Source organism: Schistocerca serialis, chromosome 4 (assembly GCF_023864345.2).
Source record: "Schistocerca serialis cubense isolate TAMUIC-IGC-003099 chromosome 4, iqSchSeri2.2, whole genome shotgun sequence".
In the NCBI taxonomy this organism is placed as follows: Eukaryota; Metazoa; Arthropoda; class Insecta; order Orthoptera; family Acrididae; genus Schistocerca; species Schistocerca serialis.
The window spans coordinates 186,372,773-186,494,668 of NC_064641.1; the positions used below are offsets into that span (position 1 = coordinate 186,372,773).

At 43.0% G+C, this 121,896-nt stretch overlaps 1 protein-coding gene across 2 annotated transcripts; it reads left to right on the forward strand.

The window, feature by feature from the left end:
* Nucleotides 1-6,748: 6,748 nt before the first annotated feature.
* On the forward strand, nt 6,749-120,978 carry LOC126473828 (sialin-like). 2 transcript variants are annotated; one of them, XM_050101149.1, is made up of 12 exons: nt 6,749-6,953; nt 21,257-21,420; nt 36,380-36,545; nt 46,397-46,602; nt 52,761-52,994; nt 65,459-65,543; nt 77,175-77,392; nt 81,396-81,548; nt 88,688-88,820; nt 94,515-94,756; nt 109,114-109,234; nt 119,886-120,978. In XM_050101149.1, exons 3-12 carry the CDS (start codon nt 36,461-36,463, stop codon nt 119,975-119,977), a joined length of 1,569 nt encoding a protein of 522 aa, XP_049957106.1. In that variant the 5' UTR covers nt 6,749-6,953; nt 21,257-21,420; nt 36,380-36,460; the 3' UTR covers nt 119,978-120,978. The 2 variants fall into 2 exon arrangements, with proteins under 2 accessions (XP_049957106.1, XP_049957105.1); XM_050101148.1 differs by lacking the exon at nt 21,257-21,420.
* Nucleotides 120,979-121,896: the final 918 nt, after the last annotated feature.

A 121,896-nucleotide genomic window follows, 5' to 3' on the forward strand; every position in this document is an offset into this window, starting at 1 on the left:
TCAAACCAGTCTCAGGACTGAAGACCACAACAACAACAATGAGGTGATGAATACTAGAAACTACATATAGTCCATACTAGTACGAAATGAAGTACCATAGCACGAGGACAGATAAATTGTTGTGAATCGCAATTACCTGTCAGTTGAATCTATATATAGTAACAAAATACTAAATGGTAGTACTGCTTACAACCACGTCTTGCAGGAAAAACTAAAATAAATCTTAGATACCTCCGAAAAATATATAGAAATAATTTCAGCCTTCCTAAACCTTTCAGAAGTACTGTTCGTACACACGAATAAACGCATACATTGTATATGACAGAGCAATAAAAAACACATACGAAGGAAAAAAGAGCACACCTCCACTGCAGACTAAAACATTCTTTCTGCTGTACTTCAGTTTCATTTCTACGTGCATTTCATAAACATGTCGGTCAGTGGCCTTATTGTATCAAAGACCTTGCGAACTTTTAGTCCTCCTGTGCTTTAATCCAGTTTTATTCGTGGTTTGGTGGCAACTGGTCTCCCTAATCTTCTCAGTATCACCTTCATGTAACCAACAACAAGCAGCTCTGTACCAGACAGAACTACAGAATAAATTTACGGAATTAACATGCCTCTACCGGTGTGGTTCTACATGTTCTACTTAGAAACAGAGAAGAACAGGGAGCTACAATGGTCTGACATGTTATGGTTACGAGACTGTTTTAGCGAAATGTAGGATAGAAAGTTCCAAAATATAGAACACCAGGAATAAAGCAGATAAACCGCTGAAAGTTAAAAATTGTAATTACATTACTTTAAACAGTAAGTGACTTATTGCTGTATATGCAGATATCCATAACCACATAGGAATTTGAAGTATATTATGCTGAGGTATTAGTCCCGCCAATAACTCCACCTAATTTGAAGAAAAAAAGAGTGAAAATAACTTTAAAGAACGTAAGCACCACAATCATAACAAAATGACATACAGTGACCTACCACAGTAAACTCACATACTAAATAGGTGATATATTCAAGGCATAGTGGATAACATTGTTTACAAAACGAAAAATTCAGTACAGAAACACATCCCAAAACTGAAACTAAAATCAGACAGATAGCGATAGCCTGTCATCTACCAGCTCAACTCCATGGACTGTGAGAAAATCTACATCGGGATGACTAACAGGACCTTTGAGGCAAAATACAAAGAACTCATCAGGTCATCGAAATACAGCATAAACCACACAAATATTTGCAGACCACATTATAAAGGAGTAACATAGGCAAAGTGAAATAGGAAAAGATATGAGCATCATGAAAAATCATAAAAACAAAAAATGGTTCAAATGGCTCTGAGCACTATGCGACTAAACTTCTGTGGTCATCAGTCGCCTAGAACTTAGAACTAATTAAACCTAACTAACCTGAGGACATCACACACATCCATGCCCGAGGCAGGATTCGAACCTGCGACTGTAGCAGTCGCGCGGTTCCGGACTGCGCGCCTAGAACCGCTAGACCACCGCGGCCAGCTCATAAAAACAAATATATCCTTAGTTTTCAAGTAAGCTGGCACGTACAAAGAGCACTAACACGTAGCAAAAAGCTACTCACCATACATATATTTGAAAGGAGACACTACGCAAAATCGTTTAAGACGTGACATAAAAATATTCTCTCTCTCTCTCTCTCTCTCTCTCTCCTTCTTTTCATCTCTGCTTCCTACCACTTTTTCTCCATCTCAATACCGATACAGTCTGGCTTCCCCTACTTTGAATCCACTGTTCACTACCTTTGCTCGTCTTTGACCCTTCCACTTCCCCGATCCACTCCCTACAGCAATTCTCCATTTAAATCTTCAATCCCCTCACTACTCCCTAATTTAAATTACATACTAAATAAATACATATTAACATATCTAAAACAACATAATACACATTTGACAAACGGTAGATGAAGAGAGCATTTTTGCGTTAAGTGAAAAACAAAACTGGCGGCTTAGTTGGTAACAATATGTACAGGAAACACACCGTGGGAACAAGCGATAGTGGTACAATAGTACGTCGTGTTTCACATCAAGAACTGCGTAATGTTGCAAATCAACAAGAGAGTACGCGAAAAACGACAGTACCAGAGAAAAGAATACCTCTAAAATGTGCAAGTAGAGAACACTTGATGTAAGGGAAAATCGGACATAAAATGACATAAGAAAATATCTCTGCTCAGTATCTGTTCTTAGATCGCGAATGAAAAGCAAAACTGAAAATACGATTTACTGCTGACACAGACAATGTTTTATATTAATAACTCGAAACATGTATGGTGATATTAATACTCATTTCCTAGTTGCAAAGATGGAATTTTAATACCTTTAACAAAATCGTCAGAAGATGATAATCTTCCTCCGCGCACAACGGTACTTCCACGCGATATAATAAGAGCGTTTTAAGTGTACCCATTGATTGTAGGTGACTATAACGTTTATTTGTGTGGATGGTGCCACGGTTGTGTTGTATGTTGATGAGGAAAAGGAGAGGGTGAAAACTGATACTGGCCATTTTCCTACTCCTCTCGAATAACACCAAGGAGACCGTCGGACTTAAAAATGTCCCTATCTGACGGACGAATCACCAGAATACTCTCAAATTCCACTTCCTTTGAAATATAGTCATAAACTTCTTGAACTGCCGATATATTTAACCCTGGAATACTACTGGTAATCGATTTGAAGAACACATTCCCCTTCAATAACACTCCCTCCTCCCCGCTCCCCATTGTTGTGGATGGGAGGGGTGCGCCGTGCTCGCAGCAGTGCCGGGGGGGGGGGGGGGGGGGGTTGACTCTGTGATACCACCGGCAGAAGTGAACTACATCGCTCTTCGATCAGGTAAACCGTATTTCATCCCGAAGATACAGTGTCGAATCGAGGAAGGTATAGATGCACACGTAAATGTTGATTCGCTGAAACAACTAAAGTGTAGTACTTACGAACAAAATTCACTCGTCGATTCGACGAACGTTTGGTAATGAGCGACTAATTTGCAATAGGTATCTGATCGGATGTTATTTGAAATGAACGTTTTCGTTTCAACTGGTTTGTGGTACCTACTCCATAAGTTTTCATTTTCTTTTCAGGTTCTGACGAATTACCTAAAGCCGAGAGTTGTGGATTCAATGGAATCAAATATTGACATATCATCAGCTGATAATTTTGACGAAGACCACAACCTCGAAGAAGAAGACATAGTTTCCGAGGACACTATCGACTCTGCGTTAGATTGGAATGAAGAAACACTCAACGCAACTGTGCCGCAAATTGAAAAGGAACCGTCTGCTGGGAAAACCAAGCAGGGGACAAAACAGTCAACTAATCGCTCCGAAAATACTGCCTGAAAAATGAGCAGAACGCAAGTAAAGAGAATGGTTCAATGAAGAAGAGTTCCTCAGCAGCTTTCCAGTCGTCAGCCACAATGTTATCCTCTGGAAACAACTTCCAATACATCTTGGTGCCATCTAAAGGGAGCTAATGTCCAAGACCGAACTGGCCTGGAAAACAAAAAGTCTGCGTGAAACCACTGGTAAACTGCCAGCAATGAACGCGGTCCATATTTGCCAAGGACCGACTCCTTCCACTGGACATACGTGTGACACTCTAAATTGTTTTGAGTTATTTTTATCAGTTGACATTCTTCTTCTTTTGTTTATGTGACTATTATTTATATTTAATACTCCTGGCATTTGATCACCAAAATGCAATTTCTTTTGGGCACTTCTTCCACAGCGTTCCCGGCGGGTGAAAAATATATATCAACGTCCTTATGTTTGTGAGTCTTGGCAATGTGAGTTTTTGTGATTTATTGGAATGAAAAGACCTTGTAAACCATGAAGTGAGTATTTTTCTTTAAGTTTCCTACAGTAAAGGGTTTGTAATTCTACCGTTACGTCGCTTTTAGTAATTTTCTTGGCCAAACCTAGGTGTGGTAGTGGAATAGACGAAGGTATAGGTATGGAAGGGTTAGAAATTGGTATAGTATTCTAGGGTTAAATAATATGATCCTCTTCATTGAGTATATTTTTTAATCTGATCTGTCATTTGCCAACGAGGTCGAAAGTAGTGAATTGCTGAAAAATCATAAAAATACATACTTAAGTTGCAAAGCCTTGAGTAATAAAAAAGAATACCTTGGTATCCCATCCTCTTAGTTGTATTTGCTGCAGAATCCCGTCACCCTGCAAGGAAAATTAGCCATTTTGCTTCAAGTTTGTTTCTTCCTTCTTTAAAAATTTTGAATTTGTTTGATAAAATATCACCGAATTTATATTACCTTTCCGGCATTTCAGTAGGTATGTTCAAGAAGCGGGCGTCTCAGCACTGAGTGTAAGGTGTTCCAGCACTGAGAGTAACAGTCAACAAACATATGCTTCGATTAAACCTCAATACATTTTCCACTCGATTAGCACAAGGACTGCACTTTGACTCAAAACCTGTCAATCTTGAACAGTGAGGGCTATGCTGCCGCCGATAGGAATAATTGATAGATTCGCTCGTACTCTCCTTGGACACAGATTTTAGGCACATTAATCAAAATTGGTTGCAATATGAAAAAATACTTTTCAACGAATGTGTTATTACTACGACTATTAACACTACTAACTTAAGCTAATGATAAAATATTAATGTTACTAATTATAAAATAATGGATAAGATGGACAGAGAGGTACTGGAAAGAAGAATTATTAGAAAAATAATGGGTGCAATAAAAACTGCATATGGTTGGAAAATAAGTAATGAGGAGATCTACAAAAATATAGAGAAAATATCTGAGGTAAAGACCAAACGAAGATTAACCTTTTTCGGACACCTCTACCGAATGGATGGAAATAGACTAACAAAACAAATACTCCTATATTTCCGGAAGAAGAAATTGACAATAGCTTGTATTACAGAAGTAAGGAAAGATCTAGAAAGAAACAACATCAAAGAATCAGAGACAGAAGAAAGGAACCGTTTTAAAAATAAAATACTGAATTTGGAAGGTTTTCAAAGCGGAAGAAATAAAAAAATCGGGAACAACATGGACAGATGAAAGGAAGAGACTTCATGGGGAGAAAATGAGGGAATACTGGGAAAATTGGAAACAACAGCAAAGGAAGGAGATTAACTGGAGTTGTTAACGTGATCCTAGTTGGTCAATACGATTGTAAAAAAAATATAATAATACAATATAAAAGCTAGGTTCATATGTAAAATTTCTAAGCCTTTTAAAATACTAAATTATAAAACAAATAGATCACTTATCTCGAGTCCTTTTCAAAATTAGAAAGAATTTGGAAAGAAAAATTAGGAGACTATCAAATATCACAAAGAAGGGATGAAAGAAACAATGTGTTGTAATAAACTGATCGGCATTTACAGACGATGTTTCTCTACTTCCTGAAAATCTACGTCGTAGATGCAAAAAAATACGAGTCATTCTTGGCACAGACAGTCTGGGCAGCAAGTTTGAGAATCTCTGCAGAGAAAATCAAATTTACCACTAAAATACAAAAAATAGCAAAAGCTTACTGACAGATATTGGTCAAGTAGAAGAAGTCAAAAACTTAAATTACCTATGAGAAGTAATTAAACGATCTAGGTTAAAAAATCTGTCTTGAATGAAAGAATACACAGAATAGAATGGGCAAATGAAATAACAAAGCTGGCCAGGGTGGCCGAGCGGTTCTAGGCGCTACAGTCTGGAAGCGCGCAACCTCTTCGGTAGCAGGTTCGAATCCTGCCTCGGGTATGGATGTGTGTGATGTCCTTAGGTTAGTTAGGTTTAAGTAGTTCTAAGTTCTAGGGGACTGATAACCTCAGCAATTAAGTCCCATAGAGCTCAGAGCCATTTTTTTTTTGAAATAACAAAAAATATTTTTTTCAAAAACAGTGTAATCAAGAAATATAAGAATAATGTATTACGGTTTGGCAGTGAATGCCTTGCAGTGAAATATAAATTAGGGAAATTAGAAATATTAAGAAGAGGAAACATCAGAGAAGTTTTAGACCCAATAGAAAACAAACAATCCTGGAAACTAAGAATCAGTAATGAAATATTGAAAAAATAACAGAAACAATAAGAAAGTAGAGAGTGATATTTGGACATATATAAAGGGTGAGTGACAAAAGACTGACAAAAGAGAGCTTCAGGTACTTCTGGGAAAAGAAAGTAACTGCAAACTGGGTCGGAGAAATTAGAAAAGATATAGTACTACACAACAAAAAGCAGAAGACGCAGCAGAAAGAGATGTTTTTAAAAGGAAAGAAATTTAGGGTTCCATGGGAGAAGAAGTAACCAGTGTTGTGTTGAGATATGACGAAATAAAAAAGAAACATGGCGAACATGTGAAAGAATTAGAGGAAAAGAAAAAAACGAGAAGGAATTGAAATTGTGTTGTTCCTAGCTGGCAAAAACAAAGGAAAAATAACTTCACAACGAAGGACATTCGGGATGTTTCCTAAATTCTTGTCAGGTAATGGACAGAAGGGATTTCTCAAACGCCTGGTAAGACGTAGTAAGGATACATTTATGTAGTGTGACAAGCAGCTGCAACCGGCGTGTAATGCAAGTTACGTCAGTTAACAGAGTACGTGTGTTACGTCATCCCCAGCGCGCTCTCGGCCGTTGACGTCCGCTGCCAGCTCCCGCCTGCTTGCTGAACCAATAGCGTTCCGCGTCGGTCTTGGCTGCTGGTGCTGCTGTTTCTCGACGTCCGTAAAAGACGCGCGACCCGAAGTCAGGGGCGTCTGAGTGCGCTTTCACGTAGGAGAAAAGATCTGACCATGTTTACGTTCTCAGAGTACTTCCGTCTTCATGCAATTATAATTTGCTTATTTCGTGGTTGTGCGTAATTTTGTGCGAACCCTGCATGGGAAACTTCATGACAGTGATACGTACTGTAGCAGACAACAGAAGGATATTGTGGTAAGAACCTCCACATGGATTAAATTTTGAGTATATTAAATATACTATTCTTATTGAATGTTTGTGAGTAGGGCCCGCATATTTTTCGTGTGCTGCGAAATCCAATACAAATCCTATATATTAGTTTATGCTGTGTGATATAAATTTATATACAAGCTAGGCGCTGGAATTATGTGATATCTCGAACTTTTTCTTTTATGTCACGTCAATCTTTCCGACATAATTAGTCGTAAAGACAGACACCACTTAAAATGAAAATTACAGTTTCCTTTTTTGGAGGAACTATGAAATCCACATAGACATATAATGATTATAGCAAGGCCTGTAACATACCTGTTGATCTACTTACGCTTCTTTGCTTTCGATATTTACTTCGAAAACACAGAGAAATGATTTAAATGCAAATTTTCCTGCACTTCTTGCCTTCTCACCTCGTTTCTTTATTAACGATTGTGGTATACCGTTTTACACTTATTAAAATGTGAGAGAAAAGTTAAACAGTTTATTTCTAAGAACGTCCTGCAATTAGACACACATTCGGCATAGTGGTACGCCCGTAATTTTGAACGTTCGTATAGAACTAATAATGAACGTGACATAGTGCTACGCATTAACTGTTAAAGTGTGCCTCAGTTTGCGAAGCACGACTCTGTTGTCCAAGAGCAACAAATAAGCTCATGTTGTCGTAGTTACTGTAATTGAATCATTGAAGACCAGTCTGCATACAAAAGGGAAGAATGTGTTAGATGAAAACGTTCGGTGCAAGCGAGATAAGAGCGAGTGAAGCCTTGGGAAGTTCTTAAAGAGGGCAACCCGAACTTGGAATGAATACCTTTAAATCCAGTCCGCATATCAAGCAGCATTACGTGCAGTTACAGTAAGTGTTTCATGCTGGCAACAACCAAAAAAGTCGTTAAGATTTGCTAGTCGTTCTTCGAGGATGCGAATGAGAATAATGTTACGAAGATTTGTTTTTGTGACTCATAAATCCATGTCTCTCCTACGGTTATTTGTTGCGGTTTTCGAACTAAAGGAAGTAAAACGTTAGGATCGCGAACAAACGTAAATGAAACTTTCCCTGTGCTAGTGTATTTACGTTGTTATTTGACATAGACAACCACGGAGACAGGCTGTCTGTTATGTTAAAACATAAAAATGCTAAGTCAATATCACAAAAGTTCCTTCACTGAAAACTAGTTGATCTGTTGATCTTCAGATCAATAAAAACTGTTACTTATTTCAAAGTGTATCAGCCACCAGCCGTGTAACAGGTACTTCCTTGTTTGTAACTGTTACCGCTGTCGATCGCCTTGTATTAAAAAGCAAGTGTGGCAGTATGACCACTAAATATATGGCTAACGTTATAAATTATGTAACCATGACGACGCTACCATGTGCTTATAATTATACTACTGGCCATTAAAATTGCTACACTAAGAAGAAATGCAGATGATAAACGAGTATTCATTGGACAAGTATATTACACTAGAACTGACATGTGATTACATTTTCAAGCAATTTGGGTGCACAGATCTTGAGAAATCAGTACCCAGAACAACCACCTCTGGCCGTAATAACGGCCTTGATACGCCTGGGCATTGAGTCAAACAGAACCTGGATGGCGTGCCCATGCAGCTTCAACACGATACCACAGTTCATCAAGAGTAGTGACTGGCGTATTGTGATGAGCCAGTTGCTCGGCCACCATTGACCAGACGTTTTCAATTGGTGAGAGATATGGAAAATGTGCTGGCCAGGGCAGCAGTCGAACATTTTCTTTATCCAGAAAGGCCCGTACAGGACCTGCAACATGCGGTCGTGCATTATCTTGCTGAAATGTAGGTTTTCGCAGGGATCGAATGAAGGGTAGAGCCATGGGTCGTAACACATCTGAAATGTAACGTCCCCTGTTCAAAGTGCCGTCAATGCGAACAAGAGGTGACCGAGACGTGTAACCAATGGCACCCCATACCATCACGCCGGGTGATAGGCCAGTATGGCGATGACGAATACACGCTTCCAATGTGCGTTCACCGCGATGTCGCCAAACACGGATGCGACCATCATGATGCTGTAAACAGAACCTGGATTCATCCGAAAAAATGACGTTTTGCCATTCGTGCACCCAGTTTCGTCGTTGAGTACACCATCGCAGGCGCTCCTGTCTGTGATGCAGCGTCAAGGGTAACCGCAGCCATGGTCTCCGAGCTGATAGTCCGTGCTGCTACAAACGTCATCGAACTGTTCGTGCAGATAGTTGTTGTCTTGCAAACGTCCCCATCTGTTGACTCCGGGATCGAGACGTGGATGCACGATCCGTTACAGCCATGCGGATAAGATGCCTGTCATATCGACTGCTAGTGATACGAGGCCGTTGGGATCCAGCACGGCGTATTACACTCCTGAACCCACCGATTCCATGTTCTGCTAACAGCATTGGATCTCGACAAACGTGAGCAGCAATGTCGCGATACGATAATCCGCAATCGCGATAGGCTACAATCCGACCTTTATCAAAGTCAGAAACGTGATGGTACGCATTTCTCCTCCTTACACGAGGCATCACAACAACGTTTCACCAGGCAACGACGGTCAACTGCTGTTTGTGTATGAGAAACCGGTTTGAAACTTTCGTCATGTCAGCACATTGAAGGTGTCGCCACCGGCGCCAACCTTGTGTGAATGCTCTGAAAAGCTAATCATTTGCATATCACAGCATCTTCTTCCTGTCGGTTAAATTTCGCTTCTGTAGCACGTCATCTTCGTGGTGTAGCAATTTTAATGGCCAGTAGTGTAGATTGCACCTACAGAGTTCCAGTGTCGGTTGTAATCGTAGTACGCCCGGGTTCCCGGGTTCGATTCCCGGCGGGGTCAGGGATTTTCTCTGCCTCGTGATGGCTGGGTGTTGTGTGCCGTCCTTAGGTTAGTTAGGTTTAAGTAGTTCTAAGTTCTAGGGGACTTATGACCACAGCAGTTGAGTCCCATAGCGCTCAGAGCCATTTGAACCATTTTGTAATCGTAGTATGACAGCGAAACTTGGTAAACAGCCTAATCCGTTAATGAGGAACCGATTTACGCTGAAAAAAAGTTCCAATTTTGGCAACTTGGTGCAAATCTGGCGATGTGAGTGCAAGAAAGCCTTGTTGTTGGTGTTGTGGTCCTCAGTCCAAAGACTGGTTTGATGCAGCTCTCCATGCTACCAAACTTGTCCCCGGTGGGATCAGGTGATCTTTTAGGTCATGAATCTGGAAATCTTCTGGAGATAACATGTTCGTGGAAGGTTGCATCAAGGAGATCTTTCAAAGGGCGAGTGACGTGAGGTGTTTTCCCATCTTGCACGAAACCATGGTTACTGTACAGTTGCACTCTTCCAAAGCAGGAGCTGAAGCCGTACAAGGAGGTTCTATAACGCGCAGGCGCCATGGTATGTGTGACAGACGTATTCTCTTCAAAGATGAACTCCTTCGCGCTCCCTGCCCCTCCCCCCCCTTTCTCTCATCTTTTCAGGCACAGATGAAACAAAGGAAAACTACCTCTTCTTCTTTCCGTAGGCGTTTACGATATTTAGTACGGGCTCCACTGTACTGAGGTTAGTTAATTTTGTGGTCAGGTGGTGAAGGTTACCTAAGGGAGTGAAACAGTGTGCGCCATCTGTCAGTGAACTGTGTGTTATCGCGTTTTAACTGCTGGTGTATCGTATTGTCTGAGACGGAAAGCGAGAACCAGCCCAGCATTTGCCTAAACGACACTCAAGCTGTCTGATAAACCAGCCATGAAAGTTTCATTATTTTGCGTTTGCTGTATAGTAAGTAGAATCCATGATTAAATTTGTAGGTTATTTGGGTGTAGATAGAGTGCTGCATGTGGCAATGAAATTCTGGTACAGGTTCGTGATAGGAAAGGATCAACAATCAACACGTGGAAGGGAGACCCATCAGATATCTCGTCGTTTTCACCAAATTACCATTTATTTAAGAAAAACATACTGATCAATTAAATTCCAGATTAATAGCAACATGAAAACCATCAGGATTTTAGTGATATATAAAGTGACAAAATACCGAAATTTACCAATATAAGCAAAAGGAAACAATATTCAATAAACACAAAGCATCTGAGGTTATGGACTGTAAGAATGAAATGTGAATCTCTCAGTAAAGGGAAACTACATTTACCAAATAAGAGCACATCCGATTTTACGACGAACAGTTAGTAGAGAATTGAACACTCTTCTTTTATGAGCATTATGAAGGTCAGCAGCTTGATTATAATTTACAAAAGTTCATGAATTAATCCCGCTAAACTGCACAGCCTACAACCCTGGCGGCAGTCGCCCAATCCAGGTACAGCTCCAAGGGACAAGACAACTATTCAACTTTTGCTAGGTATGACAGGCGACACTGCAAAGCGCTCCCACGGTAATAACTTAGACGTTGGGCGGGATGCCGCCAAGGTCGCGGCCTAGAAGTCACGGCTGCAAACACCCAGGTAGACTCGCGTGTTTCTCAATCAACTGTGAACTAAATAACACGCGAAGCAGTACCCTCAAACAGTAACAGAATATACACTAACAAATGCTGAGACTCGCTTTGGCAAGATAAATACAACTCGTAACCTCAGATAAAATAAATAGTTAAAGCCAAACTAAAATAAATAAACTTATAATGGATTTTGTTGTACACTATAAATACATACACCTCTGTCTAGGTAAGGTGATAACCGAGAACATGTAACTGATAAGGTACAGGTACAAACAGAGCAGTTGCAGTTAAGCACCCTGAGGCATGAATATGTTGCTAAAACGCCTTAAGAAACACTAGTTAATGTGAGCTTAAGCAAAGCAGAAAATTTCACTTAGTAGTAGACCTACGAAATTCAGTTATGGCTAAAGCACGTCAACGTAGGTTAGAATAAATGCATTTTACTAAATCACAATTAGATTTCAAATTCATACCCAGTACCTGATACAGTACCACGACACTGCCACCGGGTACAGTACCACTCATCAGTTTTACCACTTCAGTTCATAATATCGCACCCCAAGCAGGTGCACACAAGCGGTTTACCAATTAACAGAATCACGTGGCTTGAAAGAAGATGGACTGACAACTATTGGCCGCTCTCAAATCAAGGCATACTGCAGAACAAACGAATACATATTATTCACTGCACAATAATACTGCGCCAATTTTTCCTTTCAAACAATAAAACCACAGGGCCAGGATATCAATAGGTAGTATGTTACGGTGCATTCTCCCAGCCGTCAATCATCCTTTTACCTCCTTTTCAAATATCAGAAGGAGGCCCCCGTCACCAGAGCTCCAGAGCACGACCTTCGTCACCTTCTTTAGCGGCTGCCCATCATTGAACTAGTCGCTCGGCGATCCGCCTAGATACATGCGTTGTCAAATCCAAATCTACCCAACCAAACCCCGCCGCCAGACACTGCTGGTCCAGCCCTCCTCCTCGCGTCACGTGCCATTCACAACTCACTGCCTCCTCGCTGAACCTCCACGCCTCAACCAGGAAAACCAAAGATAAGTCACAAGGGAGCTGACTATCGATACCGGTGCACAGAGGTAGTTAGGCCAGCAAACCGGGCCGCCACGGCTCAGCGGCAACAATGGGTTTTTACGCGGTTTTGCGTCGAGTCGAAATGTGCTTGGATGACTGATACGAGTGCGTCATTCGATGCTGCTTCAACTCTGTGCTAGAGTTGATCAATGCCTGTGGATGGCGAAATGTGGCGTGCTAGTCTCTTGGGAGCCCATGACGAGATGATTTCTGTGGGTGAGAGATATGGAGAACGTGTGCCTGGGGCAACAAACATACGACGTGCATGAGGAATCTAATGAGACTGACTTTTTATGTACCAGAATTTTAATTTTTTTAAACAGCAGTATTGTCCTCTTCAGAGCAGTTTCCTTCGGCAGCTGTACACCGGCGGAGTCGTTGTTCACAGTTTGCAAAAACAGACATAATGTCTTATGGGATAACAGCAATCAGTGATTTTATAATGTTACTTAAAATCCGTCTTGATTGCAATTTTTTTTTTTTTTATTATTCATATGACCGGTTTCGGTTCATTCAGAACCATCTTCAGATCTGATATTTCAGTTAAAGGAGTAACCCGTCCAAATCCAGCAACTTTCACATGCCACATCACATGAATAATAAAAAAAAAATTTGCAATCAAGACGGATTTTAAGTAACAGTTGTTCACAGTCTTGGTAGCAGTGTTCAAAGACTTCAACAGCAAAGGCCTATAACATATCGGGTCACATTCTTTTGAATGTTCTTCAGGGTCCCAAAACGATGTTCTTTTAAGACTGAGCCGTAGACGGCTCGTGCTCATGCCATTTATTGTTTGTCATCTTCTATTACGGTACCCCGCCGCCTCGTTCTCTTATTCCATTTACTGGCGTCACTAACTTCCTGCCTTACTTGCCCGTGAGCGGCAGCAGCAACGTGTATCGATAAGTGCACTGTCGTACCATCTCTGGAGCAACCGATAGAAATTTCCGGGTCGCCGTGTGTCTGGCAGTCAGTTGGAGAAGGACCCGGAGGTCGGTCGGGACGCAGCAGCAGTGCAGTCGGGGACGGAGCCCCAGTGAGGTCCGCACAGCCAGTATAATTTTGGGAGGAAACCCGTTGTTATAGACAGTTTCAAAATCTCGTGAAACCTTTTATGCTTAGGGAACACTAAATCTCGATCACTATTCACTTGATTCTAAGACGTATTGCTTAAAACAAGTGCACAATAGCTGTTCTAAACTCTGCTGAAATTTACTGCGAAACATGTACACCGATTCTGGACTTCTAAGCAAAAAGCTTGACATAAGAGGTGCGCTCACATATTAATTTTTATTTTTTGATAAGAACTTTATTTGTTAATCTTAATCATTGTTATCCTCTTCAAAATATCCCCCATTACATACTATACACTCATGCCAGTGCTTTTTCCAATTCCCGAAACACTTTAGGAACTATTTCTTCGGGATAGTTTATACATCTTTTAACTGTGCATTTTTAATCTCATCCATGCTTGTAAAACCGCTGTCCTTTAAGGCCTGCTTTGAAATGTTTGTACCACTTGCCTGCCCTTGATTTACTCATAACAGGATCCCCAAAAGCAATACTTACCATTTCTAAAATTTTCATACACTTTATTCCATTCTTATAACAAAATTTAATACAGGTTCTCTAATTTATTTTTATGGGAAACAAATAATTGTTGATGCCACCAAAACAAATGTAACCTTTCTGACAGCTGACAACAGAATAAATACCCAATATGCATAACATTGAACACATACTTTTGAGGTATGTTTACGAAGAGAGTGACAAAAAAGTTGTGCAAATCGGACTAATACAACACAAAAAACTATAAATTTCTGCTTACTTTTTAAACACTCTTGTTGCAAAAATTGTTAAGTTTCAATGCAGTCCTTCAAAGAAAACTTCTACATTTTAGTAGAAACACAACAAAATAAGAACAAGCCTTAAATTATACAGACTGATTACATTATATGGGGCTCGTTTTACGAATAGAAATAGGGGAACATACATTCACATGAACAGGCATTTGGTTCTATGTGTGTAGTAGAACCCTGACTTCCGTTCTCATGTTATTATTTACTCTGTAATGTTGAGTTTCCGAAGAAGCTATCGTTATTTGTATACCTTATGGTCATAATGCATTTGTCTAAAAATAAACGCAGCCGAGATGTATCTGTACACGGCTTCGCCACAGATTTGAAGCCCGCGCCGCAGCAGGGCTGGTACTATGTTGTGAAACAGCCTGTAGAAGCGCCTTGTGACGTAGTTGGGTTGGCAGAGTGGGGACTGGCTCGCTCGCTCTTCAGTTTACCGACAGACTATACCAGGGGGGACGGCCGTTGGTTGGTCATTCGGTCGCTCTCCTCATCGAGACGTGTATTTGGGTCGGTTCCTTCCCGTGCAGAGATCTCGGTTGTGGTCCCTCTGCATGATTGGGTCCGAGCCAATGTCTCCGGGACATCGTCTGTCCGAAGGAAGTCAGTTCAGTAGGAGACGGACCAGGAGTGCAGTTGGGCACGGGTCAGTGAGTCAGCAGTCAGTTGGAAGGCAGACAGTACGAGTATGCGCCGGGACCATGGCCGACGCAGACGGAAAGCCGTTGGTGGATCGATCTGCTGGTCTCGCATGACGACATGTGGTCTGCTGAGCACTGACACCAGTATCAGTCGGGGAAGAGTTGGCAGCCAGAAACAGTCGGGTCCGTATGGTGTTAGTATTCGCCGGGACCGCTGTCGGGCGAAGGTGGGCTGCCGTTGGTCGTTTTCTCGGCCGGTCGTCTCAATCCACGACGTCTTGGATCCTCAGGACGAACACCCTTTTCCGAGTTGGGATGTGGTTGGACCTTGTTGGTTCTTTGGAACTGAGCAGCGACGCAGTCTCCACAGCGTGAAGCCAGGGCGGGGCTTTTGGCGGCGGGCACGCGCTGTTCCATCAGGAGGCGCTAGCTGCGCGAGCGACTTTTCGCTTTCATCCGAAGCACGATCCGCAAGTTGAGTAATTAGTTACATGTTCTTCAAACTCGAATGTTACGATTTCTTCGTTATTTGTCGATTGTTGTTTTCTCAGCCCTTAGCACGTGTGATAACAAGTCGTGTGTTTTCTTGCCTAGAATCTGCTGCCTCCGGTAGTGACTTTACAGTTGTTCGGATTCTTTTGAACTCGTCTTGGGTGATGTTTGATGCCTTGATCTTGGTGAGGCCCAGTTGAACTTATTGGTAGCTCGGATTATTCTTCATCGGCTGATATTTCCATTATCTGTGCAGTTGGATCTGGCCGTTGGAAATTGGTCAGATGTTCGGTCTGTCGTGAACCGTCCCTTGGTTGTGTTGCCTTCCAATTAAGAGGTTGTCTGTCTGGCTGCCTGTCTCACCTAAACGTGCGTTAGTGTTACTTCCCGGGCCGACACTTGGAACCTGCTGATCGCCGCTCCCTGTGTTTTACATAGTGGTCTCCTTTTAGTGTTAACTGCTCTGTGTGGCCTTCAGCCGAGTTTTAGCTTATTAAAATTGTAGGTTTTTTTAGGCCTTAAGCCGTGAAATTGTTTTCTCCCTGGTGTGTGGCCTTCACCGGAGTTTTAACCTCTCTTAAACTGAAAATTCAAAATCTTGTTCTTGCCCTTAAGTCATAACATTGCTATTTTTTGGGGTATAAGGCTTCAGCGGAGTTTGCATAAAACGTTTTAAGCTAAGGCTCTCAGCCTTTTCAAACTGAAAGCTCTTCTTCTCACGCATTAAGCCGTAAAGTTGTTTTGACAAGGTGTGTGGCTTTCAGCCGATTTAAATCAAATCAAAGAAGCTCTTTCGTTAAAACCTTGAGAGTTTTCAATTCTTGCTTATCTTACTGTGTGTTTTAACTAATAAAATTTATATGTTGAGTGTAACTGACAGCAACTTATTTTGGCCCCTTTCCACAAATACACTCCTGGAAATTGAAATAAGAACACCGTGAATTCATTGTCCCAGGAAGGGGAAACTTTATTGACACATTCCTGGGGTCAGATACATCACATGATCACACTGACAGAACCACAGGCACATAGACACAGGCAACAGAGCATGCACAATGGCGGCACTAGTACAGTGTAGATCCACCTTTCGCAGCAATGCAGGCTGCTATTCTCCCATGGAGACGATCGTAGAGATGCTGGATGTAGTCCTGTGGAACGGCTTGCCATGCCATTTCCACCTGGCGCCTCAGTTGGACCAGCGTTCGTGCTGGACGTGCAGACCGCGTGAGACGACGCTTCATCCAGTCCCAAACATGCTCAATGGGGGACAGATCCGGAGATCTTGCTGGCCAGGGTAGTTTACTTACACCTTCTAGAGCACGTTGGGTGGCACGGGATACATGCGGACGTGCATTGTCCTGTTGGAACAGCAAGTTCCCTTGCCGGTCTAGGAATGGTAGAACGATGGGTTCGATGACGGTTTGGATGTACCGTGCACTATTCAGTGTCCCCTCGACGATCACCAGTGGTGTACGGCCAGTGTAGGAGATCGCTCCCCACACCATGATGCCGGGTGTTGGCCCTGTGTGCCTCGGTCGTATGCAGTCCTGATTGTGGCGCTCACCTGCACGGCGCCAAACAGGCATACGACCATCATTGGCACTAAGGCAGAAGCGACTCTCATCGCTGAAGACGACACGTCTCCATTCGTCCCTCCATTCACGCCTGTCGCGACACCACTGGAGGCGGGCTGCACGATGTTGGGGCGTGAGCGGAAGACGGCCTAACGGTGTGCGGGACCGTAGCCCAGCTTCATGGAGACGGTTGCGAATGGTCCTCGCCGATACCCCAGGAGCAACAGTGTCCCTAATTTGCTGGGAAGTGGCGGTGCGGTCCCCTACGGCACTGCGTAGGATCCTACGGTCTTGGCGTGCATCCGTGCGTCGCTGCGGTCCGGTCCCAGGTCGACGGGCACGTGCACCTTCCGCCGACCACTGGCGACAACATCGATGTAATGTGGAGACCTCACGCCCCACGTGTTGAGCAATTCGGCGGTACGTCCACCCGGCCTCCCGCATGCCCACTATACGCCCTCGCTCAAAGTCCGTCAACTGCACATACGGTTCACGTCCACGCTGTCGCGGCATGCTACCAGTGTTAAAGACTGCGATGGAGCTCCGTATGCCACGGCAAACTGGCTGACACTGACGGCGGCGGTGCACAAATGCTGCGCAGCTAGCGCCATTCGACGGCCAACACCGCGGTTCCTGGTGTGTCCGCTGTGCCGTGCGTGTGATCATTGCTTGTACAGCCCTCTCGCAGTGTCCGGAGCAAGTATGATGGGTCTGACACACCGGTGCCAATGTGTTCTTTTTTCCATTTCCAGGAGTGTATAACCTCACCTGCTCTGTTCTGCTAGTCCAGGGATCTCAAAGAAATTTTTCGATTTCAGGAAAAGAAAAATGTCACAAGGACTCAGATCAGGTGAATAAGAGGGCTATGGAATAACAGCAGTGCCTTTTGAGGTCAAAAATTCCGTGATAGAAGTGGCCGAGTGACATGAGGCGTTGTCATGACGCATCCACTTGTCAGCAATTTCCATTCTCATTCGAGTCAACCTTTGCCTCATCCTTTCGAGTACATCTTTCTGAAACACTTTGTAACCTCCCCCTCACTTATCGACCTTAATGATTGTGAAAAATTAAACCGCGTGTACCTAATGGAAATTTGGGAAAAGCAATCGTCACCGAAGTTATTTTGTCGGTAAAGAGGGAGGAAAGGGTTACATCTAAATGAAAGGAAAAATGCAAATGAAATTGGTGGAAATTAATTTTGAGAAAAGGGTAAAATTAATAAAGAGAGTAAATGTGCGGCCGTTACATTAAGAATTAACTAGTGATAATTAGATATTTGATATTTGGGGAAAATTACGGTCGCCAGTCCTATGGACAATTACTATAGTAACTGAAAAAGAAAGGTTATTGCACATATAATTAGCACTAGAAGCGTGGCAACTGAAGGTTGACACGTGTAGTGTGAAAACTGAAAGTTTGTCAGAAATAATAAATTTCGCTACACTCTGACTTAATTTAGCAAAAGAATTAATAAAACCGGAAAACAGATGTTAATTTAGTGACTGAAATTAATAGTGAGCTTTGTTTCTGAAGCAGATCGAAATTCAGTAAAATACGGTAAGTCTTGGGCTACCTCAACAATCATTTCAAAAGCTACTTGAATCTACACAATTTAGAAATAAGAGATTTAACTTTGAACTTGAATTAAATGATTCTGAACAATTAAGAATAGTAAAATTTAGTATGTACCAAGCTGAGCTGCAGTCACAGGTAAGCTAAAATACAGTAACAAAACTCGCACTCTTAATTTGTGCTTGTGTAATCTAAATATTGTAGCCAGCTATGAATACCTTAACTGAACTTTGAAATTAAAGCAGTGAAATCGAATGATATTACTTTAATGCTGGCGTTTGAATTTCAACGACACTTGGGTTCATTCCGGAAAAGGAAGGGACCCTGCTTGGTAATGCAATTGGGACAATGAGCAACAAAGGTTCATGCTACGTTGCTGTACTTTAGTGAGAAAAATTTAACAGTTTGAAAAGCTGAGGTCTGCCATACAGTTCTAAAACTTTACGTGCTACCAGTCTTCCTTGTTGGTTGATTGAAGGTTTGAAGTCGTCTATCGAGGAGGTGGCGACAGTCACTCATTGTCGGCCGTCGCTGTTGCAGAAGCTGGATGTTGGCGCGCCTTCTTCTCGACACGGTCTTCAGGCGAAACGGGCTCTTGATGTGCGCCAGCTAATGCTTCCCGTGTCAGAAACTAACATAGCAAGTAGAGCGCAATTACATGCTGCCAAACCCCGAAAGCGCGGCAACTCGCGGGAGCGTCACAAAATACACCTGCTCAACCGCACTACTCCAGCCAGACTCTGTTTGCTCTGCCCGCGCTCCACGCGGCAGAGTTAACACTACCAAAGATCCTAAACACTTTGATTCTCCACACGACCTATCGATGTAATCGTTCGATAGCATAGTTTTCCCTAGGCAAGAGCCAGCGTAAAAATACAAATAATATTTACAAAACACACCCATTATACATCGACATAAATGTATAAATATATATATATATATATATATATATATATATATGGAAAAAATGGAAATGAAGTCCCATACTTCTTTGCAGAGCGTAGGGGAACGATGCGGGAGACCCGCACCGCCTTACTAGGCAAGGTCCTAATGGAGGTGGTTTGCCGTTGCCTTCCTCCGATATATATATATACAAATAGTAAAACAATTACAATATATAAAGACACAGAAATGTTATATCTTCAAGTAACAAAATAAGGAAAAAATTTGCAGTACAATAGATGGAAATAGGAGGATATGCATTTCCGGCGTTACAACTTGCTTGATACTTTGTTCTGGAGGTCTGGTATCACAAGAGCGGGTGCACTTCGACGTTTCCGTCGGTTTTTGAAGTTGAAGGTCAGCCTGAGCGAGGTTTACTTTCAACGTGTTCTCGGCCTTCCAAAAACGATTTATGCAGCGAAAAACTAGTCCTCTTGATGAAGGATGTTCTCTATAAGCCTGTTTCAAGTTTTTAAAGGTCACACTGACGGATTGCCCAAGTTTAAAACAGAATTTGATGATATAATGTTGATCTAAATTTCGCTGTTCTGTTTTCGTAACACAGGGCGAAAGCAAAAGCTCAGTGACGACGCTCTCAAAAATCGGTTGATAGCTGTATGGACCTAAAGCACAGTCGGAACAGCTGGAAGGGATGAACATATCGGTCTACACAGGAACAACACTGCCTTGCCAGATCGCTCGCAGTGTTGTCAGTCTCATTACTTTTCTTACTCACCTCAGATCCTGTATCGAGGTTAATCAGGACAGCGTGGACAACACGCAATCTTGCGTTATAAAACTTTCATCCATTCTGGACGGGGAACACTGCGACTGTGATGAATAAAGATTTCTTGAAATTACTGAACCAGTCGCCCCTTGTTTTGTTCTTCTATTATTTTTGTTATTCCATTACCTGTTTCGAACCGTGTAGCGATTCATCATCTGATGGTACATATTTATTAACTGTCTACAGCAGTTTGTAGGAGCAGTCGCGTAGTGTGATTAGTATATAGTATCCGTTGGTTGGGTGTTAGTGTACACAGTATTCTGGAAAACATAAAGATTGTTTTCCAGTGACGTTAATTGTACTGCACTTCACACACTTAGCCACAGGTAACTCGATCCACATGCTTTACAAAACGTAAATAATTTATGTTTTGTAAACCAACCAACCAACCAATCTATTGATACTAATCACGCTACACGAGTCCTCCCCCACTACTGCAGACAATTAATAAATATGTACAGTCTGACGACGAATCGCTAGACGGTTCGAAACCGGTAATGAAATAATAAAAAAGTTGAAGAACAAAACAAGAGACGACTCGCTGCAGTAATTTCAAGAAACCATTAGTTTTGTTGAAATATAATGTCGCAGAGGCCTGAAAGATGGGATCTAACCACCGGATTTAAGACGTCTAAAACTAAGACGTCCAAAATAAGGCTATGCACAACAGATGTGACTGTATTATGTACGCATAGGTACCCCATACCATCACAGCAGTTGCTGAGCCTGTGCTACGATGACGGATGAAATTTGCCAACACCCGTGCTCGTCAGAACTTGAACACACAGATAAAACCCTTCGTAATACCGTACCAGAACTGGAGCTCTTCTGAAAACAATATGTGATGCCCTCTTATGTCCAGTGTCGCCGCTAGGAGCGCCATTGGTGGTGCGTCTCTTCCTGTGGCCTCCTCAAGGGAATCCGCAGCCACAGCCCCGTGCTGACCGCCCACTGTATTCCAGACGTCGTCTTGCAATGCGTGTGGCTGCTCGTCTTGCTGAAAAGAAGCCCATTTCCTGACTGAAGGTGCGTAACTTGTCTGTACGATCGTGCACGTCCGAGAGAAAAATACACTGCCGGAAAAGAAACCGCAACGCCAAAAAATATTTAATGTAGAGTAATGAAATTTCTGGAATACATTTGTCTAGGCAACATATTTGAGTGATTAACATAGCAAAATCAAAGGCTAATGTAAGCGCGAGATAAACCATTGCAAATTTGAAATACTGGTACATTAACAACCGGTGTAACCTCCAGAATGTTAAATGAAAGCATGCAAATGCTCATGCATTGAGTTTTGAAAGTGTCGGATGTCAGTTTGGGGGATGGAGTTCCATGCCTGTTCCAATTGGTCATTCAATACAGGGACGGTTAATACTGTTTGTGGATGGTGTTCGAGTTGTCGTCCGATGATGTCCCATATGTTCTCGATTCGATACGGATGTTGTGACTTAGCAGACCAATGTAACATGTCGACACTCTGTAGAGCACGTTGGGTTACCATAGCGGTATGTGGACGAGCGTTATCCTGTTGGAAACACTCTGTGGAATGCTGTTCATGAACGCCTGCTCAACAAGTCGAATCACCCGATTGAAGTACAGATTTGCAGTCAGATTGCGTGGGATAACGAAGAGAGTGCTCTTGCTGTCATAAGAAGTCACCCCCAGACCATAGCTGCAAATACAGATCCAGACAGGTTGGTTGCAGGTCCGCAACTGACCTTCTAACCGTCACACGGCCATCAATGGCACCGAGGGGGAACCAGCTCCAACCTGCGCTCCAATAAGCTTTCGTTAGATACTACCGACGTCGCATATGGTGATGGTGGAATGCACACTGCAGGATGTCTTGCTCAGAGCTGTCCTCGAAGTAACCGATTTGTAACAGTTCGTTGTATCGCTATGGTGCCAACTGCTGCTCATATTGCTGCTGCAGATTCAGTAGGATGCACCAGAACTATAAGCAGAACATAACGGTCTCCCGTGACCACCATGACCACCACTACTAGTAATCTTGTACAGTAGCTAATTGCTAGTAAGTCTTTCTGCAATATCTCAGGACGAACATCCAACTTCTAGTGGCAATATTGTTACACAACCTCGTTCAAACTCAGTGTGGTGTTGATAATAGCGTGTTTGTCGCCTTAAAGGAATTCTTGACTGGCATCAACTCACCACGTCCAGTCTCAAAGGTGACCGTTACAGCGTGTATTTAAACCGAATCTGATTTGCAGCCTCATAGTGACGTTGCTAGCTCCACTCTTACGCAGCTGGCACGAAATCTGAATAGACATCAGATGTGGAAACACGCCAACCATTTTTCGTTTATGTCGCACAACTCCTTCTTGGTGACAAACAAGGAACGACAAGGAATGGGATTGTTGCAGAGTCGAAGTGCTCCTGTGTGGTCTGGCATTGTCATGCTGAAGCAGGGGATGATGCATTTGTCGACGAAGGGCTTCTGAGATTACAGCACGCTGTTTCTCACGCACCGACATAGTAACGTTACGCACCGCCATGTTACTTACAAGCTACAATTCGGAGCCCTCTGGCCGCAGAGGGTTGCAACTTCCATCAGCGAAGCGGGAAAGTCGACCGAGTAATGTTTGTAACACGTAATAGCTCACCGAATATTGAGAAGGGAATAAAAAATTCGGAGGCATTACTTTTCAGCACGACCTCGTTCTTCGGCCATTTGCTGACAACATCCACACGTCAAAAAAAAGTTTTGCATCACCCCGGTTCTCAGAACTCCTAAATATAGACGTTGACTGGATATTGTATCACAGACACAGTCCCGTTGATTGTTCAGAAATGTCACTAAACCTGCCCAAAGATGTAAACAGCCCTGCATGAGCAGCGCCTATGAGACGGAGGGGGTCCGACAGCCGATCAATTCCAGTCACTCCACCAGAAAGGAGGTACAAGGTTCGTGTTGTCTGTAGTTCAACCATGCCTAGACGGCCAGTACCGCGGTTCGATCGCGTCCGCATTGTTACTTTGTGTCAGGAAGGGCTCTCAACAAGGGAAATGTCCAGGCGTCTTGGAGTGAACCAAAGCGATGTTGTTCGGACATGTAGGAGATATAGAGAGACAGGAAATGTCGATGACATGCCTCGCTCAGGCCGCCCAAGGGCTGCTGCTGCAGTGGATGACCGCTACCTATGGATTATGACTCGGAGGAACCCTGACAGCAGCGCCACTATGTTGAATAATGCTTTTCGTGCAGCCACAGGACGACGTACGAGTATTACGACTCAAACTGTGCGCAATAGGCTGCGTGATGAGCAACTTCACTCCCAATGTCTATGATGAGGTCCATCTTTGCTACCACGACACCATGCAGCGCGAAACAGACGGGCCCAATAACATGCGAATGGACCGCTGAGGATTGGCATCATGTTCTCTTCACCGATGAATGTCGCATATGCCTTCAACCAAATAATCATTGGAGACTTGTTTGGAGGCAACCCAGTCAGGCTGAACGCCTTAGACAGACTGTCCAGCGAGGGCAGCAAGGTGGAGGTTCCCTGATGTTTTGGGGTAGCATTACGTGGGGCAGACGTACGCCGCTGCTGGTTAAGGAGGGCGCCGAACGGCTGTACAATACGTGAAAACCATCCTCCGACTGATAGTGCAACCATTTCGGCAGCGTATTGGCGAGGCATTCGTCTTCACGGACGACAATTCGCGCACCCATCGTGCACAGGATAACGACATTGCTCGACTAGAGTGGCCAGCATGTTCTCCAGACATGAAGCCTATCAAACATGCCTGGGATAGATTGAAAACGGCTGTATATCGACGACGTCACACACCAACCACTCTGAGGGATATACTACGAATCGCCGTTGAGGAGTGGGACAATTGGACCATCAGTGCCTTGGTCAACTTGGGGATAGTATGTATGCCACGACGAATACAGGCATGCATCAATGCAAGAGGACGTGTTACTGGGTATTAGAGGCACCGGTGTGTATAGCAAATTGGACCACCACCTCTGAAGGTGTCGCTGTATGGTAGTACAACACGCAAAGTGTTGTTTTCAAGAGCAGTAAAAAGGGCGGAAATGATGTTTATGTTTAACTCTATTCCAATTTTCTCTACAGATTCCGAATCTCTCGGAACCGAGGTAATGCAAAACTTTTGTTCATGTGTGTATTATCATGTTACTCCCCGGCTGGACGCCAAAATAATACACTATTTTCGCCCCGCAAATCACTCGATCGCTGCAGCACATTATGCATCAGTCCCGTCTATTTTCAGAATTTTACAGTTTACAAAGACCTTGCGACCAGATAGACATTTATCACTCAATTTGGAATCTGCAAGACTCCTATATGCCGATTTTATTGCTTGCCTTATAGGTCAGGCAATAAATATCCGTTAATACGTTCCATGGCTGTAGCATCACTAGTCCACTTGGAGAGTGATATCTCCCCTTTTGGGCACAGTCCGTTCGGCAGATTCTGTTCTACAGAAATTTTAGCGTACCAAGGTGCCCAGACAATCCTTCTCATGTTCTTCCTCTTGTTGCTAGTCTATAATACAATGTCAAATTGTTTATTTTACTTACATAAGGCGATCAGGCCTTGCTATATATTTACCGTCTTAAGTTTCTTCTGCTAATGTCGTTAGATAGCATCGTCAGCCATGCTCCCCCTTGGTGTTGCAAATGTCTTAAATGCTCCAGTTCCGGCACTTTAACATTATCGTATGGTCTGTCATTAACCACACTTGCATGATCTAGCCACGCGGGGGTAGCCGCTCGGTCTACGGTGTCTTGTCCGCGTGGCTCCCCCCGTCGGAGGTTCGAGTCCTCCCTCGGGCATGGGTGTGTGTGTCGTTCTTAGCGTAAGTTAGTTTAAGTTAGATTAAGTAGTGTGTAAGCTTAGGGACCGATGACCTCAGCAGTTTGGTCCCATAAGACTTTACGACAAATTTCCAAATTTTTTTGCATGATCTTCACAGTCCCCGTGTTTAAGAAGATTTGTGTTTGGAATCATAGAGAAATCATCCTTGGAGTCTCTGGTGACTGCTAGAATTTTATGTTTGCTCATGTCTGGTGTTAAATTTCTTCTTTCTTGCCTTTTTGAGCACCACAGACAGAGAAATAAAATCGGGAAATGCAAAGTCACACTCGGCAGATGTTCACAACAGAACCTTAACTTACAATAGCAAAGAATAAGATAACGTGGATGTAGCCTCTGTGAGTAGTTGCTGCCTTCTTGGAAAATGTCTGTGGAAAGGTGCTGTCATTTTGACTGCCAGAACTCGAGAGGAATCAATTTGCCATACATCGTCACTGAACTGAATGGAGTATGGCCCAAAGCTATGTTTTATTTAAAGTTCTTTCAACAGCAAACAGATATTGCAAATTGTAGTAAACCATACATTTTAGTGAGAAGAAATTGTTTATTCTCTCATTAGTCGTGGTTTAGCACATAACATCACTCATGAAATGCGTAAATTTCGCAAAGTATCTGCAATACGGGTGCCACGGCAGCTCACTCCAGAGCTGAAAGAGCTACACGTTCGCATCTGTGAAGAACTTTTCCGGTGATCTGAAGCAGGTGTTGACAGCGAGTGGTTACCGGATGTCGGGACCACTCAAATAGACGATGGGAGGAAAGAAATTTCGTTCCGATGAAGAGTTACAGTAGGCAGCACGAGTGGCTGCGCACAAGACCGAAATGTTTTTTTTTTCTTTTTTCAAAGGAATCCCCGGACTTCCTACGCGCTGGAGGAAGTGAGGCGAACGACAGGGAGATAAGGTCAAAAAATTATACATTAGTGTTCCACATTTGTTGAATGAAAAAAATTCAAAAATATTTAGTTATTATTAGACTCCCCCTCGTAAAAAAAAACTAATTTTTTCGCTCATATTCAAGCCCACGTTCCCTCAGCATGAGTGTCCTAACAACCGATCATTTCTTTTAGACACGTTAATCCGTAAATTTCTTTTCCATCCAATTAGATTTAATTAGGACAAAAAAACACTAGAAAATGAGCTTCATATCGTGTTTGAAAACCTAAAAAAGTATAATGTTTCGCAAATGCAACCAATATATACACACGAAAAAGATTTTCAATTCTGTAGTCACAAGTTACTGATATGACTCAATTACAGTCGTTCTTCCAATTCATTTCTTCGTAGAGCAGTGGGAACATTTCTTATCGCCTCCTTATGCGAGTGAATGCGTAACATACTAGTATTACTACTACTACTACTACTACTCGGCTCTACAGCCCTTGGAGGGCCTTGGCCTGCATCACAATATCCTGCCATTCAATCCGGTACATGGCTTTCCGTCTCCATCCTCCGACACCCAGCGTTTTCATGTCTTCTTCAATTCCGTCCATCCATCTCTTTCTGGGACGTCCCTTCCGTCGCCTGCCTCCGGCCTTGCCATCAAAAATCTTCTTACATGTTCTGTCTTCCTCCATTATGACCACGTGTCCCGCCCATCGCAGTCTTCTTATTTTAATGGTAGTGACAATGTCTGGTTCTTCAAAAAGTAGTTCTAATTCTGCGTGTCCCGCCCATCGCAGTCTTCTTATTTTAATGGTAGTGACAATGTCTGGTTCTTCAAAAAGTAGTTCTAATTCTGCATTCGTACGGATGCACCAACCTTATCGATAGTATATTGGGCCGTATGTTTTACGCAGAACCTTTCTCTCCCAAATGCTAAGGATCCTTTCCTCGTTTGCAGTCATGGTCCATGTCTCGGCTGCATACATAACAACTGGTGTTATAATTGTTTTGTAAATAAGGATTTTAGATTTTCGTGATAGAAGTGAGTTCCTAAGCATGGATAGTGTGGCAAATTAGCATCTGTTGCCTGCTGCTATTCCAGCTTTCATCTCGCTGCTGATGTAATTTGTCTCTGTGATAGTCGATCCGAGGTACTTGAAGTCTCTCACTCTTTCAAACTCCTTGTCGGCTACCCTGAGATTTCGCAGGTTTCGTTGGTCGGTCATTGCCATATATTTGGTCTTTTCGACTTTGACTACTACGCCAAGTTCCCTTGCACCTCTCTCCAGTCGTTGATAGGCATCAGCCATCACAGCAGTGTTTAGTGTAGGCCAGGTACTGCAGTGAACGATTAAAAATGGTTCCTCCTCTATTTATCTCTATCTGACTTATGACTTTTTCTAGGCAGAGGTTGAATAGCAGTGAGGAGATATTGTCACCCCGTTTCAGTCCCTTCTTTACTTCCACTTCTCTGGAGATTTCGCCCTGTAATTTTACTTTACAGTTGGTTTCACTAAGGGTCATCATAGTAAGTTTAACGAGCTTCTTAGGTGTTCCTGCCTATTCCATCACATTCCGCAATGTCACTCTTGAGATATTATCATAGGTTTGTTTAAAATCGATACAAAGCTGATGAATGTTTATTTGATGTTCGTAACATTTTCCAAGTAGTACGCGTAATGTGAGTATTTGGTCAGTTGTTGACCTATTTCTTCTAAAGCCACTCTGATAGTCTCCAATTCTCTCTTACACATATGGAGTAAGCCTCATAGTCAGGACCTTCGAGAACATTTTACATGTAGTATTTAGGAGGGGTATTTTTCGGTAATTCTGGCAGTTTAATTTATCTCTTTTTTATGTATGAAGCACATAATAGCCGTTTTCCACTCCATAGGCATGCTCACCTTCTGCCAGACGTTCAGTATTACTTTATGTATTGCTTTCCACAATGCTTCCCCACCATATTTGAGAAGTTCCGCCTGGATCTGATCTTCTCCAGCTGTCCTATTATTTTTTAAGGTCTTACTGACTTGCATCACTTCCTCCAGTGTGGGTTCTGGTGTTAAGACCTCTGGTCCATAATAAGTTATTTCCACCAGTTCTTCTTGTTCTAACCCTTCTACTTTTGGGTTCAGTAACTTTTGGAAGTATTCTGCCCATCTGTCGCGTATTTTATTACTCTTCGCTATCAAATTCTCTTCTTTATATATATATATATATATATATATATATATATATATATATATATATATATATATATATATATATATATACACACTTGTTCTTGCTTGAAACATAGCCAATCCTTCTTTAATCTTTTGGTACATTCCACGTTCTTGCTTAATTTGGGAATATGTATTTGGTGGGACACAATAGCATTTCCCAAGTTCGATTGTGAAGCTGCTAAACTAACTGTCAAATACAAAATTGAAGCTTGCCCATTGAGAGTCCTGATTGGTGACCTCTTCGAATTCTTGCACCTAGCGAAACGGCAGTAGAATGCATCAGCAATGTGGACATTTGGCTGTGGTTATGTTCCTGTAAATTTTGTTGTTACATAACTCAAAGCTACCTTCGGTGAAATTAAAAAAAAAAAAAAATGGTTCAAATGGCTCTGAGCACTAAGGGACTTAACATCTGAGGTCATCAGTCCCCTAGACCTTAGAACTACTTAAACCTAACTAACCTAAGGACATCACACACATCCATGCCCGAAGCAGGATTCGAACCTACAACCGTAGCGGTCGCGCGGTTCCAGACTGTAGCGCCTAGAACCGCTCGTCCACACTGGCCGGCGGTGAAATTAAAAGTAAAGGTGGTATCATTGAGAGTGTGATAGGAATTCCACTGTTAAAGTCAGGTGTGAGACGAGTAGGTGAAAGAGCACATTGAAGGCCTCTATTAGGGGGAAGAATCACCTGGTGACATGATGAGGAAAAGTGGACGAAAGGGAGAAAATAGGGGATCCAGTATCAGAAACAGAATTTAAAAGAGCTTGGAACGACATAAGATCAAATAAGGGAGAAGAGACAGACAACATTCCGTCGAATTTCTAAAATCGTTAGGGGAACTGGCAACAAAACGACTAACGACTAATCAAATTGGTATGCAGAATGTATAAAAACAACATCTACGCAATTCCGAATACAGCAAGAGCCGACAAGTGCAAGAATTATCGAACAGTCAGCTTAGCAACTCAAGCATCAAAGTTGTTGACAAAAATGATATACAGAAGAATGGAGAAGAAAATTGAGCATCTATTAGTTGACAATCAGTTAGGCTTTAGGCAAGGTCAAGGCACCAGAGGTGCAGTTCTGACGATGAATTTGATAATGGAAGCAAGAATGAAGATAAATCACGGCACCTTCACAGGATTTACAGATCTGGAAAAAGCGTTCGACAATGTAAAAAGAACAAGAATTTCGGTGTGACGGGAGGCATGCTAGGGTATCCGAGCGTTTCTGGCGACCACTGCGTCTGGATGGCGTAGTGGTCCACGCATCTGCCTGGTATGCAGCCGTACCGTGTTCGAATCCCGGTCCAGCACAAATTTTCAGCTTGCCCCATTAATATAAATCAATGCTCAGTGGCAGATAACACCTTTAATTCCTCTGTGTCTTAATTGGGAATGTTTGACAGAAAGATGATATTGTTCTCATAGAAGTTAGAGAATCTGTATTCCAGGAAGTCTGAGCTGACGCTACCGTTCATCTAGCATAGTGATATATATGAAGATACCATCGGTGACCATGCAGCTCGTTAGAATGAAATTACAATGAAATGAATACCCATAGCTGCATACAGGCGTTGATATAAGTCAACGGGGATAGTTGAAAATGTGTGCCACAACTGGGACTCGAACCTGGGATCTTCTGCTTACATGGAAGACGCTCTATCCATCTGAGCCACCGAGGACACAAATAATTGTGTGACTGCGGGATTTATCTCTGCCACGCCTCCAGAGAGACCCACATTCTCAGATTATTGTCCCGCACTATATGCATAGTGCACCTGCCCAATAGTGCGACTGCAGGGATTTATCTCTGGTACACCTCCCGAAAGACCCACATTCCCAGCTTACTGTCCCGCACTATATGCGTAGTGCACCTGCCCAATAATGCGACTGCAGGGATTTATCTCTGACAAACCTCCTCAAAGACCCACATCCCAAGCTTACTGTCCCACACTATGTGGTGTCACCGCCAGACACCACACTTGCTAGGTGGTAGCTTTAAATCGGCCGCGGTCCATTAGTACATGTCGGACCCGCGTGTCGCCACTGTCAGGGATCGCAGACCGAGCGCCACCACAAGGCAGGTCTCGAGAGACTGACTAGCACTCGCCCCAGTTGTACGGACGTCGTAGCTAGCGATGCACACTGACGAAGCCTCGCTCATTAGCCGAGCCAATAGTTAGAATAGCCTTCAGCTAAGTCAATGGCTACGACCTAGCAAGGCGCCATTAGTAACATTGCATGTATCTAAAGAGTCTCACTTGTATCGCCACGATCTCCAGATGTACCACAAGGATGGATTAAAGTTAAGTATTCCAGCAGCTACATACTTTTCTTCATAGCATTCATTACATATCCTGTTTCAGACCTCACGCCATCCTGCTTTAGCTTAGCGCGTGCCTTTCAGCTTTCTCTCATTGTGTCTAGGCTGTCTTGTCTAGACACAACACACTATATGCATAGTGCACCTGCCCAATAGTGCGACTAGAGGGACTTATCTCTGGCACACCTCCCGAAAGACCCACATTCCCAGCTTACTGTCCCACACTATATGCATAGTGCACCTGCCCAATAGTGCGACTGCAGGGATTTATCTCTGGCACACCTCCCGAAAGACCCACATTCCCAGCTTACTGTCCCGCACTATATGCATGGTGCACCTACCCAATAGTGCGACTGCAGGGATTTATCTCTGGCACACCTCCCGAGAGACCCACATTCCCAGCTTATTGTGCCGCACTATATGCATAGTGCACCTGCCCAATAGTGCGACTGCAGGGATTTATCTCTGGCACCACTCCTGAAAGACCCACATTCCCAGCTTACTGTCCCGCACTATATGCACAGTACACCTGCCCAATAGTGCGACTGCAGGGATTTATCTCTGGCACACCTCCTGAAAGACCCACATTCCCAGCTTACTGTCCCACACTATATGCATAGTGCACCTGCCCAATAGCGCGACTGCAGGGATTTATCTCTGGCACACCTCCCGAGAGACCCACATTCCCAGCTTATTGTGCCGCACTATATGCATAGTGCACCTGCCCAATAGTGCGACTGCAGGATTTTTATCTTTGGCACCACTCCTGAAAGACCCACATTCCCAGCTTACTGTCCCGCACTATATGCATAGTGCACCTGCCCAATAGTGCGACTGCAGGGATTTATCTCTGGCACACCTCCTGAAAGACCCACATTCCTAGCTTACTGTCCCGCACTATATGCATAGTGCACCTGCCCAATAGTGCGACTGCAGGGATTTATCTCTAGCACACCTCCCAAAAGACCCACATTCCCAGCTTACTGTCCCGCACTATATGCATAGTGCACCTGCCCAATAGTGCGACTGCAGGGATTTATCTCTGGCACACCTCCAGAAAGACCCACATTCCCAGCTTACTGTCCCGCACTATATGCATAGTGCACCTGCCCAACAGTGCGACTGCAGGGATTTATCTCTGGCACACCTCCCGAGAGACCCACATTCCCAGCTTATTGTGCCGCACTATATGCATAGTGCACCTGCCCAATAGTGCGACTGCAGGGATTTATCTCTGGCACCACTCCTGAAAGACCGACATTCCCAGCTTACTGTCCCGCACTATATGCATAGTGCACCTGCCCAATAGTGCGACTGCAGGGATTTATCTCTGGCACACCTCCTGAAAGACCCACATTCCTAGCTTACTGTCCCGCACTATATGCATAGTGCACCTGCCCAATAGTGCGACTGCAGGGATTTATCTCTGGCACACCTCCCGAGATACCCACATTCCCAGCTTACTGTCCCGCACTATATGCACAGTGCCCCTGCCCATTATACTCATTACTAGCAGCTTTATTGTTGATTCCCGTAACAGTTCGGGCACTGTTTGTGCATCCGTACAGAAGAAGATGGTCAATTGGCCGGTGAGCCTTAACTATATGAAGATTTTATCTGTTCTTTCATACATGTCCAAAAGAACAGATATCATCGGTGACCATGCAGCTCGTTAGAATGAAATTACAAAGAAATGAATACCCGTAGCTGCATAAGCCATTGATATAAGTCAACGGGGACAGTTGAAAATGTGTGCCCCAACCGGGACTCGAACCCGGGATCTCCTGCTTACATGACAGACGCTCTATCCATCTGACCATCTTTTGCTGTGCGGGTGCACAAACAGTGCCCAAACTCTTATGGGAATTGGCGATATAGCCGCAAGTAATGAGTATAGTGGGCAGGGGCACTATGTATATAATGCGGGACAATAAGATGGGAATGTGGTTTTCACGGGAGGCGTCCCAGAGATAAGTCCCTGCTGTCGCAGTATTCTCTGTGTCCTCGGTGGCTCAGATGGATGCCGGCACAGTAACTCAGCATGTTCGGTCGGAGTGTTAGCTACACTCTGTAAAAAAAAAACTGAGCGAATGGATCAATGAAGAAAGTACAAGGGTGTCATCGGACGTCCGCCTCGAACAAACTCAACGAATAATATCGAACAAAATGAGATAAAAAAAAAAAGATGGATAGATGAAAGCAGGAGATCCCGGGTTCGAGTTCCAGTCGCGGCACACATTTTCAACTGTTCCCGTTGACTTACATCAACGCCTGTATGCAGCTAGGGGTAATAGCGTAGTGATCATTGGAATAAGAAAAGAAAGGTTAGAGCGCGAACTGAATCACGTGGACAGTCTCTTTTTTCTCCTAACACAATACGCGAACGGAACACGACAACAGATCTTCAACATTGGTACGAAGTTCCCCCTAAGTAATGTGCAGTGGTTGGCGAGTAGATGTCGACCGATTTGGTGCTGTTGGGACAGTGAATAAGAAATAACATTCTAAGATCGAAATGGAATTTTTCTGTTCGACTGTTACTAATAAAAACCGTTTATTCACTTATTATTAATACAGAAGGAAGTGGCCGAACTGGTAGCAGAATAGAACGTAACGAAGTACGATCGGCTGACTGTAATTGTGGAACTGCTTTTGACGAACTGGGGTGTTTTAGTGGAGATAACATCTTTGGCAATGATTAAAACGCTGGTGACGCCCTACGCCAGTAACAGCTCATGTGACTGAAAACAACACTCAGTGTGTACGAAACAGCTCAGCTTGCATGAAGGACAAGAGGCTGTAAACGCAGTATGTTGTGAAAGGTTTTCAGGTATCATTTGCTCTTCGTTTCAGGAGAAAGAAATACTAGAGTTTAACGTCCCGTCCCCAACGAGATCACTAGCCACCGTCCAAAACTCGTCTTGAGCAATTTAAGGAAACTAAATCTGGACGTCCAGACGAGGAGTTGAACCACCGTCCTTGTGAATGGGCGTACAGTATCAAGACATTGCGCAACTCGCTCCGTTTCCTCCACAGACATCAGCCACGAGAATAATAACGCGTGGAACGTCTGTATTGAGCACTATAGCGTTCGAGGAAGGCTTTCTGCTAGTTTAATTATCCAAAATGACAGTCACAATCACATTATTAATTTTGCCGCCAACCGGTTTCAGCCTGTGATGGGGTCATCTTCAGGGCAATTTACACTGTAAAGTTATAATATTAGTAAGTAATCATGTACGTAATCTACAAGTAATTAGTCGAAGTTACATAAATAAACAGAGTTTTATACCCATCTGGTCGCTCGCTGGAGTCGTCACCCTGCCTGTGCACGGTTGGTAACTGTGCATGGTTGGCTCTCTGCATGAGCTTAAATTTGTTTATCTCCATACAAGTATGTTGTCTAAAAATTTTCCGCTAGTTTCTCTGAAGCGGGTGGCAGAATAGTTCAGTCTCCCCAAAATATAGCGATGAATTACGGAAAGGTGCTAAAAAAGGATGACTGGGGTTTGACATTATAAAAGACAAGGGTATCGTCAGGATCCCTCAGGGAAGTGTGACAGACCCACTGTTATTCTTTATTCCGCGTGTACCTCCTCAGAGTCGTCATTTTCTCACGTGTTTCTCCAGACATGTGCAATTTCGTTTTTAACTGTGTAGGTGGAGTCAGCCCACTGTCTACAGAAGGCATTGGTGTGTTTCCCGTAACAAAGAAAATTATTTTTTTTTAACTCTAAATTTCACGTGTCCTTTCGATAGAATTAATCTCTATTGGTCCAACACGGCCAGGGGTCATCGGCTGGTAAGTAGTTTTCAATGTCAATAACTTAACCTACAGCCGTATAATTTATGATATTTCATTTTATTCTGAAACCAGTTTCGGCAATTTATTTTGTATCTTCAGGCCCCTACATAATAAAAGAATATACATTTAGTATATAAGGGTGTACAAAGCAAGTGTACAGGAAGTGACGGGTAATCACAATACTGCGTCAGCTTAAAAATGAATGTAGTAGCGTTAAATCAAATCCTTGTGTACATCCAGCACATAGACTAAAACCATGTGTACGTATTTGTTAGGCATAAAACTCCACAGATTTACAAGGGAACATGTAAATTCATTAAAAAGATCAGAAATAGATAGTGTACAATCAAAAGCTCGGTTGAATCAAAACTCGTCTGTTTTTTGTATTTGTTATATAAAATGCTATAAAATTCTTTTAGATGAGGAACCGTCTAGTATTTATGAGTACTAATCTTTATTTAAAGTAAAATGTCACACAGTAAGCTAAGAAATACAATAGTATGCATATTTACAGCCTAGGCCTTATCACGGATGGTAAGACAAGTAGTTGTCACAGCATCAAAAATAACTTGACGGAAAACCAAACGGCAGTCGACATATTAAGAGAAAATAGCACGCATAGCGAACGCTAAGAATATTCACAACTATCTTGTGGTCTAGGTTATACGCCAAATCGGAACAAAAAGATATGATTTTCTTTATATCACGTAACAGGTCGGCATTACCACAGTAAAACAAACCAACAAGAACGTCAAATCGTACGTAAGCAAGGCGAGTCCTCTAAGTTGTCGGCTGTGTGTCTGCAGCGTAGTTTGAAACTGATTGTGTTGCGTTGCGCTGATTCTGTTATGTGCTGCAAATATTTCTACTTCGTCTAAATGTAAAACAGTTGATCATTTGTGGAACGCGTCACCTTTAGTTTGATAAAGGCTAGCCTTTGTCAGGAACAAATGCCAAAAATACGGCATCTACTGCTTCAACAGGAGCATTTTTAGTATGTGACCGAAATAAGTAATACCTTCTCTTATACCAAGACTTGATTAGCGAGATGATTGTTTTAATATTCCGTATTTTTATCGTGGATAGAAGGAACTCAAACCTTTGTGCTGTCATCCCGTTTTACGTCTCCGTAAACCATCTTAGGGGGCACAGGTTTGATGGAAAAGGTACCAGTGGGCACACAATAATAATGATAATAATAATAATAATAATAATAATGTGCTACCTCAGATTTATGACTATTTCTACACACCTGTGACTGTTGTAAGACACATTTGTCAGAGGTTGTGTCTATTTAAACACTTAGGCGTTTAGAAAAATTGATCTACATATGGTGTTCGGCCTTCTAGTACGTAGTCTGATGTTGTACAGACAACAGTTTCAGGATGTAAATCACAATTCGAAAGAGCAAACTGTGATTTTTCTTGTCGGTAGCGTATCTGGATGACGTTAGTAGCGGCGTTGCTATCTTTCAAGGAATACTTTCGCGATAGCAAAATCGTGGGCGTGAATTTTTCATCGTACCAACGCCGCCTTCCCGCGCTTCATCCCTCAGATAGTACCGCTAAGTCCCGCATAAAGCTGTTGTAAATCACTTTTGATCCGTTTATCTTGGCCCAGCCGGTATTGCTAATTGTATGATGAGGCGGTGGACTTAAATCGTCTTTTGTGTCCAGAGGATCAGGAATGCATTTGTTCGGTTACGAAATAGTCACAGCGCGGTCCATAGTTTCGAAAGTGTCGCGGGTATAAAACGTGACGGGCCGTGACGGCACGGGGGTCTGTCTCACACAGTATCTGCGCGAGTGTGGATGCGGTGGACAGCTTGGCGTTTGATATTAAAAATAAGACTGCTGTCTTTTGTTGAAGGCTGCTGCCAGTGTGCATTCGTGCTACCCACTGCGACCGTTTGAAGAGCGGACTGCTGTACTTTGCTACTCAACCTGAAAGATGGGAGCAGCAAGGGAGCCAGGAAATGAAGAGAAAGGCCACGGAGGGCTGACAGAAGCCGAGCTGGATCTCATTGATACTACAGGTAAGCTTGAGTGGAACAACAACTTAAATTTGTATTTCGATTACGAGGGGAAGAATATGTGCGTCTGGTTATGTAGAAAATTTACTGCCGGCTTGGCGTACACATTGTGAGTGTTACAGGCAGCGGTTCGAAACGAGGCCAGACAGCTGGGTTGTTAAATAAGGAACATACTGTGGCTGCAAGGTATAACTTCATTTTTGGTGACTAAAAGCTGTCAGTCGCTGCATTTTACGACTTCAAAATTTTTTCCTGTCAGGCAAGTGTCGGGACACATGCCCATCTTCAGAGGCACACTAGCAAAGGCCCTGCTTCGTTGAATATATCTGTTTTCGTCATATCATCGAGTTAAGAGACGTCGGGCATAGCCACTGCTTGGATGGATAAGCGCCTGGTTATGTCACGAGCTGTTGGCAGGAGGGATGGTGCTGCAGAGTCGCTGATCATTAGTCTTTGCGCCAATGTCCTGGATTCAGTCCCAAACGTCTCCGCGCTGACTGATGGAACGAGGGCATGTATCGCTGTTGATTATGATCCGTGCGTCATATGGGGAGTTAAGTTCGGTGGCCTCCTTGGTGCTATTCGAGAGGAGTGAGGAGACTATGTGCCGGTACCCGGTTTCACCCTCTCCCTTCTCTCATCATCATCCAACATGAGCAGGACGCTGCACTACACACACACACACACACACACACACACACACACACACACACACACACACACACATTACAGTCACCGACACTTACGTGATACATTTAAACACCCAAAAATCGCACTCCACAAAGGATAGGTATCATTGTGCGAGAAGGAGTCGTAAAGCCTTTCTGTTTAGGTGGCTCAACCTGCCCGTCGGGCATCACGCCATACGACTTTACATACTAGAGGCATACTGTGGAAACTGTTACTTCATCTGAACAGACTCTAAGAAACACTCTACACACGATGGTACACACGTATATGGCAGCATACACAATCGATTTTACACTATTGTTGGTGAAAATGGGAAAACCAAGATTAAAACATGTGATTACAATGAAATTAATACAAACGACCAGAATGTGTGCGAATTCCTAAGGGAACAAACTGCTGAGGTCATCGGTTCCTAGACTTACACACTACTTAAAGTAACTTATGCTAAGAGCAACACACACACACACATGCCCGAGGGAGGACTCTATCCTCCGGCGGGAGGGGCCGCGCAATCGGTGGCATTGGGTCTCTAACCGAAAGGCCACTCCGCGCGGCTCACAAGGGAACCTCCCCATCGCACCCCCCTCAGATTTAGTTATAAGTTGGCACAGTGGATAGGCCTTGAAAAACTGAACACAGATCAATCGAGAAAACAGGAAGAAGTTGTGTGGAACTGTGAAAAAATAAGCAAAATATACAAACTGAGTAGTTCATGGCAAGATAGGCAATATTAAGACACTGGGACCGCAGCAGCGCCGTGGTCTCGTGGTAACGTGAGCAGCTGCGAAACGAAAGGTTCTTGGTTCAAATCTTCCACCGAGTGAAAACTTTAATTTTTTATTTTCAGTTTATGTGACAAACTCTTATGTTTTCATCACTTTTTTGGGAGTGATTATCACATCCACAAGAAAACCTAAATCGGGCAAGGTAGAAGAATCTTTTAACCCATTCGCCAAGTGTACAAGTTAGGTGGGTCGACAACATATTCCTGTCAAATGACGCACATGCCGTCACCAGTGTCGTATAGAATATATCAGATGTGTTTTCCTGTGGAGGAATCGGTTAACCTATGACCTTGCGATCAAATGTTTTCGGTTCCGATTGGAGAGGCACGTCCTTTCGTCTACTAATCGCACGGTTTTGCGATGCGGTCGCAAAACACAGACACTAAACTTATTACAGTGAACAGAGACGTCAATGAACGAACGGACAGATAATAACTATGCAAAAATAAAGAAAGTAAAATTTTCGCTCCTGGGAAGACATGAACCAAGGACCTCTCCTTCTGCAGCTGCTCACTCTACCACGTGACCACGGCGCTCCTCAGCTTATCTTCTTCTTTATGTTGCCTATGTGGCCAAGACTGATGACCAGTTTGTATATTATTTTTTCACAGTTCCACACAACTTCTTCCTGTTTTCTCAATTGATCTGTGTTTAGTTTATCAAGGCCTATCCACTGTGCCAAGTTATAACTAAATCTGAGGGGGGTGCGATGGGGAGGTTCCCTTGTCAGATCTATACACTGAGTTGCCAAAACGTTATGACTACCGACCTACTATCGATATAAACCCGTCCAGGTGACAGCAGCTCACCTGGCCTGGAGTGACTGCTAATCGGGCACACGAACTGAGTATATAGTATCACTGAGTGTGCTGTATGTGTGTAGAAGGCGCAAGATCTGTTCGCGTTTGACTGAGCCAGATTGTGATGGCCGGAGGCTTGGCATGAGCCTTCAGGAAACTGTACGACTTTTCGGGTGTTCGAGGAGTACTGTGGTGAGTGTCTTAAACACTGGCGAAACGAAAGTGAAATCACGTCCAGATGTCGCGGGGTTAGGCAGCCACGCCTCACTGTGGATGTCGGACGTCGTAGGCTGGACAGACTGATACAACAGGACAGGCGGCGAATGTGGTGGAACTAACATCAGCCTTTAATACTGGCTAGAGTACAAGAATGTCTGAGCACACAGTGCCGGAGTGGCCGAGCGGTTCTAGGCGCTACAGTCTGGAACCGCGATACCGCTGCGGTCGCAGGTTCGAATCCTGCCTCGGGCATGGATGTGTGTGATGTCCTTAGGTTAGTTAGGTTGCAGTAGTTCTAAGTTCTAGGGGACTGATGACCTCAGAAGTTAAGTCCCATAGTGCTCAGAGCTATTTGAACCATATGAACTCCTATTGATGGTCCTCCGCAGCAGACGACTCATGCATGTGCCAATGTTAACACCACGACATCGGCAACTACGACTGAACTTCGCACGTGACCATCGGCATTGGACGCTGCCGCAATGGCAGAGCGTTGCATCATCTGATGAATCCCATTACCTTCTTCATCATGCCGATGTGAGGCAATAGTCCGTCGTCTTCCAGAGGAACAGCTCCCTGACAGGATGTAACGCAGACAAGCTGGCGGCGGCTGCATTATGCTCTGGTGAACAATCACGTGGCCTTCCATTGGTTCAGTGGAGCTCGTGCAAGGCAAGGAGTATCGTACACTGGATGCAGACCACTAAACCCCTTCATGACGATCTTGTTCCCCGATGGCAGTGGAATTTTTCAGCAAGACAATGCACTATGTTCAAGGCCAGGAGTGTGATGGAGTGTTTCGAGGAACACAATGGCGAGTTCAAATTGGTGTTCTGGCTCCCGGACTGGCCAGATCGGAACCCGATCGAAGACATCTGGGATGTGATGTAACGTTGCGTCAGAGCTCATCGCCCAACCCTCCCCGGAATTTACAGGATTTAGGTGATTTGTATGTGAAGATGTGGTGCCAACTCCCTCCAGCGATCTACTAAGGCCTCACTGCTTCCACGCAGATATGTGTCGCCACAGTTATCCTTGCCAAGGGTGAACATACTGGCTTTTAGGTATGTGGTCATAATGTTCTGGCTAACCAGTGTACACGCGCTTTGACCATGCGAATATAGTATAGTGAAGCTGCCATGTGCTGCAACCAGAGCTGCTAGACGCCGTGGCATGGAATCAAAGAGGGCCTGGTTACGCGATGGGGAACACATTACCACACGATTTGTGGGAGCGTCCACAAAGCACCGACGGTGGCTATTGGAAGACCAGAACAAGTAATTTGGTGACTGACCATATACCATACATGTTCCATGGATGAGGTGCCAGGCAAACGAGCAGGCTAGGATAACAGCGGTACATCGTTCTTCGAAGAAAGCTTGCATATACCTCGCCATATGTGGATGGACATTTTCCATCTAAAATATGGAATGTGGAGATACCTGCAGGAGGGGCAGCGCCTCAGGGTCTAAAACCCTCCTGATGTAGCTGTTGCTATGCATGCTGTCCTCGATACGTAGGACATGGGATCGCAAGTTACAGCTAATGGCGAAACAAAACATCATATTAGACCTTCGACCGCTATACCACTCAACAATGCAGTCTGTCCGACTGCGTTCACCAAGGTGATGTCCAACAAGTACAGGGCCATTATTGTAGGACAGACTTAAGCGGGACTCGTTCGAAAACACTACACTTCGCCATTCAGTACGCCAGTGGCGGCGTCCAAGCGTCCACTGCAGTTTGAGATATTGGTGGTTTTTGGTCAGTGGAAACCGACACAGTACGATGCGTCCCACCAGTACAGCCCTCAGCAGGTGGTTTCAAACCTTCGAAGCCGACATGTCCACACCTGTTGCAGTGCTCCAACGTCAAGCTGACACTGTGCACAAAGCAACTCTGTGGGTTTCAGCTATGCACACAAGATGGCAGTCATCCTGAGCTGTGATCGCAATGTGTGTTCCAGTACCCGCTCATTGATGTTTGACTTTCCTCTTCTATCCACTGGTTCTATTCAAGCATCATTGTCATAACAGCATGCTCTGTGCGAGCCACAATGTCACGATACGAAAAACCTGTTTCCCTGAGTGCAATCAACCTTCCCTGTTCGAACTAACTGACATGCTGATATTGCGGCCCTTGACGTTGACGAGATATTCCGTCACTTGCTTGCACGTTTCCACTTCGCTGGACGCTTCCTCACCGATTAAGCGTGGCGTAACACTGACCTGTCCGATAACACAATAGAAGACGCTTCTTATCCTACGTGAACGCCGTCTCTCTGCAATCTTAATCACGTATCATGGTTTCACTGCCCTACGCATTCTCCGATTTCGGAGTGATTCAGACGTTTCCTTCCAGGTGTCGCAATTTTCACAAACAGTGAATCTCAGAGATTGTTTATACAACGCAACGATTTTTACACCTGGCCTCTGAGGATGGACGTGTGTCGCGATACTTGTCCGGGAGAATAAAATTTCAAAAATATGTTTTACGCAGCCGATGACGACTTCTAGTTGCCAAAAATAAAGTTCTTGAGTTTAGTGCACGCTGCTGAGCTCCAGGTTTATAAAACATTTATAAAACTGTACAATGTTTAAAAAAGTAGACTGGTTCTGTGTGGTCTGGTGAGATAGATTACGAGAGACCTAATACTCGTACTAAGGAATTAAAGATGTTTCGGTTTAACGTGCCCTTGAACATGCTTTTGACTCCTAGATACGGTACAACCACTACTCTGAAATCAAACTATTTTGTTGATCATTCAGATTAATTTTATACCCTTTGATAGTATTAGTCATAAACACTGTTTATTACATTCATAATTACTACAAATTTTTATACTCAGTATAGAGATTGAGACTGTATCTAAGCGTCACGAAGGATTTAAATTTTAATATAAGATATTGAAATTTTTCTTATGTGTTCTCCATGATCAAGAGATAATGTTGTGCTAACATATCACAACGTGTTTCGGTCACGTATTTCATCCTCAAATGCTTTTGTAACCGACATGGATCTATTTTGAGGTTTTCCATCACCATGTCCTATACGTTTGTCGTCGTGTAGAAAAGTAAGCCTACAATTAATGCTACTACGGATATAGCGAAAGATAAAAGTGCTTCTTTGCATAAGTGATATTACATTCTCGGGATAGTAGCTTCCATGAGTGAAGTGGCAGATTCTGATTGAAGCTGTTTCTATCCTCTATCGCTAAAGGACCCATGTACGCATGGCGCAAACATTTTAATAATTTTTGCCAAACAGTACTCGTATTCCTTTATAGGCATAATAATTTGTGTGTCAATGTTTTCGCCTCCGTCTACTGCTGCGTCATATATTTTCAGTAAAGGGGGGATCAGATAGTGGTACAATAAGTACCCTCCGCCACACACCGTAAGGTGGCTCGCGGAGTATAGATGTAGATGTAAATTTTGCGAAATATTGCACTCTCTTTTGCTAAGAATAACGGGAACCAGCCCACATTCGCCGAGGCAGATGGAAAACCGCCTTAAAAACCATCCACAGGCTGGCCGGCACACCGGACCTCGACACTAATCCGCCGGGCGGATTCGTGCCGGGCGGCGGCACGCCTTCCCGCTCGGCAAGCAGCGCGGTAGCCAGGCGGACAAAACCACATAATTTACAAGTGATAGGAGTAGTAAATCTACTTAGAAACTACTCACTTTGACTTTCAACTGTCTGCTGAAGGTCATCATATGCTTATCACGTACCCAATCCCATGTGTTAGTTGACAATGTACCCCTTATCTAACACGTGACAAATCACATCACCCTTATCAATGATGCCATCATCATCATGTAACAAACAATACCCACCCCTCTCCCTGCTATCCTCTCCCCTCCCTCCCATCTTCAGCAAATCAGAGTGCAGTATTTGGGTGGCTATTAAAATAAATAAAATCACACTGTAGCCCCAGAACAGTTGTCTTGGCTGTGCTCAAAAATCTCTGAACGATCGAAAATTTTTGCGTCATGTTCAAAAGTATTTCCCAAAAATTGCATAACAGGTGTAACTTACAGAATTTTTACATGTAAAATATGTCATAAACTTACAGGTTTAACAGAGCTTGTGAATGTCCATAGTTTGGTCTCTGTACCATACTTGGTAGAAGACACAACAGACCCTAAAATTAAATATTTTCTGCATCTAGATTGTTCTTTAATGCCTGTAAAGTGTGACATAGTTACTTCAACCTAAAATGTCTGAAAAATAGGTCTATAACGCAACAATGCAACGCTTAGGTCAAATGTTGCACTGTTATTTTGACACACACATACGCCCGCACGCACCTGTTGAAACTGATGCCTAAAACATGATTTGGACTCTCATACTAAATGCTCCAATGATATTTCCATTATCTAAATTGTTACAAAACGAGCGTGCTAAAAATAACTTCCTAAGTAGGTAGCTAATAGAATGAAATTTTCATTCTACAGCGGAGTGTGCGCTGATATGAAACTTCCTGGTAGATTAAAACTGTGTGCCGGACCGAGACTCGAACTCGGGACCTTTGCCTTTCGCGAACAAGTGCTCTACCAACTGAGCTACCCAAGCACGACTCACTCCCCGTCCTCACAGCTTTAATTCCGCCAGTAGTTCGTCTCCTACCTTCCAAACTTCACAGAAGGCAAAGGTCCCGAGTTCGAGTCTCGGTCCGGCACACAGTTTTAATCTGCCAGGAAGTTTCAGGTACCTAATACTCCACTTTTAATCCTAAATGGTACGATCTTCCAAAATGGACATGACCATATCCATAACTGTAGAGACACATGTTGGATAAAATACTACACTAAGCAGTCAGATACCCAAACAAATAGGTAATCTGAATTAGTGACATCTACTGGAAGAATCTAGTTTATTTCATTTTTGTCAAAGTGACACATCCTCCTTTAGTCATGTTGGATCTACATGAACACTCAGATATGTTAGTTAATTACACGTTTCATAGGTCATTTGAACAATTCTTTCATAGAAGTGATATGGAACAGGTCAGTTTATAAGATATAAGATATGTATACATGATTAGTGTTAACATTAATGAACACATTGTTATTTCAGTCTTGGCCAGGCAACTACACTTAAAAACAAAGTACCAAACTTGTTGTCAGTTATTAAGTAGAAATTCGTTATTGAAATGGAAGGGGTTGCTTTGCTACCTGCCAGAAATTTTGTGTTATTGGGAAAATAATCAAATACTTTTGTTGCTTCATATTGAACTCCTTTCTGAGTCACTGGCAGCTTTGACAATGAGTAAGGAAGGTAATTTTTCCCTCGCATTGTAGACATGGATATCACTGTTCTCAAATTGTGACAGATTATTTACGACAAAATTCATTAGCGAATATATGTACTGTGATGGTGCAATATAAATACCTAGTTTCTTGAAGAGGGGGCTACATGATGTCCGTGGATGAATACCACATATTATTCTTACTGCTCACTTTCGGGCAATCAGTGCTTTCTAAGTGATTAGTTACCGCAGCAGATTATTCCATAAGACATTACTGAGTGGAAATATGCAAAGTAAGTCTGCAGGTTGATTCGTTTGTTTCCAAGAACAGCAGTTATACGAAGAGTAAAAGTAGCTGAACTTAATTGTTGTAGAGCTCAGTAATATGCTCCTTCAAGTATTCATTAACACATACACCTAAAAATCTGGAGCATTGGGCCCTAATTACTTACTCTTGCTCTTGTGCCACATCAATTGTTGGTATCACCCTATTTCTTGTAAAGGACTGAATACTGTGTGTTTTTTTTTTTCAAACTTTAGGGAGGGTCCATTTTCTGAGCACCATTTCATAATTCTTTGGAAAGTGTCATTTACCATCTTTTCTGTTACTTTCTCTCTAATGGGATTTATTATAGCACTAGTATTGTCTGCAAAAAGTATCAATTCTGCTTGATGAATGTCAAGTGATAGATGATTCAAATGTATATAAGGAATAGGAGTGGACCAAAAATTGAACCCTGTGGGCCTCCCTTTGTGATTTCTCTCCTCTCTATCCTTCTAACATTGTACCAATTATTCAGCACAACTTATTACATTATGTTTGCTAAGTACAATCTAACCAGCTGTGTGTAAAGCTGTTAATTATATAAAACTTCAGTTTTTCTGAGACAGTAACATGATCTACACAATCACGTGCCTTGAAAATATGATAAGAAAAGCAGCTGGAAACATTTTGTTATTTAAAGCTTGTACTAGTTGATGAGTGAATGTTAAAATAGCATTCTCATTCGAACAGCTCTCCTGGAATCCAAACTGTGATATGTTAAGTAAATCGTTCCCATTGCAGTGTGAAAGTACTCTTGAGTACATTAATTTTTCGAATATTTTGGGAAAAACATATCAGTAAAAAACTGGACGATAATTGTTTAAATCTGTCTTGCTACCTCTATCATAAAGCGATTACTTATGAAGCTTTCTGCTGGATTAAAACCTTGCGCTGGACTGCAACTCTGATCTAGAACCTTTGCCTTTCATGGGCAAATACTCTACCTACTGAGCTATCCGAGCACGACTCATGATACGTCCCTGTAAAGGAGATATTAGTTTCGCCCAACATTGGAATCATTTGAAATAAATATTAGTAAGTCCTGATGATAGATAGATAAATCTGGGTGGTTTTCGACATTATCAGTTACAAGATGTGCTTCATTAATGTGTTTCGATATGTATTCGTAGGGACTTCATTCTAACTAAACAAATACATCGAACCATGTAACTTTCTGAATATTAATCTTATATGCAGCGAATCAAAATTTGGAACAGAAAGACATAAACACATGTTGTTGACCTCTGACAATTTTATTTGTTATTGTGGACTTACTATGTTGCATAGCCATACAAATATAACTAGGGCTTTTGTCCCTTTGTATCCTGAAAGAGCGAATTAAATCATGATGTGACATGATCTGGTGAGCTTGAATAATTCAGATAACGATCGAATAACGGAATATCCTTTATGTGAAATGTACAGAGTGACTCATAATACTTCTTAATGAATGAGTAGAGCAATAATAAAAGAACTGGTGTAATCAGTCACAGATGTTCTTCTGGGCTAACGATACAACTTGACTGTAAATAGTAGGACACACTCATTACAATTTGTAATGGGACCCCCATCTGATATTGTAATATTCAGATATGCATTATTATGAGAGTTTCATGGTTGCACAAAAAAATACAAATTCTATGAATTGCCCATACTATTTCTTTACGCAATTTATGGACATGCATTCCAGTAGATAATTTGAAATACACACGTAAATGCTTTTCATTACTGAAGAAAACTTTTCCTCTCTTACACAACGCTCGGCGCATTTGGTATTTCAGATAAGATCAAGGCTCGGTACATCCTGGTGGCGCTGGGCATGAGCGGAATCGCCATCCTGTACTCGCTGCGAGTGAACCTGTCGGTGGCCATCGTGTCCATGGTGAACAACACGGCCATCTCCAGCGGCAGCTCCGGCAGCGACAACAACACCTATGGGGAGGACACTTGCCCGCCAGCCGGCGGCGCCGAAGTGGTCTACCGCGAGGTGAGTCCCCCGGTTCCTCTGCCAGCAGGGCTATCCAGTCACGCTCAGTGCAGAACGCATGCCAACCTGAATCATGTAAGCGGTACGTTTGGGTCGGGATTGCGACATTTCGCCTCGACCTCAAGGGCTCGGTACGAGGAAGGAAGGAAGATTGGGTGTAAAGCCCCATTGACATGGAGGTCCTTAGAGACGGAGCGCAAGCTCGGATCGAGTCAAGGGTGGGGAAGGAAATCGGCCGAGCCCTTTCAAAGAAACTATTACGGCCCAGTGCATGGGGAGAGGTGTTGAACCTAAAGGGTGGTCCATCTGAAGTTTCGGATGAGATTATCTCGAAAACTATACATCGGGTAAAAATAGTGGGTAAGACAAGTTCGTAAGCTCAAATGGGGGCATCAAATGGTACTACACGTGACCTCCAGCCCCCGCCCCCTTGGGGGGGTGGGGGGGGGGGCAACTATAAATGTTAAATGGAAACACCCATTTTTATTGCAGATTCCGATTCTCCATAAAAAGTAATCAAGTTTTGTCTGAAACATTTTTTAAACCAATGACAGATGGCGCTGAAATCGAGAAATCCGATTTATTAAGAATTATCCTAGAAAGACGCATCAAATCGATAAAAAATGTGCACCAATTCTTTCATTCAGTACGTAATGCCATTAATATACATAGACAAACGTCCTTGCTGGTGCTTCACATTTGATGTTTGTTCTGTGCGCCGGCAAAGTTTCGAACCTTTTGCCATATGGCAGAACCGTAGTACAACATCAAAACAGCGTCGACAAACGACCCACGTTAAAAGCAGTGAATTGTTATTGAATTCTTGCGTGCAGTAAAAGAAACCGTGGTGAACATCCATTAACGTTTGTGTGCAGTCTACGGCGATGCTGCAGTTATTAGGAGTACACTTGGGTGATGGGTAAAGAAAATTGCAGCCTCAGGAAATGCACAAACTGACCTCCATGTTCAGCCACGCTCGGGACGTCCTGTCACAGCCACTGCCCCATACATGCTGAATGGCTTTTGACACTGTACCACACAAACGGCTTGTAGTGAAATTGTGTGCTTATGGGATATCGTCTCAGTTGTGTAACTGAATTTGTTGTTTCCTGTCAGAGAGGTCACAGTTCGTAGTAACTGACGGAAAGTCATCGAGTAAACCAGAAGTGATTTCCGGCGTTCCCCGAGGTAGTGTTATAGACCCTTTGCTGTTCCTTAGGATTTAGGAGACAAACTGAGCGGCCGTCTTCCGTTGTTTGCAGATAATGCTGTCGTTTATCGACTAATAAAGTTGTCTAAAGATCAAAACATATCACAAAACGATTTAGAAAAATATCTGAACTGTGTGAAAGTTTGTAGTTGACCCTAAATAACGAAGAGTGTGAGGTCATCCGTGTGAGTGCTAAAAGGAATTCGTTAAACTTCGGTTACACGATAAATCAGTCTAATCTAAAAGCCGTAAATTCAACTAAACACCTAAGTATTACAATTACGAACAACTTAAATTCGAGGGAACACATAGAAAATGTTGTTGGGAAGGCTAACCAAAGACTGCGTTTTATTGGCAAGACACTTAGAAAATGTAACAGATCTACTATGGAGACTGCCTACACTACACTTCTCCGTCCTCTTTTAGAATACTGCTGCGCGATGTGGGATCCTTACCAGATAGGACTGACGGAGTACATCGAAAAAGTTCAAAGAAGGGCAGTACTTTTTGTATTATCGCGAAATATGGGATAGAGTGTCACAGAAATGATACAGGATTTGGGCTGGAAATCATTAGAAGAAAGGCGTTTTTCGTTGCGACTCCTCCGAAAGCGAAAATATTTTGCTGACATCGACCTTCATGGGGAGAAACGATCGCCATGATAAAATAAGGGAAAGAAAGATGTAGGTGTTCGTTATTTCCGCGCGCTTTACAAGATTGGAATAATAGAGAATTGTGAAGGTGGTTCGATGAACCTTCTGCCAGGCACTTAAATGTGATTTGCAGAGTATCCATGTAGATGTAGATGCAGAACCATGCGGACGCCATTATTCGTGCCGGCCGGCGCATCCCAACTCGACAATTGGCTCTACAGTTGTTGGCCAGCATTGGAAGTGCGTCTGCAATGGTCGAGACTCTCGCACATTCAAAGAGGTGTTCACGGTGGGTTCCACGAATGCTCAGAGCGGACCACAAGATTCAAAGAAAGGCCACGAAAGCTGGGTGCACCACTTTGCGCTTTTACCAGCAGGGAATACATGCTCTCCCGCAACGTTGACATACGGCCATAGAACGTGATGGAGACTACGTAGAACACTAGGACATGGGGAAGACGTGTTGATGGATATTGTCACCAAATTCTGACTCTTGACAGTAAATATGTTCTGAGAAAAAAAAAACTGGGGCATTACTTATTGAACGACAATCGTAAAAGCTTTCTTGGATACAATATGACTTCTTCCAGCTAAATTCTTGATGAGTTTCTAAGTCTTTTATTGTTTATTCGATGTTTTCCTTTTGTTAATATTTGTTGCTAGAGATCCTCCCCGGCTTCGAACAGGTGGCACTAATTGTCTACGACATATGTGGCGTAGTGGTAATAAATTAAGCATGTACACAAACTTTTCTTATGAATCTATCTGTTCGTAAAAACCGTATCAAAATACCTTCAGTAGTTCCTGAGATTATCTTTCACATACAGACAGAAAAATGCGACGGGGAACCTTATTTTTGTTTTTTAAAATCAGCTATGTCCTGTGAAAAAAATACAGTTCAAACAACGAGGCCAGTAATGCTCTTATCGAAGTTCCATTTCTTTGATAAGTTAATAACTTCGTCGTTTAAACTGTATGTGTTTGTTCACAGGGGAGGTCTTATTTCATGGAGCGAAGTAATGTATATTATTAACGCAGTCAGTGACTGAAAAGAAAAAGACTTAACTGCTCATCGGTAATTTAACGGCAAGAAGTGTTTTTCAATTTTCAGGAAAAGATGGTATGCAGTTAGCTTTTTATTACGAGGGAGTGCTAGAACGTAATGCCTCCCAATTTTTTGTGAGGAAAATCTTACAGCTTCGTAAATGAAACAAACGTTGTTAACATTCCGCATCTTTGTTCTTCGTTTCTACATGTCCTGCAGCCCTCTGCCGCTAGAGAGCTCCGGACTTAAGCGTGTAACTTGGTGGTGTGTAAAGTAACTAGTCGTGAGAAACAGTGTGAGGAAATCGAGTTTCGAATACGAAGAGTTCGTCCACACATGGAGCTGCCTTTGTTTCAGCATTACAAGGCCAGAACACATACGAACACTGCGACATTTGCAACCATCCGACGTCGTGGGTTTACTGTCGTCTATTATCTTCCATGCAGTTCCGCCTTGGACCCATCCGATTTTCATCTGTTTCCGTAACTTAAAGAACACTTTCGAGGAGTTCATGTTGATAATGATGAAGCGGTGCAACAAAGGTGAAACATTCTGTAGTTCAAAAAAAATGGTTCAAATGGCTCTGAGCACTATGGGACTTAACTTCTGAGGTCATCTGTCGCCTAGAACTTAGAACTACTTGAACCTAACTAACGTAAAACATCCATGCCCGAGGCAGGATTCGAACCTGCGACCGTAGCGGTCGCGCGGTTCCAGACTGTAGCGCCGAGAACCGCTCGGCTACCGAGGCCGGCAACAGTCTGTAGTGATCGTATCAGTAAACCGGTCTATCATTGGGAGAAAGGTGTTCGTCGTCAGGGTGACTATGTTGAGAAATAAACAAACAGGCACGAAGAATGAAGATGTAGATTCTTAAAAATCTTAAAGAGCTTCCACACGAAAAATTCGGAGGCATTACGTTTCAGAACCACCTCGTATTTGTGTTTCAGTCGCACAAGCAGAACCCTCGACAGACTATTTCACACGTCATTACTATCGTTATCAGAAAGATAAACGTCACAAGAAGAGCATTATTTTAGACAGGGAATGACGACAAAGAAGGCGTCGGGTTCGACATTCGGTAAACATTTTAGGTTTTCGTTATGATGCCAACAACGTATATCTCACGTAAGGAACACAGGAATTAGATAATAAAGGTAACAGTGCGAACGGACGCATATGAACAGTCATTTTCCCCCTTTCAGTACGAGAATGGAGTAGGGAACAAGACCAATAATGTTGGTACGATGTAGTCCCTGCCACGCACGGTGCAGTGGCTCCTGCGGTAAATATGTACACTACTGGCCATTAAAATTGCTACACCACGAAGATGACGTGCTACAGACGCGAAATTTAACCGACAGGAAGAAGCTGTTGTGATATGCATATGAATAGCTTTTCGGAGCATTCACACAAGGTTGGCGCCGGTGGCGGCACCTACAAAGTGCTGACATGAGGAAAGTTTCCAGCCGATTTCTCATACACAAACAGCAGTTGACCGGCGTTGCCTGGTGAAACGTTGTTGTGACGCCTCGTGTAAGGAGGAGAAATGCGTACCATCACGTTTCTGACTTTGATAAAGGTCGGATTGTAGCCCATCGCCAATGTGGTTTATCGTATCGCGACATTGCTGCTCGCGTTGGTCGAGATCCAATGACTGTTAGCAGAATATGGAATCGGTGGGTTCAGGAGGGTAATACAGAACGCCGTGCTGGATCCCAACGGCCTCGTATCAGTAGCAGTCGACATGACAGGCATCTTATCCGCATGGCTGTAACGGATCTTGCAGCCACGTCTCGATTCCTGAGTCAGCAGATGGGGACGTTTGCAAGACAACAACCATCTACACGAACAGTTAAAAAAAAAAAAAATGGTTCAAATGCCTCTAAGCACTATGGGACTTAACATCTGTGGTCATCAGTCCCCTAGAACTTAGAACTACTTAAACCTAACTAACCTAAGGACATCACACACATCCATACCCAAGGCAGGATTCGAACCTGCGACCGTAGCAGTCGCGCGGTTCCGGACTGAGCGCCTGAACCGCTAGACCACCGCGGCCGGCACGAACAGTTCGACGACGTTTGCAGCAACACGGACTATCAGCTCGGAGACCATGGTTGCGGATACCCTTGACGCTGCATCACGGGCAGGAGCGCCTGCGATGGTGTACTCAACGACGAACCTGGGGGCACGAATGGCAAAACGTTATTTTTTCGGACGAATCCAGGTTCTGTTTACAGCATTGTGATGGTCGCATCCGTGTTTGGCGACATCGCCGTGAACGCGCATTGGAAGCGTGCATTCGTCATCGCCATACTGGCGTATCACCCGGCGTGATGGTAAGGGGTGCCATTGGTTACACGTGTCGGTCACGTCTTGTTCGCATTGACGGCACTTTGAACAGTGGACGTTACATTTCAGATGTGTTACGACCCGTGGCTCTACCCCTCATTCGATCACTGCGAAACCCTACATTTCAGCAGGATAATACACGACCTCATGTGCAGGTCCTGTACGGGCTTTCCTGGATAAAGAAAATGTTCGACTGCTGCCCTGGCCACCACATTCTCCTGAACTCTCACCAGATGAAAACGTCTGGGCATTGGTGGCCGGGCAACTGGCTCATCACAGTACGCCAGTCACTACTCTTGATGAACTGTGGTATCGTGTTGAAGCTGCATGGGCAGCTGTACCTGTACATGCCATCCAACCTCTGTTGACTCAATGCCTAGGCGTATCAAGGCCGTTCTGGGGGTACTGATTTCTCAGGATCTGTGCAGCCAAATTGGGTGAAAATGTAATCACATGTCAGTTCTAGTATAATATATTTGTCCAATGAATACCCGCTTATCATCTGTATTTCTTCTTGGTGTAGCAATTTTAATGGCCAGTAGTGTATTAGAGATGTAAACGACTCGCTATTATAGTACCTAAAGAAACTTCACTGAAGTTCCATGTCGTGCAACTCAACAACCTGCTGCATCATGTCCAGAGCTTCATGCCATCCCTTCAGATTCATTGGAGTGTTGCAAGCTGACAATAGTGAGTTGGATGTGATCAAGATCTTGTTCAGTCCAAGCATTCTGACGAACTGGAAAGCTTGCATGACAGATACTGCCTATGAAAAGAGCACTAGCTAAGAGAACTTAACCAGAAACGTGGCTGATGGCGCAGTCCAGGAGAGTGATCTGTCAACAAATGTCTGGCGGACCGCTGTAGCGACTGGTGGGTGCGCCCCGTGTTACAGGACGGCTCGTTCGTGTGGGACGAGGAGATGCAGGGCATGATGCTGGCGGGCTTCTTCTACGGCTACACGGTGGGCCAGGTGCCGGGCGGGCTGCTCGCCGAGCGCTTCGGCGGCAAGCTGGTGTTCGGTCTGGGTGCGCTCGTGCCCGCCATCCTCACCGTGGTCAGCCCCTTCACCGCCTGGGTCAACGAGTACTTCTTCTTCGCCATGAGGATCCTCGAGGGCCTCGTCGAGGTAAGCCGGCGCAAAGTGCAGCGCCCCTAGTAAGTTGCAAGTATCGGTCCATCAGCATCATCCGCCATGTTGACGTTCTCTGCCGTCGAAGGTCTCAGCTAGACTTTTGCATGCATTATGGTCTTCATCTGTGAGTTTCCACATTGCTCCTACATTTTGTCATCGTCTTCTTTTTTCTGTTAGCATTATATTTAAAGTCAAGCAATTTTGTCATATGATGACATGATTGGAGACTGTGGCTGTTATTTGAAGGCAAATGTTGATGGTGTTGAGACAGCAAGCGCTCAGTGAGAAAAAATTACATGTGCAACGATAAGAATGCAGTGGGAATGGTTCAAAATGGTTCGAATGGCTATGAGCACTATGGGACTTAACATCTGAGGTCATCAGTCCCCTAGAACTTAGAACTACTTGAACCTAACTAACCTAAGTACATCACACACATCCATTCCCGAGGCAGGATTCGAACCTGCGACCGTAGCGGTCGCGCGGTTCCAGACTGAAGCGCCTAGAACCGCTCGGCCACAGCGGCCGGCAAAGTGGGAATGTATTCACATCTCTTGGACTATGAAAACAAACACTACAAACCGACATTTCACGTAAGGCACATCCAATGCAAATCTGTAACGCAACCATCTATGAGGCGTGCTTATAATTATGTATTATTTATATTTTAGGACAATTAATCTGTAAAAAAAAAACGCACCACATGTAATGAAAGCATGAAAACCGTCTGAAGACGAATCGTAATGATTCGAAACCGGTAACGGTACCTTTTGAATAAAGGAACTGAAAATAAATTTTAAGTAGGCTGTTTAGGTTTTATGTTGGTAACGCCACGTAGCGCTCTGTATGAAAATCACTGACTGCTGTGTGCAGTCTGTGGCTGGTTGGCGTTGTTGAAATATTCTCTATTGTAGTTGGAGGTGGGCCGCCAGCAGTGGTGGATGTGGGGGGAGAGATGGCAGAATTTTAAGAGCGGACGATCGGGACGTGTGTCCGCCAGAAAGAGTAAACTTGTAATACATGACTTTTGAACACTATTAAGGTAAATACATTTTTTCTTCTCTATCAAAATCTTTCATTTGCTAACTATGCCTATCGGTAGTTAGTGCCTTCAGTAGTTAGAGTCTTTTATTTAGCTGGCAGTAGTGGCGCTCGCTGTATTGCAGTAGTTCGAGTAACGAAGATTTTTGTCAGGTAAGTGATTCATGAAAGGTTTAGGTTATTGTTAGTCAGGGCCATTCTTTTGTAGGGATTTTTCAAAGTCAGATTGCGTTGCGCTAAAAATATTGTGTGTCAGTTTAGTGTTGATCAGAATAAGTAAAGAAAGTAATGTCTGAGTACGTTCAGTTTTGCTCAGCTGTTTGAAAATCAAATAACGTAGAGGTTTATCAGCACAGTAATTCACTAATTTTTCTAAGGGGACGTTTCAAAATTTGTGGCTGGTGGCTGTCTCAACACCATGAAATTTATCTTTAAAATCATTCTTATACCCGAATGAATGAATGACTTTTAACTATTTTATTGCGGTATTATGTGCTAAAACTGAAAGAGTTGACTAATTAATTTTAAATTAGCTGTAGTAGTATTCTGTTAATTAAAACACTGCATTCACACATACACACGTGAAACACACGTCAGACACACAACAGAAATATTTTCATCGTTGCTTACGGCCTGTAAGTTTCAGCTAACTGATTCACATACAGTAAGAAAAAAAAATTAATTGGAAAGTGTGACTAATCTGCGTAGCAGAATACTGTAATAAAACTAGAGACAAATAAACTAATATCTGCAGTCAGCGAATTCTCAGATGGAACTTTTTTCAATATTTTTTATTAAAGATAGCATCATCTCGAGTGATACATTAACCCTCGATTACTGAACCCTCGTAAAATCAAAGATTGCAGTAGGGTATAAAACAGCACATTTTGTAGTCCATTAAATTTCGGGCATGCAACCACGCAATTTTTTTTTTTTTTTTTTCGTGGCTGCGTGCCCGAAATTTAATGGACTATTCATTACGCCGCGAGAAGTTGAAAATGCACTGCACATTTTGTACTTAATTTGGTATGTAACATGCCATTGGAGATCTAATAGTTGTAATAACTGAGGCATAAACTACAAATTATGAGTTCTTATGAATAAATTGTGGAACAGTAAACCTTACGATGGTTTAGTAGCAATGTAGCATTTTCCCCTTTTAATGTTCTAGTGTTAGACAGAATCACTTAAAAAAAAAAAAATACGTCTCTATTCCACGCCGGAGTGACCCACAGCCAGACAAACACTACTCATTATTATCTTTTCAGCACTCATACCTCTCACAATAAAAAAATATTTTTTACCTTCTTCTTTTCTACCTGTTTAATAATTTATATTTATTTTCTAAAGTGTAATGAGTAAAAAAAAATGCTTTTCGTCGTTTAAAACAGACTAATTTTCTCATTTCCTATCACATATTTTACCGCTTTTTCGTCATCAATGTTTTTTCTTTTAACGCAATGAAATGGAAAATAACGGTAACAAATACCTTACTACAATTAAACATGAAGATAAATTGAAAAATGAAAAAAAATTTATGCGTGCTGCAGCATGTATCTATGTCCAAATTCATCAGCTAACTTTCCGAGAGTAAAATGACATGAAAATTAGGGTATCGAAAATGCCAAGGAATTTTAGACATTGCAAGCCATATTTAACACCGAAACACTTTTCACTCGTTCGTGTGAGGGCCTGCCCACGTGGACAGTTTTGTGATCTGACTGCCCTCCCAGAGAACAACACCGCCAGGGAGAGGCTTCCACATTTACAGGCTGACCCAATTGATATCAATAACAAAGCTGACACATTTCGTGCGTCTACAGGTAGAAGCGGAGAACTACATGGAGCTTTGAAAGACAAGACAGAAAGGGAATGATCCTCCACTAAGCAAAAAAATTAATAGAGAGACTGACTTATCGAAGACGGAAATGACGGAAGAAACAACATTACCCTGTTTTACACGCTCGCACAGCGATATTCTGCGGATTTGAGGTCATAATCGTAGAGTTAAGTGGAATACTAATAATGGTGAGTGCAAACTTCGAACTTAGATTTTAAACTTAACTGTTGTTGTTGCGGTCTTCAGTCCTGAGACTGGTTTGATGCAGCTCTCCATGCTACTCTATCCTGTGCAAGTTTCTTCATCTCCCAGTACCTACTGCAGCCTACATCCTTCTGAATCTGCTTAGTGTTTTCATCTCTTGGTCTCCCTCTTCGATTTTTACCCTCCACGCTGCCCTCCAATACTAAACTGGTGATCCCTCGATGTCTCAGAACATGTCCTACCAACCGATCCCTTCTTCTAGTCAAGTTATGCCACAAGCTCCTTTTCTCCCCAATTCTATTCAATACCTCCTCATTAGTTATGTGATCTAGCCATCTAATCTTCAGCATTCTTCTGTAGCACCACATTTCGAGAGCTTCTATTCTCTTCTTGTCTAAACTATTTATCGTCCACGTTTCACTTCCATACATGGCTACACTCCATACAAATACTTTCAGAAACGACTTCCAAAAAGAAATAAAAGAAACACGAAGGAATTAGCGGAATGTGTCGGAAATTGGTAGACGTGTTGTACACTATGTGATCAAAAGCATCCGGACACCAGGCTGAAAATGACTTACAAGTTCGTGGCGCCCTCCATCGGTAATGCTGGAATTCAGTATGGTGTTGCCCCACCCTTAGCCTTGATGACAGCTTCCACTCTCGCAGGCATAAGTTCAGTCAGATGCCGGAAGGTTTCCTGGGGAATGGCAGTCCATTCTTCACGGAGTGCTGCACTGAGGAGAGCTAACGACATCGGTAGGTGAGGCCCGGCACGAAGTCGGCGTTCCAAAACATCCCGTACGTGTTCTGCAGGATTCAGGTCAGAACTCTGTGCAGGCCAGTCCATTACAGGGATGTTATTGTCGTGTAACCACTCCGTCACAGGCCGTGCTTTATGAACAGGTGCTCGATCGTGTTGAAAGATGCAATCGCCATCCCCGAATTGCTTTTCAACATTGGGAAGCAAGAGGGTGCTTAAAACATCAATGTAGTCCCGTGCCCTGATAGTGCCACGCAAAACAACAAGGTGTGCAAGGCCCCTCCATGAAAGACACGCCCACACCATAACATGACCGCCTCCGAATTTTACTGTTGGCAATACACACGCTGGCAGATGACCTTCATCGGGCATTTGCCATACCCACACCCTGCCGTCGGATCGCCACATTGTGTACCGTGATTCGTCACTCCACACAACTTTCTCCACTGTTCAGTCGTCCAATGTTTACGCTCCTTACACCAAGCGAGGCGTCGTTTGACATTTACCGGCGTGGTGTGTGGCTTATGAGTAGCCACTCGATCACGAAATTCAAGTTTTCTCACCTCCCGCCTAACTGTCATAGTACTTGTAGTTGATACTGATGGAGTCTGGAATTCCTGTGTGATGGTCTGGATAGCTCCTATTACACATTACGGCCCTGTTAAACTGTCGGCGATCTCTGTCAGGCACAGACGAGGTCGGGCTGTACGCTTTTGTGCTGTACGTGTCCCTTGCTCTAAGGCGCTGCAATCATGGACTGTGCGGCTGGTCCCGGCGGAGGTTCGAGTCCTCCCTCGGGCATGGGTGTGTGTGTTTGTCCTTAGGATGATTTAGGTTAAGTAGTGTGTAAGCTTAGGGACTAATGGCCTTAGCAGTTAAGTCCCATAAGATGTCACACACATTTTTTTGTCCCTTGCTGTACGCGTCCCTTCACGTTTCCACTTCACTATCACCTCGGAAACAGTGGACCTATGGATGTTTAGGAATGTGGAAATCTCGCGTACAGACGTCTGCCTTAAGTAACACCCATCACCTGTCCAAGTTCGAAGTCCGTGAGTTCCGCGGAGCGCCCAGTTCTGGTCCCTGATGATGTCTAATGACCACTGAGATCAGTGATATGGAGTCTGGAAGTAGGTGGCAGCACAATGCACCTATTATGAAAAACGTATGTTTTTGGTGGTGTCCAGATAGTTTTGATCACATAGTGTACATATATAGACAAACAAATGATTATAATTTCAGGAACATTGGATAATTTATTCAAGAGAAAGAGCTTCACAGCGCCTTGGCCCACCTCCGGCTGTTATGCAAGCAGTTACACTCCTGGAAATGGAAAAAAGAACACATTGACACCGGTGTGTCAGACCCACCATACTTGCTCCGGACACTGCGAGAGGGCTGTACAAGCAATGATCACACGCACGGCACAGCGGACACACCAGGAACCGCGGTGTTGGCCGTCGAATGGCGCTAGCTGCGCAGCATTTGTGCACCGCCGCCGTCAGTGTCAGCCAGTTTGCCGTGGCATACGGAGCTCCATCGCAGTCTTTAACACTGGTAGCATGCCGCGACAGCGTGGACGTGAACCGTATGTGCAGTTGACGGACTTTGAGCGAGGGCGTATAGTGGGCATGCGGGAGGCCGGGTGGACGTACCGCCGAATTGCTCAACACGTGGGGCGTGAGGTTTCCACAGTACATCGATGTTGTCGCCAGTGGTCGGCGGAAGGTGCACGTGCCCGTCGACCTGGGACCGGACCGCAGCGACGCACGGATGCACGCCAAGACCGTAGGATCCTACGCAGTGCCATAGGGGACCACACCGCCACTTCCCAGCAAATTAGGGACACTGTTGCTCCTGGGGTATCGGCGAGGACCATTCGCAACCGTCTCCATGAAGCTGGGCTATGGTCCCGCACACCGTTAGGCCGTCTTCCGCTCACGCCCCAACATCGTGCAGCCCGCCTCCTGTGGTGTCGCAACAGGCGTGAATGGAAGGACGATTGGAGACGTGTCGTCTTCAGCGATGAGAGTCGCTTCTGCCTTGGTGCCAATGATGGTCGTATGCGTGTTTGGCGCCGTGCAGGTGAGCGCCACAATCAGGACTGCATACGACTGAGGCACACAGGGCCAACACCCGGCATCATGGTGTGGGGAGCGATCTCCTACACTGGCCGTACACCACTGGTGATCGTCGAGGGGACACTGAATAGTGCACGGTACATCCAAACCGTCATCGAACCCATCGTTCTACCATTCCTAGACCGGCAAGGGAACTTGCTGTTCCAACAGGACAATGCACGTCCGCATGTATCCCGTGCCACTCAACGTGCTCTAGAAGGAGTAAGTCAACTACCCTGGCCAGCAAGATCTGCGGATCTGTCCCCCATTGAGCATGTTTGGGACTGGATGAAGCGTCGTCTCACGCGGTCTGCACGTCCAGCACAAACGCTGGTCCAACTGAGGCGCCAGGTGGAAATGGCATGGCAAGCCATTCCACAGGACTACATCCAGCATCTCTACGATCGTCTCCATGGGAGAATAGCAGCCTGCATTGCTGCGAAAGGTGGATATACACTGTACTAGTGCCGACATTGTGCATGCTCTGTTGCCTGTGTCTATGTGCCTGTGGTTCTGTCAGTGTGATCATGTGATGTATCTGACCCCAGGAATGTGTCAATAAAGTTTCCCCTTCCTGGGACAATGAATTCACGGTGTTCTTATTTCAATTTCCAGGAGTGTATTTGGCTTGGCATTGATCGGTTGAGTGATTGGATGTCCTCCTGGGAGATATCGCGCTAAATTATCTCCGTTTGACTCTTTAGATTGTGAAAATCCAGAGATGGTGAGAGGGCCCTTCCCATATTGTTCCAAATCTTCTCAATTGCTGGATAAGCATTAGAAACTCTCCGCATGTGCGGGCGGGCATTACTTTCTGAAATGTTGCCATGAAGAGCAACAAAACGGGGCGTAGAATATCGTCCACGTCCCACTGTGCTGCAAGAGCTACGCGGAAGACAAACAAAGGAGACTTTCTATGAAAAAAACGACACTTCACAACATTTCTTGTGGTTGTCGGACCGCATGGCGGACTACAGACAGGTTGGTAGACCACTGCTCTCAGGGATGTTCCCAGAAACGTCTTTGGCGTGGAATCTCACTGAACAGAGTATAATTGTCTTCAGTGATGAATCCGTTTCGAACTGAGCCACGACGACCAGCGAAGACGAGAGTGGCGCTGGACTCAGCGCATGCCCATACCATAAACCAGATTTTGCCAGACTTTGTCATTGTTCGTTGATCTGTTACGGATATGAGTATTATTTAATGGAGCATAAGCATTTCCGCGACATGAAGATGCCTGGCACTGGGGACCGTTATTGACCAGCGCTTTCTGCCATACAGTGCTACAGTTGGTCCTCAAGTGTATTCTCATTTGGTTGTCACACAGCATTTCAGTGAGCTACCGCCCTAGCTCCCTCATAACAACTGACGCTGTCATCATTTTGCACATGCTAGCTAAGGTATTGGAATAAGCCAACATTCCTTACAGATCCATCTTTAATTTGAAGCATTCCAACAGTAGCAAACGTTTCTATGTACTCTATCGGAGCTCAGACTGACGGAGACGATCATATTGCACGTGGGTCTGCCACTGCAGTTTCGGTCTTATTGAAGCAGCAGTCGTGAAATTATTAGCACAGAGCAAAGACAGAAGTATGTTCTGCTGCAGATGATGATGTACAAGATTCAGCAGCGTCATGTGGTCAGCAAGTCATGCTTTGTCAGACTGGATAAAACGCAGGGTGCAAGTGTTATCCAACTCCACATCCACAGGCGCGAGACGTCTGGGTGCGGAGTTGGCAAAGTTTACTGTAATGGCTTGATTAAAAATTGTCTTTAACTAAAAGATGTCGTAAAAAGCTCGTAAAAACGAGTGCCTTTACAAACGAGTTCTACAAGAAGCTTAAAAACAAGTGTAATACATAGATGAGTTCGGATATTAAAAACGATATCTGTAAACTTCGAGGTAAAATGTTGTGAGCTAAGCTTTTATGAAACTTAAAGGAATTTAAACAAAAAAAAAAAAAACACAAGGAATTTACTCATTAGTACTATCGGCTATTAATTGTATCATGTCCTTTAAAGAAACCACACTGACATACAGTTGTCAAGGATTAATGTAAGGTAAAAATATGGCATTTTAGGATAGACATGTGTTACAAAAAGCTTTTGAGCTGATCTAATTAGTAATTAGTAACTGAGGCAGTAAACTATGTTTAATATGAAACTTCCTGCAGGATAAAACTGAGTGCCGGACCGAGACTCGAACTTGGGACCTTTGCCTTTCGCGTGCAAGTGCTCTGCCATCTGAGCTACCCAAACACGACTCACACCCCGTCCTCACAGCTTTACTTCTGCCAGTACCTCATCTCCTACTTTCCAAACTTTACAGAAGCTCTCCTGCGAACCGTGCAGAACTAGCACTCCTGAAAGAAAGGATATTGCGGAGACATGGCTTAGCCGCAGCCTGGGGGATGTTTCCAGAATGAGATCTTCACTCTGCAGCGGAGTGTGCGCTGATATGAAACTTCCTGGCAGATTAAAACTGTGTGCCGGACCGAGATTCGAACTCAGGACCTATCCTTTCTTTCAGGAGTGCTAGTTCTGCAAGGTTCGCAGGAGAGCTTCTGTAAAGTTTGGAAGGTAGGAGACGAGGTACTGGCAGAAGTAAAGCTCTGAGGAGGGGCCGAGAGTCGTGCTTGGGTAGCTCAGATGATAGGACATTTGCCCGCGAAAGGTAAAGGTCCCGTTTTCGAGTTTCGGTCCGGCACACAGTTTTAATCTGCCAGGAAGTTTCATATCAGCGCACACTCCGCTGCAGAGTGAAAATCTCATTATGTTTAATATGTTTTAGAGATTATGCAGGGCGCAGATATTTACTCCTTCATTGAAGAAAAACAAAAATAACACCAAATTTGTTTACGAGTTATCGATAGCTTAATATTTACTCAAACTGAGAAAGTAATGTTTATGAATTTCAACAGGAAAGCAGCTACTTGCCAAACATTAGGTTTAAGAAATGTTTTTCAATAAACAGCAAGATCCATTTATGATTAGAACATATCTCCTTGAAACGGCTGTCCCAAAGATACCTATTCCGTTATCGTATCGTAGCCTTTAACTACTATAATAATGTGCTGCATGTCTCTGAATGAAGAATTTGGTTATACACTGATGGGAAAAAAATCGCACCACGAAGACGGAGTTGTGCGAAATAAAAGAAATTTGGTATGCGTGTTTCTACTCTGAAAGGTGATGTCTATTCTAATTTCTCGCCAATTGCGTAAGAGTGGCGCTAGTAGCGCCACTATGAAGACGAAAATAATATTACCTTTAAATACACACTGTAACGACCGTGAACGTTAGTTACCTTTGAAATTGGATGTGGAGAGTTGCTGTTCGTCAGGAATGCCTTTAAGGTAACAAAGACGCGTTATCAACACCTCACTGAGTTTGAAAGACGTAGTGTAACAGAGCTGATTGTTTCTTCTGCGATACTGCAGAACGACTTGGCAGGAACGTTGTCACTGTACATGACTGCTGGCAGCGGTGGTCACGTGAATGTAGGGTCCAGGCAGACCAGACTCCAGACGGGCACGTGGCACTACCGGGGGGGAAGACCGTCGTGTTTGGCGTGTGGTTGTGGCACATCTTACTGCATCCGCAGCAGCAATTTCAGTGGCAGTTGGCACCACAGTGACACAACGAACCGTTACAACTCGGTTGCTTCGAGGGCAACTACGAACCAAACATCCTGTCGCATGCATTCCACTGACCCCAAACTACCACCATTTGCGACTTCAGTGGTGTCAAGCGAGAGCTCATTGGAGAGTAGGAGGGAGGTCCGTGTCTGATGAAAGCTGTTCCTGCTCAGGTGCTAGTATTGGCAGTGTACTGGTTAGAAGGAGGGCAATCACTCTGTCAGTGAACTAGACACTTTGTACCTACACCTGGGGGTAATGGTCCAAGGTGCGATTATGCATGACAGCAGGAGCACGCTCTTGGCTTTCGAACGCATTCTGACTACAAATTTGTGCGTCAGTATGGTGACTCGAGCTGCTCAGCTGTCACTCATAAACAACATTCCACAGGATGTTTCTCAGATGGATAACGGTCGTCCACATACCGCTGTTGTAACCCAAGATGGTCTACAGAGCGTCTACTTGTTGTCTTGGCATGCTAGACCACCAGCTCTGTCTCCAGTCGAGCACATATGGTATATAATCGGACGACAACTCCAGAGTCATTCACAAACAGCATTAACTGTTTCTCTATTGACCGACCAAGTGCAACAGGCAGGGACTCCGTGCCGCAAATTGATATCCGGTATGTGTACAAAACAATGCATTCACGTTTGCGTGCTTGCGTTCAGTATTCTTGCGGTTGCACTGGTTATCAACACTTTGCCGTCCGCACGTCTCGTACAAATTTATTCGCTTCGCGCCGGCAGCGCTAATTCGGATTACTTCGCTTGTCGCCGGCCGCTTGCCACCTTCCCGTTGATGACAAGCTTCAAACACATTGACTTTTGCGCACTTTAATTTTCCGGAAATCCTCTATTTTGGTGTATCGGTCCACAAACTCGAATTTTCTCTGCAAGTTCTACACTGTTATAATAATTATCCATGCAGAGGTGATGCCACTTTCCATCAGAAGGTATCAATAGTTCATCACTGTTTTTGCTAAAGGCTGTCCAGCGCCGGAATATATCTTGAATGAGGAAATTTATCCCGTAATCGAATCACACAGCGTCCGAATGAGTATGCCGTATTTCGTAATTTTCAACGGATTGTAAACTTTAAAATTTAATCGTCCACGCCACGATATCATTCCTTCATCAATAGAGATGTTTTGACTTTGATTACACGTTTCTTTAAACTTTTTGGAAAAATAATCAATTCAGAATTGCGCTTTGACAAGCCGGTCGGCATTATCCGGTTTATTGTTGCTGCCGGAAAAATGTAAAAATGATAATATTTGTCAGAATCGGTTGCGGGACATCGTTTTTCGAAATATCGGTGTGTCTATCAACGGATTCGTTGACCAATAATCATCGATCCTTGCTTTTTTTTACAGTTCCTAAGGATAGCAAGCCCAAACCATTTTCTAAGTTCGGGTCCTATAACGTCGACAAATTTTTTTAACCTACCTTTCTTCTATTGCAATTTTGACCGTAGTACTTGTTGGTTTCGTTGCTAATATATTCAAATAGATCGTTCCCTATATATAATTACATGATATCTTCGACGCTCTGTGATCTTTGGGAACAATTTTTGGAGCCGGGGATCCTCCAAATTTATTATTGGTCCTCGGTAAATCAAAGTCTGACCACTGTACACTGCCTTCTTCCTCTGATTCAGCCGAATCAGTTGGCAACCGTAGTGTTCGCCGAATTCTTCTTGCACGTATTTCACTAGCTTCCTACGATTCTGCTTCACTTTCGTTTTTTTTTATATCTAATGTCTTTTTCCTAATCGGTCAAGTCGTCCGGAACGTCAGACAAGACTTCCGGGCATTCATCGTAAATAATCCTATTGTCTCTTTTGACCACCATGATGAAAGGGCACAAGTACTTGTTGACGTGTGTAACTTATTGTTACCTAAACAAAACACCAACAGAATGCAAAAGATACTAAAGTGCTGTCGCCGGCCAATGCGTGATACTATGCTCACGACACCACTGTGCTGTCGCCGGCCACTGAGCGATACTGTGCAGACGACACCACTGTGGTGTCGCCGGACGGCATAGTGTTAATGTACCAGCATTTCACATTTGCAATGACTTAACTCGCGCTTACACTAACCTGTCATCATGCGTCTGATAATAAAACGTCTTTTCCCAAAAATGAACAAAGTACTAGGGAACTCTTATTCGAATAAGTCACATTACGCAAATCGCACAGGGAAATCTGCTGGGATTCTTTTACCCTTGGGATAATTGAAGAAAGAGATAATTTTACAGTACACCGAATCGCGTGGTTCCTAGTATAATCAGTTTTCAAATTCCGTCTCCAGATGTATGAGTCTTCCACCGAAAGTCGGACATCTTTCTTGAATTTCTACGGCAAGGGATCCTCGTTTCCTTAGAACCACTTAGACACTGAATAATAACGCCCAGTTCGCAGTCGATATTCCCGCCACAAGGTTAGTGTAGTTAGCGAGTGGGCGCTAATATTCGCATCCAGAATACTTCCCGGTGTTTGTTTTCAATTTATCTTTGCGCGTCTCACGTATTAGCTCCTACGCGTCGGCTGTACTGACGCCTGCGCTTTAATAGAGCTAAACGGAAGGGAAATGAGGATAACGAGTTTGTTTAGTAGACCAATTACTAGTCGCACGTCCCAGGAGTCTATCTCGTTACATCTCAGAGATAAAGTGCAAGCTTGAAAGTTTCTCATTTAGTTATTAACCTCTTTCTTTCTTGATGTTGTGAATAATAGATTAGTTTTCGTTTATGTACAAACACAGGAGTTGTTTAGTTTTACTATAGGATACGCATTGAAAAAGCATCTGTGTAAGTTCGTTCACGGTGTTTCTCATTTCTCAGGGGGTGACTTTCCCAGCGATACAGCTGATGATCTCCAAGTGGGCACCTCCACAAGAGCGCAGCCGCTTCTCCATCATCTACTCTGGTAAGCCATGCCGACAGCTTTACAATGACTCTTGTATAAGCAAAAGAAAATCTCTAGTCAAATCACATAAAGCGTGCACTATATATCAGAGCATAAATTTGTGTACAAGTTTTTCCTTCAAATAGCTATTTATGTCACTACCGGAACATTGACCTTTTCTGATGGGACACGGTTACATTTCATTAAAGATGCAGGTTGACAGTGACACTGAAAGTACTGGAAAATTACACGTCCAGAGATAATTTCCTGTTAAGCTTTACAACCACGATTTCGTCTCCTGTGACCCCATCGACATCTCAGAATATCACTATCATCCTTCGACCTCAATTATTTGTTGTATGTACCCCTGTAATTTTTGTCCACCACAGTTCCCTCTCACCGAGTGAAGTGGCGCAGTAGTTAGCACACTGGAATCGCAGCCGGCCGAAGTGGCCGCGCGGTTCTGGCGCTGCAGTCTGGAACCGCGAGACCGCTACGGTCGCAGGTTCGAATCCTGCCTCGGGCATGGATGTGTGTGATGTCCTTAGGTTAGTTAGGTTTAACTAGTTCTAAGTTCTAGGGGACTAATGACCTCAGCAGTTGAGTCCCATAGTGCTCAGATCCATTTGAACTGGAATCGCATTCGGCAGGAAGACAGTTCCGGCCATCCAGATATAAGTTTTCAGTGATTTCTCTAAATAGCTCCAGCTCACTGCCCGGATGGTTCCTTTGAAAGGGCATGGACGATTTCCTTTCCCATCCTTGAAACATTCCGAGCTTATGCTCCGTCTCTAATGACCTCGATGTCGACGGGACGATAACCTTAAATTTTCTTCCTTCTCTCTTTGGTTTCCTTTAATAGCAGGGTCCGCAGCTCGTTGTCGTGCGGTAGCGTTCTCGCTTCCCGCGCCCGGGTTCCCGGGTTCGATTCCCGGCGGGGTCAGGGATTTTCTCTGCCTCGTGATGACTGGGTGTTGTGTGATGTCCTTAGGTTAGTTAGGTTTAAGTAGTTCTAAGTTCTAGGGGACTGATGACCATAGATGTTAAGTCCCATAGTGCTCAGAGCCATTTGAACCATTTTTTTAATAGCAGATAAGTTTTCCCTCGATGTTTTTACTCTTGTCATGTCGTCCTATTCCTTGTTCTAGATAGTGTTTTCCACATACTCCTTTTGTCGCCGATTCTACGAATTAAGTCCTCAATCTTACCTTATTAATCCACTTCTTTTTTCAAGTGATATAAAGAGTTGAGCACTTCACAAAACGCAGAAAAACATACTGCGTACAGGCTAGAGGTAAACAAAAACATTTGTTCATATTTCAGTATCTATCAAGTTTTATAACTTTATTTGTCCAAAACTGTACACAAGAGTTCAAACATTTTTATTCGTTTTAGTACAGTTTAACGTGGGCACCGTTTGCAGTTCGGTAGAGTTCGAAACGATACTCCGCTTCTCGCCACGTGTTCATAAACATGACAAGTGTTATGGCCTCTATTGCGACGTAAATTCGTTGTCTCAAATCTACCAGATCTCGAACCTTTGTTCTGTAACTGTGTCCTTGACACTGCACTGCACTGAAATCTAGCACAGTCAGATCGGGAGACCGAGGGACCGGGCAATGGGAGCCCCCCTCCCCCTTCCGATCCAACACTCGGGAAATTTTTCATGGAGAAATGTGGTGCGTGGCCGAATACAACAGCTCAACCTACCGACTTGTCTAGCATCGCCGTCCGGTGTGGCCGTGCGGCTCTAGGCGCTTCAGTCTGGAACCGCGTGACCGCTACGGTCGCAGGTTCGAATCCTGCCTCGGGCATGGATGTGTGTGATGTCCTTAGGGTAGTTAGGTTTAAGTAGTTCTAAGTTCTAGGGGACTGATGACCTCAGATGTTAAGTCCCATAGTACTCAGAGCCATTTGAACCATTTTGTCTAGCATCTGCCTTTATGTTGAAGCAAGCATTGGCCGACGCCGGGATGGTTCCTTTCAGAGGGCACAGCCGATTCCCTTCCCCATCCTTGAAACAATACGAGGTTGTGCTCCGTCTCTAACGATCTCGATGTCGACGGGACGTAAAAGCCTAATTTTTCATCCTTCTTCCTAAGTCTCACTCTAGTGCCATAGAGGTTTCCCCCTAATGTCTTCACTTACGTCCTGTCGTCCGGCATCTTATTCTAGATAATGTTTTCCACATATTCTTTTCGTCGCTTATTCTACGAAGTAAGTCCTCACATCTTATCAGTTTAACTGTTCAAAAATGTAAAACTGTGCACTTCACAATAATCAGAAAAATACAGGGTGTCCAGGATGGAGATATGCAAAAACATTTGTTCATATTTCAATACCTGTTAAGTTGTATAACTTCATTTGCACAACGGTGTACATAGGAGCTCAAACATTTTTATTCATATTGGTACAGTTCAGTGTGGGGACCGTTTGTAGTTCGAAAGATATCGAAACGGTACTCGACTTCTCGCCCCATGTTGATATGCATGACAAGTGTTATGGCCTCTAATATGGCATAAATCCTTTGCCTCAAATCTGCCACGTCTCGAAACCTAGTTCCGCAATGTCCTTGACAAACCCCAATGCATGCACTGAAAATCCAGCGGCGGAGGCAGATCGGCAGTCCGAGAGGCCAGCAGCAGCAGGCAATGGGACCCCCCCCCCCCTCTCCACAATTTTGAGGAGATGTCTCATGGAGATATGTGGTAATATCTCCATGGGGCACCATACTGTTGGAAAATGACGTCCGGAGGCAACTGTGAAACTGCGTAGTTCGCTAACAAGTCGAGATAAGTGCGCCCTGCCACTGTAGACTCCATAAAAAGAAAATCGACGAATCGCAGAATGTTTATGTAATCAGAACCACACATTAAATTCTGAGGTGTCCTTTCGCACTCAGTCACCTCTGCTAGGGTCTCACTTACTCATATTTGACAGTTATGTCGGTTAACTTTGCCACAGATGTGGAAGGTAGATTCATCACTGAACAGGGGTGTACTGAGGTAGTCGTTGTTTTCGTTTGTACGATGCATCATTTCAACAGCAAAATCACGTCGTCTGCAGTGATCCTCAGGCTCAAAATGACGCAGAAGCTGGAGTTTGTAAGCATGCAACAGGAGACGTTTGTGCGTAATGTCGTGCTAGTTCCCTACTGGCTTGTCTAATGTATTTACGTGGCCTTCTAGCCAATGCTTCGCGAACACGTTCCACGGTCTCTTCATTCACATGCGTTTTAGGACGTTTTCCAGCATTTGAACGCACACTTCCCGTTTCTCGAAGAGTTATGTCCCCTTCATAAATGGATTTACGTGCAGGAGGAGCCACGTTTCATTTCCTTCTTGCACGCCCCTGAACACGTGTTACATACTTTAGCTCTGCACCTTTCATTGTTTCGTCTACTTGAAGTAAACATTTGAGCGCATGAGCCATACGACTCAGCGATTTTCATGAAATGGTAAGAATCACATTTTGGAGAGTGTCTCTGTCAACTGGATATATACTCAACAACATAAAAAATCGAGTTTTTTAGTTATAAGCATTGGTTTGTGTACACCTCTAGCCCGGACACCCTGTAGTATCGCACGACTACAGCTGCAACTCGTCACAGCTGGAATCAGTCGACTTGTAGAAATACCTATGTGTAACAGTTCATTGTCGTATAAAATGAAACAATTACCTAGGATCATTCGTAGGTGAGGCAAGTGGTAAATTTCGATACATTGGTACGATACTGATAAACATACGTATAACAATTTGTTGACATGTGTAATGAAACGATCACTCGTAAGTGATGCAGGTGGTAGATATTGATTAACTGGTATGATACTGTGGGAATTCAGTCTCTCTATTGTTCAAGTGCGTGTGAGTCATACCAGGTAGGACTATCAGGGGATAATGAGCGTATATAAAGAAACGAGGCACGAATGGTCACTCACGGGAGAGCGGCAAGTATATTTTGAATAACATGAACTGACTGACTGACTGACTGAAGATAGACATTCAGTATCATAAGGAAACTCACTCACTAAGTTTCGAGAATCAGTATTAAGTTAAGAATCAAGAGACATTCTTCAGACCCCCATTTATTAAACCCAGAGGAACGACGCAAACAGGATTAGACCCACTGCAACGTAGACATAGGCACTGCAGCAGTCGTTCTTTCTGTGCTCCTTGCGCGAACGCGCTTCTCAATGCAATGCAATGCCATTCTTTCTGCAAAATAGTCAAGTTGAGGTAACGGTGACGGAGGTAAATAGCGATCCAACACACTTCTCTCCAAAGTAGACCACAAAGGCTCAAGAATATTGAGATGTGGTGACTGTGGTAGCCAGGGGAGTGGCGACAATTCGTCCTCGTGCTCACAAAACCAGTTCTCGACGTTGCGTACTGTGTGAGCAAAGGGCCTGTCGTCTCGGAAGACAGCATCACGATTGGGGAACAAACATTGTATGAAAATGTTCTTATATACCTTGGCAGTAATGCCCCCTTGCAAAGTACCCACGGAATACTACGGTATGGCTGCCCAAATCATCACCGGACCGTTCCGTGTTACCCTCCGACCATTGCTCCATAGCCCAGGTTCTATGGTTTCGGCACCACGTTTTCGTGTACTGATCACTGGTGAGTTGTTTTTGGAAGTACAGCTTGTAACCTCCCCATCACTTATCGACCTTAACGACAGTAAAAACTAAAGCGCTTGTACCTAATGGAAATTTGGGAAAAGCAATCGTCACCGAAGTTAATCTGTTGGTAAAGAGAGAGAAAAGGGTTACATCAAAATGAAAGGAAAAATGCAAATGAAACAGGTGGAAATTAATTTCGAAAAGGGGTAAAGTTAATAAAGAAAATAAACGTGTGGTCGTTACGTTAACAATTAACTGGCGTTAATTAGATATTTGAGATTTGGGGAAGATCACGGTTGCCAGTCCTATGGACAACAACAATAATAATTGAAAAAGAAAGGTTATTGCACATATAATTGGTACTAAAAGCGTGGGAACTGAAGGTTGACACGTGTTGTGTGAAAACTGAATGTTTGTCAGAAGTAATAAATTTCGCTACACTCTGACTTAATTTAGCAAAAGAATTAATAAAACCGGAAAACAGATGTTAATTTAGTGACTGAAATTAATAGTGAACTTTGTTTCTGAAGCACTACGAAATTCAATAAAATAAGGTTAGTCTTGGGCTATCTCAACAATCATTTCAAAAGCTACTTGAATCTACGCAATTTAGAAATAAGAGATTTAACTTTGAACTTGAATTAAATGATTCTGAACAATTAACAATAGTAAAATTTAGTACGTACCAAGCTGAGCTGCAGTCACAGGTAAGCTAAAATATGGTAACAAAACTCGCACTCTTCATTTGTGCTTGTGTAATCTAAATATTGTAGCCAGCTATGAATACCTTAACTGAACTTTGAAATTAAAGCAGTGAAATCGAATGATATTACTTTAATGCTGACGTTTGAATTTCAACGACACTCGAGTTCATTTCGGAAAAGGAAGGGACCCTACTTGGTAATGCAATTGGGACAATGAGCAACAAAGGTTCATAACCTTTTTGCTGTATTTTAGTGATGCTAATGGAATAGTTTGAAAATCTGAGGTCTGCCATACAGTTCTAAAACTTTACGTGCTTTCAGTCTTCCTTGTTGGTTGATTGAAGGTTTGAAGTCGTCGATCGAGGAGGTGGCGACAGTCACTCATTGTCGGCCGTAGCTGTTGCAGAAGCTGGATGTTGGCGCGCCTTCTTCTCGACACGGTCATCAGGGGAAACGGGCTCTTGATGTGTGCCTGCTAATGTTTCCCGTCCGCGACACCATGCCAGAAACTATCATAGCAAGTCGAACGCAATTACATGCTGCCAAATCCTGGAAGCGCGGCAACTCGCGGGAGCGTCACTCAACAGACCTGCTCCACCGCCCTATTCCAGCCAGACTCCCCACTGCCCGCGCTCCACGCGGCAGAGTTAACACTACCAAAGACCCTAAACACTTTGGTTCTCCACACGACCTATCGATGTAATCGTTCGATAGCCTAGTTTTCCCTAGGCAAGACCCAGAGTAAAAATAGAAATAATATTTACAAAACAAACCAATTATACATCGACATAAATGCATAAATATATACATACAAATAGTAAAACAATTACAATATATAAAGACACGGAAATGTCATATCTTCAGATAACAAAATAAGGAAAAAAAATTATAGTACAATAAATGGAAATAGGAGGATATGCATTTCCAGCGTTACAAGCTTGCCCTGAAATTCCCTGCTTCTGGAGCTCCCATCGTGTTGTATCGGTGCTGACAGGCTTCGCCAGTACGATCTTTAGCTCTGCAGTGACTTTTGCAGCTGTCATCCTGCTATTTCTCGTCGCAATCCTCTTCAATGCCCATTCGTCGTAGCCACTCAACAAACACTATTGCCCGCGTTGTGACGTAGCGGATCACGTTTTTCCACTTTCCCTGTATGCGGTATAAACTTCCGATCTGGTACTTTTTGAAACACCAAACACTTCCGGCACCAACAGTTTGCCCACGTTGGAAGTCACTTAGCTCCGAAGTAAGGCACCCGCAACTACACAGAACTCTGCTCTGACCACGAATGACACCTGCAACGTATTGAGGACATTGCAGAGGGGCCGTTCGTGGCCAAATACAACAGCGCAGCCTACAGGCATAGCTAGCATCTGCATTTACGTTGAAACAAGCATTTTTACGGTTTTTCCATGTTTTTGCATAATCTCTGTATTGATATGTGGATATGATCCGCAGAACGTGCAAATAGCTAAAGTAAGCTAATCAGCAGTACTGGAAACTAATGTTAATGATTAATGAAAACCATGACAGTTGTACTGGTACACATTTTCTGTGTCAAAAACCGGTTTCTTTAGTCAGAACCTGATGGAGCTGCCGAGTTGTGACAGTATCATATTCTAGTAGGTCTAGTTCTCTTGATAACAGTCATATAAATACACTACGGGCCATTGAAATTGCTACACCAAGAAGCAATGCAGCTGTTAAACGGGTATTCATTGGACAAATATATTATACTAGAACTGACATGCAATTACATTTTCACGCAATTTGGGTGCGTAGATCCTGAGAAATCAGAACCCAGAACAACCACCTCTGGCCGTAATAACGGCCTTGATACGCCTGGGCATTGAGTCAAACAGAGCTTGGATGGCGTGTACAGGTGCAGCTGCCCATGCAGCTTCAACATGATACTACAGATCATCAGGACTAGTGACTGGCGTATTGTGACGAGCCAGTTGCTCGGCCACCATTGACCAGACGCTTTCAGTTGGTGAGAGATCTGGAGAATGTGCTGGCCAGGGCAGCAGTCGGGCATTTTCTGTATCCAGAAAGGCCCGTACAGGACCTGCAACATGCGGTCGTGCATTATCCTGCTGAAATGTAGGGTTTCGCAGGGATCGAATGAAGGGTAGAGCCACGGGTCGTAACACATCTGAAATGTAACGAGCCGGCCGTGGCGGCCGTGCGGTTCAAGGCGCTGCAGTCCGGAACCGCGTGACCGCTACGGTCGCAGGTTCGAATCCTGCCTCGGGCATGGATGTGTGTGATGTCCTTCGGTTAGTTAGGTTTAAGTAGTTCTAAGTTCTAGGAGACTGATGACCTAAGATGTTAAGTCCCATGGTGCTCATAGCCATTTGAACCATTTGGAATGTAACGTCCACTGTTCAAAGTGCCGTCAATGCGAACAAGAGGTGACCGAGACGTGTAACCACGCCGGCCGATGCGCCAGTATGGCGATGACGAATACAAGCTTCCAATGTGCGTTCACCGCGATGTCGCCAAACACGGATGCGACCATCATGATGCTGTAAACAGAACCCGGATTCATCCGAAAAAAAGACGTTTTGCCATTCGTGCACCCAGGTTCGTCTTTGAGTACACCATCGCAGGCGCTCCTGTCTCTGGTGCAGCGTCAAGGGCAACCACAGCCATGGTCTCCGAGCTGATAGTCCATGGTGCTGCGATAAACCGCAATCGGGATAGTCTACAATCCGAGCTTTATCAAAGTCGGAAACGTGATGGTACGCATTTCTCCTCCTTACACGAGGCATCACAACAACGTTTCACCAGGCAACGCCGGTCAACTGCTGTTTGTGTATGAGAAATCGGTTGGAAAATTTCCTCATGTCAGCACGTTGTAGGTGTCGCCACCGGCGCCAACCTTGTGTGAATCCTTTGAAAAGCTAATCATTTGCATATCACAGCTTCTCCTTCCTGTCGGTTAAATTTCGCGTCTGTAGCACGTCATCTTCGTAGTGTAGCAATTTTAATGGCCAGTAGTGTATTCTGCCGAACCCCTGGCAGAAGCAAGGCGAGTAGTCTGATGTCCACATCACGCCGTGTCGCATGCACTTGCTGCTCGCCTTATTTCTGTCAGGTGGTCAGTCGAACGTTTATATGATCATCCGTTTCAGATTTTGTCTCATGTTGCGTGAGACAACGAGACTCGTTAATTATGATACTGGCACAACTCGATAACCCGATGTTCTAACGAACGAAACCGATCGTGACCCCATAAATGTGTTTCCGTACAGCTGTGGGGGTTCCCTTAATTATTCATATTATTGGGTTGGTGCATACGTTCGTAGCGTTTTCCATAAGTTTAGCAAACACAACAGAGCCTTTTGTCGTTCATAATATATTCTCTTTCGCTATTCACAAAAATCTGTCAACTTGGAGTAACTGTTCGACTCCGTGACTGTAGGAATCACTTGGATCTGAGGCGAAGAACTCGTCGAGTCATTTCCGGAGCTCATTTTCATCCGGGAAGGATGTTCCTTGAATGTTGTTCGATAGAGAGGGTAAAAAGTCAAAATTTGTGGGCGCAAGATCTGGTGAATAAGGTGAATGTGAAACGACTTGTCAACCCAACTCCTGTGTAGTGTATTTTGTCAGTATAGAAGAATGCCGGCGGACTTTTTCGTGGAGTATCGTCGCTTTTTGCAGTCTTCCTGGTCGTTAGTCTTGGATTACGTCTCCAAGACGTCTCATTTGTTGACAATAAATGTCGGCAGTGACGGTTACACCTCGGGGAAGCAATTCGTACTATATCACACCCTCGCTGTTGCACCAGATGCATAACATTTCCTTTTATGGATGCGCGCAGGTTTTTGTACAGGAAGTTGCTGCTTTGTTTGGGCTCAGCTACCCCTTTCCTTTCCTTTCCTTTTGTTGACATAAAGACACCATCTATCGTCACCGGTAACGATACAGGACAGGAATGGTCGGCGTTGGTCTCGAGCCAATTGACTACGAGCTAGCAGAGTTAGACATATGGTCAATCTCTGATTTTTTGATTTTGGCTTAGAGCATGCGGTACGAATACACCAGATTTCTGAACTTTCTCCATTGAGTGCAAATGTCGTACGCTGGTGGAATGATCACAGTTCGTCACATTTGCTAGTTCTCGGGTACACTGAGGTGGCTCATTGTGTATTAATGCTTTTAAACGATCTTCATCAAAACCCGAAGGTCTTCCTGAAAGTGAAGACTCTCTGATCTCAAAATGATCCTCCTTAAAAAGAGAAACCAATTTACTGCCGTGCTTTGTCCAATGGCGCTACCCCCGTACATGGCACAAATATTTGTGGCTGCCTCCGCTACTGTCACCCCTCTACTGAACTGAAACAGAAGAATATGTTGGAAGCATTCCGATTTCTCCACATGACACTCCATTTTCTAGCGTCCACTGCTCCACTCACTATCTGCAAATGACGAAATGACAATTTGTGAACTCAAATAGCAACAATGAACTACAAATAAAGAATGACGATTGATAAATAAACCCATAGTAAGCGGAATACCATCATCCTAAACAAAAGCGGTAAAAAGTTATGCATCAACGTAATAGCATCTGTCAGGTGTGGAGTTCGAATGATCAGGATTACTGCTGCAAATTCTTTTACTGACTGTCCCTTCAAGACATCGTGTCCCAAAAGGTATGTTACTTTGTACACTGATGAGCCAAAACATTATGAACACAGGTCATTGCGAGGCTGAATGCCTGCTAGTGGTCTTGTGGACACGTGAAGCAGTAAGGAAAGAATGTAAACGAAAGAGAAACGAATGGGCAGTCATTAAAGTGAAGATGCGGGTCGCAAATGCGGAAGTCCACTAAAAAACGGCTCTGAGCAATATGGGACTTAACTTCTGAGGTCATCAGTCCCCTAGAACTTAGAACTACGCAAACCTAACTAACCTAGGGACATTCCAAACATCCAGGCCCGTGGCAGGATTCGAACCTGCTCTTGCGGCTCCAGACTGCAGCGCCTAGAACCGCACGGCCACTCCGGCCGGCAATATGTAATTCTGCAGGCTTTCGTGCCCGTTGTCGCTGTAGGTAAAATCTTCTGGGTTATTAGGCCGCGACATATTTCTACTAAAATGATCGATTTTTCGACCCCTTTGCTGGGATCTTCCTCAAGATCTTCTGGTGTCCACTACTGCTAGAACACTGTCAGAGACGAGTGTCGCGTCCTCTTATAAGGGGGAGTTTTCTCGCGTTCGTGCTGGAGAAGTGACGGTATTGGTTGAAATTCAGATGGCTACCATTGGTGGACCATAGTCACAGGCTAATATTCCCTCTCTGATGTAGAAGAAGGGGCGTTTTTGGCTAATCTGCTGTGGACACCATTGGCGGCCCATCGTCAATGGATAGAAAGGCACTATTCCACACTTACACTGGAGAAGGGGTATTGGTTGAAATTCCTGCTACTGCTATTGGTTGGTCGTCATCATTGGCTAGATTCAAACCGGACAGCGCAAGAGAAGCGAATGTCTATCCAAAGTATTATAGTCCGCCGAGGTGACTTGCAGCGGGTTGTTTATGTCGCTCGCACACCGCAGCCGCGTATTCACTTCCTTGATGGCGGGGAGCCATTATGCTGGAAGCCCGCATCCGTCCTCTCTACTGAAATTACATGCATTCTTCGAAATTTCAACCTCTTCTTGGACTTTTCTTCTATAAATATTTGTTTCCTTAGGCAGTACACGTATGTTATTGAAATCGATGTCAGCGCTACAGTTCTCATTATGTTCCGCTACTGCTGATTGTGCGCTTTGTTTTAGCGGCATGTGCCGTTCGTGTTCCTTAATGCGTTCCTTAACAGTTCTTCCTGTTTCGCCCTATATACACTTTGCCGCAGCCACATGTCACTTGATAAACGCCTGACGATGGGCCGCCAATGGTATCCACAAGAGATTAGCCAACAACGCCCCTTCTTCTGCATCAGAGCGGGAATATTAGCCTATGACTATGGACCACCAATGGTAGCCATATGAATTTCAACCCATACCATCACTTCTCCAGCACGAACGCGAGAAAACTCCCGTTCATAAGAGGACACGACACTCGTCTCTGACAGTGTTGTATCAGTAGTAGACACCAGAAGATCTTGAGGAAGGTCCCAGCAAAGAGGTCGAAACGTCGATCATTTTAGAAGAAATATGACGCGGCATAATAACCCAGAAGACTTTACCTACAGGTGGTCATAATGTTTTGGCTCAGCGGTGAGTGTACGTGTGTGTATGTGTGTGCACCCTGCCTGGTGCAGTGATGAGCGTGAGTCACTGGACTGAGCGCGCTTGTTTGTTGTGGACAGGCGGCTACCTGGGCACGGTGATCACGATGGCGCTGTCGGGCGTGATGTGCGACAGCGAGGTGGGCTGGCCGCTCGTCTTCTACGTGTTCGGCGGCTTGGGCATCCTCTGGAGCATCCCCTGGTTCCTGCTCGCCTACGACACGCCGGCCAAGCACCCGCGCATCGACCCCGCCGAGCGGCGATTCATCGAGGCTTCGTTGGGCAAGGTGCCCGCCAAGGTGAGTCCAGTTCCCATCACGCAGCTCGGTCCTTTGTCTACTGGCACAGAGGAGGAGACGCAATGTGGTGGACTGCAGTGGGTACTGTGCACCAGAAATGCTCATTTCACTGTCGTCAACTGTGTGACAGCAACAAAAGCGAAAGTAACCGAAAATGCAGTCAAATGAGGAGATTCTATTTCACCAAAACAATTCTTGACAGTCATACAGGAAGTTTTTATAAGGTACATGTGAACAGTTCGGTGACAGGTCTCATAAAATGAAGAAAACTGTCTAGAGTCACAAACAAAATACCTGCACTGGCCTTCAGTGTAATCAATGTTAGCTAAAACACACTTCTGATAACAGTTATATAGCTGTAACTCTTCAGACATTCCCGGCGAGATCTTGACATGTGGAATAATTTGGTCTACTGCCGGATGTTTGTGTCGCTCAGGCACAATATTTACGACACGTAACTCGTTGCCTTCTTCAGGTGCTACCTGAGACTGCCGTATTGGAGGATCTTGTCCAGTATTTATGCCCAGAGGGTGCTGGGTGCTCTCTTTGCCGACCGCGCCCGCCTGGCGTTGCTTGTAAGGTGTTGTCTCTTCCCCAGTGCTCCCCCGAACGCCATCTGTGGCAGCTCTCAGAGGCCCGTCCTGTGTCGAGCGCTCCGTTCGCGGTCCGGGCCCGCCTGCTGCTACTCCTGAGGTTTTGGCCCTTCCCTGGTGCTCCCACGGACATCCTCGCCCTGCTCTTCCACCATCTGTGGTCGTGGCAGCTGTCTGAGGCCAGACCCGCGTATGGCGTTCTGTTGGCGGTCTGCGCCAGCTTGGCGCTGCTTGTGAGGTGTTGTCTCTCCTCTGGTGCTCCGTCGGGCGTCCGCGCCCGCGTCGTCCACCATCTGCTGTTGTGGCAGCTGTCTGAGGCCCATCTCCTGTAGGGCGCTCCGTTCGCGGTCAGTGCTCGCCTGGCGCTGCTTGTTTGGTGTTGTCTCTTCTCTGGTGCTCCGTCGGACGTCCACGCCCGATTCGGTCGTCATCTGTGGTCGTACCAACTCTCAGAGGCCCGTCCCGCGTTGGGAGCTCCATTCGCTGTCCGCGTCCGTCTGACACTGCTCCTCAGGTTTTGGCACTTCCCTGGTGCTCCGACGGTCGTCCGCGCCCTGTTCGTCCATCGGTCATGGTGGCTGTCAGAGGCCTGGGAGTTTTGTTCGCGGTCTGCGCCCGCCTGGCGCTGCTCCTGCGGTATCACTACTTCTTGAGGAGTTTCTTGGTTCCTTTCGTTGGGCCCTGGTAGGCTCCAGAGCCGGACTCCACGCCGAGCTGGGCTGGTAACCTTTGACTCGGTTTATTAGGTTGTCTGTGACCTTGACCTCGATGGCGTCCTGTATGACACTGTCCCTAAATCTTGGCGTCTTTGTCACAAGTTTGGTGTTGTTGTAGTCCATTGAGTGACTGAGCTCCAGACAGTGCTCCGCTATGGCTGATTTGGTTGCCTGTCCGAATCTGGTGTGCCTCTGGTGTTCTTCGCACCTGACGTCCACTCTCCTGGTTATTTAGCCAATGTATGACTTTCCACACTGGCACGGGATGCTGTGAAGGCCTGGTTTACGTAGTCCCAGGTCGTCCTTCACACTCCCTAGCATTGTACCAATTTTGGAGGGTGGACAGAAGATACTCTTTATATCTTATTTTGAAAGAATTCTGCTGATCTTTGCAGAAATAGGTCCAGTATATGGCAGGTATGCCACCTTCTTCGCCTCCTCTGGGTCCTCTTCTGTACCCTGTTGGCTGTTGGGAACTGTCAGCAAATATTTTCTTGTGGAATCACTCGAAACACCGTGCTCACGCGCGAAGCTGCGAAATGTAGTAATTTCAGGACTAATGTAAAGCGTGGAAACAAAAGCAAGTCTGCCGACACCAAATCTGTAGAATAAGGAGCGTGTTGACGAACAGTCACCTCGCGTTTGTGCGAGAAAGTTGAGTACACAGTCATTGCGAATATCCAACAATGCGTGACCACAGCGCTTCGAGCGACTGCACAAGAAGCATTTACTGCCAGTTTCCAACAGCTTTACAACAGATGTCAGAAGTATGTTGTACCCATGGTGATTACTTTGAATGCCAGTGAAGCTATTTTGTTTGAAACTCCAGTTTCCTTCATTTCCTGAGGCCGTGTACTGAACTTTTCAGATGCACTTTGAAGTTCGCTAAGCTGGAAAAATGAAGGAGGTACGCGTATTAATGGATCATGCCATAATCATCATCGTTCTGCTGCTGACATTGAATATAATGGGAATGAAGACTTTCTCGACGAATTACGCTGATGAAGTCTTCTCGGATTTTTAGCCTAGTGGTGCAGTCGTGTGGTCGCACTGTCGCAACAATTCGACTTGTATCCTGTTCGCCGTCTTCATGCGAAGTGTCGGGCTTACGTCTTTTTTTTTTTTCGCATTTCGCATTTCACGAGGACCGAATGGAAGGTGGGTAAATGGTATTAGAAGATGTGCCGGAGGAACGCGAAGCCCCTAATGCTTGGGAACGTCTAGAGAAGACATTCGTCCAACAGTGGAGTGCTGCTGATAATTATGAATTCACGTCCTGTCTCACACGCTCCACCCCCCCAACCCTTTCTCCTCAAGCACATACTATACACCTGCTGCGAATAGTCAAAATGGTTCAAATGGCTCTGAACACTATGGGACTCAACTTCCGAGGTCATCAGTCCCCTAGAACTTAGAACTAATTAAATCAATCTAACCTAAGGACATCACACACATCCATGCCCGAGGCAGGTTTCGAACCTGCGACCGTAGCGGCTGCGCGGTTCCAGACTGAAGCCCCTAGAGCTGCTCGGCCACTACGGCCGGCTGCGAGTAGTCCTCCTTCCCACTTGTCTCACGGTTATGTGAGGTAAAGCTTATTTGCTTGATTCTTATCTCTGACCTCGCCACTGTGATTTGTGTAAAATAAGCAAACGCATTTAGTAGAGAGTAATTTTTTCATAGGAACAGATTATTACCATTTTGTGAGGAACAGATTATTACCATTTTGAAAGAAATCTCCACATGATGAACGATGTCTTTCTCGGAATTTCCGCCGGCTGCTGTGGCCATTCGGTTCTAGGTGCTTCAGTCTGGAACCGCGCTGCTGCTACGGTCGCAGGTTCGAATCCTGCCTTGGGCATGGATGTGTGTGATGTTCATAGGTTAGTTAGGTTTAAGTAGTTCTAAGATGTTAAGTCCCATAGTGCTTAGAGCCAATTGAACCATTTGAACCATTTGGAGTTTCCCTTTAGACCTCTCGACGAAGTCCGCCTAACTCAGCTGATCAAATGGATCTATCGCAATTTACATATAACGTTTTTACTTTTTATGTGTGTATTTTAGTTGAATCACATTCCAGTGGTCCCACGAAGAGAACTCTTTCGGATGCAGAAAGTCTTCAAAGCTAGTGAGTTTGACCATTCAATCTCCAAAGTACTAACGGGAGTCTATGATGAATTTGGCATAGAACTTTCGTTTCACAGAAAGAGTAGTCACTAAAGCTGCAAAAATGAGTAAAAGAATAATTAACATTCAAGTGAAGTCTTTTGAAATAATTATTAGCTTGACATTGGCACTTTGGCAGCTGATCGATTTCGTTGATGCGCAGTAGCGCAGTCCCTGTGCAGATTTAGAATGCATCTTTAAGATATATCATTATATACCGAAGAGGTGTATAATAAAGCCGATGAGATGTAATCTGTACATGATTTACAACATTTATCATGCCAAAAACAACTGTTGGCTGCTTGGGTTACGCGCATGTGAAATATGGAAGGCATTCCAGGAGACTGCTGAAATTCTTCTTGCTGCATTACCTCAGTATTTGTGTTTTGCTTGTAATTTCAGACTTTTCGTTGAAACCAAACCAAATAAGCTGTTTTGGCTTTCTTACCACATTTGTGCAGCAGTAAAGTGTGAGAGAGTAAGTCATCTATCATAGCGGAGTCACTAAGTATGTTGCCATGTTTACAGAGGAAGCTGCCCATCCCCTGGAAGAAGCTGCTGTCTACGCCCGGTCTATGGGGGTGCGCCTCTATGCACTTCGGCATCGGGTGGACATTCTTCGCGCTGCTCACATGCGGGCCTACCTATCTGGCCAACATCCTGCATTTCAACATCTCCAGTGTAAGTGTGCCCACTCTCTGAAATACACACACACATACACACACACACACACACACACACACACACACACACACACACACACACACATACACAAGCACCCATGCTCTGTGTCTACACATTAGTCTTAAATCTCTTTTAGTTTACAAAGCACGTTTCCTCAGTTAGTGTAAGACTATGCTAAATTTTTACTGGTAGAAATTTAAATCTTTGTCAGTTAGCTAAGGAACGTCCGCGCTGGTCAGCGCGGCAGAATGTCAATCCTAAGGGGCCCGGGATCTATTCTCGGGTGGGTCGGTGATTTTCTCCGCTCAGGAACAGGGTGCTGTGTTGTTCTAATCATCATCATTTCATCCCCATCGACGCGCAAGTTGCCGAAGTCGCGTCAAATCGAAAGACTTGCACCCGGCGAGTGGTCTACGTGACGGGAGGCTCTAGTCACACGACATTTTTTTAGCTAAGGAGTGGGATGTCAAGACTTCCATGCTCCGACTAGAAGAAAATGCATCTTGGCAGACGATGAAGGCTGTTCTCCGTCGACGCCTTAAGATACCATCGCTTCAAGGTGGATATTTTAAGAGGAGCCAAATGGCTAGGCCAACACTCTGGCTGACGTCTTCGCCAAAAATTTACGCTTTCCGCGAAATAAGCTCACTTACAAGTGGTCGAGGAGCAGCTTCAGCTTTGCCTGTACAGGCTGTAGGCGACCTGATGGACACAGTCATTCTTGATGACGTGGATCATCGCCTTCGCTCCCTTAATGATAGATAAGCTCCAGGAAGTGAATAGCAACATCTAAAGTAGCTGTCTCCCAACGAAACCACCTACACTATAGCTCTTTTCAGTGGAGCACTCTGTACAGGTTACTATCCAGTGGCAGGGAAACCGCTATAGTGGCCCCACCAAAGGTGAACAACTATTTGCGCCTTCCAAGGAATTGTCGAACAATTACTGCTGGTGATCTCAAAAGTATTTGAGAGGCTTTTCATGTAGAGACTGTTGGGGCACATGCAAGTGCAATACATTATTCGAGGTTGCTTGGTTGATTTGGAGGAGGGGACCAAACAGCGAGGTCATCGGTCCCATCGAATTAGGGAACCATGGGGAAGGAAGTCAGCCGTGCCCTTTCAAAGGAACCGTCCCGGTATTTGCTTGAAGCGATTTCGGAAAATCATGGAAAACCTATATCAGGATGGCCGCACGCGGGTTTGAACCATCGTCTTCCCGAATGCGAGTCCACTATGCTAATCACTGCGCCACCTCCCTCGGTACGTTATTCCAGGGAGTAGAGTTTCAGCGCAGCAACTCCACAACCAAACAACTTCTACGGATATGTAGAAGGCGATGGATGCAATGGAGCACCTTGAATTCTCAGGATTCGACTTCCTGGATGTAGCCCTTTCTTTCAATATCGTGTGAAATGGCAGCCTCCTCTTCAATCTTTATTAATCGTGGGACCCCTGCGTCTCACGTCAGTCTGCTTGATACATGCCTCCAAGAAAAGCGTTCCACATGAGGTCTCTGCAGACTACAATATCAGTTGTGGTGTGCCGCAAGGTTCAATGCTGGGGCCAATCCTCTACACTCTTTCCACAGCCACATTGGCAATTGTAGACTGAATGTAGCTCGCACTATATGCAGACGACACGGCTGTCTTCTGTTGGAGCATTAACATCCTGCAGATTGACTGTCACCAATAAGGCAGTTGATCACATAACCACATGGACACTGAAGTAGCGTCTGGTTTCAACGTAGAAAGAAGGCCGCTGTTACTATCACTCTTCTATACGTATTGGCCATCTACAGTCTGTGCACTCTCATGGAAACACAATGTGAAGGAGCAGGACTACGTGTTATCTCGACACCACGTAGGTCACTCGCATCAGTACATGCAATAATTGCTGCAGAAAGTGCCGGATCTCCACTTTGCTCCCATATGTAGAAGCCAACAGAACATCTCGGCGTCACTCTGTTTAAGTTGCTTCCACGACCGGTCCTCCAGTGAGTCGTCCTAGTGTGACGTAATAAAGCGAACTCACACATCCAGTTGCAACTTGCATACGATATCAACCAAGGGACCCCCTCGCAGCGGCATTTGATCATCTCACCGACAGACCAATCCCCCCCCCCCCTGCCTCCCTCACCTCCCCACCCCAGACGGGTGGGTTTCCAATGAAACGCACAGATTGTCTTTATCAGAAAGTGTGGCAGTCACAGAGTCGTCATATCCAGGCACGTGGGGCCAAAATAGATGATAGTACCCATGTAAGATAGCCAGATTTGGTGACAAGACCACAAGCAACTGACGAGTGGACTGGTTAAGGGAACCACAACAAGCCATAGACTAGTCAAAATGGAAACAAAAGCCGGAATGTTACGATTTTCAGAACAATCAGAGCATGCAGACGAATTTCTGCAATGATTCAGCCACTAATCTTACCCTTCTGAATGTAGGTTAAAGAAGGGAAATTGTGCCTTTACTCGCAAGTTGTTGAGCTTCTAATATACAAATAACAGTGCTACCTCATTGACCATTCGTGGCAGCTGAAACTGTACGTCGCACATATCGCGGTTACCGCTCTTGCAGTAGAGAATCAGCGGTAGAAGATTTGAGTCGGTCTCTGAAAAATGCTCAGGTGACACAATCAGGAAGACAGTTATCAGAGTTCGAGGTCAATTAAATAGCACAATCTGTGGTGATATCTCGCTGTCGGCTGTATTCCTAGTCGCTGGGACGAGAGAGCCTTTGTGAAGCTCGCTAAGTACGGACAGGCGACAGTGGCTCTGACAAGGAATGGTCCAATCCGACATGTCGAAACCTACTCTGAAATTTTTCTCACAGGAAGAATACACTCAAGAAATACAGCGCGGCTGGTCCCGGCGGAGGTTCGAGTCCTCACTCGGGCATGGGTGTGTGTGTTTGTCCTTTTAATTTAGGTTAAGTAGTGTGTAAGCTTAGGGACTGATGACCTTAGCAGTTACGTCCCATAAGATTTCACAAACATTTTAAAACAAAAAAGAAATACACTGCCAGAACTTAAGCTGCTAAGCCGTACTGCAGGTATTTTTTTAAAAAATATCGAAGTTACTGATTTCTGCCGCAAGGAGAACCGCTTATAGCAGCGGTTCGTACAGCCCTACCTGTCCGGCGCGCGTCAGCGAGTAAGCAGACGTAGCGCCCCGTAGCGGGAAGTCCGAAGTTCAGACACGCGAAGTTTAAGCACTTCAACCACACCTAAAATGTTTCAAATCATTAATTTATTTTGAATAACTTGCAGTTCATATAGACAACTAAGCTGCTGCAGATGTCATTGTTACATAACTGACTAGAAAATCAAGACGGTGTGTGATGTTACATTAAAGGCGACTTTCATCTATCGGGACTTAAATTTGTTGACAGGAAATATTTTATTACAATTACTGTAGAATAGTTATTATGAAAACTTTTGAATAATGTATATTTTACTAACAATGAAACGGTTCCTTGTTTGTTTCCTGCAGTCGTCACAAAAATAAGCCTACGATGTGTCTATTCAATGACGAAAACAAATACTTTCCTTACACCAGCGCATCTGATAAAAGGAACATTAATGCTTGCAGGCATTTTACAATAATTGTTAGTTATATTTATTCAACATTGAGATGGAGTACGATATGGACGAGAACTGAATGTAGTGCTGCGTACCAGGCATACTTGATTAAATTCGTAAAATGTGGTGATGCAAACTGACAATGCACAAATGACTGTCGTTTAACAATACTATCAGAATTTTTATTTGCCCGATAGGTTTTTAAAAAACACTGTGGAAATATTTCTTCATCGAGAGGCTGGATCACACTGTTAGTTCCGGGTGGAATCCAAATAATATTAGCAGTCTTTTCGTCGTCCTCCTAAAGAGAGAGATGTTGCTATGCGCAGGCCAAGAGTCCAACAAAAGCAATGAATCAATTTCTGCAGCTATATGAAAACGTTTCCGCTGTAATATTGAAAATTATTCTCCATTTTTCTCGATTTTGCTACGTCGATTACAAGGTTTTTGCAACTAAACAGTTCTTCGTTTAAAATTTTTAGTCATAATGTGCCTTGAGGATCGTGAAGACAGAAACATTAATCCACCGAAACAGCTGCACAGATGAGTCTTTTTTTTTTCGCTCGAAATGATAAAGTGCGGTTTGCACTGAGATCTTGCATGAAACCTTACTAATTGCTTTCATTCACAGCATTTTAAGAGGTAACAAGAAACTTCATCTTCACGATCGCTACGAATTTGTGTATATAATTACATGTTTATGACATCTCTACATATTTACTTAAAAAAACGGTAATTTTGCGACTTCCTTTTCTATATAATTTCTTTGATCTGTGTAACCAGAGGGCACAGTCTCAGAGCCCTCCCTCGGTAGGTACACTGAGTATTATGAGCATTCTAATACTTTCGAATAGTCTTTCTTTCACACTTCTGCGAATTTCATTTTGTCGCAATATTTTATACTTTATAAGGTTTCCTTCATTTGTACAACTCACGTTCAGATTTTACGAAACGAAACTGGCTTTGCACACTACTTCACTTTATGTGCTTTGTCTCTCCTTCGTTTAACCAAAAAATTTTCAGCCTTTTCTTTGTCACTAAAATCTGTTAATATATAGTTCTTCTTTGAGCTTGAAAGGTGCTGTATTATTGTTCTGGACTTCAATTAGCACAACAATCATCATTCGAGCCATAATTCACAGAAGTGTCAGAATTACTTCCTGTTTTTTCTAAAGTTTACGCAATTTCGTACGAAATGTCGACACAATTAGAATGAACTGTCAAGAAATTATCTAATAAAATAACACGAGTAGGTCTCCAGGACAAATTCGATTGCGTACCATATTCTCCATATTTCATTTTTCCAAAGCTTAGAACATTGTTGGATTTCACATTGCTGGGAGTCCGCCCCCGGTAGCTGAGTGGTCAGCGCGACAGACTGTCAATCCTAAGGGCCCGGCTTCGATTCCCGGCTGGGTCGGAGATTTTCTCCACTCAGTGACTGGGTGTTGTGTTGTCCTGATCATCATCATTTCATCCTCATCGACGCGCAAGTCGCCGAAGTGGCGGCAAATCGAAAGACTTGCACCAGACGAGCGGTCTACCCGACGGGAGGCCCTCGTCACACGACATTTCATTTTACATTACTGTGAAACTCTGGAACCTTCACAATGACGGATGCTATTAGCAAGCATATTCGAAAAAAACACAAAGGAAACTGATGGTTTCGTTTCAATTCTTAACACTTAGCGATACCGGAAAGGGATTGCTAATTACTACTATTTAAATGAGTTGTGAATTCTGGTGAATAGTAACAGTGAGAAAATGTTACAGAGAAACTAACGAAGACTGAAATTCTCTTTACAAGTTACGATCGCATAATGCCATGCTATCTGTTTACCGATGAGCTGACAACTAACGATGTGCGGCTGCCTTGTTGAGCATGCACTGCCTTAGAAATTGGAAACATTCCCTTTAATTACTCGTTGTTTCAGTCCGTTATCTATGGCGCTAGCGTCATGGAATTTGTGGGACCGCATTGATGCAAACACTTCGTTTGTATCTCAAAACTAATGCGATGACACTGCTGAATTGTTGAAATTTTAGTTGAGCTGAATTTGATAAAACCGTTATATTAAAAGACAGTTGACTTCCTGCTATGAAGTAAAATATATGGTCTATATTTTACATATTTGTTTATAACACGAACCGTCAATGAAGCTACGCAAATTTCTTGGAAATACATTTTATACTACAGACAATACATTTTAGAAGATACTTCGTGAGGCTTATTAATTTCCTCTCAGGAGAAACAACAAATGTATTCAGCGTAACCCGGTCCTTTGCCTACGATCTGAAAGCAGATAGTGTGGCTTATTATCACCACGTTCAATAAAAGTTACTGCACTTTATGCCTCAAAGCATATGTTACATAAAAAGATGGTAGTAAAATATTACAATTTAACTTCCTCTTCATTACCTATTTTCAATGTTTAGCATCTAATGCAGTGCGGAAGACTTTCTTTTTGCATACTAATGACACTGTAAGTTGAAACTCTATCCATGACTTACTATACGAAAGTATTATTCCCAAGAATAAACTTACAGAAATGATGTAGCACTTGATGTAGTACAGAAACTCCGAGCCTACATAGGAAGTATGGTTTCATGTTACTGATTGTGTTTGAGGGAACATCCTATGCTACAGATAAATGCTAATCTACCGGGTGATCAAAAAGTCAGTATAAATTTGAAAACTGAATAAATCACGGAATAATGTAGATAGAGAGGTACAAATTGACACACATGCTTGGAATGCCATGGGGTTTTATTAGAACCAAAAAAAGTTCAAAAAATGTGCGACAGATGGCGTTTCATCTGATCAGAATAGCAATAATTAGTGTAACAAAGTAAGACAGCTTCATCTTATCAAAATAGCAATAATTAGCATAAGAAAGTAAGACAACGCAAAGATGATGTTCTTTACAGGAAATGCTCAATATGTCCACCATCATTCCTCAACAATAGCTGTAGTCGAGGAATAATGTTGTGAACAGCACTGTAAAGCATGTCCGGAGTTATGGTGAGGCATTGGCGTCGGATGTTGTCTTTCAGCATCCCAAGAGATGTCGGTCGATCACGATACACTTGCGACTTGAGGTAACCCCAAAGCCAATAATCGCACTGACTCAGGTTTGGAGACCTGGGAGGCCAAGCATGACGAGAGTGGCGGCTGAGCACACGATCATCACCAAACGACGCACGCAAGAGATCTTTCACGCGTCTAGCAATATGGGGTGGTTCTAACAAAACCCCATGTCATTCCAAGCATGAGTGTCAATTTTTACCTCTCTATCTACATTATTCCGTGGTTTATTAAGTTTTCAAATTTATACTGACTTTTTGATCACCCGGTATAACCCACTATGCTTCCTATACGTAGCCATACAGTTTATTAACTTTCTTGGAATGTTTCTCCGTATTTAATGGTTACGCGGTTGGCCGACTCTTTTTATTAAATGCAGACGGTTCTCGAACGTTAAGTACATGGTTCTGGCGGCTAAAATACAAGTTTATCAGCTGATAGTATTTGGATGTTTTGTTGCTTTGCAGAACGCCGCCCTGTCTGCGATCCCCTACATAATGGGCGGCTCCGCCAGCGTCGTTTTCAGTTGGATACTCGACTACCTGATCAGCAACAAGATTGTGTCCAAGATGAACGGCTACCGCATCTTCAATGGAATCAGTGAGTGAAAAGAATATTTCCATCAATCAAAACTGTTGTTATGAAGTTCTATTCTGGCCTTACCAACTGGTTGTCTCTAACGACTTTACTCTTTCATTTTGCAATTTGTTTATCTACACTTGTCAGTGTACCTCATTTCTAATATTGTCACATGTTCTGTTCCTCCCGAGAAAGACTTCATAAATATATCTTTTTTTCCGGTGATCCATTTCAAGCTGTCTGCATCATGGAACCCCATTTACTTTTGTTCTCACATCATCCCTAATTCATCTTCGACTCTTTTCTTCCATAAGCTCTTCGACAGCTTAAACAATTCATTTGCATCTTTCCTTCCAAATGATTTCTGAACTTCTTTGAACTGATTTTACGCATTATCTGGCTCTATCTTAAAAGATAACTTAAGGTTACCTGGCTATACACTAGAGGCCTTTTTTTGTCCGCTTTACCCCTGCCTTATTGAACTCGGCGTACTTTTGGACAATAGGTGATCCTTCTTCATTGTGTTTTACTGGTATTATTAACAGTTTTTTAACTGGGCTATTATAAATGTTATCATTCCATTCATTTTTGTGTTATGTGGTCCATATTGTAGTTCCCCCTTAACATGAGTCAAGAAATGTCTCAACGTTCAGAGCTCCTGAACTGCCGTGTCCATAACACTTGGACGCTCTTCCTCTTGCTAATTTCTGTACCATCCTGATACATCCCTTGAACGCTGCATTTGTCATTAGCCACTTTCCATGTTCTCTGTACTCTACGTGATCTGAATGAAAGCAAACTTTGCTCACACTGCAGTACGTCTATTGCACAGTTTTCATAGCACAACGATTTTCTCCACTGTATTAATATTGTTGTCGTTGTTGATCTGCTTGTTAATGTGTCTCGTCATACCTAACTTCCTATTTTCTTCTTTATCTCTTACTGTCAGGATTTTTCATCCTATTTTAAACTGATGTAAGCACATTTCCATTAAAACCCATTACAACCGCATATTAACTTGCAAGTATGATTTCCTCCAAATGACAACATCGAAGCAATAAAGCGTAAGATTATTTTCAATGTTTTTGTGTTTCTTGAAGTTTTTCCGGAGTGTTGGGAATTGTAGGAGATTTTGTGATTTCAGCCAGATTACAGAGACATGTAGCTTTGATACTGCAACAGACCACCAACCAACCGCCTCCAGGTGAACTTTATGCCTGATGTCAATAAAGCGACGCGTGCTAGTAACCTCCGGTCGTAAGCGAATTTTTAAATTCTTCGATGGCTCACCCGAGGATGACTGGCAGGTGCCCAGCTGAAATATCGTGGTGTGTATCGAACGACAACCGGCAGAAAGCCCGAAATTTTCTTGAACATGCAGTCGTAAAATTCATCTGAAGAGGACTGCCTGGTTGTCAGCCGAAGCAACGAGGCAAAACGTTGACGTTACGCTGCTGGAATCGTAAAATTCTACGGAACATATTTCTTCTGTTTAGATTGTTTATTTTGGTACATTCATCAGAAACACAAACAAAATACTCTCAAAGTCATTCCACTCCCTTGTCACAAAAGAATATTAAGAGAAGGCATCTTTCGTATCTGCTGTTTTCACAGATCTACCAACAAAGACGTGCACATGATAGAGCCATGGACGTACATGCTCCCTGCAAACATCGTTTATGTTTTTGCTAAAGGCTAGGTAACTGCTGTACTGAAACTGCTATACCGAAATTGCTTCAACATCTTCAGATAATTCGTATAATACATGTTTTCCTTTCTAAAAAAATACTGTCAATTTCAGACAGGGACTGAACTTGATGATGTGGGACCCTGCCCGCTCGTCTCTTATAGGGTGCCTAGGAAGCTGTTTTTTCGGATAGACAGACAACATACAAGCAGATAATAGTAATGGAGTTTATTACAGTAATTGAATTGACAATTCTTAACTTTTCGTTGCTACATGATGGGTCGCAAGCATCTGGCGACATGCAAACAATCAAAGTCCTTTCGCTAAAGCCTGGAACTACGCGACCGCTACGGTCGCAGGTTCGAATCCCGCCTCGGGCATGGTTGTGTGTGATGTTCTTAGGTTAGTTAGGTTTAATTAGTTCTAAGTTCTAGGGGACTGATGACCTCAGCAGTTAAGTCCCATAGTGCTCAGAGCCATTTGAACCATTTGAACCAGAGTCCTTTGATAGATACAATTTCCCTGCAAGCTAATCACACAAGTTCCTAAGTCACTGCTATCGTTCACATCACTGCAGCTCTTCTAGTGCGGCCGAGGCTAGGCTATGCGGCGCGTCGCTCTTATTCTCTTTGTGTAGAGGTCACTCTTGATGTGGCGACGTGCTAGTCAGCGTGCTATTGGCTGCCGTCGTCTCACAGCCCTCTCTGCTGTATCGTTTCTGATCTTCGTGTCGGCGCTTGTCGTTACACTGGAACATATCATAGTGACGAATCTGAACAAAGCAAGATGATCAAATTAACTACTCCCCATTTAAACATAAAAGCACGTCCAACAACAGAATTTGCTATTATGAACCATAATCCACAATAAGAAACAAGCAACACTGCCGGCAGAAGACAAATTTCAAAATATGACATTTCGTCACTTTCACTAAAAACCTGTGTAACGATATGTAAGAAAACATATAATGTAACTTAGGAATAAAAACAAGCTCAGCGAAGTTGGTACAGGCCAGACGAAATATCTTAGGTTATTAAAAACAAAAATAACATGCCTTAACAGACTGCAAACTTAGTTATTACCTATTATTTGTGTAACGATATTTAAGAAAAAAAATTGGCTCTGAGCACTATGCGACTTAACTTCTGAGGTCATCAGTCGCCTAGAACTTAGAACTAATTAAACCTAACTAACCTAAGGTCATCACACACATCCATGCCCGAGGCAGGATTCGAACCTGCGACCGTAGCGGTCGCTGATATTTAAGAAAACATATAATGTAACTTAGGAATAAAAGCTAACTCAGTGAAGTCGGTATGGGCCAGACGAAATATCTTAGGTTATTAAAAACAAAAATAACATGCATCGACAGACTGCAAACTTATTTATTATTTTTGCAGCAAAGTAAGACAAAGTGACTGAAATCAATCGCCCGAAATACCGACAGTAGCAACACAGAGCGTGTATAGTAACATACATGGGAGAATATTGATTACTAAGCAACGAAACCAACTTAAGATCGATTTCGACAGTTACTGTCGAAATCGATCTTAAACTGAGCCAAGTCTAAGGAACATCAGACAATCATAAACCGAAATACATCGAACACTTTCTATAGTGCAGTATAGACGGCAGTTTCATAACAAAGTTCTGCTGCCGCAATATGCGTACTTCATTACATCAGAAATGGAGATACATAGCAAATGTAGGGCAGGTACTCGAAGCAAGAAGTAATTTCTGTTATCTGTATGGAGTCTCGTCGTGTGGCGCTTGTCCCTGGCAACGTCGCGCCTTTCACCGTGACCACAGCATACAGGTGTGGTGTCTAGTTCATGTTCACATTGAGCGGTTTAGGCCGGATTTACGGTGCTATTCGAATACTATCAAAGCTATATCGTCACCATTCTTCAAGAAAGAAAAATTCGCCCTTCAAGCTAGACACTTTTCGTCCTTTGTAGTTTTTTCGTTTGACGCTTATTTCGTGAGATATTTGGCCCGGTCACTATCAATGGACCACCCTGTAGATATAGGTTTTCCATGGTTTCTCTAAAACGCTAAAGGCAAATGTCTAGATAGTTTTTGTTGAGAAGTACAAGGCCGTTTTCCTTCCCCACCCTTCTCTAATCCTTGCTTGTGCTCCATCGTTGCAGAGTGCTCGGTCTACATAGATAAAATAAGGAATGTCTATTTACAAATGTCTTTGTTTAAAACAATTACTTTCTTTACTCTTCTTTTGGAGCATAACTAGTTTAGAAATATATAATTTTATTGTCAAGAGCACACTGTTGTACATTTACGATAGCCAAAGGTGTCCGTGAAACATTCAACCATAAATAATTAGCTGCAGGAAGACCTGTTTGTACACGTTTGTAACAGAGGCCTGCTTAAAATTCTCTTGGCTATGGTACACGTACCATGGTGTGACCTTGAAAAAATTATGAAGAAAATAGTAAATAAAATGGATGTTGTACAAACACTGTTCAGCTGCGGGCCGAGCACCCTGTATGTAGTTAATCAAACAGAAAACGTTATGTGGGTAACGTAAGATGTAGTCTACTCGATATTCGCTTCTCTCGACAAGCTGAACACAATGCAGTTGTAGCCATATGCTTCCTAGATACCAAGTCATTTGTAAGTTCTGTGGCGCATGTTCGTAATATATAACTGATTAACAAAAATAATGCTTTTGTTACTGAATGTGAATACATTTACATGAGTGACTCTGATTTATAGTCGTATTAAGCTCAACCAAAAATTTTTTATTTTAGAAAAAATAATAAAAGCCTACTACCATCTTTTTAGTATTTCTCTATGGCAGCTTCTTCATCAGGGCTTCTGTTGCTATGAAAAACATTCATTATGTTGTTAATAATCTAGAGACTCTTGTCCGTGGATGCTATAATACATTGTTAATCACTATTTGCGAAACTGAGGTGGTACGTATACAGACTTGCAGAACAAAAATTTGCTAAAATTCCTTTACAGTTCAATCTATTTGTTTTTTCCTTCCCACGTTTGTTCTTTCTTACTACTCACTCTCGTATTATTCAGTCTGGTTGCGCCTATGAGTTCATTATTAACGAACTCTTTAATCTTTCATATTAATTAATAGTTACTGCGTATCATAGAAAATATTTTTGCACATTATAGTTGTATTTATTTCTGCACGAGAGCTACAGGATTGTTAAATAATTCACTTATATTTTCAACCTGTAATATTAATTATTATGTTTAATTTCAACCATTGACAAGGATAGATATCAGTATCGTTCTTTCTGAAGAGCATGCAAGTAAAATAGTGTTTGACGATAAAGATGTTGTTTGGAACATATAAGTTATTTATTTTCTTTATAATACTGAAATATCCATGCAGTTTGTAATACTGTTTAAAAGTTGTAGCATCATCTTTGAATACTGTGTATAATGAACACGTGGAAGTAGCTTCATTCACATGCAAATATATATATATATATATATATATATATATAAATGACTTACATAAGTTTTGACAGAATTTTACATATATTATTCTGTAATTCTGCATATATTCAACCAGAATTTCGCTATTTGCAGTCTATTAAGAATAGATTATAATTCCTATAGATACGCGTTTCTGGACAGTTGACTTCGCAGTGGAGGTCCTTATGTAAAATAGAAGCACTAATGACCAAACTGTGACTTAGAAATGTACATTGTCATAGTAAAAATGCTATAAAGACACTTAACAGATGTTATTACGAAGTTAACGATTTATCTCATTGTCTCGGTTTGCCAAGAATAATCACTATGTCTACTACGACATTTTCTTTTGTTTCTAAGTTGTTGGTCCTGACCTTTATCTGAAAGTACAAGTAAGGGTTAGTCATTGTAATACTCAGTAAGTGTAAGATGTCAGCAGACACGACACCCACTCTCATACACTGTTAGCGAAATCTGGGCCAGCACTGTGGTAGCTCGGACGCTGCAACTGCGCGTGCAGAGTGCACCCAAGAGCAGGGAGTTGAGAAAGCGCTTAACCGTGTCTGCAGCGAACGTGGGTCCGGCGATTACGCTGATCATCATCACAGTGGTGGGCTGCGATCACGTGGCCATCCTCGTGCTGCTGGCCATCAACGGTCTGTGCCTGGGAGCCCAGTACACCAGCAACTCCATCAACCTGCTGGGCATCGCGCCCAACTTCGCGGGCACCATGCTCGGCATCTCCAACACGTTCGCCAACGCCGCCGGTATCCTGGCGCCGTACGCCGTCGGCTGGATCACCAGCGGCAACGTAAGTACCCCACCACTGGCTACGAGGCGTCCGAATGCGACCCACAGACGTGCCAGTTACTGGGAAATAACTCTTATCTGCTGTGATTATGGTATTTGAGAAGTTAAGAGTTTGTGCAGACGGGGACTGCATTTCGTGGACGGTACACTATACATTACCAGCTTCTCTCTTTTGAGTGCCCCTCCTCTCCTGCCGGTAGAGGCACTCGTCAAAAGTTGCCTCCACAGCAAAAGCTCTAATCTTGAACTAAAATTTCCTCTCTATGTTTGTACTTCTGCAACCAGATAATCAGAGAAGTTACATAACAAATTCACAGTTACACCTAACTCTATCACACTCCAGTGACGTACTGACAGCTGGAAAAAGCATGCGCGCTCGAATCAAAAACATCGCATCGTGAGCACTACAATACCCAACGGTTCTCTGTCTGGCTATGGAAGAACCTGGTTTCTGTAGATATGCTACAGTTACACCTTTCAACTGCCGCCTGCAGTTAAAGGGGACTGGTCGAAGCTCGGTACGCGGCACGAACATTTCGCTTAATAAGATGGAGGTTAGATGACTTGGGTGACAACATGACACACAAGTGTTATAATGCCTATGCAGTGTTCGTCAGATCGCTCTGTACACATTTCGATAGCGGAGGGATGGATCTATTGTCATGCTGAAGGTACACGTCACCTGCAGAGTGCTATAGGCAAATAATTTACCTCTTGGTTGCAACGCACATTGTACTTTATTGACTCGAGAATACTTACTGGGATCTTCAATTTTCATCGGATAGTGACAGTATGTAGAAAAATATTATGTTATGGAAATTCAGTAAATGGAAGATTCAGTCGAGGCAAGTGGACATGATCGTGAAGCAGGTTCCTGTACCAATTGCAAGAGCCACTAGAAAATGTATCACGGTGTAATGTTGTTGCTTTAATTTGTTATAAAAGCGGTGCTGATAGACAATAAAAGCGGTTTAAAAGCTGTGAGCAGTCTGGGGAAGTTAACCTTGCATTACTGAGCAACTGTTTCACCAGGTATCCAGTCTAGCTTACCAAATTCCCAACCAGACTAACATTAATTATAATCTTTTAATAGTCATACGACAACTGGTGATATATATATATATATATATATATATATATATATATATATATATATATATATATATAAGAGAATTTAAATAAAAAGAAATAAATCAGTTTATATTTGGAAATTTATTTTAACATTGATCATTGAAATTTCAGCATATTAAACTCGATTCATAACTAAGCTGGTGCCTTATTTAGGATTGTGAAAATGTGAGATTGTAATCTTACGGAACACATCAAATATGGAGCCAAGATTGGGAGACTGCATACAACACTGCATTCATAAAATAACACACAAAGAAAGTTGAAACATATGCAAGAGGAAATTAACCACAACCAACCGATTCAATTTTTACCCAAAGAAGTTACATTCGTAGCGCAGTCCTCTCCGTCATGTAATTACCACACACTGGTATACTAAATTCATACTAACTCTCTGTGAAATCTTCCCGAAAAGAATAGCTGAGGGCTACTTTGATGATTACACCACATGCTTCACGTGGTCAACTTGGTTTACACAAAGAGTGTAACTCCACAATAATTTTGATAATTAAAATAAATTAGATCGAAAAGCAATTTACAAAATAAAAACCTCGAACTGGTTATTATCGTCTTACTATTAGCCTGATGGGTCAAACAATTGTATAAGCACGTGGTACTGGTCTCACAAAGTACACCCCACGTGGGTTGAACATAAAGAAAAGTTGCTATATTGAAAAATATTGTCAAGACGAGACGTTATAATCTCACGCACATTCGCATTTAAGACTGATGATCTTAGTTAGAGTTACTGATCAACACGTGGTTCCACTTTACTCACAAAGTAGTGACAAAGCAACTACCGGAATATATTCTGAACTTCACACTCGAAATACACTGCGTTGCAATTTAAGATAACATTAGATATTTTAGAGCTAAACCTGAAATAAAGGTGATTAAATTTTCAGTTAGGTTGAACTTAAGAAATCCATTGCCCTACGGACTTAGCAGACACGCGCTTAGCCGGAGATCTTACCATTTCAGACGCTCGCCGTTGACAGACTGACCTGGGCTCCTACCAAGGGTGCTTCCGTATACAAAACGGAAGTGACCAGAGAGGCAGCTTCCTATACCAACATGACAAGGGACGGACAGGACCATGCTAAGGATAGAAACCTCTTTGCTTTTAGAAAGCGTAGCTACCTGTTCCGACGTTGGTCCTACTGTTCTCTAGCAGACAGGCTTGTCTGCTACCATCCAGCATGAAACTAGAAATACATTTGCTCATTCATTTTTTCACACAGAAGGGAAGGGGGATGACAGTATCTTATCATATACAGTATATAAAAGAAAGCGGATGTAGGTTCTGTATGAGACTGTGTGACATGAATTACATATATGAATTACATATAAACTGTGCTTTAAAGTGTAGTAGTGTGACAGATCGTTCTTGTTTATGTGTAAAAGTAACACGTTCCACTGCTCAGTCTCCTCCCAGATAGTCAGAAACACCACAGTAAATTTAGAAGAGGAATTTATGCCGTAAATGACAACAGATTTCAGAAATTAACATGAAAGGAATCCAGCAGAGACCTTTCAACGGTCCATTTAATCTTACCTAAATAACCCTTCTGCTCCCTCACCCCCCCCCCCCCCCCCCCCCGCCGGGAGATAATACCCATTCCCCTTCCCCCTCCTGAATGGCGCCAATACTGGCAAACGGCATACTGTCCGCCACGAACTAAGATGACATTCGCCGCGGTGGCTGATGGGAGTAACCTACATCTACATCTACATCCATACTCCGCAAGCCACCTGAGGGTGTGTGGCGGAGGGTACCCTGAGTACCTCTATCGGTTCTCCCTTCTGTTCCAGTCTCGTATTGTTCGTGGAAAGAAGGACTGTCGGTATGCTTCCGTGTGGGCTCTAATCTCTCTGATTTTATCCTCATGGTCTCATCGCGAGATATACGTAGGAGGGAGCAATATACTGCTTGACTCCTCGGTAAAGGTATGTTCTCGAAACTGTAACAAAAGCCCGTACCGAGCTGCTGAGCGTCTCTCCTGCAGAATCTTCCACTGGAGTTTATCTATCATCTCCGTAACGCTTTCGCGATTACTAAATGATCCTGTAAGGAAGCGCGCTGCTCTCCGTTGGATCTTCTCTATCTCTTCCATCAACCCTACCTGGTACGGATCCCACACCGCTGAGCGGTATTCAAGCAGTGGGCGAACAAGTGTACTGTAACCTACTTCCTTTGTTTTCGGATTGCATTTCCTTAGGATTCTTCCAATGAATCTGAGTCTGGCATCTGCTTTACCGACTATCAACTTTATCTGATCATTCCATTTTAAACCACTCCTAATGCGTACTCCCAGATAATTTATGGAATTAACTGCTTCCAGTTGCTGACCTGCTATTTTGTAGCTAAATGATAAGGGATCTATCTTTCTATGTATTCGCAGCACATTACACTTGTCTACATTGAGATTCAATTGCCATTCCCTGCATCATGCGTCAATTCGCTGCAGATCCTCCTGCATTTCAGTACAATTTTCCATTGTTACAACCTCTCAATACACCACAGCATCATCTGCAAAAAGCCTCAGTGAACTTCCGATGCCATCCACAAGGTCATTTATGTATATTGTGAATAGCAACGGTCCTATGACACTCCACTGCGGCACACCTGAAATCACTCTTACTGACCTTAAAGGCACTTCCCATTTACCGTCGCTCCGGACAGTACATAGCCTTGCGTGGTTTTCGACATACTCGTACCCTGCCAAATGTACCACTGTGTTGTTGTTGTTGTTGTTGTGGTCTTCAGTCCTGAGACTGGTTTGATGCAGCTCTCCATGCTACTCTATCCTGTGCAAGTTTTTTCATCTCCCAGTACCTACTGCAACCTACATCCTTCTGAATCTGCTTAGTGTATTCATCTCTTGGTCTCCCTCTACGATTTTTACCCTCCACGCTGCCCTCCAATACTAAATTGGTGATCCCTTGATGCCTCAGAACATGTCCTACCAACCGATCCCTTCTTCTGGTCAAGTTGTGCCACAAACTTCTCTTCTCCCCAATCCTATTCAATACTTCCTCATTAGTTATGTGATCTACCCATCTAATCTTCAGCATTCTTCTGTAGCACCACATTTCGAAAGCTTCTATTCTCTTCTTGTCCAAACTATTTATCGTCCATGTTTCACTTCCATACATGGCTACACTCCATACGAATACTTTCAGAAATGACTTCCTGACACTTAAATCAATACTGGATGTTAACAAATTTCTCTTCTTCAGAAACGCTTTCCTTGCCATTGCCAGCCTACATTTTATATCCTCTCTACTTCGACCATCATCAGTTATTTTGCTCCCCAAATAGCAAAACTCCTTTACTACTTTAAGTGCCTCATTTCCTAATCTAATTCCCTCAGCATCACCCGACTTAATTAGACTACATTCCATTATCCTTGTTTTGCTTTTGTTGATGTTCATCTTATATCCTCCTTTCAAGACACTGTCCATTCCATTCAACTGCTCTTCCAAGTCCTTTGCTGTCTCTGACAGAATTACAATGTCATCGGCGAACCTCAAAGTTTTTATTTCTTCTCCATGAATTTTAATACCTACCCCGAATTTTTCTTTTGTTTCCTTTACTGCTTGCTCAATATACAGATTGAACAACATCGGGGAGAGGCTACAACCCTGTCTTACTCCCTTCCCAACCACTGCTTCCCTTTCATGTCCCTCGACTCTTATAACTGCCATCTGGTTTCTGTACAAATTGTAAATAGCCTTTCGCTCCCTGTATTTTACCCCTGCCACCTTCAGAATTTGAAAGAGAGTATTCCAGTCAACATTGTCAAAAGCTTTCTCTAAGTCTACAAATGCTAGAAACGTAGGTTTGCCTTTCCTTAATCTTTCTTCTAAGATAAGTCGTAAGGTCAGTATTGCCTCACGTGTTCCAGTGTTTCTACGGAATCCAAACTGATCTTCCCCGAGTTTGGCTTCTACTAGTTTTTCCATTCGTCTGTAAAGAATTCGTGTTAGTATTTTGCAGCTGTGACTTATTAAGCTGATAGTTCGGTAATTTTCACATCTGTCAACACCTGCTTTCTTTGGGATTGGAATTATTATATTCTTCTTGAAGTCTGAGGGTATTTCGCCTGTTTCATACATCTTGCTCACCAGATGGTAGAGTTTTGTCAGGACTGGCTCTCCCACGGCCGTCAGTAGTTCCAATGGAATATTGTCTACTCCGGGGGCCTTGTTTTGACTCAGGTCTTTCAGTGCTCTGTCAAACTCTTCACGCAGTATCGTATCTCCCATTTCATCTTCATCTACATCCTCTTCCATTTCCATACTATTGTCCTCAAGTACATCGCCCTTGTATAGACCCTCTATATACTCCTTCCACCTTTCTGCTTTCCCTTCTTTGCTTAGAACTGGGTTTCTATCTGAGCTCTTGATATTCATACAAGTCGTTCTCTTATCTCCAAAGGTCTCTTTAATTTTCCTGTAGGCGGTATCTATCTTACCCCTAGTGAGATAGGCCTCTACATCCTTACATTTGTCCTCTAGCCATCCCTGCTTAGCCATTTTGCACTTCCTGTCGATCTCATTTTTGAGACGCTTGTATTCCTTTTTGCCTGTTTCACTTACTGCATTTTTATACTTTCTCCTTTCATCAATTAAATTCAATATTTCTTCTGTTACCCATGGTTTTCTACTAGCCCTCGTCTTTTTACCTACTTGATCCTCTGCTGCCTTCACTACTTCATCCCTCAAAGCTACCCATTCTTCTTCTACTGTATTTATTTCCCCCATTCCTGTCAATTGCTCCCTTATGCTCTCCCTGAATCTCTGTACAACCTCTGGTTCTTTTAGTTTATCCAGGTCCCATCTCCTTAAATTCCCACCTTTTTGCAGTTTCTTCAGTTTTAATCTACAAGTCATAACCAATAGATTGTGGTCAGAGTCCACATCTGCCCCTGGAAATGTCTTACAATTTAAAACCTGGTTCCTAAATCTCTGTCTTACCATTATATAATCTATCTGATACCTTTTAGTATCTCCAGGGTTCTTCCATGTATACAACCTTCTTTTATGATTCTTAAACCAAGTGTTAGTTATGATTATGTTGTGCTCTGTGCAAAACTCTACCAGGCGGCTTCCTCTTTCATTTCTGTCCCCCAATCCATATTCACCTACTATGTTTCCTTCTCTCCCTTTTCCTACACTCGAATTCCAGTCACCCATGACTATTAAATTTTCGTCTCCCTTCACAATCTGAATAATTTCTTTTATTTCATCATACATTTCTTCAATTTCTTCGTCATCTGCAGAGCTAGTTGGCATATAAACTTGTACTACTGTAGTAGGTGTGGGCTTCGTATCTATCTTGGCCACAATAATGCGTTCACTATGCTGTTTGTAGTAGCTTACCCGCATTCCTATTTTCCTATTCATTATTAAACCTACTCCTGCATTACCCCTATTTGATTTTGTGTTTATAACCCTGTAGTCACCTGACCAGAAGTCTTGTTCCTCCTGCCACCGAACTTCACTAATTCCCACTATATCTAACTTCAACCTATCCATTTCCCTTTTTAAATTTTCTAACCTACCTGCCCGATTAAGGGATCTGACATTCCACGCTCCGATCCGTAGAACGCCAGTTTTCTTTCTCCTGATAACGACATCCTCTTGAGTAGTCCCCGCCCGGAGATCCGAATGGGGGACTATTTTACCTCCGGAATATTTTACCCAAGAGGACGCCATCATCATGTAATCATACAGTAAAGCTGCATGCCCTCGGGAAAAATCACGGCTGTAGTTTCCCCTTGCTTTCAGCCGTTCGCAGTACCAGCACAGCAAGGCCGTTTTGGTTATTGTTACAAGCCCAGATCAGTCAATCATCCAGACTGTTGCCCTTGCAACTACTGAAAAGGCTGCTGCCCCTCTTCAGGAACCACACGTTTGTCTGGCCTCTCAACAGATACCCCTCCGTTGTGGTTGCACCTACGGTACGGCTATCTGTATCGCTGAGGCACGCAAGCCTCCCCACCAACGGCAAGGTCCATGGTTCATGGGGAGCATGACTTATTCATTCAGGCCTCTTCTCATATATCTGTGACCAACTAATCTCTGTGCACTGTGACGTATGGTGTACATAATTATACGTCTAGTTGCGGATGATGTGGTCGCTCTCTGGTTGTTGTTATCCATCACTGAACTGGCTTTGAAGTGCTACTCTATTTCCTGTTGCGATTTACAATAGTCAAAAAAATGTGTGTGAAATCTTGTGGGACTTAACTGCTAAGGTCATCACTCCCTAAGCTTGCACACTACTTAATCTAAATTATCCTAAGGACAAACATACACACCCATGCCCGAGGAAGGACTCGAACCTCCGCCGGTACCAGCCGCACACTACAATAGTCGATCACAACGCCTGTCATCATTACGTTGTTGTTCGTGGAAGTCGTTTCTGGTGGTTGTAATTTTACTCGAATCGAGCGACTCATGGTACACCAAAAAATGGTTCAAATGGCTCTGAGCACTATGGGACTTAACTTCTGAGGTTTAAATGGCTCTGAGCATTATGGGACTCAACTGCTGAGGTCATTAGTCCCCTACTTTAAGTGCCTCATTTCCTAATCTAATTCCCTCAGCATCACCCGACTTAATTAGACTACATTCCATTATCCTTGTTTTGCTTTTGTTGATGTTCATCTTATATCCTCCTTTCAAGACACTGTCCATTCCATTCAACTGCTCTTCCAAGTCCTTTGCTGTCTCTGACAGAATTACAATGTCATCGGCGAACCTCAAAGTTTTTATTTCTTCTCCATGAATTTTAATACCTACCCCGAATTTTTCTTTTGTTTCCTTTACTGCTTGCTCAATATACAGATTGAACAACATCGGGGAGAGGCTACAACCCTGTCTTACTCCCTTCCCAACCACTGCTTCCCTTTCATGTCCCTCGACTCTTATAACTGCCATCTGGTTTCTGTACAAATTGTAAATAGCCTTTCGCTCCCTGTATTTTACCCCTGCCACCTTCAGAATTTGAAAGAGAGTATTCCAGTCAACATTGTCAAAAGCTTTCTCTAAGTCTACAAATGCTAGAAACGTAGGTTTGCCTTTCCTTAATCTTTCTTCTAAGATAAGTCGTAAGGTCAGTATTGCCTCACGTGTTCCAGTGTTTCTACGGAATCCAAACTGATCTTCCCCGAGTTTGGCTTCTACTAGTTTTTCCATTCGTCTGTAAAGAATTCGTGTTAGTATTTTGCAGCTGTGACTTATTAAGCTGATAGTTCGGTAATTTTCACATCTGTCAACACCTGCTTTCTTTGGGATTGGAATTATTATATTCTTCTTGAAGTCTGAGGGTATTTCGCCTGTTTCATACATCTTGCTCACCAGATGGTAGAGTTTTGTCAGGACTGGCTCTCCCACGGCCGTCAGTAGTTCCAATGGAATATTGTCTACTCCGGGGGCCTTGTTTTGACTCAGGTCTTTCAGTGCTCTGTCAAACTCTTCACGCAGTATCGTATCTCCCATTTCATCTTCATCTACATCCTCTTCCATTTCCATACTATTGTCCTCAAGTACATCGCCCTTGTATAGACCCTCTATATACTCCTTCCACCTTTCTGCTTTCCCTTCTTTGCTTAGAACTGGGTTTCTATCTGAGCTCTTGATATTCATACAAGTCGTTCTCTTATCTCCAAAGGTCTCTTTAATTTTCCTGTAGGCGGTATCTATCTTACCCCTAGTGAGATAGGCCTCTACATCCTTACATTTGTCCTCTAGCCATCCCTGCTTAGCCATTTTGCACTTCCTGTCGATCTCATTTTTGAGACGCTTGTATTCCTTTTTGCCTGTTTCACTTACTGCATTTTTATACTTTCTCCTTTCATCAATTAAATTCAATATTTCTTCTGTTACCCATGGTTTTCTACTAGCCCTCGTCTTTTTACCTACTTGATCCTCTGCTGCCTTCACTACTTCATCCCTCAAAGCTACCCATTCTTCTTCTACTGTATTTATTTCCCCCATTCCTGTCAATTGCTCCCTTATGCTCTCCCTGAATCTCTGTACAACCTCTGGTTCTTTTAGTTTATCCAGGTCCCATCTCCTTAAATTCCCACCTTTTTGCAGTTTCTTCAGTTTTAATCTACAAGTCATAACCAATAGATTGTGGTCAGAGTCCACATCTGCCCCTGGAAATGTCTTACAATTTAAAACCTGGTTCCTAAATCTCTGTCTTACCATTATATAATCTATCTGATACCTTTTAGTATCTCCAGGGTTCTTCCATGTATACAACCTTCTTTTATGATTCTTAAACCAAGTGTTAGTTATGATTATGTTGTGCTCTGTGCAAAACTCTACCAGGCGGCTTCCTCTTTCATTTCTGTCCCCCAATCCATATTCACCTACTATGTTTCCTTCTCTCCCTTTTCCTACACTCGAATTCCAGTCACCCATGACTATTAAATTTTCGTCTCCCTTCACAATCTGAATAATTTCTTTTATTTCATCATACATTTCTTCAATTTCTTCGTCATCTGCAGAGCTAGTTGGCATATAAACTTCTACTACTGTAGTAGGTGTGGGCTTCGTATCTATCTTGGCCACAATAATGCGTTCACTATGCTGTTTGTAGTAGCTTACCCGCATTCCTATTTTCCTATTCATTATTAAACCTACTCCTGCATTACCCCTATTTGATTTTGTGTTTATAACCCTGTAGTCACCTGACCAGAAGTCTTGTTCCTCCTGCCACCGAACTTCACTAATTCCCACTATATCTAACTTCAACCTATCCATTTCCCTTTTTAAATTTTCTAACCTACCTGCCCGATTAAGGGATCTGACATTCCACGCTCCGATCCGTAGAACGCCAGTTTTCTTTCTCCTGATAACGACATCCTCTTGAGTAGTCCCCGCCCGGAGATCCGAATGGGGGACTATTTTACCTCCGGAATATTTTACCCAAGAGGACGCCATCATCATGTAATCATACAGTAAAGCTGCATGCCCTCGGGAAAAATCACGGCTGTAGTTTCCCCTTGCTTTCAGCCGTTCGCAGTACCAGCACAGCAAGGCCGTTTTGGTTATTGTTACAAGCCCAGATCAGTCAATCATCCAGACTGTTGCCCTTGCAACTACTGAAAAGGCTGCTGCCCCTCTTCAGGAACCACACGTTTGTCTGGCCTCTCAACAGATACCCCTCCGTTGTGGTTGCACCTACGGTACGGCTATCTGTATCGCTGAGGCACGCAAGCCTCCCCACCAACGGCAAGGTCCATGGTTCATGGGGAGCATGACTTATTCATTCAGGCCTCTTCTCATATATCTGTGACCAACTAATCTCTGTGCACTGTGACGTATGGTGTACATAATTATACGTCTAGTTGCGGATGATGTGGTCGCTCTCTGGTTGTTGTTATCCATCACTGAACTGGCTTTGAAGTGCTACTCTATTTCCTGTTGCGATTTACAATAGTCAAAAAAATGTGTGTGAAATCTTGTGGGACTTAACTGCTAAGGTCATCACTCCCTAAGCTTGCACACTACTTAATCTAAATTATCCTAAGGACAAACATACACACCCATGCCCGAGGAAGGACTCGAACCTCCGCCGGTACCAGCCGCACACTACAATAGTCGATCACAACGCCTGTCATCATTACGTTGTTGTTCGTGGAAGTCGTTTCTGGTGGTTGTAATTTTACTCGAATCGAGCGACTCATGGTACACCAAAAAATGGTTCAAATGGCTCTGAGCACTATGGGACTTAACTTCTGAGGTTTAAATGGCTCTGAGCATTATGGGACTCAACTGCTGAGGTCATTAGTCCCCTAGAACTTAAAACTAGTTACACCTTACTAACCTAAGGACATCACAAACATCCATGCCCGAGGCAGGATTCGAACCTGTGACAGTAGCGGTCACGCGGTTCCAGACTGTAGCGCCTAGAACCGCTCGTCCTCCCAGGCCGGCCCATGGTACACCCTTGAGATAGTGGCATATCAATCACTCAGTGCTGATAGACTTCAAAACTGGAGTTTCCTTGTATCTGTCAACCATGACATGAACACAGTCGGAAGACTTGTAACAAAATACGTTATATAAGGTGTTAATAGTATTCAGTAGAAAGATACATCCCACCCGAACACAAACTTTGGCCATTCGAAAGTTCGTGATTCTTTCTGTCACCAACTAACAACATGCAATATTGTATGAAAATATGAAAATGACTTTCTCTGAAAATATTCCCTGTCATATCTCAAACTGGGATCCAGCATATGTGATACCATTAACATGAATAATTATTAATCTCAAAAATTAAACTGTCACCTTTAAAAGAGAATTCAGTATAGGAAAATATTACCAACAGTTTATTTAGAGTTGCTTGGAACCAAAAGGATGTAAATGTACTTACAGTACGTGTTGACTATCGCCACTGACTATGTTACTGATCGCTATTCCATATCTATAAATATATGACTTTGCTGGGTAATTTCAGATAGAAATTTGTCTGAAAAATTAATTTAATATAAGACTCTTATATTCTTAATTCGATCACACTGTCGTCAAACGTTTTGCAATGGTAGCAAAAAAAAAAAAAAAAAAAAAAAAAATTAACTGGGATAGCTGCTTAACAGTTAAATTCTATTTTATGGTTATGTTGTCGTCAATACATGTAATTATAGTATACAGCCTTCATAAAACTTAAACAAAATATAACATCTATGCAAATTCATGCAAAGTAACAAATCAAAATCATTATTCACGCAGTCTCACTATTCGTCATTTCGCTCCGCTCCATTAGACCGCCGCTTCCTCTTCGCTCGATAGTGCGGTCCATTGTCGACATTTCAATACTCCTCGGTCACTCGCCTTCATTCGTAGATCAGTGCTGCCCTCCAGTGGGAGTCATCTGAAGTGCAATTTGCGAATTTCTTATTCCATTCTACCCTCTTATTAGTATTTACGTGAAACGCCGAACTAATCCATTCGTTATGACGGTAGTAGGACTCTGTTTCATTTCAAGCAACTACATGTCGCTAAACTGCTCAAGAGTTTTTTCTACTTCCTAAATGGTATGACCTGCCTACCAAGAAATCCTCAAACCCGTCACAAAATTAGTCTGATACCCTACATAATCGTTTGAACAGTTGTGTGACGCCGAGTCAAATGTTTTCCGAAAGTCACTAAATACTGCAGCTATATGATTTCCTTGACGCAAGACTAAGAATATCAGTTGAAAAAGGCGCAGTTTGGGTTTCGCATGATCGATATTCCTGGGTTCATTATTGGTTGAATCGAGGAGATCATTCTGTTCGAGATACATCATTATGTTTGAGTTCAGAATCTGTTTTAGAATTCTATAGCAGATGAACATCAAAGAAAGTGGATGAAAGTTTTGTGAATCAGTTCTATTACTCTTCTTGTACGCAAGTGTGACTTGTTTCATCCAATCACTGAGCTCGGTTTATTCTCAAGGGCTTTACTATATATTTGTTTTAAAATAGAAGATAACTCGGCCACATATTCTCTATAGAATCTGAAACGGATTCCATCGGGACCTGTAGCCTTGTTTAATTTAGCAATTTTAGCCGTTTCTCAGCGTTAGTGATATTGGCTCTGAGCACTATGGGACTTTACATCTATGGTCATCAGTCCCCTAGAACTTAGAACTACTTAAACCTAACTAACGTAAGGACATCACACAACACCCAGTCATCATCAACGTTAGTGACACTAGTATCTACATCACTAATGATTTCAATGGACAAGAAGTAAACTAGAGCACTGCATACGTATTTTCCTTAGTAAAGGAACATTTGAAAACGGAATTCGGTATTTCTGTTTTTGCTTTGATACCCTCAGTTTCTGTTCCTGTATCATCCGTCAATATCTGGTCATTAAGCTTTGTGGTACTGACAGCCCTAAAACATCACTAGAATTCCTCTGAGTTTTGTAAGGGATCTTCCGATGACATTTTACTACACTAAGTGTTGAAAGCATCGCCTATTGCCCTCTTGACAACCAAAAGCGTTTCTATATACTGAAACATCCCCTTAGAAAAATTATGAATTACTGTGCTAGTAAACTTCTTACGTTATTTGATTTTCAAGCAGCTGCGCAAATCTGAACGTACTCAACCTTTCTCTCTTTACTTATTATGATCAACACTAAACTGACGCATATTTTTAGCGCAACGCAATCTGACTTTCAATAGTTCCTGCAAAAGAATGGCCCTGACTAACAATAATCTATACCTTTCATGAATAACTTACCTCACAAAAATCTTCGTTACTCGAACTACTGCAATACAGCGAGCGCCAATACTGCCAGCTAAATAAAAGATTCTAACTACTGAAGGAATTAACTACTGATAGGCATATAGTTAGCAAATGAAAGATTTTGATAGAGAACAAACAATGTATTTACAGTGTTCAAAAGTCATATATATAATTTGTGACATCCAGTTTGGCAAATTTCCTTTTTCTGACGGACACACGTCCAGCTCGTCCGCTCATATTAACATCTCAAAAGTCTGGCTTCTCTCTCCCCACATCCACCACTGCTGGCGGCTCAACTCCAACTGCACAACGCTAGGCGCTGTTCACATCCAACTGCCCAACAGTACAATAGCAAATATTCCAACAATGCAAACCAGCCACAGACTGCACACAGCACAGTCAGTGATTTTCATGCAGGGCGCTACGTGGCGTTACCAACATAAAAACCTAAACAGCCTACTTACAATACCTCCTTATGCTCTGTTTTACGTCTGTTATGCAGCATGGCTGTTGGTCTATTCAAGAGGAGTGGACCATATGCCAGCACTGGATTTCACACTTCCTCTTTTCTCGTCATCATACAAAACAAATGCGACTCAGCACTGCATACAGTACTGCCACCTGCACTCAATATTTAAACGTAAGACAGAACTCCCTCACACCAGGTGCGGGGAAAGAAAACTCTTTCTGTTGAGGTGGTTGAGCCTACCGAGCGAACAAAGTCATTCCACTTTTTCTTTATTTTTTCCGCCACAAACTATTTTTGAAGAAAGAAGTCAAATGATGTGCTTTGAAAAAATGACCTCTCGTCATTCTGAAGAGGATAAGTCATTGTATAAACTCTCATAATTGCTTAGGATGGCTGTCTTCACTCTCATAGTTTCACAATAAGAGGTTAGTTTATGTCTCTGGAAACATACCGTATGTGTTGTAGCTGATGGTGTACTTTGTTTTTTTGCCACAGCAAACGAGAACTGCATGGAACACGGTGTTCTACGTGTCGGCGGGCATTGGAGTGGCGACATACCTCGTCTGGCTGGTTCTGGGCACGGACAAGGTGCAGCCCTGGAACGATCCGCCCCCAGGTGAGGGCCGACAGCAGTCTCGGGCACTCGCTGCTCGAATTTTTAAAATTATTTAACGCCAGTGTTTCAGGATCTGCCCGAAACACCACCATGAAATGTAGATGAGCGTGTTGAAAGTAAGCTAATCAAACTGTTTGAATATTACAATCCTGTTGGAAGAACATCCGCAACTGAGCATTGTAGCAGAGGTTGAAAATACCGCTTCAGTTGTAAATTACTTTATTTTCACACGACCGGTTCCGGACTGTTATAAGCCCATCCTCAGGTGCCGTAGCTGTGCTGTGGTCCCCGAGCGCCGAGCGCCGAGCTCCGCGTGTACCAGGCGCGGTGTGCTGGGAGTGACTCCCTGTTCCGCGCTCATAGGCAGCACACCGCGTCTGGTACACGCGGAGCTCGGCGCTCGGCGCTCGGGGACCACAGCACAGCTACGGCACCTGAGGATGGGCTTATAACAGTCCGAAACCGGTCGTGTGAAAATAAAGTAATTTACAACTGCAGCGGTATTTTCAACCTCTGCTGTCTGAACATTGATTTGCTTTGATTGAGGGTGGGAATTAACAAAAGATGAGGCTGCTACCACTACCGACTAAATAGAGTGGAACGAAAGGGATTAATGGAATTTGAGACTGATCCTAGACACCTGAATATTTTAACTCTTGATAATTTGGTTCTGTTATGTTAGACATCACCATCGAGTAGGATGGGTCAAGTGGTGTCGAAATTGCAAGGCACGAGTTTTGTTATAGTTCTGTTGATACACAAATATCAATCTATAATGCTTCTCTCCACTGCTTCAAGGTCTCAAGAATTTATTATTTATCTTTGATACTAAACACGAAATTCGTGAGGCCTTGGAGCAGTGGAGAGAAGTGTTAGAGAGTACCGGAATGTGTATCAACACAACTAAGTCAGAATTCATGCTGTGCAACTTATAAAGGTAGCTGGACAGTGCTGTGTTAAAATTTCTGTTTCCTTCCATCTATGACAGTTGCGTAGCATTACAGAGTGTTGGCTACCTCAATTTCAACTAAAAACGTGAGGTTGAACCTTGCAGTCCACTGGCTTTGGCGAGCTTTGTGGTACCAGCTTTGGGGTGACGGAGTAGGGCGGAAGGCAGTAACTCTTGTGAATGGGTGTGGGTCGCTGTGTTTTCGATTTAGTCAATTCGAAGTCAAAGGACAAGATGCAGGATCCCTTTCAGCACATGAAATCTTTCTACCACCCCAAAATAAGGAAATTTTGTTGTATACAGCCTAATAAAAACAAAGAATTACTGATTTGATTTCATTATAGATATTCTTGAGAACGAAATACCTAGTTAAGAGTGTTGAACAAGGAAATAGTACTTTCAGGAGTAGATCAGATTAACTGGTTTGAATATAAGTTCAAATAGCAAGGCGTAAGCTTAATTTCAGTTACAAATATATGCCTGTAGTATATTTATGTTGGCTCTGACCCATAGTTCAAGTTTCCACCATTAGTTAACACTGTTGTCGCAGCACTGCAGTCACTGTTGATGCTGAGTAACTCATAAATCCAAGGTGGTAGCAGGCCATGCCCCCTGATCTGTCATGTGACAAGGCTCAACCCTTTACCAACGACCTGATCATCATAATGTAAGAACCCACATATTTCCCCCACCCTCCACACCTTCCTTCCTCCACCACCTTTTCCCTGCTTCTCACCACTCATCCACTCACATCCCAGTACCTTGTAGTTCATTAAAGTGAAATAGCCATTCTCACAGTAGCCCCAGATCAGCAATTTGACTGTGCTGAAAAGTATCTCAAGGATTTGAAATTTTGCACCATGTTAGAAAGTATTTTTACAAAAAATTATGTAAAGCCTATATCTTCCAGTATTTACTCATCTGAAATATATTGTGAACTCTCAAATGAAGCATCCCAAACCGATGTGTTATGAAACACACGTGAATGAACAAATACATTACAGGTAATTTATAGGCCTGCACTTGGTGTAAGTCACAATAGACCTGCTAACAAAATATTTCGAATCACAATTGTTTTATGATGATTTTAACTGTCACAGTGGTAGCTGTTTGCCTAAAATATGTAAAGGGTGCTAGCATTCAATCTGACAATACGTTACTGATGGTTTACAGACCGAACTGAGATCTATCATTTCTACATGTTATTCAGTAATAGTTCGCCTTAGGAAGTACCACTTTACGAGGGGTCAAAAATAATGCATCACGTTCTGCTCGAGAAAATAAAACTGATGTTATTAACAACTGAATACAGCGTTTTAATTGCATTTGAACTAGATTTACTAGATACACAAACACACACTCGTTTATTGTTCTCTGATTGTGACTGTTAATTCGACTTTGTATCAAACTAAAGTTATTTCTCGAAATATGGAAGACATATAGCACAAGAAATATGTGGCACTCCTGCTGAAATTTAATTGTTCTATAAGATTAAAAATATTCGTTGATAAAACTTGTAGCTTAAGTAGCACTTGTTGACGGCCAAAACTGGATTATCGCACCACCATTTGCAGGCACAGTGGTTCTTTAAAATAAGTATTTCGACATCTGAATTGTTCGTATTACTTATTAAAATACATATGACTTTCTTACTGGCACTACTGAAACAAATTAGGTAAGTAGCAGTACCAACTTACCCCAATACTTACCAGATTGTCCCCAAAACTGAAACAACTTGTCCTGAAAACGTATAGTTTGAACCAAAACTGTATCAGTTTGCTCTGAAACTCTAACAACTTGCTCCCTGCAACTGTACCGACTTGCCCTCCCCAAACTGTAGCAACTTGCCTTCCAAACTGTAAAAACTTGCCCTCCAAACTGTAACAACTTGCCCTCGGAACTTGACGACTTCCCTTGAAAGTATAACAATTTTATCTAAAACTGTAACATACTGCTGCCATTACCCCTAACATCCACATATGTATATTTTTGGGGAGGGGCAATGATGTTCAATTCTATGGCCACTTGTCATAGTTTCAGGGCAAATTTTTACAGATTTGAGGCAAATTGAGACAGTTTTGGAGGAAAGCTGACACAGTTTTGGAGGAAAGCTGACACAGTTTCAAGGAGCAAATTGATGTAGTTTTGGCACAAACTGATACAGTTTTGGAGCAATCTGGTGCACTTTCGGTACAAGTGATACAGTTTTGGGTGGAAAATTGGTACTGTTATGGGGAAAAGCTATTACAGTTTTGAGGGCAAGTTGTTACTGTTTTGGGGGAAGTTATTGCAGTTGCAGAGGTTAGTCTGTACAGTTTCAGAGCAACTTGTTATAGTTTCAGGGCGAGTTGATACAGTTTTTGGGACGAGTTGATAATGTTTCAGAATGAGCTAACACAGATTGGGGTTACACGTGTTTAACTTCAGAGCAAGTTGTTCCAGTTCCCCAGAAATTTGTTATAGTCCCAGAGACATGTTGTTACAGTTTGAGGGCAAGTTGTTAGCAGTTTCGGGGCAAGTTTCTATAGTTTTGTGGCAAGTTTTTACCTTTTTTGGCACGCTCATACAGTTTCAGGGGCACGCTGACACTGTTTTGAGTGGCAAGTTGATACAGTATATGTGTATACACAATAACAAAAAAAGTTATGTACAGTATATCTACATCTGTCTGATCATCATCCTTCTGATTTACACACCTCAGTTATTTTTTCTGAGTCTATCTCTCCCCCCATGTCATTATCACTTTAATGAGGCAATAAAATTATAATAAATTATGAAGACATAAAAATATGGTTTTCCTTCAGTAGCTGATGCCTACAGTAGCTGAAACTTCCTCAATCCCAGTTGCACAGATCCACTACACGTACACACTGTCAGCTTGCACATGGAAACAAGTGTTGACCTGATAACTCTCAGTCTGGTCACTAACCACTTTCGTTTCTTGGAACAAGTCCAGCTTGCCAAAACAACTCCGAACTTGCCAGAACAATTTCGAACTTTCTTAGTTGACATCATCATTAGTCTTTCTGAGTGTGAACATGTGCATTGATGCTATCTCCAGGCATATCATATTTCATGAGCCGAGATAAATGTACATGTTAGGTATTCACATGTGGGATAGTGGCCATTACTCTATAAACTGACCATCAGTGCCATCTACTAGTATCTGGGGAGTAATGGCAGTCGCCTTGTCAACTGACCATCATTACCCTGACCCAATAGCATCTGAATAAAATTACAGCATTTTGTCAATTGGAAATAACTGCCCCATGCAATATTACCTAGTCAGTTCTCAAAAATATTGCTGCAACATGGTGATGTGACAGACCTAGTTGGACTAGTCAGATACGGTCAAAACAACATGACACTATTTGGAAGTATTCGGAATTTGTTGAGTGATGTAAGTGAGACCACACTAAGATATCAGCATATGCTAATCTGGGGTAATGGTAGTCACCCGTGAATTGACCATTACCCCCACCCCCTTGGAAGTTGGTTTACATCAATTATCATTGCCTTGCTTGCTTAGCATCATCAGTGTAAGACGACAAACATTTTGCACTGTAAGAAAAATTTATACCCTTGTGTGCATTAACCATAATGTTTGGGTTACTTTGGAAGTGTAGCAACCCTCCTTTCGTAATTATATGAATGTGTATTACTACATTTCAGTATGTTATTTAATCAAAGTATCATGTAGTGTCAACTCTGTAACAGCAGAAAATGACTAATGTTTTGAACTGCAAATGAAGTAAATACTCTAGCAAGAGGTCACTATAATGTTTGCCTAACTTTGTTTTTGATCTGTTTTTGACTGATTTAGACATGAGAATTGTTGTGTACATAGTTCCGCGTAGTCAGCACGTACACAACTTTCCCAATAGAGCGCGCCCCACTAAGCACAACAGCGCAGGCGCAGCGCTCGTCCGTCTCCGCACTACGAGATGGCGCTGTCTTAGAGACGGCCCAAATCCTGCTTCCGCCGATCCGCGTATTAATATGTAACGCAGCCAATGAGATTGCTGCTAACATAGAACATTTTCTCCTCGCGGATCACACTCGCGCAGTGATACCTGAACAGGCGAGGTATTATAACGAGTGTACAGTCCTCCGATTAGTCAGTCTGCATCAGTCTGCATTAGTCTGTAGTCAAGTTTCAGTCTGCGCCTAATAAGATTATCATATTCCTGTACATAGCCATGAAGAGAAATGTATAGACACTTTGTCAAGTATCAGAGATATGTGAGAATAAGATTAACATACCAAGACCAAAGGAACTTCAGATTGTCAATTGTAAATAGCATCCAGAACCAAGTTAAGTTATTTTTATACTTGTTATTATTTTAATAAATGTGTTTGAAAATTAATCAAGTTCTGTTTAAAGTTGGTCACCGTCAATCTGCTACTCTAAGCGTGCAAGTGGCATTTCTATCGTCTGACCTAACGGCAGAAGATAAACACGCCACGATAAGACCACAAGACATATTGCTGACACTCGCCTACTTCGTTAGAGCGACAAGTCAAATAATCTGAGGTGTGTGCACCGAAGGTCTTACAGTACGCACACCACAGGAATAATATAATTTCCTTTAGTAATTCTCATCGACAAGTCCACTTTAAGCTCTAAGTTAGATCAGCAGTTGTGCACATGTATGTTTTCCAGTGTTATAGTAACAATTTTTATGTTTTTGACCAATTTAATGCGTGGTAAAAAGACTGTACTATGCTAATCTAGTAACATATAACTTATAAGTGAGTTACATGTACATCATTAAGCATTACAGACAGTTTGGATGTGGAAACATATAATTTGAAGGTCCAAAGTGCCTGCAAAGTGTGGTACAACAATCGAACTCTAGTCATTAACATGCTTATCAGTGGTGCCTATATGCAAGCCATACATATTTTTAAGTGTTATAGAACAATTAAATTATGACAGTAATGCCAAATGTGTATTGTGCTCAAAGTCTTCTGTGTTTTTGGAAATAATTTTATTTTGCTGAAGCTCTCGAATTTTCATTCACAATCATATATCAATCATCATACTTGTGTATTACGATAAGCAACCCGTGTGTGTAGAATGAGATATTCACCATGCAGCGGAATGTGCGCTAATATGAAACTTCCTGGCAGATTAAAACTGTGTGCCGGGCCTAGACTCGAACTCAGGACCTTTGCCTTTTGTGGGCAAGTGCTCTGCCAACTGAGCTACCTAAGCACGACTCGCGCCCCGTCCTCACAGCTCTACTTAAGCCAGTACCTCGTCTCCTACCTTCCAAACTTTACAGAAGGTCTCCTGCGAACCTTGCAGAACTAGCACTCCTGAAAGAATGGATACTGCGGAGACATGGCTTAGCCACAGCCTGGGGGATGTTTCCAGAATGGAAAGTTAGGAGACGAGGTACTGGCAGAAGTAGAGCTGTGAGGACGGGCCGTGAGTCGTGCTTGGGTAGCTCAGTTGGTAGAGCATTTGCCCTCGAAATGCAAAGGTCCCAAGTTCGAGTCTCGGCCCAGCACACAGTTTTAATCTGCCAGGAAGTTTCATATCAGCACACACTCCGCTGCAGAGTGAAAATCTCATTCTGGAAACATGCCCCAGGCTGTGGCTAAGCCATGTCCCCGCAATATCCTTTCTTTCAGAAGTGTTAGTTCTGCAAGGTTCGCAGGAGAGCTTCTGTAAAGTTTGGAAGGTAGGAGACGAGGTACTGGCAGAAGTAGAGCTGTGAGGACGAAGCGTGAGTCGTGCTTGGGTAGCTCAGTTGGTAGAGCACTTGCCCGCAAAAGGCAAAGGTCCCGAGTTCGAGTCTCGGCCCAGCTCACAGTTTTAATCTGCCAGGAAGTTTCAACCTGTGTGTGTGTTTGAGGAGGTGCGTGGGGGCTATGCAAGTTTTTATATCCGAAATCATTATTTACTATGATAGATAATTTCATTTTGATGGCAAAGATTGTGTTTTCAAGACATCGACCTTCCATCCCTCTCTTGTCACACCACCACCACATTTGAACGTTTTGTGATTAATGTGTGCAATATAAACGTTCTTGTAGTGTACTACGAAAATATATGTATTTTATATAGATTTTGGTGTTATTTAGTGGTTGATTGTAGGAAACGTTTTAGAGCCAGTTGGCACCATTGCTCCAGTCGGTAAATATTACAACATTTCCTGGATGTTCATTTGGTACGAGTACATAGCCTCTAGTACACTTAGCTCAAATGCAAATAAAATGCATTATTACGCTGTTTATAACATCAATTATGATTTCTAGCGTAGAGCGTGATGCTTTACCATTTTCCCCCCTACAGTGATGCTCGCTAAGGTAAAAAAATACTGAAAAAAACTTATAAAAACGATAAGTGAAGGCAGTTTGGTTTATGAACCATCAATAACATAGAAGATTGAAATGACAACGTCCATTACGTATTTTAGACGTGGAGATACCATTGTAATACCTGAAAAGCATCATAAAACAGTTTACATGTGGAAATATTTAATTTGTCTAATTTGAAGGTCTGTTGCATCATACACCATTTATAAGCCTAAAAATTACCTGTTTACGGTGCTATTTTTTTTTATCCATATCTGTTTCATAACGATATAGAATGGAAATAGCTTGGGACATGCATTTTCAGAATTTACTATCATATTTGAGGAAGTAATTTTAACTGATGCGTGTGTGTGAGTGTTTGTGTGTGTGTGTGTGTGTGTGTATGTGTGTATGTGTGTGTGTGTGCGTGTGTGCATGTATAAAATGAGATTGCAAGACTTGACTTAAAAATTTCTTTTATTGTGTTGTGTACATATTTTTCAGGCATTTTAGACACTGAACTAACATTGTGACACTTGTAAAGCTCCATAAAACAATTTAGATGTGGAAATATTTAATTTAAAACTTCATTGTATCTTACTCGAAGTGTACGCCTGAAAGGTACCTGCTTAGGGTGTTATTTTCGCCAGATGTGTTTTATAACTATTTAAATGGAGCGCTTAACTTGATAGTTAGTCGTTCGAAAATAATTTAACATCTCAATTTGTTGCATCGCCAGACAGACACACAGTCATTAGACATTACACGAATACTTCCAACTTCCCACCATAAAAATTGATAGAATAAAGAATAACTATTTGAATCAAGTCAGTCTAATAATAAAATATGACTTAGTTTAACTAGTTCATCAACTGATGGTTCAAATGGCTCTGAGCACTATGGGACTCAACTGCTGAGGTCATTAGTCCCCTAGAACTTAGAACTAGTTAAACCTAACTAACCTAAGGACATCACAAACATCCATGCCCGAGGCAGGTTTCGAACCTGCGACCGTAGCGGTCTTGCGGTTCCAGACTGCAGCGCCTTTAACCGCACGGCCACTTCGGCCGGCTCATCAACTGAGCTTAGTGGTTTATTGTCACAATGATAAATACAATATGGCTTAAATAAGCGCCAAGACAGACAACAGGGGAAAATTGGGTCTTTACTAAGATGAAATTTCTCTTATATTTTTCGTAATGGAGTGAGGGGTAAAAGAAGCGATCAGTACTTTTTAGGATAAGGTCGCGACGACAGAGATTAATTCGATCACAGATTCGGCGATTTTGGTCAAGTGATGTTACACATACTGCCAGTAATAATTTGAACCAACAGTTTAGTAACTCATGAGTTCAAATACTGACTGGGATTATTTATAGAACATTCCACAAAGTAATAGAGGCTGATCTCAGGGAAGATCAGTTTGGGTTCCAGAAAAATGTAACAACACGCAAGGTATTACTTGCACTGAGACTTATTTTAGAAGATAGAGTTAAGAAAGACAAACCAACGTTTCTGATACGTATGTATTTAGAAAATGCTGTTAAAAATGTTGACTGGAATACGCTCTTTGAAATTTTTAAGGTAACATGATTAAAATAGGGGGACTGGAAGATTACTTACAACTTGAACAGCAACCAGACTGCTGTCAGTAGAGTCAAGGACATGAAAGGAAGCAGTAGCTGAGAATGGAATGAGGCAGGGTTGTAGACTATCCATGATTTTATTCAGTATCTATAGTATTTCGAGCAACCACTAACAGAAATTATGAGAACTTAGGAAAGGAATTAAATTTAATAGAGAAGGAACAAAAACTTTGATGTTTGCCAACTATATTGTAATTTTGTCAGAAACGGCAAAGGACTTGGAAGCACAACTGAACAGAATGATTAGTGCCTTGAAAAGAAATTATAAAGTAAAACAGTAGAAATGAAATGAAGTCGAATTAAATAAAGTAATGCTCAGGTAATTAGATTTGGAAATGAGGCACTAAAAGTAGAAAATAAGTTCTGTTAGTTGGACAGCAAATAAAAGACGATGTCCGAAGTAGAGAAGATGTAAAATGCAGACTGGGAATATAAATTCAAGTGTTAGAAAGTCCTTTCTGAAAGTATTTGTACGGATTGGAGCCTTGTGCATAAGGGAAAGAGGCGAGAAACACATAAGAAAGTATTGATACTTTTGACACATAATGCGGCAGAAGAATATTGAAGATTAGATGGGAACGGTAGATCGAATAAACAATGAGACAGTACTGAATCGAAGTGAGAAAAAAAGAAATTTATGGTGAAACTTGACCAAAATTAGGTCTCGGTTAATCGGACATATCCTGAGCTATTAAGCAATAGCCAATTTGGTGTAAGTCTCCAGGCTTTCGTGGCCATTGTCACTGAAGTTAAAATCTTCTGGATTGGTAGGTCACGCCTTTCTTCTAAACTATTGACGTTTCGATCCGTCTTCAGGCATCTTCTTCAGAATCTTGTTGTGGTGTCCACTGTTGACTCAACCAGTGTCGCACTCCCTTATAAAGCGGAGTTTTTCCACCCTCCTACTGGAAAAATGGGATTGTTGAGTAAAATGCTTGTGGCTACCATTGGAGGGCCCTTCGTCAGTGGACACCACAAGATCCAGAAGAAGATCCCAGCAGAGCGGTCGAAAAGTCGATCATTTGGAAGAAACATGACTCGGCCTAACTACCTAAAAGATTTTAACTTCAATCAATTTGGTGTTGGATACATGAGTGACAGTTAAATGACGTAGAGGGAGACGATGGGTTGACTACAGAAAGCAGATTCAAATGGATGTATGCTGCAATAGGTTTGCGAAGGTGAAAAGTGTTGTACAGGATAGACTAGAATAGAGACACAAACCAGTCTTTGGTTTGAGGACTACGACAACAAAACAACAACAACAACAAAAACGTTGTGACGATCATTCAGATACGTCATTAACTTGTGAATTTCCAAAGAAAGCGTTACGTCTAAGCTACATTCGAAGTTAATCGAAATAATTGGTGAAGTGGTTTAGAGATAACTTTACGGAGTTTTATTTAGAGAGTTGCACCACGTGTAAACACTGATTCTGTATTAGTCGCTGTACCTGTAATAATTTACGTTAGGCAGACTCACTTCAGTGCATCGCTTTCTTCTCCAAATGCATAAAAGTAGAACACAGCACAGATATATTCACTTGTGTTACTACTCACAGGAGCGTCACGTTGTTTTCATTATGTACTGTCTTCATGAATATAGATTAATTTTATCCTGTGCTCTTTATTCAGTGAGTGCGTAAGGTGCGCATAATGAGAGGAATGTACAGAAGCTGTCCTGTCTCTTTGCATTCGACGTTGTTGCGCTGAATGGTTTATAGCTTAAAAGTCCGTTACGCTTGTTGCAGAGGCGGTTCCTAAAGAGACAGACAAACCAGGCGACCACGCTGCCGTCTTCGGCAAGGGCGTCGACGACAAGGGATTCGACGGCGAGTACTGAGGACACTGCTGACCCTGCGAATGATGTTCGCCCTTCAACTGAGACACTTCTACAAGTAGATATCAGCGCAATAAACTCGCCTGCTACACCTTGGAATCCCTGCAGTGCAGGTGTCTAATACATGTCCAGCGAGCTAGTGGATCACTGAAAGGTTCAAATTAAGGTGCAATAGTTTCCCTTTTAACGAGTGCCAGTGTTGCTTGACAAGGAGTTTCCCAGCGTGTGACAGTGACCTTTACCCACGTGAAAGTTGAAACGGTTTGAACTCTGTTAGGACATTGAAGGGCGTATTGTGCTCAAAATACGTTGATTTGTTTTTGTCACAAGAGAGATGTGACTTATTGTGACAAAATAAGCCAAAAATGCCTACATTTTCAATCTGAGACTAGCTCTTATGCACGTATTGGCTTCTCTGTAGACTGACAAAACGATACTTATTATGTATACGACATCGATTTGGATATTTCGCTAATGAACTGGCAGGTAGGATGATCCGCCAGCAGAGTACGTAGGAGGTGTTTCTCTTTATGCTACATTAAGTTTATATGTCCGTTGTCTTTCATTACACATAGGTGATCTTCGGTCTATATTAAGAACTTTACAATGTGAAACTTCGGTATGTAAAAAGTCTTTAGTTAATGTTCATCTGATAAGAGCTGTAATTAACGCAAATTACAACCACTGGAACAGTTTTATAAGACTTGTTTCCAAATGCGGTGAAGTAATGTCTTAACGTGATACAAAGTGGTCTAATGTCCGTCGTGCAGAAGGTAACACATTTTGCTACGTGGTAGAATCTCAAGAACAACTGCAGCTAGCAGGAAGCAGTTAACCGCCGATGCAAGATCGTCGCCAGTAATGCACCCTAGTGGCACTGATACATTAGCCAGCGACAGCTCTCACCTCCAGTGAGTGAATATTCCCTTTGACATGTGTCTAAGACTTTATATTGTATGATAACATAGTTTAATGCAACAATAAAGAAAACAAATTTTCATAAAGCACTGTTTTTCTATCCTACCGTGTAAGGTGACACAGTTGTTTCTCATAAGTGAGAGTACCTAGGCTAGGACTGTAGTAGGTTTAAAATTTTAAAGGAATTTCCTGGTTTACTGATAAATAGTTAAGGTGTAATAGCTGCAACAATAGTGAGTTTACGTGTGAATCTTTCTACGTCTTGACGCGATATGGTAAATTATCTGTTCCCAATCGGACACTACGTCAATTCAACAAGGAAACCAGACTATATCTGCTGTGCTGTGAATAAGGTTCCATAGCAAAAAATTGATCTACAAAACCCCAGAGTCAACACTAACAATGATTCCAGAATGAAAAACTAATGATGATAATAATATGTACGTGGTGTCCGTATTTCAGACATGCGCGGAAGAACAGACAACACTTAAATCATTAAGACCTGACAGTGCAGATGGACACTAGACTTCATCTCTTACGGGAATCGAGTAATGACAATGATGGGCAAGGGGCAGCACGTTAGTGGCGTGTGGATAATTTGAAAATTTGGACCTGACGGGAGGCGTGCTAGGTTTGTACGAGCAGTTGCAGTGACCACTGTGGCCAAGTGGCTTAGAGGTCAGAGTATCTGCCTGGTAAGCAGGAGACCTCGACTCGAATTCCGGTTCGACTCAAATTTTCAGTTTTCCCCATTGATTTCAATCAATGGCCACTCGCAGTCAATATCTTTAATTCCTTTCTGATGATAATAATGCTGAGTAGGTCTATTAGTAACAACCAACATGGTATTTTCCTGGTATAATGACAGCTGCACTAGGTAACAGCTGTCTCTTTCATATCGTGTTTACTGTTTGATTCGTTTCAGTGAATTGCGTTACCATAATACAATCAAATGGACCTAGGAAGTCACTTCAAGTTCACCAACGGAAAAATCTTGAAGATGA

Bases quoted from the DNA above. Each gene is read 5' to 3' on its own strand.
- LOC126473828 (XM_050101149.1), top strand. From the start codon at position 36,461: ATGGGAGCAGCAAGGGAGCCAGGAAATGAAGAGAAAGGCCACGGAGGG. The intron at 88,821-94,514 runs GTGAGTGAAAAG...CCGTGTCTGCAG, and splicing joins CCGCATCTTCAATGGAATCA to CGAACGTGGGTCCGGCGATT. The intron at 94,757-109,113 runs GTAAGTACCCCA...TTTTTGCCACAG, and splicing joins GCTGGATCACCAGCGGCAAC to CAAACGAGAACTGCATGGAA.